Genomic DNA, 144,179 nt, shown 5'->3' with positions numbered 1-144,179 from the left:
CAGCAAGGAATACTGTACTGTACGTGTCACGAAGGACCTAATAAATTAAGTTTGACATTTTACTACCAGCCCAACCATAGATTACCAGACATACAGTGGACAGGTGGACACCAAGATTATAAGCAGTCTGTCCTGTTGTTCTGTTTTTGTAGCTGTTTTCTCTGCACATTGTGGTTTGCTGCCAAGAAACTTGATACATGGGGAACAGTGCTGTGAAAAATTATACTCTGATGTTCTATTTCTATATATGTGATAGACTTAAAGCGAGCCTCTGCTTCAAGAAAAAAATGGCATTAACTAGGCAGAACATATACATGTTACCTCTTTATCATCTTCTTGGATCTGCCAATTCCTGGGCTCCACTTCTGCAAATCCAAGATGACCGCACTGCTTCTCAGACTGCCTGATGCATACTGTGCATTTGGCGCATTCCTAAGGCCTCATGCACACGACCGTTGTTTTGGTCCGCATCTGAGCCGCAGTTTTTGCGGCTCGGATGCGGACCCATTTACTTCAATGGGGGCGCAAAAGATGCGGACAGCACACGGAGTGCTCCATTCCGTGGCCCCGCCCAAAAAAATATAACCTGTCCTATTCTTGTCCGTTTTGCGGACAAGAACAGGCAGTTAAATTAATGGCTGTCCATGCCGTTCCGCAAATCGCGGAACGCACACGGACGCCATCCGTGTTTTGCGGATCCGCAGTTTGTGGACCGCAAAACACACAACGGTCGTGTGCATGTAGCCTAAGGCTGGGTTTCCACACTCAGGTTTTATTCAGGTTTTTTGTTGACATTTTTTTAAACCAAAACCAGGTGTGGGTCATAAAGGGGGAGAATGTCCTGTATATAGGACAGGTGTTACTACTCTTAATTCCATGCACTTCTGATTTTAACTTAAAAAATGTTAGGGCAAACATCAAAAAAGCCCCCTCCCCAGTATCAAATAATGGTACTTGGCTGTGGGGTATACTGTCCCTCAGTTCTTCCTATAAGTTGCTGGAGGCTGTATCTGTAGTCCAGCCACTTGAGGAAGAGACCTGCCATGAGATAACAGCCTGCGTTATATACAGATGGAAATAGACAGTGGGTTCTAACTTCTGCAGCTGCACCATGCATCCAACAAAATGAATCAGAACACTCCACCATCCATTTACTTCCCTGTGTCCTATCACGGGCCTCTGCTGCAACTTATGATCCAGGCTGCGTTATGTACAGATAAGATGTAAATGGATGACTTCTGCTGATCTTCATTGTGGATGCTTTGGGTGTTCTGCAGCCTGCTGCAACATCAAGCCTCATATCAGCTCCCAAATTTATACAGACCCAGATTAGACCCCAAGTTCATTCAGACCGAAGATCTGACCCTAAATTCATACAGACCCTTAATCAGCCCTAGATGAGACCCCAAAATAAATACAGACCCCTAGATGAGACTCCAGAATTAACATAGGAATTAACACTACAATTAAGACAGACTCTGAGACCAGACCCCAGAAATAATACAGACCCCTAGATCAGCCCCTAAATTAATACAGACCCCAGATCTGGCCCCAAATGTATGCAGACCTCAGATCTGACCCCCAATTTATACAGACCCCAGATCAGGCCACAAATTCATTCATTCTGAATAAATGTAGCATTATTTGAGCCAGGAAGGAATACTAAGCATTATAAATCATTATAAGGCTACATGCACACGAACGTTGTTTGTTTCCGTGTCCGTTCCGTTTCTTTTGCGGATGCTGTCGGCATCAGTATGTCCGTTCTTTAGCCCCGCAAAAAAAATAGAACATGTCCTATTCTTGTCTGTTTTAGGCATTGTTATAATGGATCCACAATAAAAAAACGGATGGCATACGGATGCAATCCATTTTTTTGGGGCGGACCGCAAAACGCATAATGCTGTTAGTTCGTGTCACCGGAGCACTGTTCAGTGTGGGAAATACTGCAGTCACACGGAGCATATTTCCTGCACTGAAACTCACTAATGCGTAGTATATGCAAGTGCCAGAGCGTAGTGTGTAGGAAGGCTCCGCCACCCCCTAGACAGCTCTGCAAGTGGAGGCAACCAGTCCTGCTCATATTTGCCATGTTAGATCATTCCTGGAGAACCCCTTTAAGGCCCCCTGCACACGAACGTGTGCACCCTGTGGTCGTGCTGCAACCCGCAAAATGCAATGCATGAGCACAGTCTGCGGGGCAGCCGCAGCGGATCGCGGACCCATTCACTTGAATGGATCCGCGATCTGGCCGTTCATCTATACCGTTCACCTGATTTGGATGTAAATACCCTCAAATTAAAGCTGACAGTCTGCAGTTAAAGCACATCTTGTTCATTTCATTTCAAATCCATTGTGGTGGTGTATAGAGCCAAAAATGTTAGAATTGTGTCGATGTCCCAATATTTATGGACCTGACTGTAATTCATTAAATGCTCTGACATGATAGCACATTGGGAAGCACTGGCTCCTACCATTCTCCGAGATGGTGGGAACTAGTGCCTAAATAAGTACATCTGCGGAAGGAAATGTGACATCTCCATACACAACACATTATATATTAATATGTAAATAGTGTATCTTTTTATGTTTATTCAGCATTCACAATGCCATAGCAGTAAGAGGAGGACACTCAAGGATGGATACATGGTGGGTCTACTTGAGTCTAAAGGTGCACATCCCTCTTCAACTAAATCTGGGTCTAGTCAAGACATGCTTTTCACATGTATTTATAACAATCGCAGACCCTCCAAGTGTATAACCCTCAGGTCAGGGCCGGTGCAAGGATTTTTGCCGCCCTAGGCAAGATAAAAATTGCCGCCCCCCTTCCCTTATCAGATGATCTGCCCATATCATGACATCACATATGTTCCACCCCTTTCTCAGCATTTAAATTAAAAGAACTGCTTATGTTTCCCTTAGGGTTAATCCAGCTTCTTGTAGCTGTCTCCCTGACAGCCGCTAGAGGTCCTTCCGCGATTCTCACTGTGAAAATTACAGTGGGAAGACGTGGAACATAGTTTTGAATGCGTGCGCATTCGCAGCTGAGAGGAGGATCGGGGAGAAGAGTTCCCAGTGCCGGCGCTGGAGAAAGGTAAGTGGCTGAAGGGGTTTTAACCCCTTCAGCCCAGTGGGAGGGGGACACGAGGGTGCCCCACTCCTAACAACTATATAGTGCCAGGAAAATGAGTTTGTTTTCCTGGCACTATAGTGCTCCTTTACCACCAGTACTGCACAGGGTCTGTTCTCTGCAGGAACAGGCTATAGACACCAGTACCTCTACATTAAACTGTACTAGTTCTGGGACTATAGTGTCCTTTTAGGCTCCGTGTATCCGCAAAACACGTTGCGGACGTGTGAATGGAGCCTTAATGTGAGGTAAATTAGTTTCCAATGTAGTATTAATAACTAAACAATTACATAATAAACATATTGCATTGTCTACTTACCACCAGGACAATAAGATGATCTGGTCTCTGGCTGCAGTCTGGCTCTGGGGACTCCCTTGTCACTCTCCCCCCCCCCCTCCCTTGTCACTCTCATTCCCCCCCTCCCTTGTCACTCTCATTCCCCCCCACTCCCTTGTCACTCTCCCCCCCCCCTCCCTTGTCACTCTCATTCCCCCCCCTCCCTTGTCACTCTCTTCCCCCCTCCTCCCTTGTCACTCTCTTCCCCCCTCCTCCCTTGTCACTCTCATTCCCCCCCCACTCCCTTGTCACTCTCATAATTTCCTCCCCCCCCACTCCCTTGTCACTCTCATTCCATTCCCCCCCCCACCTCTAATGTAGCGTGGCCGAGCTCTGTTCGGTCCGCGGTACAGGAGCATTTGTTTCCTGTACCTGGCCGGATTGAAAGGAAGTGCACACTAAGTGAGCACTTCCTGTCAGTCCGGCCGGGTACAGAAAACAAATGCTCCTGTACCGCGGACCGAACAGAGCTCGGCCACGCTACATTAGAGGCGCTTCCCTCCTGTCAGTCCCTCTCTCTGGGCAGTGCGGCAGCCGCCCGGTGCAGGGGAGGGCCCGCCGCCGCCCACCGTACTTTAACCACCTCCGAACCGCCTAACGCAGATTCGCGTTCCGGAGGTGGCAGCGCTGCGCAGAGTCACGCATATACGCGTCATCTCGCGAGACGCGAGATTTCGCTCAAAGCCGGCCCGCGCATGCGCATCGCGGGCCGGCAAAAGTTAAAGGACAAGTTCGTCACCAGCCTGCCAGCAACGATCATTGGCTGGCAGGCTGGCGATTTTCAAAAAAACCAATCACAAGTCATATAACAGATCATATTAGTAAATATGATCTGTTATATGGCTTGTCTGCTCCTCTGCTGGTCCTTTTCGTCGGTTGGATCCAGCAGAGGAGCAGACTTTCACAGTGAGTAGCACCAACAGTACACTTTAGCCCCAGATCACCCCCTGCACCCCAATTAACCCTTTGATCACCCCTTTGATCGCCCCTGTCAATCACCTAGTGAAAGGAAAAAAGTGATCAGTGTAAACTGTCACTTTTTTTTTTCACTGGTATTGACTGATAGGTTTTAGGATAGTTTAGGCCCCTTGGTTAGGTAGTTTAGGGATCAGTTAGCGCCCAGCCCACCGCACCGCAGTCACTTATTCGCTGTTTAGCGTATCGCTAATCAGCATTTGTACTTTTATAGTATCTGTAAGTGATCAAAACTGATCACGGTCAGATCTATAATAGTATTAGTGTCACCTTAGCTCACCCTCCACCCAAAACGCAGTGTTTGCCCGATCAGGCCTGATCGGTCGCCCACACGTGCGTTCACCCACGCCCGCCCCACCGCAGTGACAAAAAAAATATATTTTTTGATCACTGCACATTCACTTTACAAGCACTGCGGCGATAAAAAAATCAGTTTTGATATTTTTTATCAACCGCAGCGGCCTCCGGTACTTCGCTAGCCTCCCCTTTGTAAGACAGGCTTGCTTTTTTTCTTGGGTAGTCTCAGGGAATACCCCTAAATTTAGTAGTCCAAAATTTCAAACAGGGGGTATTCTTCTGAAGAGGCCTACAGGATTCTGACCCAGTCGGATGAGGAATGGGAACCCTCATCTGACGAATCTAGCGGGTCAGAATATGAACCTGTAGAAAGCAGTGGCTCTCTGACCCAAAGTTCGGACGAGGAGGTGGAGGTCCCTGATAGCACCAGGCGTACCAGGCCCCGTGTCGCTAGACCACAGGTTGTGCAGCATCCGCTTCAAGAGCAGCAGAGTGGGGCTGGCGCTGCCGGATCACGTGGTGAGGCATACACCAGCAGCGCAGCCCTCCCTGGACCTAGTACCAGCACTGCCGTACAACATGGTGACATGGCGAGCACCAGAAGGGCAGTTGAAGCTGGTACGGTGGCATGTGCAGTAGTTACCCCGTCGCAGCCACCGCACAGACAGGCCCGTAGAGCCCCTAGAATCCCTGAGGTGCTGGCAAACCCTGATGGCAGTCACCAACTTCAGCCGCACCATTAGTTCCCCCTTTCACCGCCCAGTCTGGAGTTCGGGTTGAGACGGCTCAGATTGGTTCGGCCCTGGGATTTTTTGAGCTGTTCTTGACTGCGGAGCTCTTGGACTTAGTCGTGGCAGAGACAAACCGGTATGCCACACAATTTATATCCGCCAACCCGGGAAGCTATTATGCCCAGCCTTTCCGGTGGAAACCAGTCCAAGTTTCCGAAATTAAAACTTTTCTGGGCCTTCTCCTCAACATGGGTCTAACTAAAAAGCATGAATTGCGGTCATATTGGTCCACGAACCCAATTCATCACATGCCCATGTTCTCTGCTGCTATGTCCAGGGCACGTTTTAAGACCATCCTGCGTTTCCTGCACTTTAGCGACAACACCACCTCCCGTCCCAGAGGCCACCCAGCTCCACAAAACCGGCTCCACAAAATTCGGCCCCTCATAGACCATTTCAACCAGAAATTTGCAGATTTGTATACCCCCGAGCAAAACATCTGCGTAGACGAGTCCCTAATACATTTTACCGGGCGCCTTGGCTTCTAACAATACATCCCAAGCAAGCGTGCCTGGTATGGGGTCAAATTGTATAAGCTCTGTGAAAGGGCCACAGGCTATACCCACAAATTTCGGATCTATGAGGGAAAAGATCAGACCCTGGAGCCGGTCGGTTGCCCTGACTACCTGGGGAGCAGTGGGAAGACAGTCTGGGACTTGGTGTCACCCTTATTTGGCAAGGGGTACCATCTTTATGTGGACAATTTCTACACAAGTGTGGCCCTCTTTAGGCATTTGTTTCTAGAACGGATTTGCGCCTGTGGCACCGCGCGAACTAGTCGCGTGGGCTTCCCCCAACGGCTTGTAACCACCCGTCTTGCAAGGGGGGAGAGGGCTGCCTTGTGTAACCAAGAACTGCTCGCGGTGAAATGGAGAGACAAGCGTGACGTTTACATGCTCTCCTCCATTCACGCAGACACGACAATCGAAATTGAGCGAGCAACCCGTGTCATTGAAAAGCCCCTCTCAGTCCACGACTATAATTTGCTCATGGGAGGGGTGGACTTCAATGACCAGATGTTGTCTCCGTATTTAGTTTCCCGACGCACCAGACGCTGGTATAAGAAGGTGTCTGTATATTTAATTCAATTGGCGCTGTATAATAGTTTTGTTCTCTACAGTAAGGCTGGGAGAACAGGATCCTTCCTCAAATTCCAGGAAGAGATCATTGAGAACCTCCTTTATCCAGGAGGTTCCGTGGCCCCATCCACCAGTGTAGTTAGCCGTCTACACGAGCGACATTTCCCCAGTGTCGTTCCTGGTACCTCAACCCAACCGTCACCCCGAAAAAGATGTCGTGTCTGTAGCAGGAGTGGAATAAGGCGTGACACCCGCTATTTCTGTCCTGACTGTCCTGACCACCCTGCCCTATGCTTTGGAGAGTGTTTCCGGAAGTACCACACACAGGTACACTTAGCATAGGGATTGCATCTCACAGGACAGGCACACAGGGCTATTAGGGCCCTTTTACTCACAGCTGCTGCAAACCTCTCCTTTCACCTGGGATAAAGTGCATAACGTACTTCGCCACATCTTTGGGCGATTTGCGCTTTGCACATTGTCCCATGGGGAAGGAGAGGTTTGTTCTATAAAGGTAAAAAAAACTAAACAAAAAAAAAAAAACGGTAAGTATAAAAGTTAACGTTCAGTTAAAAAAGTTAAAAAAAAGTTTATATGTTCTGTTCAAAAGTTAATAAAATTATTGTGTTGCGGCCTGGTTTTTTCTTTTTGTTTTGTTTTTTTTACCTTCCAGGTGGACCAACCGATCGACTAGCTGCAGCACTGATGTGCATTCGGACAGAAGCATTGCGCTGCTGTCAGATTACACGCAAGTCGGTGTATGCGGCGCTGCAAGACGAGATTTCTCCTCTGCAGTAAAAGATACGTTTGCCGAGGCATATGAGCTGAGGAGGTGGCGGTGTTCATATACTTTGGCAAACACTTTGTATATATAAAAAAATAAATCCCGGCAATGATTTATTCATCCACATCGATTGATGTGAATGGAGAAATCTGGTTTGCCAGGGCATACGAGCTAAGTGGGTATGGATGTTGGGCGGAGCTCCTATGTCCTGGCAGACGCCTTTCCCCTCCTTTTTCTTTTTTTGGCAGAGATTTTTTCATCCACATTGATCGATGCGAATGAATAAATCTTTGCCGTTCATTTTTTTCTTTCAGCCCAGAGGCTGAACGGAAAAATAAAAAATCATTACCCATATGCTCAATATAAGGAGAATAGCAGAAACTCCTAATGCTGGGCATACATGTAATAATTGCGGAGACCCTCAAATGCCAGGGCAGTACAAACACCCCACAAATAACACCACTTTGGAAAGAAGACACCCCAAGGTATTCGCTGAGGGGCATATTGAGTCCATGAAAGATTGAAATTTTTGTCCCAAGTTAGCGGAAAGGGAGACTTTGTGAGAAAAAAATCAAAAAAATCAATTTCCGCTAACTTGTGCCCAAAAATTTTTTTTTCTATGAACTCGCCATGCCCCTCATTGAATACCTTGGGGTGTCTTCTTTCCAAAATGGGGTCACATGTGGGGTATTTATACTGCCCTGGCATTTTAGGGGCTCCAAAGCGTGAGAAGAAGTCTGGTATCCAAATGTCTAAAAATGCCCTCCTAAAAGGAATTTGGGCCCCTTTGCCCACCTAGGCTGCAAAAAAGTGTCACACATGTGGTATCTCCGTATTCAGGAGAAGTTGGGGAATGTGTTTTGGGGTGTCATTTTGCATATACCCATGCTGGGTGAGATAAATATCTTGGTCAAATGCCAACTTTGTATAAAAAAATGGGAAAAGTTGTCTTTTGCCAAGATATTTCTCTCACCCAGCATGGGTATATGTAAAATGACACGCCAAAACACATTCCCCAACTTCTCCTGAATACGGAGATACCACATGTGTGACACTTTTTTGCAGCCTAGGTGGGCAAAGGGGCCCACATTCCAAAGAGCACCTTTCGGATTTCACAGGTCATTTACCTACATACCACACATTTGGGCCCCTGGAAAATGGCAGGGCAGTATAACTACCCCACAAGTGACCCCATTTTGGAAAGAAGACACCCCAAGGTATTCGCTGATGGGCATAGCGAGTTCATAGAATTTTTTATTTTTTGTCATAAGTTAGTGGAAAATGATTTTATTTATTTTTTCTTACAAAGTCTCATATTCCACTAACTTGTGACAAAAATAAAAACTTCCATGAACTCACTATGCCCATCAGTGAATACCTTGGGGTGTCTTCTTTCCAAAATGGGGTCACTTGTGGGGTAGTTATATTGCAACTAGGGGCCCAAATGTGTGGTAAGGAGTTTGAAATCAAATTCTGTAAAAAATGGCCAGTGAAATCCGAAAGGTGCTCTTTGGAATGTGGGCCCCTTTGCCCACCTAGGCTGCAAAAAAGTGTCACACATGTGGTATCTCCGTATTCAGGAGAAGTTGGGGAATGTGTTTTGGGGTGTCATTTTGCATATACCCATGCTGGGTGAGATAAATATCTTGGTCAAATGCCAACTTTGTATAAAAAAAATGGGAAAAGTTGTCTTTTGCCAAGATATTTCTCTCACCCAGCATGGGTATATGTAAAATGACACGCCAAAACACATTCCCCAACTTCTCCTGAATACGGAGATACCACATGTGTGACACTTTTTTGCAGCCTAGGTGGGCAAAGGGGCCCACATTCCAAAGAGCACCTTTCGGATTTCACAGGTCATTTACCTACATACCACACATTTGGGCCCCTGGAAAATGGCAGGGCAGTATAACTACCCCACAAGTGACCCCATTTTGGAAAGAAGACACCCCAAGGTATTCGCTGATGGGCATAGCGAGTTCATAGAATTTTTTATTTTTTGTCATGTTAGTGGAAAATGATTTTATTTATTTTTTCTTACAAAGTCTCATATTCCACTAACTTGTGACAAAAATAAAAACTTCCATGAACTCACTATGCCCATCAGCGAATACCTTGGGGTGTCTTCTTTCCAAAATGGGGTCACTTGTGGGGTAGTTATATTGCAACTAGGGGCCCAAATGTGTGGTAAGGAGTTTGAAATCAAAGTCTGTAAAAAATGGCCAGTGAAATCCGAAAGGTGCTCTTTGGAATGTGGGCCCCTTTGCCCACCTAGGCTGCAAAAAAGTGTCACACATGTGGTATCTCCGTATTCAGGAGAAGTTGGGGAATGTGTTTTGGGGTGTCATTTTACATATACCCATGCTAGGTGAGAGATATATCTTGGCAAAAGACAACTTTTCCCATTTTTTTTATACAAAGTTGGCATTCGACCAAGATATTTCTCTCACCCAGCATGGGTATATGTAAAATGACACCCCAAAACACATTCCCCAACTTCTCCTGAATACGGAGATACCACATGTGTGACACTTTTTTGCAGCCTAGGTGGGCAAAGGGGCCCACATTCCAAAGAGCACCTTTCGGATTTCACCAGCCATTTTTTACAGATTTTGATTTCAAACTCCTTACCACACATTTGGGCCCCTAGAATGCCAGGGCAGTATAACTACCCCACAAGTGACCCCATTTTGGAAAGAAGACACCCCAAGGTATTCCTTGAGGGGCATGGCGAGTTCCTAGAATTTTTATTTTTTGTCACAAGTTAGTGGAAAATGATGATTTTTTTTTTATTTATTTTTTCTTACAAAGTCTCATGTTCCACTAACTTGTGACAAAAAATAAAAACTTCCATGAACTCACTATGCCCATCAGCGAATACCTTGGGGTGTCTTCTTTCCAAAATGGGGTCACTTGTGGGGTAGTTATACTGCCCTGGCATTCTAGGGGCCCAAATGTGTGGTAAGGAGTTTGAAATCAAATTATGTAAAAAATGGCTGGTGAAATCCGAAAGGTGCTCTTTGGAATGTGGGCCCCTTTTCCCACCTAGGCTGCAAAAAAGTGTCACACATGTGGTATCTCCGTATTCAGGAGAAGTTGGGGAATGTGTTTTGGCTTGTCATTTTACATATACCCATGCTGGGTGAGAGATATATCTTGGCAAAAGACAACTTTTCCCATTTTCTTATACAAAGTTGGCATTTGACCAAGATATTTATCTCACCCAGCATGGGTATATGTAAAAAGACACCCCAAAACACATTGCCCAACTTCTCCTGAATACGGAGATACCACATGTGTGACACTTTTTTGCAGCCTAGGTGGGCAAAGGGGCCCACATTCCAAAGAGCACCTTTCAGACTGGCCATTTTTTACATAATTTGATTTCAAACTCCTTACCACACATTTGGGTCCCTAGAATGCCAGGGCAGTATAACTACCCCACAAGTGACCCCATTTTGGAAAGAAGACACCCCAAGGTATTCGCTGATGGGCATAGTGAGTTCATGGAAGTTTTTATTTTTTGTCACAAGTTAGTGGAATATGAGACTTTGTAAGAAAAAAAATAAATAAATCATCATTTTCCACTAACTTGTGACAAAAAATAAAAAGTTCTATGAACTCACTATGCCCATCAGTGAATACCTTAGGGTGTCTACTTTCCGAAATGGGGTCATGAGAAGAAAAGAAGGTAAAATTCATTTGGGTGGTAAGTTGCATGACCGAGCAACAAACGGTGAAAGTAGTGTAGGTCAGAAGTGTAAAAAGTGGCCTGGTCTTTCAGGGTGTTTAAGCACTGGGGGCTGAGGTGGTTAAAAAAAAACGCTTTGCGGCAACGCTTTTTTTTTAAACCGCACGGCTAAATTGCGCCGTAGGCGGCTGCCTACCGGTTTCCTTGAGAATTGCCTCAATATTTTGACTACGACTTTTACAACTTTTCATTTCAGGTCTTTTTTTCTTTTGAAATATAGTAACTAGAGGACAAATGGCAGGAAGTTCCCCAAGGTTTCAGTGTTGTTAGTATGCAGCATTCGACATGCAAATCTCCTCCATGATGAGGTGACCTCCTCTACAGGATTCTTTACGGTAAGAGCAGTGAGACTATGGAACTCTCTGCCTGAGGAGGTGGTGATGGTGAGTACAATAAAGGAATTCAAGAGGGGCTTGTATGTATTTCTGGAGTGTAATAATATTACACGCTATAGCTACTAGAGAGGGGTCGTTGATCCAGGGAGTTATTCTCATTGCCTGATTGGAATCGGGAAGGAATTTTTTCCCCTAAAATGAGGAAAGTTGGCTTCTACCTCACAGGTTTATTTTTGCCTTCCTCTGGAACAACTTACAGGATAACAGGCTGAACTGGATAGACACTGGAAAACAGACAATAGCGGCTCACCTTCCTATGAAACGGTGCACTCCTCAGGAATCACCCAACTCCGTAAGGAAAATAGTAAAAAAATGGAGTGGCACTCGGATATCTGGGTATAATGGGCAACAATAGGGTTTATTTATACACAAAAATATCAGAAGATAAAATGTCAAAAGATAAAATGTCAAATGTCACATAAACATCATACAAAGCAATATGTCAAAACTAATTAAAGCATAAAAATGACCCTCCCAATCAATGTGGGCTAGACAGTCAGATGACCACTGTAGGGTGCCCTATTGAGATGGATAGCGTTGGTACCGTAGGTCACAATCTGCAAATGGCAAAGTCTATACTCGCGGTCAGACAGTGGCGTCCCACGTGACTCGGCGCCGTCTCACGTGATCAAGTGATAACCACGTGACCGGCATGCAGGAAGATGCGTCCTAATGGAAGAATGATGCGTTCCACCGTGCGCTTCAGTGGGAACTTCCGTAATAGGTAGTGAAGTAATAGACAATGCGTTCCACCATGCGCTTCAATGGGGAACTTCCGCGGTATGTTGCACTTGAATTTGGACGTCCGTTCGTGATGGAGAATAATTGGATCGCTGCTATATCTTACAGCTTGAGTCTCCAGTTAGTATAAATGCTTGCTAGGACACTTCTGCGCATCTTCCTGCACGCCGGTCACATGGTTATCACTTAATCACGTGAGACGGCGCCGAGTCACGTGGGACGCCACTGTCTGACCGCGAGACCACACGGGATGCTGTGTTAGGTCCGGACGCCTGAGTAAGAAGCTGAACACCGGCCAGGTAGCGGTAACGTACTACCATCTATTCAGCCTATATGGAATGTACCACTTCAAAATTTAGTATAGACTTTGCCATTTGCAGATTGTGACCTACGGTACCAACGCTATCCATCTCAATAGGGCACCCTACAGTGGTCATCTGACTGTGTCTACCCTACATTGATTGGGAGGGTCATTTTTATGCTTTAATTTGTTTTTACATATTGCTTTGTATGATGTTTATGTGACATTTTTGACATTTTATCTTTTGACATTTTATCTTTTGACATTTTATCTTCTGATATTTTAGTGTATAAATAAACCCTATTGTTTCCCATTATACCCCGATATCTGAGTGCCGCTCCATTTTTTGACTATGAACTGGATGGACGATGACTTTCTTTTAGCCTTACAAATTATGGGGCACATTTATTAAGACAGCCATTTTAGACGTCGGTCTTAATAAGCCCTATAGCTGGCAGTGGATCGGCAAAGTTATGTAGAGGAGCCGGTCTCTGCATAACTTCCTAGCTGTCTTACATTCAGACCATATTCTACGCCTAAACCAGACATATGGGCCTGCTGTCCCGTCTCCTTCCATACCCATATGTCTGGTATTTATAGTATATTTCTCTAGGTTCTTTATTTTTCTATCTGCTGGTGCTCTATGTTTTGTCTCATGCCTATATATTTGTTTGAATTGAATTCATATGCATTCAGCCTGGTTCTGAATAAGTGCCTTGTACTAATGTTTCTGACCTCCGTGGGTCAGTTCCCAACTATGCTTGGACTATTCCAAGGGATAGCGGCTTGGTGTCTCCCCTGCAGCAAAGACCAGATCCCTGCATAAGGATTAAAGAGTGACTACCAGGGGACCGGCAGGATACCACCCTTGGCTCTAGCTCAACACCACACCTGTTAGTTGGCGCAATGGTTCCACAACCATTGTCTGTATTCTGTCGGTAACAATAATTTATTTAGTAAATGTCTTTGTGCTGGGAGAGAACCCCCTCCCAAAACCAACATTAAATGGAAGCTTTATGAGTATTCACTGAAGTGAATACTAATGACGCTGACAATGTCAGGCCCCCAGCTCTTCTGGGCTCCTGACTGTCAGCACTGTCCTGATGGCAGCCCTGCTTGTGGGATCCGTCATATTGTCTGATATTGGCAGATTTGTCGTTGTGAGCTGCCACGCGCATGAACCGGTGTCCGTAGAACTCAATAGACATAAGCTTGTCCATATGGTAGCTCACAAAGACACGCCTCAGCCACCCTGACACCTGCCTGCTGCCCAGTGCATGTTGTTGTACATGAGATCCAAATAAACATCAACATGACATGAAAGGAAAGTCCTCTACATCTGACATATGTTAAATGATCCACTATCTTCCCCACAGAGGCAGCAGACAGTTACCATGATGTAACCCAGATCATAAATATAGGCACTGCAATATGTGTATATGTCTGATTGAACTGCAGCCCACTACTGGGGTCAGGGGCCAAATTTATGTCCCTCGCAATGTGTCAGGTTGACAACTACTGCTTCACATTGGAATCCATAATACAGTATATAATATGGGCATTAGATAAATTGTGTAAATATTTAATCTACACTGGCTCCAAATAACTGGAGTGACTAGCTGCCTCTACAAATCCCATTTAATGTGAGTACTGTATATTTCAATCATTAATCGCAGCCTTGTCAATGACAGGGTTAAATAACCAGGAAGGAAGAATTACCTCCCCACCGTTCACAGTGTTACATCTATGGCTCGAAGCAAAGCAGAAGACATCAAGGCAGCCATGAGAACCATTTTTGGTAGTTCTTTTTCCCTGATGCAGACTTTGGGCCTATTCCAATATTTCCCTCACACTATACACAGTCCCAAACCTACCCCCCTCCATCGAGTCTGTTCTGTGTGCACATCACATTCACTGCATCTCTATTAAGAAAGATGTTATTAAAATATATTGAGCCTCAAAGAAAGATGAAACATATATTACAAAGCCATATATGATCAGGTCTGAAAGGTTAACTATTTCAGCAAGCAGTGCGGCTTGGCAATGACTGATAACACGACTTGTTCACATGTATGAGACTCATTAAGCATTGTTTTGTCTGTGCTGTCCATCCCCATGAAAATTAAAATCCCTATCAAGCAGGTACAGATGCAGCAATCTTCACCTTGACACAACATATAAAATCAACATCTGCAACAAACCTTAAATGGATTTTCCTGGAAAAGATAATGATGACGCCATCATTATCACATCAGCGGAGGTCCAAGTCCCAGCATTACCACTGATCAGCTGTTTCCTGAAGCCGCTGCGCTCACTGGGGTTCTGGTGAGCAATGCAGGCCACCGCCAGCTTTCCTAGAACAGCGCCGTACATCGTTTAGTGGCAGTGCTTGGTATAGCACCTCAGCCCTATTCACTTGAATGGGGCTGAGCTGCAGCTAGGCCATGTGACCTAGTACAGTGACGTCACTGGCCTCGGAACGGCCTCTTCTAACAGCTGATCGGCGGGGGTATCAGATCTGATACTGATGACCTATCCTGAGGATAAGTCATTATTTTCCGATTTTATTTCCTGAACATAATTATGGGATCGGTCATCTTACCTGAGCTGTTGTTAATAGCACTTACAGAAGCCACCATCGATCACAGACACAATTGAAAGACGGGACCTCAATGATTTCTATGGGACTGTTTTCTAGGCATGTTCTGTGACCTATGCAGAGGTCAAGAGGGAGTAGATGTGATATCATCTATTATGAATTGTGGATCATGTATTATCTATAGAGAGCTGATATCTGTCATTATAATCCCGCCTATGATGATAATGAGATGACTGCTGAGTGATCTGCACAAGTCTTGAAATATTATTAGGCTTAGTAGCTAGTCTGAAAATTGTACGATTTCAGTATTTTTTTCTTTTTAGCTATAGTGTCACGGATGAGAGTGGGGGAAACCCTCATCCGTGCGATGTTATGGAAACAGGTAGCTGCTAGTCCAGGACCACAGGATCAGGGAGCAGGTCACCTCCTATCGCGTCCCTAATATTGACCCTGACTCCTAACTGTCTGAGCCAACCCAGATGGTAGGAGGGCTCATACTCTGTAACCTAGGGTCCCTACTATCCCTCAGGAAAAGCCCTGTGCAAGGAGCAGGGTAAGACGACCTGTTCCCCCAAGACACGGACGAACAGGAGTCTCACTGGCCAAGCTGCAAGGAAGGGGGAACATATACAGACATATGGATATGGCAGGTGAACTACACCAGTTCCAAACCTACCTGCCACAGCCTTGCTGACTGGAACCCATGCACCAGTACTGCTGTCCACACAAACACTAAGGACACAGCACACACACATTAAACACACAGGTAACCAGGACATCCATAGCTGCAATAAACATAAAAAGGATAACAACATCAACTTAACATCATGCATAACTTTTATGACCACAAGGGTGGCCCTCACTGGACAGATGGTATAAGACCAGGAGGATGACTCCAGCATAATGCATGGCTGGAGTACCCCTCAGACTTCTGGCTTCCAGCAGGAGCTAAATAGCCCAAGCAGCCACACCCACACACACACACACCAGGAAAGGAGTTAACCCTTTCATCACCAAACAAGGTAAGTGTCACTTAAAGGAGAAGTGTACACAGAACAAACTCCCTAACACCAAACATAGAAAGTGAACACTTAAAATCACACGTTGCCAGAGGCAACCACATGCCGTGACAGCGAGCCGCCTAGCCACCAGCTCCAGCTGCTACACTGCCAAACACACTATGTTGCCAATGGCAACCACAGGTGAGGCAACAAACCCAGAGCCCTCACCTGTGGTTGACAACGTAGAACAAACCGCTGACAACTGCATGCGACCAAAGAGTCAAGACCATAACCATGGTCGTGACATATAGATAGTGACATTAACAATGTGAAAAAAATACCAAAAATTCCAAAAGATATGTATAGCATAAAAACTTGATTGAAACAATAGCTCATTGATGACACGTTCCCTTTAAAACAACAAAAAAAACTTTGCTGTACCTGGTTATTTAATGCACAGAATCCTCTTCAAACAGTAAAATGGCTCAAGCACTATCAGGGGCGTTTCTAGGGTCGGAAGACATCCGGGGCACGAGCCCCCGTGAAGCCACTCCTCCACCCCATGAAGCCACGCCCTCATCGCCACTGGGGGGCCTTCACAGTAGTTATTAACCCTTTTCAGCAGTCCCCCCTTCAGTGAATGGGGGACTGCTGAAAGGGGTTAATAACTACAGTGAAGGGCAACCCCACAGATCATCCTAAACTATGGTCAGCCTAATTTAAAATTAAGCAAACCCCCCCAACTATAAACTAATCACAGATTGTGCTGCTGGGATGCCAAAATCAGTTGTAATCTGTGAAGGAACCCATTAACAAGTGTAGGAAGTTGGAACCCATCAACCCCCCTTGTACTTGTTCTGTTACTTGCAGGCTGTGTGGGCATGAGTTCAGAACTTCAGTCACTTCGGTCCGCAATACTGTTCTGCGGTGCGTGATCCCGCGAGACCCGTGACCTCTCGTGGGGTCACGCGCCGCAGAACAGAATTGCGGACCAAAGTGACTGAAGTTATGAACTCATGCCCACGCAGCCTGCAAGTAGCGGAACAAGTTCAAGGGGGGTTGGGGGATGATCTGTGGGATTGCCCAGATGGCTAGGAATAGCCTAATAAATAAATAAAAATCCCACCAGCATAAACATTTGGGGCATTGGACAAAACATCCAGGGCTCCAGCCCCGAATGTTTTGACCTAACAACGCCCCTGCCTTATACCATACAGTGGTCCAGCTACAAGTGTGCCAGAAACCTGCCAATTCCCAGCAATTCCTGTAAAGAAAATGACTATTTGCTATACCTGCATTCACACTCAAATGTTTCTGAATGATCGTATTGCCTAAGGAAGGCATTATTCTGAAACGTGTATGAAGTAAAAGTATGGTCTCTATAGTTCTCCGTATCTGAAGTGTGACTTCACATGGGACTGACAAAGTTTAGCCGTGTCTGCATGCAGGTTTATAGCTTCAATGGCCGGGATCTGGGGTGGCCTCAATGCTACTGTCAAGACGTGTTGCTGCTCTCCGGAAGGGATGGTAATGCATGGTGCACCCCAATGGGAAATAAGTCCAGAGAGTCAGGGTCTGCAGTAAACCAGTGTGCTTCTTTTCTGGAGGAACTCAAAGTGCAAAACAATACAGGCGAGGCACTGAGCTGGCTTCTCCAGTCTCCTCCCTGGCAGAAGAAGGTTTCATTCTGAGGATAAGCCTGAGCTAGCTGTTCCTCTCTCTCAGAAGACTCATACCCTGGCAAAAGGCTGGTGGCCCAGTAACTGTGGCTCAGTTGTCCAGCTGAAGCCCTGGTCAACGGGCTGGTAACCTAGGGTCTGTGGCTCAGCATCTTCTTCTGATCACTCTTACAGTCTGGCAGAGTCTCTCCTACTAAACACTGGTCCATATGTGCAGACAACTAAGGACTCTAACTGTTCTCCTTTTATACAGGGTCTAACTGAACTATAGAACCTTCTAGTGCAGGTGTCGGCAACCCGCGGCTCCGGAGCCGCATGCGGCTCTTTTGAACCTTTGCCGCGGCTCCGGCATGGGCGTAGGAAGCGGGGTATCAAATCCCCCCCAGGCCAGCGGCAGTGTGCGGCGGCGGCGGCGGGGCAGGCACTGTGCGGCGGTGGCTGGGCAGGCACTGAGATGAGCGCTTCCATTGTGGAAGCGAAGAGCTCATCTCCATAGTGATCTGTTTGTATCGCCGTCCTCAGGACAGTGATACAAACAGAAGGCTGTGCAGAGGAGCAGGGCAGGGAGGTGTGTCCCTTTCCTGTTCCTCTGATAGGCTGCCGCCACTACTAGGCCAGCAGCCTATCAGAGGCCGGCGTAGGCGGCGCGATGACGTCATCGCGCCGCCTGAGCTGTACAGCGCTGGAGTCGGGACACAGGCTGGAAGAGGCCTGCATCGCATCGCTCCAAAGAGGTAAGTATAAGTGTTAATTATTATTTTTTTTAACTGGCAGTCTGGCACATAATGGGGGGGCCCTGGTATTATACTGGCACATGATTGGGGGGGGGTCTGGTATTATTGGCACATGATTGGAGGGGGGGTCTGGTATTACTGGCACATGATTGGAGGGGGGTCTGGTATTACTGGCACATGATTGGAGGGTGGTCTGGTATTACTGGCACATGATTGGAGGGGGGTCTGGTATTACTGGCACATGATTGGAAGGGGGTCTGGTATTACTGGCACATGATTGGAGGGGGGTCTAGTATTACTGGCACATGATTGGAGGGGGGTCTAGTATTACTGGCACATGATTGAAGGGGGGTCTGGTATTACTGGCACATGATTGGAGGGGGGTCTGGTATTACTGGCACATAATTGGAGGGGGGTCTGGTATTACTGGCACATGATTGGAGGGGGGTCTGGTATTACTGGCACATGATTGGAGGGGGATCTGGTATTACTGGCACATGATTGGAGGGGGATCTGGTATTAATGGCACATGATTGGAGGGGGGTCTGGCATTACTGGCACATGATTGGGGGGGTCTGGTATTACTGGCACATTATTGGGGGGTCTGGTATTACTGGCACATGATTGGGGGGTCTGGTATTACTGGCACATGATTGGGGGGGTCTGGTAAAGGTAAATTAAATATTTTAATTAGCTATTAATTTGCAAAAATATATTTTACATTGTTAAGTTAAAAAGTCCTTTTTTTCTTCAGATTGACAGCTGACTGCACGATCCTGTATATAGCATTAAGGTAAGAAACAATATATGCAGTGTTATATTTGTTTTAAATGTCGCAATGGTTTTGCGGCTCCCAGTTTTTTTTTTCCTTCGGAAACGGGTCCAAGTGTCTCTTTATGTCTTAAAGGGTGCAGACCCCTGTTCTAGTGGAAGGGATGGAGTGGAGAAGCACAGCCTAAACAGAAACATTGTTACAATTTCAGTCTGTCATAGACTTGCATAGAGTTTCAATGCAAGTATATGGAAATGACTAAGCAAACTAACCAAAAACTAGTCCTCAGACATAAATAACATAGCTAAGGCTACTTTCACACTTGCGGCAGAGAGATCCGGCAAGCAGTTCCGTCGCCGGAACTGCCTGCCGGATCAGGCAAAATGTAAGCTAACTGATGGCATTAGTAAGACTGATCAGGATCCTGATCAGTCTTAAAAATGCCTGATCAGTTCGAAAAAATGCATTGTAATGCCGGATCCGTCTTTCCGGTGTCATCCGGCAAAAACGGATCCAGCATTTATTTTTTCACCTTTTTTTCAGTCTGCGCATGCGCATACCGGAAGGACGGATCCGGCATTCCGGTATTCTGAATGCCGGATCCGGCACTAATACATTCCTATGGGAAAAAATGCCTGATCCGGCATTCAGGCAAGTCTTCAGTTTTTTTAGCCGGAGATAAAACCGTAGCATGCTGCGGTTTTCTCTTTTGCCTGATCAGTCAAAACGACTGAACTGAAGACATCCTGATGCAAACTGAACGGATTACTCTCCATTCAGAATGCATGGGGACATACCTGATCAGTTCTTTTCCGGTATAGAGCCCCTGTGACGGAACTCTATGCCGGAAAAGAACAACGCAAGTGTGAAAGTAGCCTAAATCAGACAGTAGAAGGTCAGTGTGTCTGTTGTTTTCCCTCCAAAACTTTGCATAGGTAGAAAGGTACAAAGTCTTTCAGTGTTAGCTAGCTGTGCATTAACTCTTTCCACAGTGCTGTGCAGCTATAGTGTAATAGCAGCACAAGTGAACAGGATATGTTGCAAAAATGCAGTTCAACATTATGCAACAATGTAAGTGCACACAACACCATAAAGCACAGTGCAAGTTAACCCTTCAAAGTGCAATAATGTAGAGAGTTGATGGCTTTGCATAGTAGCAATTAAGGCAAATGTCCAGAAATGCTCATAATCCAAAGAACTCTTGCTCCAGGGCACTATATACAAACCTGTTTGGTAAAGTAGGATTTGTACATCCAGATCACCACCTAGGATCACTTTTCAGTGGAGACAGAAGACAGATATTACAGTCTAATCTACAACCTAGAATCTAAAAGGGAACTACATGTAGTTGCATTAGTAAGATATCTGCATCAGAGCCCTGCTGCACTGGTAGTGCATACATGGGCGGCTTATAGTAATTGGCACTACAGGAGGTGATTCTGGATATTGCTTCTGGATAAAGACTGGGACATCTTGTAAGAGATTATTTGTAACCATGCTGGTGTTTTTATGTAGAATTCTTATGTTTGTGTTATGCTTGGTGGAAACGCATCCGGACGGCCTTACTTGCTGTGATTTAAATGAAAGGGTGCTAAAATTTAAACAAGAACTGAAGCTGTTGCCTTTTAAAATAATCCTGACCTTTCAAGCTGTCAGTGGAAGCATTCCTTCCCGAAGAGCTATTCCCATGTGGTGTCCTGTGCTGCTGGGAAGATGTCATTTGTTACCATTTTTTAACTAGTTCTGAGGGGACAAAGAGATAAGGTTTGCTGTGCACTAGCTGGCACACAACAGACGGCAAATCGTCTGGCACCCACCAGACATACTCTGGGAGTCGAGTATTATAGCATTAGAGATATGCCCTAAAACCAAGCCTCTGTTTGCATTAAATGGGTTGTATGGACAATCCTCCATCAATTCGCTTATCCAGTGTTGCCATGCTCCTAGGCAGCACACTCGCTGTCTTGTAGTTATGTTCCACTGAAATTTTTCTTTTAGTTCTTATATCGAATCATTTGCACGCTCATGTCATCTCCTTTTTATCTTACCATGGAAGCAGCCAGTACTCTTATTGCTGTTGTGCTCCATTCTTGTCTTTACTAAAGGGGTTATCTCACGAGTAACGTAATAAAGGATACCATATACTACATGACAGTCTCTTTCGAACAAATTTAGAACCAGCTCTGTACCTCACAGGGATCCAGAGATCTCCCAATTTATTGCTGCAATTGATTTCAAGCTGGCAGCTTGGGGGTGTGACCTTTATCAGGGGGTGTGACCTTTTTGCTGCAGCTGATGAAAGTTGAAGGATGGAACTGAGCAAGCGCATCCACCTCAGTGAGATGGACAGTAAATATTCAAACAGGGCAAACAGCAGGTGGCACTATCAGGGGCGTAGCTAAAGTATCACGGGCCCTGGTGCAAGAGTTCAGCTTGGGCCCCCCTTCCTTCAGTGCTTTGTGGCCAGGGGCAGGGAAGCACATTGCCTTCGTGCTGCCTAAGGCAAACATTGAAATGGCACCCCCTGTACAAATTCTTGACATTACCCCTTTCCCTCCAGCCAGGTGTAACTTGAACAGCATGCACTTTCTATAATACTGGTGTCTTCTTATGTGGCACAAGGGTCTTTGGGCCCCCTCAGGCTCCTGGGCCCGGTAGCGACTGCTACCTCTGCACCCCCTATAGCTACGCCCATGGGCACTATTGAGATAGCTTTCTGTGAATAACTCAGGGGCTATACAACATTTTTAATTACATGCAATTACTAAAGTATTCCGATCCAGGTGCTGGTTTGAAAAATGTAGAATAATTTTCATGGGACAACCCCTTTAATGTCATTCACTACTAATAGGTCTTGTACTCTTCAGTCCATCATGAATGCAGCATTCAGGCCAAATACTGCACCAGGCATAAGCAACCTCTGTCACTCCAGCTGTTGTGAAACTACAACAACCAGCGTCTTCCAATCACTTCAGTTCCGAGAACAGCTGAGCAAGTGTGCATGCTAGGAGTAATAGTTTTACACCAGCTGGAGTGCTGGAGGTTGCTGACCCATGTCCTACACCATTGCCTCCACCTTGTGCCAGTCATTGCACTGGTTACCCATCTGCTATAAAATTTAAGTTAAACTTGTACCTCCCTTGTTCTTTCCGTTTCCGTCTCAAGAACAGGGAAGATTGTAGACAATCATGTTCTTTAGAACTTTCCCACAACTAATAATCAGGGTAACTAACGTATCTTAGCTGCGCTCTATAGGCAAGCTATAGTCCACCACAGTGTCAGATTGGGATTCCTTGGTAACACCCCCTTAAAATATGGATCATGTGCATGGTAAACTATTGATAGACTCAGAGATGACTGCATATAAATCTCTGCTGTTCTCCCATAGTTGCAGATCAACACTGAAACCAGGAAAACTGATAGGAAGGATCAACATGGCAAATAGGCCTAATTATGCTAATAAGAGTATATTATTAATCTTGGCTACAATAAAATTCCAACAAGCTCTTAACTAGAACATAATGGATAATCAGAATTTTTGAGTCATATAAGCTTAAAGGCTATGTACACCTTTGGGGCATTTTTTTATTATTGCATTGTATTTATTTTGAGCTAAATCATTTTTTCAACCGTTCTTTATTAAAACGATGGAATCCTTTTTTGTGTACATAGCTGAGATGCTGTAGTAGCTGCCTGTGGATTTTTTTTGGTCTTTTCAGTCATCTGGGGAGTTGAGGGGGCTCCTTATCTCTGCTCTCTGACATTATAAGCACTCATTATAGCTCAGTTATCTTACTGATAAGAATGTGGCTTAAATAAGTGTTTATGACCTCTTAGTAGTTTAGACATAAGGGTTATTAGATGACAACACAAAGTGAAAGTACAGTTAACCCTTTGTGACAGACTCAATATTTTTAATAAAGACCAATCCAAAATATGATTTTCGCCAAAAATGAGTAAAATGCAATCATAAAAAAGAATCGCCTCCAAAGGTGTACATAGCCTTTAAAGCAGACGTCACATCCAGACATTTATGGTTTACCCACATGAACCACTTCTATCTCGATATTGGGGCCCCATCTCATACTGCCGAGAACAGAGATGTGGCCATCCTTGTGCAGCTTTCTCCATTCACTTCTAGAGGACTTTTGAAAATATATACAGTACAGACCAAAAGTTTGGACACACCTTCTCATTCAAAGAGTTTTCTTTATTTTCATGACTATGAAGGCATCAAAACTATGAATTAACACATGTGGAATTATATACATAACAAACAAGTGTGAAACAACTGAAAATATGTCATATTCTAGGTTCTTCAAAGTAGCCACCTTTTGCTTTAATTACTGCTTTGCACACTCTTGGCATTCTCTTGATGAGCTTCAAGAGGTAGTCACCTGAAATGGTCTTCCAACAGTCTTGAAGGAGTTCCCAGAGATGCTTAGCACTTGTTGGCCCTTTTGCCTTCACTCTGCAGTCCAGCTCACCCCAAACCATCTCGATTGGGTCCAGGTCCGGAGACTGTGGAGGCCAGGTCATCTGGCGCAGCACCCCATCACTCTCCTTCATGGTCAAATAGCCCTTACTTTCAAAGTTTTCCCAATTTTTCGACTGACTGACTGACCTTCATTTCTTAAAGTAATGATGGCCACTCGTTTTTCTTTACTTAGCTGTTTTTTTCTTGCCATAATACAAATTCTAACAGTCTATTCAGTAGGACTATCAGCTGTGTATCCACCTGACTTCTCCTCAACGCAACTGATGGTCCCAACCCCATTTATAAGGCAAGAAATCCCACTTATTAAACCTGACAGGGCACACCTGTGAAGTGAAAACCATTTCAGGGGACTACCTCTTGAAGCTCATCAAGAGAATGCCAAGAGTGTGCAAAGCAGTAATCAAAGCGAAAGGTGGCTACTTTGAAGAACCTAGAATATGACATATTTTCAGTTGTTTCACACTTGTTTGTTATGTATATAATTCCACATGTGTTAATTCATAGTTTTGATGCCTTCAGTGTGAATCTACAATTTTCATAGTCATGAAAATAAAGAAAACTCTTTGAATGAGAAGGTGTGTCCAAACTTTTGGTCTGTACTGTATGTAAGTGCACTCAACTATTTTTAAAGGTACCACAGAAGTGAATGTTGAGAGCCACCTCTCCTTTCCCGGTGACATGAAACATGGCTCCATTCTCGATTTAGGAGTGGGTCCTTGAGGTGGAACCTGAAACTGTTGGACATATATAGCATGTAGTGTGGATATGCATAAAAGTCCTGATGGGTTAACCGAGATTGCAATATTGATGGTCTATACTTAGGATAGGCCATCAATATCAAATCATGGGGGTTTGACTCTTGCTACCCCACCCACCAGCTGCAGTACTATGTGTTCGGCATTCTAGTGTATGGATTGACATAAACAATGAAAATGCTGCACCACGGCCCTTTCAATCAGCAGATTGATGGAGATGCCAATATTGATGGCCTATAGGGCCATACTCAGCTATGTGTGTTACTCAGGCTTGGGGAAGTGCAAGCCATAACATTTAAGGACAGGACACCAAGTTTTGATTTTTAACAACTTTAATAGTCAAACGGAAATAAGTGCAAACATAGGTTATTGATTCACTGGATAAAAATACCACGGGAAAGCCAAACATGTCTAATAGCAATTTATAAAGTGACACAGTAAAAGAAGCCATTCTGTATGCTCAAGATGATGTTTATCTTAGGGCCTATTTCCATGGGCAGATGATAGAACTAATTATTGGGAGCGATCGTTCGTACAAATGCTCCTTCCCATTAACTGGTCTGTGCAAAAGCACTGCCGATCAGCCGTCGAACAAAGAAAAAGATTTTTTTCTCATTAGCACATAATTCTGAATCTATATGGGGAACGACTGTAGTAATGATCGTTCATCCCTATACAGCAGTGATGGTTGCTGTATGTTAATGCTGCCAAGGAGCCGGTAACCAATGTTCTATGAACGTTGAGTCCCAATTATTGCTCAGTATATCAGCCGGGGTAATTGGGCCCTTAGTGTTAGTAAATCTGCGTAAAATAAACCTCATTTCTATTGATCAATATAAAAGTGACATATTCACTGTCCCCATGATTATATGTCGGTGTACAAGTTGCTTAAAACTAGATACACAGCAACTGACAGGCTTTATATTAGTTCAGCACTGAAGATTGTTGCTTCTACTACTGTATATGTGTGCATCAAATAGATGTTAGTTGGATATATTCTCTCTGTTATGTATGCTTGTGTGCTTCAAATCCATTCACATTACAAAAATAAATCTTATTTACCTATATATGATATTAATTTTAGTAGAAAATATATTCAGCACTATGCCCCTGATTTGAAATTGTGGCATGCCCATCTGACGCCATATGTATGAGGATAGTCTCACGGGTGACGCTAGGGAGGCTCGTCCCCGTTACCACCTGCCATTGGCTGCACTCCCCCCCCCCCGGACACTGGATGCTTTCATCCATGTACGGGGAGAAACAGCAGCGGCGGTGCGGGGACCAGGAGCGGTGCGGGAAGTCAGGTAAGTATATTCATTGTGAGGAGCCCAGGCATATGGGGGCATTTAATAGTCTTGGATAACCCCTTTAAGGACTCATCCAGCACCCATGTACTACCATGCAGGCTCAGGGCTCTGACACGTGCATGGGCCCATAATTACAATCTAGATAAAAAGCTTCACTTTCCCTTACATGTCTTGAAAAGTGTTGAACAAAAATCTGGGATTTGCTGGTTTTGTAGGCTAGGGGTGCTAACCACAACTTCCACCAAGTATAAATGGGCCTCTTCAATCAAAATGCGACCATTTGGCCCATAGAAGTTCTATTTTCTAACACTATAAAATTGTAACATGGCCTGGTTCCTATGGTCATAAGACTACCCTTTCTACGTGACATGAGGTCTAACGTGTACTAGAAGTGGTGAACGTACAGTCCGTGCTGGAAAGTATAATGAATCCCTTTGGGGTTAGGTGCCTTGTGCATTATTTTCAGCGTTATACTGCAAGAAAAAAACAAGCTTTTTCAAACATTGTGTAATATGCAAAGCTCACCCATCTGAAACAAGAGGCAAGTTAAACATGTGGCCCAGAAGACTGAGAACTGCTTAACATTCAGGGAGGCAAATCATAAAAGAAAAAAATGAAAAAATAATATGAATATATATATATATACAGTATATATATATATATATATATATATATATATATATTCTGCTAAATATACTTATTAGCCAAGTTTCATTATTAGCTGTAGGGCCTTTTGGGTTTGACTAATCTATAGGATTGATAAAAAAAAAATACAATCTGGTATCAGCAAATGCTATAGCTTGATCAGACGTTAAAGATTTAAAGGGGTTGTCTCACTTCAGTAAGTGTCATTTATCATGTAGAGAAAGTTAATACAAGGCACTTACTAATGTATTGTGATTGTCCATATTGCTTCCTTTGCTGACTGGATTCATTTTTCCATCACATTATACATTGCTCGTTTCCATGGTTACAGACCACCCTGCAATCCATCAGTGGTGGTCGTGCTTGCACAATATAGGAAAAAGCACTAGCCTATGTGCACTACCATGGTCCCGGCCACCAGAGAGGCTGACTCTTCTTCCTATAGTGTGCAAGCACGACCACCACTTATGGACTGCAAAGTGGTCTGTAACCATGGAAACGAGCAGTACATAATGTGATGGAAAAATGATTCCAGCCAGCAAAGGAAGCGAAATGGAGAATCACAATACATTAGTAAGTGTCTCTACATAATAAATGCCACTTACTGAAGTGAGACAAGCCCTTTAAGGTCAGTTCACACCTCCGCTATGTATTTCCATTGTTAGCAGAGTAGCAGAACAACAAAAATAACGGAAGTGCTGTATTCAGAGCCAGACATAGCCCATTGACTATTCTGGGGTCCGTTCGGAATTTCACTTTTTTTTTTTTACGAAAAAAAAAGTCCTGCATTCTCGCAACCTTTTTTGACAGAATCTGCAACAGAGGCCCCCGAATGCCGAGGATAAGAACTTAAATGTACAAAATGGAAAACAGCAGGATCTAATATTTAGTATAAAACAGAGAAAACATCATGGCTGTTACCATGTCAGTTATAAGCCCCTGTTGCAGATTCTGCTAAAATAGCCAGGCAAAATAGCGCAGCATATTGCGGTATTTTATCCAGTAAAATGATGGACATCATAATGGAAACCGGACGGACTCCATCATAGTCAGTTGGGTACCATTGCTGTCCATCATGTGATGCATCTGGAGCTTCTGTCATTTTCTGGGTTCTGCTCCTGTAACAGAGCAAAACAACAGAAATGGTTAATGGAAGCCTAGTGCTGATGTGAATGAGCCCTTATCTGTCAACTTCTAATATGTATGAGAACGCAAGCTGCCATCTTGGGTCACTGCATCATGGGTCAATATTATTCTGGTTTTAAATGGCACATCTTTAACGTGTACTGCCAGATCTTGTGCAGGAACGCCCGCTGTCCATGCTGTGTCTTGCCAACATTTAAGGTACTTATTAAAAGGGTTGTTTATCTGGGACTTTTATGGCATATCGCTAGTCAGTTAGGTACGTGTCCCATTTCTGAGACCCACACCTCTTTAAAGGGGTTTTTCCGAGATGTTTTAACTGATGACCTATCCTATCCGATAGCTGTTTGAGAAGGCACCGGTGCTCGCCGTAGTGCCGCGGCCTTCTCGCAGCTTTGCCTACGCCATGTGACGTCACGTTCATCGGTCACATGGCCTAGGAGCAGCACAGCCCCAGTGAAGTGAATGGGGCTGAGCTGTGATACCAAGCACAGACACTATACAATCTATGGTGAGCTGAGAGAAGGCTGCAGTACTACTGTGAGTATAAAAGTATCCGAAAACCCCTTCAAAACCGGCCCCCATAAGTAAAGGAGAGCGCACCGTGAATGCGCAGCGCGCTTTCCATTCATTTCTATGGGAGTTCTGAAAATAGCAAAGCGAATGCTATTTTTAGCAGTCCCATAGAAATGAATGAAGAGTGTGCAGCGCAACGCAGCCACCTCTCCTCTCTATGGAAACACCAGAGGTAGCTGAGCCGGCGCTTAGCTACTCTCGGAAGTGCAATAGAAATGAATAGAGGGTGGTTGCGCATGTGAGGCTGCTCTCCGCTCACTATGGGGGTCCTATTCTGGAGATAGGTTCATGTCCTAGAGGTGGGTTCCGCACCTATTCTAGCAATATGCAACAAATGTCTCAGATGAGTCAAACATAAGCAGTATACACGTTTTTTATATGTACTAATAATAACTGGATATCTCATTTCCTTCCTTGCGTTGTTATTATTGGCAGTATTTGATAGCACATTGTAGGATGCATGACGTTCTGTTCTTTTTGCACAAGTGTCTGCTACTTTGCCTGATTTAATAATTTACTTCACATCACTTATAAATGTAACATAAATATCCACTGATATCTGGGGGAAAAAAATCTCAAGTGAAGGCCCATTGACACTGCTGTGTGAAAAGTGGTCTCAAGGAAGAAAGATGCTATGAGACAGTGTTCTTCAAATTAGGATATCTGTAAGATGCTCCAAAAGAAATAGAGGACCTCTTAGTGCTCCTGGCTTAACTGTTTAAAGAGTAACTAAACTTTTATTCAACTTTTTTTAAATGCCCCAAATGCCCTTAAAATACCGGTAATTTTCCTAATATACAGTACTCTACTTTCAACTGTAGTCACTATATTCACACATCTCCTTGCCTTGTAGTAATGGGGACGCAGTGAATAGTATATGGGCAGGAACACACATTGTTGCTCCTGCCTGTGCCCCCTGAGCTTGGCTAAAGGCTGACACATGGGCAACCATGTAAAAATGTGCTATGCCAGTATTAGCTGAACAGAGCGGCTCCTGCCTGGGCCTGCTTCACTAAGCTAAAAGCTTGCATGTAGGACTTTTAGCTGAATAAAGTGGTCAATTGAGCACTACATTGGTGCATGTCATCTCTTCCATCTGAAAATTTACAGAATCAGAAAACTAGTGAAGAGAAATGAGGAGCCAGGGAGCTGAAACAGAATGGCGGAGTGCAGGTGAATATGGCTTTTTCCACAGGCACAGTAGGCTGGGGTTGGAATAAAAAAAAAAAAGTCTAGTTAGTGGATACTATTGCCCTCTCTGAATGTCCTCACTTTGGGGGGAAATCTTCATTTGGAGAGATCAAGAATCCTACACTGTATTGTAATCAGTGCTGTCTTCTCAGCAATTGTTGTGGAGCTCGAGATCTATCTTCAGCTCTAGGAGAGACAGAAAAGTATCTGCTTATCTTTTAATTCAGGTTCTGACACAAGCCAAGAATCCCAAAGATAATCGCTAACGAGCGTTCATAGGAACGCTCGTTAGCGATTATCTGGGGGTGTAAATGTACCGCCGATGAACAAGCGATCATTCCTCCTCATACTGTGGAGGAGATTGCTACATTTCAATACAGCTTTCTCCTCTGCTGATGAGCAGGCGATTGTCGGGAAGGAACGCTTTGCTGCTGCTCTGTTGTACAGTGTAAAGGGACCTTTCGAGATTTTACAACATATTGTAAAGTTTCTTTTGAGTAATATCTGGCTCTTTCGGTCCAATGGAAAATGTGGAAACATTTCTCATAGGCTGTGCCGTAAATGTGGAATTTCTACCTGACATGCCTTCAATAAAATGGTGATTCACTCCAGCTACCCCAGTCCAGAAGCCATATGTTCTAATCGAAGATCATAGTGATTTTGAAATGTGCAAACTGATCTTGGGTCTGTTGCGATGTTTTATTCATATTCACCATGATAATGGCTTGTGTTGACTAAGGCTACTTTCACACTAGCGTTCGGAGCGGGTCCGTCTGATGTCTGCACAGACGGATCCTCTCCTATAATGCAGACGTTTGGATCCGTTCAGAACGGATCCGTCTGCATTATAGTTTAAAAAAAATTCTAAGTGTGAAAGTAGCCTGAACGGATCCGTCCAGACTTTACATTGAAAGTCAATGGGGGACGGATCCGTTTGAAGATTGAGCCATATTGTGTCATCTTCAAACGGATCCGTCCCCATTGACTTACATTGTAAGTCTGGACGGATCCGCTTGCCTCCGCACGGCCAGGCGGACACCCGAATGCTGCAAGCAGCGTTCAGGGGTCCGCCTGCTGAGCGGAGCAGAGGCTGAACGCTGCCAGACTGATGCATTCTGAGCGGATCCGCCTCCACTTAGAATGCATTGGGGCTGTACGGATGCGTTCGGGGCCGCTTGTGAGAGCCTTCAAACTGAGCTCACAAGCGGAGCCCCGAACGCTAGTGTGAAAGTAGCCTTAATCTGTCAAATTTAATGAGGAACTAATAAGCAAATGAGGAGGACAATTATGAGGTATGGTACAATGAATGTAGTGCCTGCATGTAGTGTCCTGGTGTACAGCAATCAAACAGTGCATCAGTTCTACATGGAAATCCTCCTTTAACTCCTCCAATAACAGCTGAATAGGCGGCAGACCAGTGCCAAACTTTCCTTCTTAGTTCCTTAAAATCCACCTAGGTCCACACACTAGACCCATTTCATTTCATGAGAAAACTTGAACTTGACGGCCCATCTCTTTATAGGGTATTATTTGTATAAATTGGTAGTTTGCTCCCCTATAGCTCTGAATCATTTGATTACTAAAATGACTTGGATAAACATGTGACTGATCCAGCTATAGAATGACTAGCACATTAAATACAGAACTGAAGACAATGCATTAAGACTGTCTGATCGTATAAAGGGCCCCCAAATACTCTTGTCAGTGGATTTTGCAATGCACATATCAACAAATATATATTTAGTTCTTAGCATTCATTATCCTTGCATATATTGATTTTTTAAAACGAACGACGTAAATAATCAGGCTCCTCTTCGTCATCATCAAGGTAAACGACCGCCACTTTTTTATCATCAGAGACCATGTGACCCTGATGGACCATTCTTTGCAGCTGCACACTTTTGTCAATTTCTGACATATCACCAATGAAGTGCTGGGATGTGATATTATAAGGAAGCTGAGAGATACCAGCAATTTCTTCCTCGCCATATCCACTCTCTGCCACCTCTGAACCATCCTTTGATTCACTGTATGACTGGCTCAGTTCTTGCTTTCCTTCTGTCTTACTAGATGTAATCACCATACTACTTTCTTGGGCTCCTACTTCTCCTGTATGTTTTGTGGCAATTTTAGTTATATCCATTTGAAATGTGAATGACTTCTCTGTTGGACCCAATTTAATGTGTCTAGTTGACCTCTCACTCTCAGTGGAATCCCCAGATGGAGATGAAACAACATACTCTGATGATTCATAGGATTCTCTAGTTGGTCCTTCTAAAGAAATACGTTCTATGGTTTGACTATTAGGAGATCCTAGCTGGATATGTCTAATATATCTGTTTTTATCTTCCATGTGGGAACCATCTTCACCTCTGCTTTGAAAATTAGGTGAAATGGCGCCTTCAAAAACAATTTGCTCTCTGCTTGGACTTAATTTAATGTGGTGAACAGATGTATTGATGCTGGACTGATCTTTCGACTGAACAAAACTCTCAGTTTCTTCAGGTGACTGTGGTCCAGAAACATAACCCTGGTACTTAACTTGTTTTGCTACTTGGACTTTTTGAGTGGCAAAGTTAAATTCAATAGGATTATCATTATCATTGGTGTCTAAAGTGATATTAAGATCATTAGGTCTTGGAATTGATCCTTCCAATATAATTTCCTTACTTGTGTCACTAGAGTTGATCTTAAAAGTCGAAACAGTTTTACTTGCGCCAGCAATATTATCATTACATTTCTCTTGATCTCCACTCTGGTTTTCCTTATAAACCAATTTCTGATGAACTTGGCTTAAATTGTCATCTTTAATGGATAATCCTTCTGTGATATTATGGCCAATACCCGCTGTTTTAAAAATAGGTCCATGAAATATAATCTGTTCTGCTGGGAAATTTTCTGTTGGACTTATTTTGATATGTCTAATAGATTTGTTTTGATCTGAGGTGTCTTCTGTATTTTGCACTATGTCCAATTTAAGTGTATCTGAAACAGGGCCCTCAAAGATTATCTGCTTCTTAGAGAGCATTTCCCTGGGCCCAATTTTGAAGTGATGCTCAGACCTGTTTATTTCTGTTGGAGACAGTTCACTAGCTGAGCCATGTTCAGATCCTGTTTCCTCATGTGTGACTTGCTCATGAGTGCTAAGTTCGATGTGTTTTATGAACTTGCTTCTATCAGTGGAGATTTGCCCTGTAGATAGTTCTATAGTAGGACTGATATGGATACTTGTGGTAGTTGGCCCTTTAATACTAATCTCTTCAGTGTATTGTTCCTCACGATTATTTGCTCCTATGGTGACAGAGTGATCCGATTCCTGGTAGTTATCAGACTCTTTTGCAAATGTAAAGTTTTCATTTTGTGTTTGCAGGAAAGATTTTAAGTCATCAGTTGATTTTAAGTGTATGGTTGCCTCCTCACTTTGAACATCCTTAACCAGCTCTAACATATCTATATCATCAGTGTCTACTGTTTGTGATACATTAATTTCTGCTACAATTGTAACCATACCACTTTCTCCAGTTTGTCCAACTTTTTTTATATCCACTGCCAAACTGCTGCTTTGTGTTTGTTCCTCTCCAGCTAGTGCTGACAGTTCATCAACAAGGTCTTGTGGAAGTTTTCCTTGTAGGCAGTCCAATGCCCCTTTCAGTTTTTCCTGTGGATCTTTAATATCTTTTGACAAAAGATCAATGATTGATGACTTCATTTCTTGTGGCACTTCAATCTTTCTCTCAATTGTAACACTTTCAGTGTATGACTGATCTTTTCTGTCTTCATTACTCAAACTTTTTCCACTTTCATCAGAAGTATCTTTATCAGCTGTGCTTTGCTCAGCAGCCATGGCATTTTTAAGAAGCTCACTCAAACTCTTACGACCTTGGGATCCTTGTAGGAACTCATCTTGCCAGGAATACTTAAGATGAGATTCTTCTTCAGTGTGAATCTGTCCTCGTAAAAGCTCCTCTTCCTCCTCCTCCTCTTCTTCTAGGTATGGATTATCTTCAGGATCATAAACAAAGTAATCTATTTCCTCATCAGCATGCTCACCCTCTGTTACTTCTTCAACTTTAGATGGACCTTCCCTGAGCTGAGTGTCATCCTGTAGCTTTTCTAGTGGTATTGAGGAATGTTGTTCAGAAGTGGCTGATTCTTCAATATTGTAGGTATCTGCTTCTTCCACATGAAATGGGGTTGGTAATTCTCCCTTCTCATATTCAAATGTTCCAAATGATTCCTCAACTATCTCAACATTAATTGACTTCCCTGTCCCTGTCTTTAATCCAGAGTGTATTACATTTCCTATCCATTCTTCTGCTTGTGCTCCGGTAACATCTTTCAAGATTGTTTTCTTTGTTGTTCTCCCTTCTATTTCCTCAGGCAAGCTATCAGTTGATCCTGGTACAGTTTTTGATGGTGACTGGGTAGTTGTGTTCCATATATCTCTTAGATCAGGTTCATCAAACAAATCAAGTTCTTCTTCTGTTTTAGACTCCACAAAGATGTGTGTTTTTACAAAGCCATCACCACATTGCTCCTCCTTTTCCATGTAGGTTACGTTAGAATCATCTAGAGCAGTGGGTTGACCAAACTGTCTTAGAATATCTGCAACCATAGCTTTCTTTCCACTGTGTTCTGATGAACTGGCTGACAATTCAGATTCCACTGTGCACTTTGCATCACCTTCATACTTTTCATTCACTTTGATTGTCTCTTCGTTTTTTAGAAAAGTAGCGTCTTCATTTATATTAGTTTTAGTTCCTGAAAGCCTTGTGTGTTCTGCATGACCCCCATTCTCTATTTCTAATCTAACTTCTCTTTTCTTGTCTTCATACTGTATTGGAATATCCAGGACAACTTGTTCTCTCTGAATACTTTCTCCAAATATAGTTGTTTTGAATTCAGAGTCCTGTTGTTTCTTCTCGACCGAATAAGGGATATCTATATTTCCTAGAAAAGTGCTTTTGTCATTCAGATATGTATGGCTAATATTTCCTTGTGCTTTATCCTCCATGTAACTTTTTTGTGCACTGTTTTCAGTTTTTCTTGTTTCCAGTTTTATTGGTATCTCTAATACAATTTGTTGATCTGTTTCTGCTGTTTTCCTCACATGAGTGGTCTCATGGATGTCAACCTTAGACTCTGCTGCAACATTGTCTTCTACTTTTTCTAGCTCCTCCTTTCTTTTTTTAGCTTGTTCCCTTTTCTTCCTTTCTTTTTTCACAGGAAGCTCTTGTGGTTTAGGCTCCTGAATCATCTCTTCCTTCACTGATTCTGTTACACTTGCTGCTTCTTCACTGATCACTTTATCTTTTTTTGTATACTGGAAATTAGTTTCCAAGGTTTGTTGTATTTCTTTGAAAGGCTTTGATGTTACTTCACTTTCTTCCGTTACTTTTGTTTCTAAAGTCTTTTGGGAGATGGATTCCTGTTTTCTGTCTCCTATCCTATTATGTACATCTACTTTTTTGGCGTCTTTGGAATGAGTTCTTGGGCGAGCCACTGGTTTAAGATCTACAACTTTCTCATCTTTCCATGTTTCACTAATGAATGTAGACTGGGTTGGTGAAAATGTTGTTCTAACTGTAGGTTGCACTGGGCGATATGAAGATTGTAGGAATTCGCTCTTGTTTGATATGTCATATCTGGAGGGAAAACCTGTATCCCGTCTTCTACTTTTGTCTTGAGTTGTATTTTCATATACATGTGATACATAATCTCTACTTGCATTAGCCATGTTTGAATATTTTGACCTAATTTGTTGTTGTGGTACAGTACGAGTTAGGAATCTGTCTACATTTGTGGTGTCTATTTTTCTTCTTATTTCTTCTTTACGTCTTGTAATTGGGTATTCAGTTCCTCTGTGAGAGTATTTTGTTGATTCCTCAAAGGCTGATGTTACGTATCCTAGATAAAATATGCCATATGTTATATGGAAAATTATACATCATTTAATAAATATATTTTAGCTTGCTGTGTATCGTGCTTTCAAAATATGGTTTTAGATTTAGAATTATACCTGTAGTTATACTTTTGTTCTTTTGGGACCTTCAGTAATCAGACACTGAAACACGATATTATTATATACTGTTATAAGTTTATGGTAATCTATAGTATACCAATAGGATTACTGTCATAAAGATGTCTATAATCTGCTACTGGGACTGGGGGGATACTGGGGAATCTGGATGTTCTTAGTATAAAATACTGCATTTTAAGAAATAATTTCTAAAAATAACATTATATTAAAGGGGCATTCCAGGATTTTGTTATTGATTCTCAGAACAGGCCATTAATATCTCATAGGCTGGGGTCCAACACCAAGCACCCAGCTGTTTTAGTGTAGCTCTGGCGATGGAAATACATAGATCTGTCCATTGTGTAGTGGATGGAGCTGGTTACTGAAGCGCTGCTCACATTGAAATCAAGGGTTGGCCATCAATAACAAAACACTGGAATACTCTTTTAATGCATTTCTATATGTGTGGGTCAAAGTGAACCTAATATTTAAAGGTGTTCCTTCAAGCCCCTAAATGTATTAAAATAATAATCGATCACATATTCACTACTTAACCCCCACTGATTACAGAGCCTCTACTCCAGTCCTCAACTGCAGCCTGTATGTGCAGTGGTGATGTGGTCATAAATGGCATGTGACTGCTGCATCCAATCACTGGCCTCAGAGGTCTCATGACATATACAGCAGAGGCCAGTTATAGACTGCAGCAATCAAGTTGCGTATATGACTAAGTCACCACTACAGCCACATTAACATATAAGCAAGGACTGAAGCGGCAACACTGGAAATGGCGAGAGATTAAGTGGTGAGCAATTAGTCTTACATTATTTTAACACATTTAGGGAATTTGTGTAACTTTTAGAATAAGTCAGAAAACCTCTTAAACTTTCATGCCAATATAATTTAGAGTATTTTCCAGACAAGTTTTGTGACAGTGCTTAGGCTCCATTCAGACATCCGTATGAATGGTCCGGATCCGATCCGTTCCGTTCCGAAAAGATGCGGACAGAACACAAAACAGCATGCAAAACACTTACAGATGTGTGAATGGACCCTTACTCTGTGAAAGCAGCCTTAGGATTAATGTTACCTGCAGGTCTGTCCCTCACTGAATGTTCTGTCCAGATCACTGTACCCTTTTTGCTTTCTGCCTCCAGCAGTGCCCTGTGAGGGAAAAGACACAGAATAAGTCATTAAATTGGTGTAATATAAAATATAAAACTGTGCACTATGTAAAACAAATGGAAATACTTCACATGCAGCAAATTTCAACCATTGAGAAGTGGCTTTAATGCTATAGCAAAACCTATATACAGTGAATTATACTCATCATTGCATAGCAACAGATTTGCTAGGGAGATTTGAAAATCTGCCACGTCCCCTGAAACTTGCATGGATTTTTCCTGCATTATGTGTACAGGGGTTAAACAATATTTGCATGTATTCGGGGTCTTAGTTACAAGAGGCACACAGGTAACAACTGCAGGTGTCCATGATGCCTTAGGGGGCCCAAGGCCCAGTATTATAAATGACACATGGTAATAGGTGGGGGGCCCATTTGCAGATTTTGCAATGGGGCCATGAGCTTCAAGATATACCTCTGCTTGAATTGTACTGTTATGGGATTGGAGTTGTCTGAGATATTTAAAAATCTCAGACAAGCCCTAAAATGGCCTATAAAAGACAAAAAAAGAAACTTTCTCCTGCTGTTTTTTTTGCAAACAGTGGCGGTGATGGTGGTCTGCTAAGGCCAATGATTGGCTGTATTGGTCACTAGTTGTATCCTGGCACCTCACCGCTGCAGTTTGTAAACAAACAGTGGCAGGAGGACTAGACCAGCACCGCAGAAAACGGCACCGGAGAAAGGGGTGAGCATGATGGTTTTTAATTTTCTGAGATTTTTAATTGTCTCGAAGAACCCCTTTAATCTGCTACATGTGAACACAGATCTAGGAGGTCATTTATTAATGTTTTTACTCCACTTTCTGGCGTATTTATGTCACAGATTTTTTGCTAAGGTGTTTTGCATCAAAATCAGCGATTTTTCCCAGTTTACACCACTTTTGCCTAGTGCCAAAAAAGGGGGAGTGGCGTGGGCGGGGAAGAAGGGGGGCCGCAGGCCCGTTTCATTCATCATCTTCCACACCAGTTTTTGGAGTAGAGAATTACCTTAAACTAAATTAAAGCATGCAGCACGGCCGGTTGTTGCAAGCGGCAAAGTTATTTAGAGGCCTACCCTCAACATAACTTTGGCGCATCCACCGGCAGTGCAAAGGCATTAAATAAATGTCCCTCTTAGTCTAGCTTTTACACATTTACTGTACGCTTGATGAAGGTAATTTATTAATATGAATAGTGAGTTTTTATAAGACTACTGATTACATTTTGTAATGTCTGACCTGCCCTGTAAAGAACTAATTCCTTAATTTCCCCGAAATTGCCTTCCTCCCATCGCCACCACCTCAATAAAAGCTGTTTTGGTGGTTGGCACAATAGACATTGCCTTATGTTATGATATAACCTACTATGCGGCAATTTAACCCCTTGTTAAAGCTCGAAAACTCCCTAAAGTATCCATCCTGAGTCATTACCCTCCTGCCCACCAGGCCTCAAACTCCTCCAGTTTAGCAAATTCTGAACAAACTTCTTTATCTTATATAAGAAAGTATCTCATGTACCCGAACACTCCCATGAGCTGTTCGATCCTTTACCCATGTTTTATGAATCTCTTGAAAGTAGGAAATTGGTAGTTCGCTCCACTTAGCCTATTACCCGCTATTGTTTTCAACAGTACTTACACGTAATCCATGGGCAATGACTCTCACTCAGTGAAGGCTCACTTAATGCCCATCCTCTCAGATGTTGCAATTGGTCAGATAAATAAGGTTTGGCAGTCCCACTTCCCCCCCTTCTGTGGTTGTTGTAACATCTCCAGCTGTATTCACAGCATGGATTTCTTCCACACCAGGTCTCGGAAGACCCCATTGATCATATGGAGCAGACAAAGTGGCAACCAGACCAGTGCATTATCCAACAGATATACTGTAAGATCTGTGGCATTACAATCATTTTGACTAAGTTAGCCTTGCCAATCATACTGAGAAGGAGCTTACACCATGCAGCTGTTTTATGTTGTAGACGTGAAAACAAAGGTACTACATTAAGGGCTTCATAATCTCTGTTATTAGCTGTGCACTAATTTGTATGCCCAGGTATTTGAAACATGATATAATCTAGAGCCCTCCCATCACTGCACTGTGGGCCCACAAGTATACTCTTATTTAAAACGGACAAAAGTCCAAAGTGATCAATTATCCCCATTCCCTTTTCTAAAGAATATGTCCAATTGCCCAGAAACAACAGCATGTCATCAGCGTATAACGCCACTTTTTCCTGTTGATGCCCTACAATATCCAGAGATGCTCTTATCACCGCCTCTAAGGGCTAAATCACAATAGCTAATGAGTGGTGACAAATGGCACCCCTGCTGTATCCCTCTACATAGGGAGAAGGAGTCACAGAGAATCCTGTTTGCTCTAACCCTTGCCTTAGCAGCCGAGTATAACAAACTGTTCTGTAAAACCTAGGTGTCGCAGAGAAGCCCAAAGATATGTCCATTCAATTTTATTAAAAGCTTGAGCTGCATCAAAAGACGCTACTGCTTGAAGACCCTTCTTATTAGTAGGGACCTAAAGATTCAGGAAGATTCTCCCAATATTAAACGCAGTTGGCATATTCAGCATAAAACTGGTCTGGTCTTAGTGTATTACAGATGTGATCACCTTATTATGCCTATTCGCCAATATTTTGGTAATAATCTTCACATCCACTGTTAAAAGTGTAATTGATCGATATGACTCAGGTAGTTGGGGGTCTTTATCAGGTTTTGGAATCACAACTATAATAGCCTTGTTCATGGAAGCAAGCAGACGACCCTCCACTAGTGGTGCTTGCTAGACTGATAGTAATTGGGGAAGTAAAACCTCCTTATATTGTTTATAGACCTCAGCAGGCAACCCATCAACACCGTGGCTTTATGGTTGGATATATCATTTAGGACTTTCTCCATTTCTTCTACAGTCAATGGGAAAACCAGCATGTAAGCATCTTCTTCAGATAGTCCAGGCAAGGACAAAGGCTCTAAGAATGCAGATAGCTCCAGATCAGAGGAGCTAACATTTGATGTATATTCTGCCACAGATGTACAGTACGGGTCCATAAATATTGGGACATCGACACAATTCTAAAATTTTTGGCTCTATACACCACCACAATGGATTTGAAATTAAATGAACAAGATGTCCTTTAACTGCAGACTGTCAGCTTTAATTTGAGGGTATTTACATCCAAATCAGATTAACTGTGTAGGAATTACAACAGTTTGCATATGTGCCTCCCACTTGGTAAGTGACCAAAAGTAATGGGACAATTGGCTTCTCAGCTGTTCCATGGCCAGGTGTGTGTTATTCCCTCATTATCCCAATTATAATGAGCAGATAAAAGGTCCAGAGTTCATTTCAAGTGTGCTATTTGCATTTGGAATCCGTTGCTGACAACTCTCAAGATGAGATCCAAAGAGCTGTCACTATCAGTGAAGCAAGCCATCATTAGGCTGAAAAAACAAAACAAATCCATCAGAGAGATAGCAAAAACATTAGGCGTGGCCAAAACAACTGTTTGGAACATTCTTAAAAAGAAGGAACGCATCGGTGAGCTCAGCAACACCAAAAGACCCGGAAGACCATGGAAAACAACTGTGGTGGATTACCAAAGAATTCTTTCCCTGGTGAAGAAAACACCCTTTACAACAGTTTGCCAGATCAAGAACACTCTCCAGGAGGTAGGTGTATGTGTGTCAAAGTCAACAATCAAGAGAAGACTTCACCAGAGTGAATAGAGGGTTCACCACAAGATGTAAACCATTGGTGAGCCTCAAAATCAGGAAGGCCAGATTAGGGTTTGCCAAATGACATCTAAAAAAGCCTTTACAGTTCTGGAACAACATCCTATGGACAGATGAGACCAAGATCAACTTGTACCAGAGTGATGGGAAGAGAAGAGTATGGAGAAGAAAAGGAACTGCTCATGATCCTAAGCATACCACCTCATCAGTGAAGCATGGTGGTGGTAGTGTCATGGCGTGGGCATGTATGGCTGCCAATTTAACTTGTTCTCCTGTATTTATTGATGATGTGACTGCTGACAAAAGCAGCAGGATGAATTCTGAAGTGTTTCGGACAATATTATCTGCTCATATTCAGCCAAATGCTTCAGAACTCATTGGACGGCGCTTCACAGTGCAGATGGACATTGACCCAAAGCATACTGCAAAAGTAACCAAAGAGTTTTTTAAGGGAAAGAAGTGGAATGTTATGCAATGGCCAAGTCAATCACCTGACCTGAATCTGATTGAGCATGCATTTAACTTGCTGAAGACAAAACTGAAGGGAAAATGCCCAAAGAACAAGCAGGAACTGAAGACAGTTGCAGTACAGGCCTGGCAGAGCATCACCAGGGATGAAACCCAGCGTCTGGTGATGTCTATGCATTCCAGACTTCAGGCTGTAATAGACTGCAAAGGATTTCCAACCAAGTATTAAAAAGTGAAAGTTTGATTTCTGATTATTATTCTGTCCCATTACTTTTGGCCCCTTAACAAGTGGGAGGCACATATATAAACTGTTGTAATTCCTACAACGTTCACCTGATTTGGATGTAAATACCCTCAAATTAAAGCTGACAGTCTGCAGTTAAAGCACATTTTGTTTGTTTCGTTTCAAATCCATTGTGGTGGTGTATAGAGCCAAAAATGTTAGAATTGTGTCGATGTCCCAATACTTATGGACCTGACTGTACGTTAGAGAAGTATCTGACTGGTTGTTAGTGGTAATCTCTGTACAAGCAATGGTAGACAGCTGAACTCACTAATATCCCTAGGTCGTGGTACCAGTTGCATGTGACAATCCAAAGAGTAGAATACAATGGAGATGCTTTGGTAATTTATTGAGTTTACCTTGAGCAAAACACATAGAGGAAATTAGAGGATACTAGAGGACATTAGAGGTCAAAATGAAATGCTCTCACCAGCTCTGAGTCTGCTGAAGGAAAGGAAGACAGAGGAACAGAGCACAGTATGTGATGTCACAGAAAGGGAGGACTAGGACAGAGAGCAAAGGCAATGGAATTTACATAATACATTTCAGAAAACCTATAACAAGAGTGACCACAGGATGGCAGCATTACATAACATGGTACTGATATGATAACACAAACAGCCATTTATCTAAATGAAGAAATAATTGCTGGGACAGCACAATGTATATTGATTGAAACAGAATTTCTGAAGTAATTCAGCTTTTCCAGATGTGTTAGATAAAGCAGATATAATTTAGGACGTTAAAACTAAAACAAAAAAAGTTTATTAATAGTCTGCATTAAAAATACACACTTGGGGGTATGACCTAGAAAATGTAATATGTGATAGGGTGACTCAGAGGTCAAAACTTGGTTCACGATGGCTACGTAGGTTGAACGCTGTAGATACGTTCAGAGCCTATTTTTTACATGTAGGTCAGGTGGACACACTCAAAAGTTAAGACCACCAAGGCAGAGGATGAGAGGCAGGCATCCAAAACGTATTCACTAATGAGTAATATGTGGTATGTATAGTGCCACTGTATCATAGATGCCCGCACAGGTCATACCTCTGAAATCCTATCCAATGCCGGGCTCAATGGGAGCAAAAGGTTAACGGCTGGATATTTAGTATTCACTCAGAGGATGGCCGTGCACTTTGCCATCCACTGAGGACAATGAAAAAGAGGTGTCACAGTAATAGCCTGTAAAAAGACTGCTGATATGGTTCATAGACAGCCAAACATCAGCATGAACTGGCAAACACGTGGTAAGTATAGGGCTCAACGCGTTTCTATGCACAGGACATGCGCACTTCATCAGGAGCCATTAGACTAGTAAGCACCAAACGCTGAAGCCTGCCTAAGCCGCACTGCTCTAGTTTAAGAGTCGGCATTCTAGAGTAGCTCTGATGTGAGCCTCGGCAGTAGGAACAGTGCATGGAGGACTTCTAGGTGTAGTGTCCCACTAGGTAAATGTGGGCACTACACAAGGGTCAATTGGGCCACGTGGTACTCTTACTCCTGAGGGACAGTGGCAGTGTATTTAACAGTCCATTTTAATGTATTTCCATATGTTTTTATGTGTATTTTCCCTGTGATATGTGCAGCAGGCCTAATATGGTGTAGTTTAGCATCCTAAACACTAGAGGGAGCTAGGGAACACCCTGTATAAATATTTAGACCCAGACAGGGAGGAGTTAGTCTGTAGTCAGGAGTCTGTGGAGACAGAAGTGAGAGGGCACCAGCCAGAGACATGCTGAGGGCCTCCTCCTGACATGCAGCTAGATAGTCCAGGCTTCTAGTTGCCACCAGGAGGCTATTGGGAAGAAGTCCAGCCTGCCTGTAGAACATGAGCCATAGTTAGCTCAGAAGAGTCACCCCAAGAGAAGAGTTTGCCTCCTGGGAGAAACCTGCAAATCCCACAAGCCAAGCAGAGCCAGTGTTTCCAGCTAAAACAAGTAAGCTGAAGGGCAGAAGAATTATTCATTTAAAGTGAGGATAAATACGGGAGGAAGATTGTTTACCAGCATTAGGGCATCCGGGCCTTGGGATAGAACCAGACAGGAGTTCTAAGGAACAGTGTACACTATTTCTGAGGAGAAGGTACAGCCTGGTCTGAGTGTGTTGTTGTTACCCTCTGAGTATCTTGCAAGGAACAGTATACCTGCCATACACTGCGTGCAGAATTATTAGGCAAATGAGTATTTTGACCACATCATCCTCTTTATGCATGTTGTCTTACTCCAAGCTGTATAGGCTCGAAAGCCTACTACCAATTAAGCATATTAGGTGATGTGCATCTCTGTAATGAGAAGGGGTGTGGTCTAATGACATCAACACCCTATATTAGGTGTGCATAATTATTAGGCAACTTCCTTTCCTTTGGCAAAATGGGTCAAAAGAAGGACTTGACAGGCTCAGAAAAGTCAAAAATAGTGAGATATCTTGCAGAGGGATATACTGAATATACATACATGGAGAGCGGCGCCCAGGGATCCCCCTGCACTTACTATTATCCCCGGGCGCCGCTCCGTTCTTCTGTTATAGGCTCCGGTAAAGTCACAGTTAGGCTCCACCCATTTGAGCCTGCCGGCGTCTCTTTCTCCTATGTTGTAGCGCTGGCCAATCGCAGCGCTCAGCTCATAGCATGGCTAAGAGCTGAGCGCTGCGATTGGCCAGCGCTACAGCATAGGAGAAGGAGACCGAGGCAGGCTCAAATGGGTGGAGCCTAACTGTGACTTTACCGGAGCCTATAACAGGAGAACGGAGCGGCGCCCGGGGATAATAGTAAGTGCAGGGGGATCCCTGGGCGCCGCTCTCCATGTATGTATATTCAGTTTACTTACTTGATTCAGATGAAAGGTCCTCTTTAAGGGCAAGTCAGGAGCGTCCCGCTGTATGACCAAAAGGGCTGGCCCACCATGGATGCTCCCAATAGAGTACACTGCCGAGGGCTCGAGTCGAGGGGGAACGGGTGGGAACGGCGTTCCTGCACTTTTTTCACAGCAGGAACGCCGTTCCCGTTCACAGGGCCGGCTCTTCCATAAGGCAGACCAAGCGGTCTTTTTTTAATCACTTACTTGCCAGCAGCGCAGCACTGCCGGGCGCCCTCCCCTCCCCAGCCAGTGTTCACTCTAAGCCACAGATAGGCGCAGGAGACTGCTGATTGGCCAGTATCAGCTAGCTGCCCTGCCATTGGTCCATCCTTTCACACCCCCTTCTCTCTGGAGCTGAACACAGCAGGAGGTTGTGAAGCCTGCGTTCTCACAGTGGGTCATGTGACCATGAAGGAGCATGTGACCAGTGACGTCACAGACCTCCTTCTAACAAATCCATTCTAGCATCTACCCAGCATGTATGGCAGGACTCTGCTGAGCAAAGACCATGTGCCCAGGTGAGGTGACCACAGAAGTGCCCTGGCATCTGTCTGCTGCTGGAAGCTCAATGTGGAGCTTTATGAATGTAAAAACTAATGCCCAAGAGGCTAAACAAAGCCCTGCTTGTCTGCTTCTGACCCTAATTTTAACACATAACGTTCATTTGATTCCAATTTACTCTAACACCTAAAGGGATTTTTTTAAAGCCTGCTGTTTCTCTAGAAGATGACCTTCTGTTGATAGTAGTGTTAATAGAGTCTCAAAGGTCTGTAAAAATAGGGTAACTGCTTTTATAGACCCTTGAGACTCTATTAACACTACTATAAACATAAGGTCACCTAGAGAAAGAGCAAGTTTTTAAAATATTTTTTTTTTCCTATAGGTGTTAAAACATAACTTATTTGATTGCTTGAACACCTAAAGGAAAACAAATTAAAAACCTGCTGTTTCTCAAGATGACCTTATGTTGATAGCAGTGGTAATAGAGTTTGAAAGGTCTATAGAAGCAGTTACCCTATGTTTACAGACCTTTGAGGCTCTATTAACACTACTGTCAACATAAGGTCATTTAGAGACACAGCAGGTTTTTAAAATGATTTTTCCTTTAGGTGTTACAGCAATCAAATGAAAGTTATGTTTTAACACCTAAAGGAAAAACATAATTAAAAAAACATGCTGTTTCTCTAAATGACCTGATGTTGATAGTAGTGTTAATAGAGTCTCAAAGGTTTGTAAAAATAGTGTACCTGCTTCTATAGACCTTTGAGACTCTATTACCACTACTTTTAGCATAAGATCATCTGGAGAAACATCAGGTTTTTTAAATTATTATTTTTTCTTTAGGTGTTAGAGCAATCAAATGGAGGGGGAGAAATGTGACATGGGTGAGGATGGGGTTACATGATGGGCCGGAGACAATGTCTGTAGTCTGTCTGTGCCATGGACGGGGAGAAATATGACATGGAGGGCTGATAGCTGACATGGGGGTCTAATCTGAGGCATTTGGGCTGTGCCAGTGAGCTGAGGTCTAATTAACATTGGGGGTCTGATGGCTGGTCTGACCTGAGGTGGAATGAAAAATATTGTTTCCTATTATCCTCCTCTAAAACCTAGGTGCGTCTTATGGGCCGGTGCATCTTATAGGGCGAAAAATATGGTACTTGCTTGCTCCTTTGCGTACGCCACTTGCTTGCTCCTTTGCGTACGCCGCGCGCCGTGACGTCACGCGGAGGCATTTGGGTGAGTTCCCACCCTTTTTTTCCCAGGACTTGACCCCTGACACTGCCAATCCCCTTGTGAGTCCCATCATGTACGTGATGAGGATCCACTTCCCCCTCCCCACCTAGCTATGCCTGTATGAAATGTAAATGTTAATATTAGAATCCATTTACATTATGTTGCCTCCCATAGAATGTATAAAGCATTGTGTAATGGAGAACAGGGCCTAACTGCTAAGTTACTGGGCAGATGGCTTGGAAGATCTGGCTATTGTCAGTAGTTTGTGCAGCCACACAGCAGGACATCATATGTGACAACAGGGGCTCAGAAGTAAGCTAAAGCATAAGCTCCCGAGATTGCAGACCCAAAATAAAAGCAGACTCATAGTTGACACCATCCTGCTGGGATTCGGAAACTGACTCACTGCGTCTCTCTGACTAGAGATAATGTTTTTTCAGTATGTGAGGTGTGAATAAAAAATGATGGCCAAAATACCAACCACACCAAGCGGGAAAGGGAGCGGTTGCAATGTAACATGAACTTGAAGACAGGTGGTTGTAGAAGTGGGCAGATTCCATTTCCATTAGTCCCATGCACCTCTACCACTGACACGGCATATAAATCAGAAAGTGGATAACAGCAACAAGATAGCAATAAACAAGAAGAGTAACAAAGTATGGCAGGATCTAAGGGCCTCTCACCTCTCCATTAACTTCAATGCTTATATTTAGTACTAGTCATCATGGTCCAGGATTAGGATTGTGAAAATAGCGCTGAGGATTCAGAAAACTTCTCCAATAACAGACTACACTTTTTATTCCATTTCTGGCTATGCTCACAAAAGCCAATTTTTGGAGTAGATGTTTTGGTAAGTCGCTTTCTCCACCCTCAATATTAGGCTTCATGCACACAACTGTATCTGTATTTTGGTCCACAAAGCAGGGACCTGCAAAATACAAATGTCCGTGTACACTCTGCATTTTTTTTACTTGCAAGGACTATTCTTGTCTGCAATACGGACAAGAATAGGACATGAAAGAAAGGAAAAAGGCAGTCTAACACCTGGAATTACTGTGAAAAGAGCTCAAGTTTATTAAACGACAACTGTAAAATACATATAGGTCGACATACAATGGATGCATTCAATGCTATTTAACTTTGTACTAAGTAGTACGTGGCGTGCTGTATAACAAATGAGATTTCATAGCATTGCATACATAACCTCAGATATCAATAATTAAAAGACAATGCTATATATAACTCCTAAAGATAAGTATAGTGATTTTATAGCATCAATACTACGTATTAATTGTTGTAATGTCAGTAGATGGAGACAATCTATGGGCTTATAGTCCTTATACAAGATAAAAAGTATAAGAAATAAATAAAAACACTCTCTGATGGGTTTGTTTTGTTTTTTCAGCCTAATGATGGCTTGCTTCACTTATAGTGAAGGCTTTTTGGATCTCATCTTGAGAGTTGACAGCAACAGATTCCAAATGCAAATAGCACACTTGAAATGAACTCTGGACCTTTTATCTGCTCATTGTAATTGGGATAATAAGGGAAAAACACACACCTGGCCATGGAACAGCTGAGAAGCCAATTGTCCCATTACTTTTGGTCCCTTAACAAGTGGGAGGCACATATGCAAACTGTTGTAATCCCTACACCGGTCACCTGATTTGGATGTAAATACCCTCAAATTAAAGCTGACAGTCTGCAGTTAAAGCACATCTTGTTTGTTTCATTTCAAATCCATTGTGGTGGTGTATAGAGCCAAAAATGTTAGAATTGTGTCGATGTCGATATTTATGGACCTGACTGTATGATGCTGTAAGTTTGTGCAAATAAACCTGGGGTTTTGGCTGGGAATTGTGTCTGTAATACAGATCCTAAAATACGCTTACTTAACTACCTCAGGACCGCCGTACACAGGATTGCGTCCTGGCGGCGGCCCTGTTATTTCTCCTGGACGCGCCGATGCGTCCTCTCGCGAGACGCGAGATTTCGAGCATAGCCGGCCCGCGCATGCGTAGTGCGGGCCGGGAATCGTCGCAGGAGAAGTTCGTCACCAGCCTGCCAGCCAATGATCGTCACTGGCAGGCTGGTGACTTTTGAAAAATCAAATCAGAAACCATATAACACACTATATTTATAAATATAGTGTGTTAAATGGCTTCTGAGCTCTCTGTTGGGTCCTTTTCGTCGGTTGGTCCCAGCAGAGAGCACACATCACTGTGAGTAAACCAAACACTTCACACTTAGCCCCAGATCACCCCCCCATCACCCCAATTAACCCCTTGATCACCCCTGTCAATCACTAGTGAAAGGGAAAAAAGTGATCAGTGTAAACTGTCACTTTTTTTTTCCACCAGTATTGACTATTAGGTTTAGGATAGTTTAGGCCCCTTTGGTAGGTAGTTAGCGTTGGTTAGCGCCCAGCCCACCGCACCGCAGTCACCGATTCGCTGATTAGCGTATCACTAATCAGCATTGGTACTTTTATAGTATCTGTAAGTGATCAGAACTGATCACAGTCAGATCTATAATAGTATTAGTGTCACCTTAGCTCGCCCTCCACACAAAACGCAGTGTTTGCCTGATCGGTCGCCCACACGTGCGTTCACCCACGCCCGCCCCGCCGCAGTGACAAAAAATATATATTTTTTTTATCACTGCACAATCACTTCACAAGCGCTGCGGCGATAAAAAAAAATCAGTTTTGATATTTTTTATCCATCGCAGCGGCCTCCGGTACTTCGCTAAACTCCCATTTGTAAGACAGGCTTGCTTTTTTTCTTGGGTAGTCTCAGGGAATACCCCTAAATTTAGTTGACCAAATGGCAAATAAGGGGTATTCTTCTGAAGAGGCCTACAGGATTCTGACCCAGTCGGATGAGGAATGGGAACCCTCATCTGATGAATCTAGCGGGTCAGAATACGAACCTGTAGAAAGCAGTGGCAGTCTGACCCAAAGTTCGGACGATGAGGTTGAGGTCCCTGATACCACCAGGCATACCCGGCCCCGTGTTGCTAGACCACAGGTTGCGCAGGATCCGCTTCAAGGGCAGCAGAGTGGGGCTGGCGCTGTCGGATTACGTGGTGAGGCAAACACCAGCAGCGCAGCCCATCCTGGACCTAGTACCAGCACTGCCGTAGAACATGGTGAAGTGGTGAGCACCAGAAGGGCAGTTGAAGCTGGTACGGTGGCATGTGCATTAGTTCCCCCATCGCAGCCACCGCACAGACAGGCCCGTAGAGCCCTTAGAGTCCCTGAGGTGCTGGCAAACCCTGATTGGCAGCCCCCAACTTCAGCCGCACCAGTAGTTCCCCCTTTCACCGCCCAGTCTGGAGTTCGGGTTGAGACAGCTCAGATCGGATCGGCTCTGGGGTTTTTTGAGCTGTTCTTGACTGCGGAGCTCTTAGACTTAGTCGTGGCAGAAACAAACCGGTATGCCACTCAATTTATAGCCGCCAACCCGAGAAGCTTTTATGCCCAGTCTTTCCAGTGGAAACCCGTCCAAGTTTCCGAATTTAAAACTTTTCTGGGCCTTCTCCTCAACATGGGCCTGACAAAAAAGCATGAATTGCAGTCATATTGGTCCATGAACCCAATTCATCACATGCCCATGTTCTCTGTTGCCATGTCCAGGACACGATTTGAGACCATCCTGCGTTTCCTGCACTTTAGTGACAACAGCACCTCTCGTCCCAGAGGCCACCCAGCTTTTGACCGGCTCCACAAAATTCGGCCCCTCATAGACCACTTTAACACCAAATTTGCAGATTTGTATACCCCTGAGCAAAACATCTGCATAGACGAGTCCCTTATACATTTTACCGGGCGTCTTGGCTTCAAACAATACATCCCAAGCAAGCGCGCCCGGTATGGGGTCAAATTGTATAAGCTCTGCGAAAGGGCCACAGGCTATACGCACAAATTTCGAGTCTATGAGGGTAAAGATCAGACCCTGGAGCCGGTCGATTGTCCTGACTACCTGGGGAGCAGTGGGAAGACAGTCTGGGACTTGGTGTCACCCTTATTCGGAAAGGGGTACCATCTTTATGTGGACAATTTATACACAAGTGTGCCCCTCTTCAGGCATTTGTTTTTAGAACAGATTGGCTGCTGTGGCACCCCGCGACCTAGTCGCCGGGGCTTCCCGCAACGGCTCGTTACCACCCGTCTTGCAAGGGGGGACAGGGCTTTCTTGTGTAACGAAGTACTGCTCGCGGTGAAATGGAGAGACAAGCGTGACGTTTACATGCTCTCCTCCATTCACACAGACACGACATTCCAAATAGAACGAGCAACCAGTGTCATTGAAAAGCCCCTCTGTGTCCACAACTATAATTTGCTCATGGGAGGGGTGTACTTCAATGACCAGATGTTGGCTCCTTATTTACTTTCCCGCAGGACCAGACGCTGGTATAAGAAGGTGTCTGTATATTTAATTCAATTGGCACTGTACAATAGTTTTGTTCTCTACAGTAAGGCTGGGAGACCAGGATCCTTCCTCGAATTTCAGGAAGAGATCATCGAGAACCTCCTGTATCCAGGAGGTTCCGTGGCCTCATCCACCAGTGTAGTGAGCCGTCTACACGAGCGACATTTCCCCAATGTCGTTGCTGGTACCTCAACCCAAGCGCCACCCCGAAAAAAATATTGTGTCTGTAGCAGGAGTAAAATAAGGCGTGACATCCGCTATTTCTGTCCTGACTGCTCTGACCACCCTGCCCTATGCTTAGGGGAGTGTTTCCGGAAGTACCACACACAGGTACACTATTAGCATAGCATTGCGTGACACAGGACAGGCACACAGGGCTATTAGGGCCCTTTCACTCACAGCTGCTGCAAACCTCTCCTTTCACCTGGGACAAAGTGCATAATGTACTTCGCCACATCTCTGGGCGATTTGCGCTTTGCAGATTGTCCCATGGGGAAGGAGAGGTTTGTCCTATAAAGGTAAAAAAAAAAAAAAAAAAATCACTGGTAAGCAAAAAAGTTAATGTTCTGTTCCAAAAGTTCAATAAAGTTTATAAAAGTTAATGTTCTGTTCAAATGTTATATAAAGTTAATGTTAATACATTTATTGCGTTGCGGCCTGTTTTTTTTTTTGATTTTTTTTACCTTCTAGGTGGACCAACCGATGAACCAGCTGCAGCACTGATGTGCATTCTGACAGAAGCATTATGCGGCGCTGCAAGACGAGATTTCTCCTCTGCAGTAAAAAAGATACGTTTGCCGAGGCTGTGGGGCAGTGTTCATATGCTTTGGCAAACACTTTGTATATAAAAAAATAAAAATATGAAAATCCCGGCAATGATTTATTCATCCACATCGATTGATGTGAATGGAGAAATCGGGTTTGCCAGGGCATACGGGCTGAGTGGGTTTGGATGTTGGGCGGAGCTCCTATGTCCTGGCAGACGCCTTTCCCCTCCTTTTTTTTTTTGGCAGAGATTTTTTCATCCACATTGATCGATGCGAATGAAGAAATCTGTGCCGTTCATTTTTTCTTTCAGCCCAGAGGCTGAACGGAAAAAGAAAAATCTCATTACCCGTATGCTCAATATAAGGAAAATAGCAGAAACTCCTAATGCTGGCCATACATGTAATGATTGCGGAGACCCTCAAATGCCAGGGCAGTACAAACACCCCACAAATGACCCCATTTTGGAAAGAAGACACCCCAAGGTATTCGCTGAGGGGTATATTGAATCCATGAAAGATTGAACTTTTTGTCCCAAGTTAGCGAAAAGGGAGACTTTGTGAGAAAAAACAAAAAAAAATCTATTTCCGCTAACTTGTGGCAAAAAAAAAATCTTCTATGAACTCGCCATGCCCCTCATGGAATACCTTGGGGTGTCTTCTTTCCTAAATGGGGTCACATGTGGGGTATTTATACTGCCCTGGCATTTTAGGGGCCTTAAAGTGTGAGAAGAAGTCTGGAATCCAAATGTCTAAAAATGCCCTCCTAAAAGGAATTTGGGCCCCTTTGGGCACCTAGGCTGCAAAAAAGTGTCACACATGTGGTATCGCCGTGCTCAGGAGAAGTTGGGCAATGTGTTTTGGGGTGTCTTTTTACATATACCCATGCTGGGTGAGAAAAATATATCTCTCTAAAATGACAACTTTGTATAAAAAAATGGGAAAAGTTGACTTTTAGAGAGATATTTCTCTCACCCAGCATGGGTATATGTAAAAAATACACCCCAAAACACATTGCCCTACTTTTTCTGAGTACTGCGATACCACATGTGTGACACTTTTTTGCAGCCTAGGTCCCCAAAGGGGCCCAAATTCTAAAGAGCACCTTTAGGATTTCACTAGGCATTTGGATTCCAGACTTCTTCTCACGCTTTAGGTCCCCTAAAATGCCAGGGCAGTATAAATATCCCACAAGTGACCCCATTTTGGAAAGAAGACACAAGGTATTTCGTGATGGGCATAGTGAGTTCATGGAAGTTTTTATTTTTTGTCACAAGTTAGTGGAATATGAGACTTTGTAAGAAGAAAATAATAAAAATCATCATTTTCCGCTAACTTGTGACAAAAAATAAAAACTTCTATGAACTCACTATGCCCATCAGCGTGAAAGTAGTGTAGTGCATAATTGTAAAAAGTGGTCTGGTCATTAAGAGGGTTTAAGCTAGGGGAGCTGAGGTGGTTAAAGGGGTTCTCCAGGAATTAAAAAAATGAAAATACTCAAATATTATTTTATAATAAATATATTCAAAAATACCTTTCATTAGTTATAATGGCTCGTTTTATCTAGAGAGCAATCATTAGGAGAAAAAAAATGGCTGCCATCCTATCAGTACACACAAAACCTGTCCTAATCACACAGCAGGAAAAGTTACTTCACCATAATGAGCCATAGAGCTGCCTCATCCTCATCATGATCCTGAATACAGGAGAATCTCTGTGGGAATGGAGATGATGAGGAGACATGAGAGGAAGGTGAGGTGTGGCTAATGAGCAGCAGCACTTGTTTACAGTTTCCAGTACCACACCAACACATTACCACAGCCTGTCCTGTCCGTCCACTCTGTACTTCATGTCTCCTCATGAACTAAATTCCCCAGAGATTCAGCTGAAGTTCTTATCATTAGTGTTGGGCGCGAATATTCGAATCACGAATATTAATCGCGAATATCGGCACTTCGAGAAATCACGAATATTTAGAATATAGTGATATATATTTTCGTAATTTTTAATATTCTAGATTTTTTTAAATCAGTAACCTCCCTTCTTGCTTGTGGGCCAATGAGAAGGCTACAATGTCTTTGTCTGAGCTTAGCAAAATCCCTAGCAAACAAAAGGAAAGTTGCCTAGCACTTACTATATAAGAACCTCCCCCGCAGCCATTTTCTAAAGTTTTTTTAAAGTTCTGAGAGACCCTTATTTCTGATATTTGCGGACTCTATACTGACAGGGAATGTCCCACAGGATTGGCACATGGCAAATGTCGTGCCAATATTCAAAAAGGGTCCACAAACAGAGCCTGGAAACTATAGGCCGGTAAGTTTAACATCTGTTGTGGGTAAACTGTTTGAAGGTTTTCTGAGAGATGCTATCCTAGAGCATCTCAACGGAAATAAGCAAATAACGCCATATCAGCATGGCTTCGTGAGGGATCGGTCATGCCAAACTAATTTAATCAGTTTCTATGAGGAGGTAAGTTCTAGACTTGACAGCGGCGAATCAATGGATGTCGTATATCTGGACTTCTCCAAAGCATTTGACACTGTACCACATAAAAGATTAGTGTATAAAATGAGAATGCTTGGACTGGGAGAAAACGTCTGTATGTGGGTAAGAAACTGGCTCAATGATAGAAAACAGAGGGTGGTTATTAACCGCCTCCAGACCGCCTAACGCCGGATCACGTTCCGGAGGCGGCAGCCCTGCGCTGAGTCACGCATATATGCATCATCTCGCGAGACGCGAGATTTCCTGTGAACGCGCGCACACAGGCGCGCGCGTTCACAGGATCGGAAGGTAAGAGAGTGGATCTCCAGCCTGCCAGCGGCGATCGTTCGCTGGCAGGCTGGAGATGCGATTTTTTTAACCCCTAACAGGTATATTAGACGCTGTTTTGATAACAGCGTCTAATATACCTGCTACCTGGTCCTCTGGTGGTCCCTTTTGTTTGGATCGACCACCAGAGGACACAGGTAGCTCAGTAATAAGTAGCACCAAGCACCACACTACACTACACCCCCCCCCCCGTCACTTATTAACCCCTTATGAACCACTGATCACCCCTGATCACCCCCCTGTCATTGATCACTCCCATGTAAGGCTCCATTCAGACGTCCGCATGATTTTTACGGATCCACTGATACATGGATCGGATCCGTAAAAATCATGCGGACGTCTGAATGGAGCCTTACAGGGGGGTGATCAATGACGGGGGTGATCACCCCATATAGACTCCCTGATCACCCCCCTGTCATTGATCACCCCCCTGTCATTGATCACTCCCCTGTAAGGCTCCATTCAGACGTCCGCATGATTTTTACGGATCCACTGATACATGGATCGGATCCGTAAAAATCATGCGGACGTCTGAATGGAGCCTTACAGGGGGGTGATCAATGACGGGGGTGATCACCCCATATAGACTCCCTGATCACCCCCCTGTCATTGATCACCCCCCTGTCATTGATCACTCCCCTGTAAGGCTCCATTCAGACGTCCGCATGATTTTTACGGATCCACTGATACATGGATCGGATCCGTAAAAATCATGCGGACGTCTGAATGGAGCCTTACAGGGGGGTGATCAATGACCGGGGTGATCACCCCATATAGACTCCCTGATCACCCCCCTGTCATTGATCACTCCCCTGTAAGGCTCCATTCAGACGTCCGCATGATTTTTACGGATCCACTGATACATGGATCGGATCCGCAAAACACATACGGACATCTGAATGGAGCCTTATAGGTGGGTGATCAATGACAGGGGGGTGATCACCCCATATAGACTCCCTGATCACCCCCTGTCATTGATCACTCCCCTGTAAGGCTCCATTCAGACGTCCGCATGATTTTTACGGATCCACTGATACATGGATCGGATCCGTAAAAATCATGCGGACGTCTGAATGGAGCCTTACAGGGGGGTGATCAATGACGGGGGTGATCACCCCATATAGACTCCCTAATCACCCCCCTGTCATTGATCACCCCCCTGTCATTGATCACCCCCCTGTAAGGCTCCATTCAGACATTTTTTTGGCCCAAGTTAGCGGAAATATATTTTTTTTTTCTTACAAAGTCTCATATTCCACTAACTTGTGTCAAAAAATAAAATCTCACATGAACTCACCATACCCCTCACGGAATCCAAATGCGTAAAATTTTTAGACATTTATATTCCAGACTTCTTCTCACGCTTTAGGGCCCCTAGAATGCCAGGGCAGTATAAATACCCCACATGTGACCCCATTTCGGAAAGAAGACACCCCCAGGTATTCCGTGAGGGGTATATTGAGTCCATGAAAGATTGAAATTTTTGTCCCAAGTTAGCGGAAAGGGAGACTTTGTGAGAAAAAAAAATAAAAAATCAATTTCCGCTAACTTGTGCCAAAAAAAAAAAAATTTGATGAACTCGCCATGCCCCTCATTGAATACCTTGGGGTGTCTTCTTTCCAAAATGGGGTCACATGTGGGGTATTTATACTGCCCTGGCATTTTAGGGGCCCTAAAGCGTGAGAAGAAGTCTGGGATCCAAATGTCTAAAAATGCCCTCATAAAAGGAATGTGGGCCCCTTTGCGCATCTAGGCTGCAAAAAAGTGTCACACATCTGGTATCGCCGTACTCAGGAGAAGTTGGGTAATGTGTTTTGGGGTGTCATTTTACATATACCCATGCTGGGTGAGATAAATATCTTGGTCAAATGCCAACTTTGTATAAAAAATGGGAAAAGTTGTCTTTGCCGAGATATTTCTCTCACCCAGCATGAGTATATGTAAAAGGACACCCCAAAACACATTGCCCAACTTCTCCTGAATACGGCGATACCACATGTGTGACACTTTTTTGCAGCCTAGGTGGGCAAAGTGGCCCACATTCCAAAGAGCACCTTTAGGATTTCACAGGTCATTTACCTACTTACCACACATTAGGGCCCCTGGAAAATGCCAGGGCAGTATAACTACCCCACAAGTGACCCCATTTTGGAAAGAAGACACCCCAAGGTATTCCGTGAGGGGCATGGAGAGTTCCTAGAATTTTATATTTTTTGTCACAAGTTAGCGGAAAATGATGATTTTTTTCATTTTTTTTTTCTTACAAAGTCTCATATTCCACTAACTTGTGACAAAAAATAAAAACTTCTATGAACTCACTATGCCCATCAGCGAATACCTTGGGGTGTCTTCTTTCCAAAATGGGGTCACATGTGGGGTATTTATACTGCCCTGGCATTTTAGGGGCCCTAAAGCGTGAGAAGAAGTCTGGGATCCAAATGTCTAAAAATGCCCTCATAAAAGGAATGTGGGCCCCTTTGCGCATCTAGGCTGCAAAAAAGTGTCACACATCTGGTATCGCCGTACTCAGGAGAAGTTGGGTAATGTGTTTTGGGGTATCATTTTACATATACCCATGCTGGGTGAGATAAATATCTTGGTCAAATGCCAACTTTGTATAAAAAATGGGAAAAGTTGTCTTTTGCCGAGATTTCTCTCACCCAGCATGAGTATATGTAAAAAGACAACCCAAAACACATTGCCCAACTTCTCCTGAATACAGCGATACCACATGTGTGACACTTTTTTGCAGCCTAGGTGGGCAAAGTGGCCCACATTCCAAAGAGCACCTTTAGGATTTCACAGGTCATTTACCTACTTACCACACATTAGGGCCCCTGGAAAATGCCAGGGCAGTATAACTACCCCACAAGTGACCCCATTTTGGAAAGAAGACACCCCAAGGTATTCCGTGAGGGGCATGGAGAGTTCCTAGAATTTTATATTTTTTGTCACAAGTTAGCGGAAAATGATGATTTTTTTCTTTTTTTTTTTCTTACAAAGTCTCATATTCCACTAACTTGTGACAAAAAATAAAAACTTCTATGAACTCACTGTGCCTATCAGCGAATACCTTGGGGTGTCTTCTTTCCAAAATGTGGTCACTTGTGGGGTAGTTATATTGCCCTGGCATTCTAGGGGCCCAAATGTGTGGTAAGTAGTTTGAAATCAAAATGTGTAAAAAATGGCCGGTGAAATCCGAAAGGTGCTCTTTGGAATGTGGGCCCCTTTGCCCACCTAGGCTGCAAAAAAGTGTCACACATGTGGTATTGCCGTACTCAGGAGAGGTTGGGCAATGTGTTTTGGGGTGTCATTTTACATATACCCATGCTGGGTGAGATAAATATCTTGGTCAAATGCCAACTTTGTATACAAAAATGGGAAAAGTTGTCTTTTGCCAAGATATTTCTCTCACCCAGCATGGGTATATGTAAAATGACACCCCAAAACACATTGCCCAACTTCTCCTGAGTACGGCAATACCACATGTGTGACACTTTTTTGCAGCCTAGGTGGGCAAAGGGGCCCACATTCCAAAGAGCACCTTTCGGATTTCACTGGCCATTTTTTACAGATTTTGATTTCAAACTACTTACCACACATTTGGGCCCCTAGAATGCCACGGCAGTATAACTACGCCACAAGTGACCCCATTTTGGAAAGAAGACACCCCACCTCTGATGGGCATAGTGAGTTCATAGAAGTAGGGTCATTTGTGGGGTGTTTGTACTGTCTGGCCATTGTAGAACCTCAGGAAACATGACAGGTGCTCAGAAAGTCAGAGCTGCTTCAAAAAGCGGAAATTCACATTTTTGTACCATAGTTTGTAAACGCTATAACTTTTACCCAAACCATTTTTTTTTACCCAAACATTTTTTTTTTATCAAAGACATGTAGAACAATAAATTTTGCGAAAAATTTATATATGGATGTCGTTTTTTTTGCAAAATTTTACAAGTGAAAGTGAAAAATGTCATTTTTTTGCAAAAAAATCGTTACATTTCGATTAATAACAAAAAAAGTAAAAATGTCAGCAGCAATGAAATACCACCAAATGAAAGCTCTATTAGTGAGAAGAAAAGGAGGCAAAATTCATTTGGGTGGTAAGTTGCATGACTGAGCAATAAACCGTGAAAGTAGTATAGGTCAGAAGTGTAAAAAGTGGCCTGGTCATTAAGGGTGTTTAAGCTATAGGGGCTGAGGTGGTTACTGGTACACACTCAGATTGGGTCACTGTCACTAGTGGAGTACCTCAGGGGTCAGTATTGGGCCCTATTCTCTTCAATATATTTATTAATGATCTTGTAGAAGGCTTGCATAGTAAAATATCAATTTTCGCAGATGACACTAAACTGTGTAAAGTAATTAACACTGAAGAGGACAGTATACTACTACAGAGGGATCTGGATAGATTGGAGGCTTGGGCAGATAAGTGGCAGATGAGGTTTAACACTGACAAATGTAAAGTTATGCACATGGGAAGGAATAATGCAAGTCACCCGTATATACTAAATGATAAAACACTCGGTAAGGGCTCTTTCACACTTGCGTTATTATGTTACGGCATAGAGTTCCGTCGTCGGGGCTCTATGCCGGAAGAATCCTGATCAGGATTATCCCCATGCATTCTGAATGGAGAGAAATCCGTTCAGGATGCATCAGGATGCATCAGGATGTCTTCAGTTCCGGAACGGAAGTTTTTTTGGCCGGAGAAAATACCGCAGCATGCTGCGCTTTTTGCTCCGGTCAAAAATCCTGAACACTTGCCGCAAGGCCGGATCCGGAATTAATGCCATTGAAAGGCATTAATCCGGATCCGGCCTTAAGCTAAACGTCGTTTCGGCGCATTACCGGATCCGACGTTTAGCTTTTTCTGAACGGTTACCATGGCTGCCAGGACGCTAAAGTCCTGGTTGCCATGGTAAAGTGTAGTGGGGAGCGGGGGAGCAGTATACTTACGTCCGTGCAGCTCCCGGGGCGCTTCAGAGTGACGTCAGGGCGCCCCAAGCGCATGGATGACATGTCGCATGGATCACGTCATCCATGCGCATGGGGCGCTCTGACGTCATTCTGGAGCGCCCCGGGACCCGCACAGACGGTAAGTATACTGCTCCCCCGCTCCCCATTACTACTATGGCAACCAGGACTTTAATAGCGTCCTGGGTGCCATAGTAACACTGAACGCATTTTGAAGACGGATCCATCTTCAAATGCTTTTCACTTGCGGTGTTACGGATCCGGCGGGCACCTCCGGCAAATGGAGTGCACGACGGATCCGGACAACGCAAGTGTGAAAGAGGCCTTACACTGACATGGAAAAGGACCTAGGAATTTTAATAAACAGCAAACTAAGCTGCAAAAACCAGTGTCAGGCAGCTGCTGCCAAGGCCAATAGGATAATGGGTTGCATCAGAAGGGGCATAGATGCCCGTGATGAGAACATATTCCTACTACTTTACAAATCATTAGTCAGGCCACACATGGAGTACTGTGTACAGTTCTTGTAAACAAGGCAGACATAGCAGAGCTGGAGAGGGTCCAGAGGAGGGCAACTAAAGTAATAACTGGAATGGGCAAATACAATACCCTGAAAGATTATCAAAATTAGGGTTATTCACTTTAGAAAAAAGACGACTGAGGGGAGATCTAATTAATATGTATAAATATATCAGGGGTCAGTACAGAGATCTCTCCCATCATATATTTATCCCCAGGACTGTGACGAGGGGACATCCTCTGCGTCTGGAGGAAACAAGGTTTGTACACAAACATAGAAAAGGATTCTTTACGGTAAGAGCAGTGAGACTATGGAACTCTCTGCCTGAGGAGGTGGTGATGGTGAGTACAATAAAGGAATTCAAGAGGGGCCTGGATGTATTTCTGGAGCGTAATAATATTACAGGCTATTGTTACTAGAGAGGGGTCGTTGATCCAGGGAGTTAGTCTGATTGCCTGATTGGAGTCGGGAAGGAATTTTTTATTCCCCTAAAGTGGGAAAAATTGGCTTCTACCTCACAGGTTGTTTTTTTTTTGCCTTCCTCTGGATCAACTTGCAGGATAACAGGCCGAACTGGATGGACAAATGTCTTTTTTCGGCCTTATGTACTATGTTACTATGTTACAGCAGTGTCATTGCTGTGCTCTGTGCTTTCCACACTACATTAAATAGATAGTTAGATAGCTTATATATATAATACAGATAGTTAGTGGGAGAGTCAGTGTAGGTTATATCCTAATATAGTGTAGCTGTTGCAGTGCTATGTGTTAGGTAGTGTGATAGGTTCTGCTGTCCATATATACATGCAGACCTGCTAAAATGTGAAGTTTCACGTATTGCGCCAAAATATTCGCATCAGTAGTGCCAATTAACGCAATCGCAAATATATTGGAGCCCTCTAACTGCATATAAAGCCAATTTTAATGTTCTGCTGTGCCAACCATTTTCTCCAATCTCAGAAAACTTCTAGCAGCTTGGAAAATGTAGCAAAAGTAACCCACGCCTATATTTTGCGCACATTATGCAAATATTACATTGCCGATTTTTCGCAATCAAGAAAATAATCTCGAATTCGCAAATATATGTCCAATATTTCCCTAAATATTTGTGAAAAATTTGAATATAGCCCCTGCCCAGTGGCGTACTGCCAATATAGGCAGACCACGACGTCGCTATGGGGCCCGTGGCACAGGGGGGCCCGGAGCGTAAGGAAGGCCCCGCCCCCTATGTCTGCTCAAGACTCAGTTTATTGGCTGGGGTATGAGGCGGCCCGTAGCCTTCCCTCTTGTGTTCTCCCAGCGGGCCCCCCCCCTCCCCGGGGATGATGCGATTGCGATCCCTCCCCCTGTCTGACCTCCATATGGTCCGGGCTGCGGGCTCCCAGGCACTGCGTCTACTCTCTGCTGCATTTCACACTGGCCAATCAACATTTAGCAGATCCTGCTGCTGATTGGCCAGTGTATTGCTGGCAGGCAGCAGGAGCAGCGCAGGCTCAAGCACTGAAGCACACACAGAGGCGCGCACTCAGCGTGGCAGTATTTATCCTCTCTCTGTCCTCAGTGTGTGCTCCCCGCCATCTGCCTCGGGCCCTCGGCCCTCAAGTCATCACTCAGCCAGTGTCAGTGAGTGAGCGCAGCCCCCACGCCCACATCCCAGACTGAAGGACCGGGACAGAATAAACACTTTCTCAGGTAGTGTACCACAGTAGAGCTTCACTTTTAATAAAAAGTTCAGGTTGGATGGATATGGATATTTTTGATGGGGGGGGGGGGGGGGGGTTTCAGCTGAGCAAACAGTGGGGTTTGGGGGGGGAGGAACTGTAGGCTCACAGAGGACTCAGAATGACAGTGTGCTATCCTCCTACTCTCCCCCAAAGGGAGAGTCCTCTAGTCCTCTATTCCTCTATTAGCCTACAGGGCCCCCCCAGCACATCAGTCACCTTGGGGGGTGGGGGGAGCTATGTGCAACCTTAGCATCAGCAGCAAGGAGTTAAAGGGGTTATCCAACCAACCCCTATAATTCCCCCTACTGTATGCGGTGCCTGGGCATTTTGGGTGGCAAAATAGGGGTTAGATAGCCCTTCTAACCCTTAGGGTACCAGCGTTTTTTTTTGTTTTTTTTTCATTTTTTCATTTTCTTTTTTTTCCCTATCTTCCTTCAGCTATAACTTTTTTATTTTTCCATTGACATAGATGTAGGAGGGCTTATTTTTTGCGGGAGAAGTTGTACTTTAATATTGCATACAATGTAGTGGGAAGCGGGCAAAACTATTTTAAATGGGGTGGAGTTTGAAAAAAAAAAAAACGCAATTTCTCCACCGTTTTATGGGTTTTGTTTCTATGGCATTTCCTTTGTGGCAAAACTGACCTGTGCTCTTCATTTTCTGGGTCAGTACGATTGCAATGATACCACATATGTATAGTTTTTTTATGTCTAAATAGTTTTTTAGTTACTGAAACAAAATTGGTTAATAATAAAAAAAATTAATAAAAAGATTTATTCCTAATGGTTTCAGTAGGTCATGTATACATTTCTTTAATGGCAAATGGGGGTGTGGCATGGGAGGAGCCAGGACAGAAGGTGGGATGGGCCAGGGGTGGGTAGTGGGCGGGGTTAGGGAGTCCAATTCAGATTCTTGCTATGGGGCCCAGTGATTTCTATGTACGCCCCTGCCCCTGCCGCTCATCACTACTTATCATCTGTATTCAGGATCATAATCCCTGACAAGTAGAGAGGAGGAGGATGAGGCAGCTCTTTACCTCAGTGTTGTAAAGTAACTTGTCCTCATGTGTGATTAGGACAGGTTTTGTGTGAACTAAAGGAACAGCGGCCATTTTGTTTCCCCTGATGATTGCTCCCCAGACAAAACGAGCCATTATAAATAATGAAAGGTATGTGAGAATATACTTATAATAAAATAATATTTAAGTATTTTCATTTTCTTAATTCCCGGAGAACCCCTTTAACAGCTGTCTGTGTCTGTCCTTTCTATATATTGTGATATTTGGTTCCTTTTCCATGTACAGAGATGAGTCTGGTGAAGGTGAGATTTTCTCTGGAGGGATTATGGGTGACTGTTAACTGTCTACTGGTGATGCGGAAATGTCTTCTTGTCAGCTGATCACAAGAGATAGACCACAAATAACCTAAAAATAAAATGTCCATATATTTTATTCTATTAATGGAATAAAGTGGCCATTGCATGACATCCCCAGATATCATGGAGCTTCCTGTACATATAAAGGCAAGTTTATGCATTGCCAACACGCCATCATGTATACAGTTGTGTTCAAAATTATTCAACCCCCACTGAAATTGAGTGTTTTGGCCAGTTTGACATTGATTTTGATCATTTCAGTCATCTTGTTTACAATTAAATCAAAGAGGCCCTTGTAAGTCAGACAAATATAACATAACATTTATAATGAAATAACCACAAATGTCTTTTCTGTGCTCACATCATTATCAGTTTTATTCAACCCCCAAGTGACATTCAATCTTAGTACTTAGTACATCATCCTTCTCCAGTTATAACAGCTTTTAAACGTGAAACATAGCTTGACACAAGTGTCTTGCAGCGATCTACGGGTATCTTCGCCCATTCTTCATGGGCAAAAGCCTCCAGTTCAGTCCCATTCTTAGGCTTGCGCGCTGCAACTGTTTTCTTTAAGTCCCACCAGAGGTTCTCAATCGGATTTAAGTCTGGTGACTGCGATGGCCACTTCAAAATGTTCCAGCCTTTAATCTGCAACCATGCTCTGGTGGACTTGGAGGTATGCTTGGGATCATTGTCCTGTTGAAAGGTCCAACGTCTCCCAAGCCTCAGGTTTGTGACGGACTGCATCACATTTTCATCCAATATCTCCTGGTACTGAAGAGAATTCATGGTACCTTGCACGCGCTGAAGCTTCCCTGTACCTGTAGAAGCAAAACAGCCCCAAAGCATGATTGACCCCCCGCCATGCTTCACAGTAGGCAAGGTGTTCTTTTCTTCATAGGCCTTGTTCTTCCTCCTCCAAACATAGCGTTGATCCATGGGCCCAAACTGTTCTAATTTTGTTTCATCAGTCCACAGAACACTTTTGTGGTTTGTCCACATGACTTTTGGCATACTGCAGTCGACTCTTCTTATTCTTTGGAGACAGCAAGGGGGTGCGCCTGGGAGTTCTGGCATGGAGGCCTTCATTACGCAGTGTGCGCCTTATTGTCTGAGCTGAAACTTCAGTGCCCACATCTGACAAATCTTTTTTCAGTTCCTCAGCAGTCACACGGGGACTTTTCTCCACTTTGCGCTTCAGGTAGCGCACAGCAGTCGAAGTCAGCATCTTCTTTCTGCCACGACCAGGTAGCGTTTCAACAGTGCCCTTTGCCTTGAATTTGCGAATGATGCTTCCTATGGTGTCTCTTGGTATGTTTAACATCTTTGCAATCTTCTTATAGCCATTGCCCTTCCTGTGAAGAGAAATCACCTCTTCTCTTGTCTTCCTGGACCATTCTCTTGGCTTCACCATGTTTGTAAACACACCAGTAAATGTCTAGAAGGAGCCGAGTATCACAGTCCTTTTACATCTGCCTAATTGGTGCTTATTATGCTTGATTGCTGCTCCTTGACATCCACAGGTGTTTTCAATACCTGATCGAAAACACTTGAATGAACCTCTGTTCTTAAGAGTGGTAGTCTTTAAGGGGTTGAATAATTGTGTCAATGAAGAAATCACAAAAAAAACATTTAATACTGTATTACAAAAACAATTGATGTCATTTTAGTTGCATTTGGTTCTTTAAAAATTCCTTGTAAGATTTCATTCTGAACACAATTACAAATGTACACTAAATTCCCTAAAACCCTTTACAGCATTGGGGGTTGAATAATTTTGAACACAACTGTATAAGAAATATTTTCCTATACTTAAAAGGGTCTGTAAGGTGCAGAGGCCATTTTATGTGTAAGAAATTCTCTTCGCCTACATACATTCCTTATTTATTCTTCTATTGTACCGTAGTTACATCCTACAGATGTGAATAAACAAGCCATGATATTGCCATTCACATCAGACCCTATATTTTAAAGAGAACATGTCACCATAAAAATGCAATACAGTCTGCAGGAAGCACTTATAGGGCAGGAGGAGCTGAGCAGGCTGATAGACAGTTTTATGGGAGAAGATTCAGCAAAACTTGTAATTGATTCATTTAAACTTCTGCTCATTCTGAGTGTAGATGTCATGTGGGTGGTCCTACTCATTGATTGACAGCTAAGGGTGGGTTCACATCAGCGTTATGTATGCCGTTATGGATTTCCATTATAACATGGTTGTAATGGAAAATAACAGAATTCATATGATGGAATGCAAAACGGAAACCTTTAAAAGACATTCTGTTTTGCTTTCCGTCATAATAGAAGTCTTTGGGCAATCATAACGGATCCGTCTGGTTCCCGTTATGCAAGACGGAAAACAAAGTCCTGTCGACGACAACGCCTTGGGGTCCAGCATATCCATGTAGGAGCACCGTGACACGTGCACAACACCATTAAGGGACATTTAGGCCACCCTACACCACTCTGGCATTCCTACATCTGGGTACCACCATATCACTAAAAGGGGCACTGTGCCCTTGTTGCTTCACTGCAACTGGCGTCACGACAATAACACTACAAAACGGACTCCTATATTTTATTTATAGCTATATATATTATTAAAATAAGGGAAGGCTGATTAGGCCTGATCACATAAGGATATATAACAAGGAAAGTGTAATCCTAATAAACGTAAAGGAATTTCGATAACAAACGAGTAGCTAAATGATCAATATGAAAAGAACACTGGGGATCACCAGAAAGTGTGGAGGGAGGATGAACAGAGGTAGTGGTAAAGGGAGGGACTATTATCCCTAACGTTTTCCTAACTAATACCTCTGCCTTGGGACGACTCCTGAAGGTGAAATCTCCCCGTCCTCGTGCATCCCCTGGCAGACAGACTGGGTTTCCTCCGTACCCCAATGCGTTTCTCCCACCTGAGTTCATAAGGGGGTTGCTTAGGGAAATACAAACGATTATACTGGGCCCCTCAAACAAATAAAAAGATACCCAAAAGAATGATATATTACGTTACTTGGCGGAGGCTTGTAGCATGGATGTGCAGAGAAGGCATCACATGTGACTCCTATGATAAGGAGATGATTCATTCACCTGGGATAATCCCGCGGGGACAATATCTGAAAACCTGTAGAAACTGCTCTAGCCACCAAGAGTTTTTTGTGGAAGCCAGGAAGCTACAAAACAGATTGACTGAAAGGGGATACCCGCAGAGAATTTTGAGGACTGCCTCAATCAATCACTGACACGGGATAGAACAGCTTTTCTTACTTCCAAACAAACTTCAGATGAAGTACAGGCATCAGGAGTCATCCCCGGGCAGAGGTATTAGTTAGGAAAACGTTAGTCCCTCCCTATCACCACTACCTCTGTTCATCCTCCCTCCACAGTTTCTGGTGATCCCCAGTGTTCCTTTCATATTGATCATTTAGCTATTCGATTGTTTTCGAAATTCCTTTACGTTTATTAGGATTACACTTTCCTTGTTATATATCCTTAGGTGATCAGGACTAATCAGCCTTCCCTTATTTTAATGATATAAATAAAATTTAGTTTTAAAGGTCTACTTTTTCATAGGTAGTTTTTGTTAGGCACTCGGGATAGGTCATCAATATGAGATCAGGAGTGGTCCAACTCCCAGGACCCCCACTGATCAGCCATAGTGGTCACAGGCGCAGCTTAGCCCCATTCAAGTGAATAGGAATGAGTTGCAATACCAAACACAGCCACCATGCAATGTAAGACGCTGTGGTTGGTGAGCTGCGAGGAGGTTGCGGCACTCACGGGAACACTGTGGCCTTCTAAAACAGCTGATTACCAGGGTTGTCGGAAGTCTAACTCCTGCCGATCTCATATTGATGAGCTATCCTGAGTATAGGTTATTGATATGTAAATCCCAGAGAACCCCTAAATTTATTGTTGGGAAAATATGGTAAATATGAGGCCAGTTTTTCTCATATCTACACAGTTCAGACTATGACAATACTGTAGCAATCTCACCATACCCAATCCCAGGCTGTATAAGTTATCTGACCTAAAAGTATAGGTTGAGAATCAATCTCTAACATACAATATGTTGTACAAAACTTTCCTCTTAATTCAAAGACGTCTTTATTTAATTGAAATTTGTTTCATGCAAAAAAAAAAAAAGAAAACGTGATTTATTCCTCGAGCAATAGCAGACCAGTGATAGTTCACATTACCTATAAGCAGCCACTTCCAGGCTGAGTCCTGTCTTCACTTGCGCCAGATCGTGATAATCCTTGAGACGCTCAGTGATGATTATAGTAATAGTCTGTTTTTCATTCTCCAACTCTTCTATTATGATCTGTAGAAGCAAATTGTGAAGAAGTTATTAATTTTTAAAATGTTCTATATAGCACATGATGAAACAAAATCATGCAAACAGCATAAAAGGAGCACTATATATACAGTGTACAGTACACTAATAACATAGAAAAGGGTACTGGTCAAGTGCCCATAGAGCCTTCTAAAAGAAGAATTAAAGGGCATCTGTCAGCAGGTTTGTAGCTATGACACTGGCTGACCTGTTACATGTGCACTTGGCAGCTGAAGGCATCTGTGTTGGTGTCGATGCTGAGAAAAATAATGTTTTAATATATGCAAATGAGCCTCTAGGAGCAATGGGGGCGTCGCCGTTACACCTAAATGTTCTGCTCTCTGCTTTAATTGACAGGGACAGGCAGGCATGATCACGTTTACACTGCCTGGCCCTGTCAATCAAAGTGCAGAGAGGGCAGCAGTTGCAGAGAGAGCAGAGCCTCTAGGAGTAATGGCAACTCCCCCGTTGCTCTTTGAGGCTCATTTGCATATTAAAACATAATTTTTTTTCACACATATGAACATGGCACCAACTCAGATGCCCAGTGCACATGCAACAGGTCAGTTAGTTTCAATCTGCTGTTCACAGCGTTCCAGGTCCAGGGGCGAGCGTGCATCGCCACAGCTTCGGGTTACTGCTGGACCGGAAACAGAAGATGCAGGATCTTGGCTCCTGTAACACCATGCCTGGCGCCCGGGCCATTGTTTCTCAGTCTTGGAGAACCCCCTGATAAAAGGATCTTTGTGTTCTTATGAACAATCCAACCATCAACATACGAGAGTGAAGTGGCTGCTCAGGAACAACCATCATCAGTGCTAAACCATCTCTAACATGCCATACATACCACTTACAGTCTAGATCTTAGACTGGCTTCTTTTAAAGGGGGTTTCCTATTTTAGACATTTGTGTCATATCTACAGGTTATACCATAACTAGATGCATGTCCCACCTATCCCATATCTCACCGCAACTATCTCTTTTGACCCCCACCCTGTGGCCATTGTGAAAGGAGAGCAGGGAGTTTAAAGAAGGTGCTGAGTATTTACTGTTAGCCTCCCAGATCAGACCTATGTGCACATCGGCTTAGCTGTTTTCAGATTGAGAACGCATCTCGCCCACTGCTGCCCTTTGCTAATGTTATTTCCCACTCAGCTTTGATGAAATCACCTTAGACACTGTTGCCTGTTGAGTGTCAACAAGCTATTTACTGAAACCACTTAGAACAACCAGATCTACTTACAAACCGGATTCCAAAAAAGTTGGGACACTAAACAAATTGTGAATAAAAACTGAATGCAATGATGTGGAGATGGCAAATGTCAATATTTTATTTGTAATAGAACGTAGATGACAGATCAAACGTTTAATCCGAGTAAATGTATCATTTTAAAGGAAAAATACGTTGATTCAAAATTTCACGGTGTCAACAAATCCCAAAAAAGTTGGGACAAGTAGCAATAAGAGGCTGGAAAAAGTAAATTTGAGCATAACGAAGAGCTGGAAGACCAATTAACACTAATTAGGTCAATTGGCAACATGATTGGGTATAAAAAGAGCTTCTTAGAGTGGCAGTGTCTCTCAGAAGTCAAGATGGGTAGAGGATCACCAATTCCCACAATGTTGCGCAGAAAGATAGTGGAGCAATATCAGAAAGGTGTTACCCAGTGAAAAATTTCAAAGACTTTGCATCTATCATCATCAACTGTGCATAACATCATCCGAAGATTCAGAGAATCTGGAACAATCTCTGTGCGTAAGGGTCAAGGCCGTAAAACCATACTGGATGCCCGTGATCTCCGGGCCCTTAAACGACACTGCACCACAAACAGGAATGCTACTGTAAAGGAAATCACAGAATGGGCTCAGGAATACTTCCAGAAACCATTGTCAGTGAACACAATCCACCGTGCCATCCGCCGTTGCCAGCTGAAACTCTACAGTGCAAAGAAGAAGCCATTTCTAAGCAAGATCCACAAGCTCAGGCGTTTTCACTGGGCCAGGGATCATTTAAAATGGAGTGTGGCAAAATGGAAAACTGTTCTGTGGTCAGACGAGTCACGATTCGAAGTTCTTTTTGGAAATCTGGGACGCCATATCATCCGGACCAAAGAGGACAAGGACAACCCAAGTTGTTATCAACGCTCAGTTCAGAAGCCTGCATCTCTGATGGTATGGGGTTGCATGAGTGCGTGTGGCATGGACAGCTTGCTTGTCTGGAAAGGCACCATCAATGCAGAAAAATATATTCAGGTTTTAGAACAACATATGCTCCCATCCAGACGTCATCTCTTTCAGGGAAGACCCTGCATTTTTCAACAAGATAATGCCAGACCACATTCTGCATCAATCACAACATCATGGCTGCGTAGGAGAAGGATCCAGGTACTGAAATGGCCAGTCTGCAGTCCAGATCTTTCACCTATAGAGAACATTTGGCGCATAATAAAGAGGAAGGTGCAACAAAGAAGGCCCAAGACGATTGAACAGTTAGAGGCCTGTATTAGACAAGAATGGGAGAGCATTCCTATTTCTAAACTTGAGAAACTGGTCTCCTCGGTCCCCAGACGTCTGTTGAGTATTGTAAGAAGAAGGGGAGATGCCACACAGTGGTGAAAATGGCCTTGTCCCAACTTTTTTGGGATTTGTTGACACCATGAAATTCTGATTCAACATATTTTTCCCTTAAAATGGTACATTTTCTCAGTTTAAACTTTTGTTCCGTGATTTATGTTCTATTCTGAATAAAATATTAGAAGTTGGCACCTCCACATCATTGCATTCAGTTTTTATTCACGATTTGTATAGTGTCCCAACTTTTTTGGAATCCGGTTTGTATATAGCACCTATCAGCCCTCCTGACATGTCCACTTGTATTCTCCATAATGACAATTTTTTAGAACTCAACATTATGTCATTATTAAGATAATACAGGTGAAACTCCAAAAATGTGAATATCGTTCAAAGTTCATTTATTCCAGTAATGCAACCTAAAAGGTGAAACTAACATATGAGATAGACTCATTACATGCAAAGCGAGATAATTCAAGCCATTATTTGTTATAATTTGGATGATTATGGCTTACAGCTTATGAAACCCCAAAGTCACAATCTCAGGTACCCTTTGCGCAGGGGGTATGGATTAATTAGCTGACTAGAGTGTGACACTTTGAGCCTAGAATATTGAATCTTTTCACAAAATTCTAATTTCAAGCTGCATTAATGCAATTCCTTTTAAGTTGCATTACTGAAATAAATGGACTTTTGCACGATATTCAAATTTTTCGAGTTTCACCTGTACATAAATAGGGTAGTTCAGCAATGACGTAGAATGGTGAGGGGGTCAAACGCAGAACAAAATTGTGATAATAATCTGGTAACTAAAGACCACCACTGCAGACTGCTCAATATCTGTTAAAACAATACCATTTAATGCTTAGTATTACCAGTGCCAAAAATATATGGCAAAACTGTTATGACAATGAATGCATCGATTCAATACAGAACAATAATAGGTTGAAACACAACAAAATAAAAACTAGAATGTGAAATAAAAAAGAAAAAGTCCACTGTGGGACACTTGCGAAATGTAACTGTAATGGCCTTACCATATCATTCCCTCTAAAAAATTCCAAAATTGCAATAATTCTTGTACTGTAGGCAGCTACAGTCCAGTCCAGTAACACATAGAATAAGAGATAATACAGCTCCACTACTTGCTCCAGTTTCTCTATATTCCGTACTGTAATATCAGACTTAGACATTAGTCTTGTATAGTCGTTATGTTCATGCATTAGCCGTATCAGGTTTCCCAAATGTGTGGATTGCCAAACCGTCACACCTAAACTCACGTCAGTGAGACATATTCTTTCCAAAGAACACAATAATTAATATACTTTCCCTATTTAGCGTTCATCAAAGATGAATGCTGGATAATGTCAGCTGTCTCACATCTCTACAGATACCAGTCTGTCTCACAGGTTAAAGAGGACCTGTCACCGCTCCTGACCTGCTTGTTTTAATAGCGTCATGCCTTCCCCATGTAATAACAATTCTGGAGCCTCTATTCTTATGGCTCTATGTTGTGTCATTCCTTTATTATCTCTACTAGAGGTTATGAATAAATTGCTAGCAGTCTGCAGTAAGGGTACAGAGGAGGGGTAATTTGCTGCTAAGCCAAATTTCCTCATGTTTCATGGTAACAAATCAATTTTTCCTGAAATGGGGTAAAAAAAGAAAAAAATCATACTTACCTGATCCGTTTGAGCAAAAAGAGCCCGCTGCCACCATCTTCATTGAAGATTCTGCACAAAATCTCGTGCACGGTGATGTATGACGTCACCACGCCGGCCAAAGTAATGATGTCATCACGTGTGTGCGACATTTCATGCTGGATCTTCAATCACGATGGTGGCGGTGGGCTCTTCACGATGAAAAGGATGAGGTAAGTATGATTTATTTTAATTTTTATTATAGACCTTAATATTAATGTCAGATGCCTCAATCAGCGATGAACAAGGCATCTGAGGGGTACAATTCCATTTCCCTGTCATTGCACCCACCACTGACAAAGAAATGCGCTTCGTGACAAAGTAATTCATCATGAAGCGAAGCAAATCAGCCAAATCGAATTTTCAAGAACTTCGCTCAACACTATTGATGGCCTTTCCTGAGGATAGGCCATCAATATCAAAAATCTCAGACAACACTTTTAAGGCTGCAGTGGATGCTAGGTGATACTCCTCCCTGTTTTTGGTTATAACTGCACTATAAGGAAGGCCATTCTGCTCTCCCTCACTATATTAATCACATAACGCCACAACATTTGTAGTTGTCAGAAAAAAAAAGAAGATTGAACCTTCACAGGGGCTTTCGCCATTAAATAAAGGCACATAAAGCCTGGTTACTGAAAAAACTGTTCCTCTCAAGAAAGACTGGTTAGTGTGAAGAACTCAAACAACATGTTATAGAGATGCATGAACCTGGAAAAGGCTAAAAAAGAATTGTTAAAGATCTGGGTGACTATAAGTCCTCAGTTATCTACAAATGATCTACAAATGGTGGCCTATGGTTGGCTTGCAGGCATCTCCAGGCATTGTCTGAGCACCAAGACTAGACCAGAGAAAACAGAGATCAGTGGGGACCTAAAAGTGTTGTAACTGGAGTGGTGATAGTGAGTATCCCTTCTTTTATTTTTTTATCCACTCATTTTGATGAATACCCACAACCTACCTCCTGGACAATCCCTTTAATGACTGTGCTTACTGTGCAAACTCCTCCCAGAATCTGAGATCTACAGACTCCTGGAACAGTATGAGGATGATAAGATTTTACAATAACCAACCATTGGCAAACTGTCACCACAGACACCCACAAAAATACAAATATAATTCATCCATCTTCATTCTTCTAAAAAATCTGAAATGATAATTTTGTAAACTTGTTAAAGGGCTTCTGTCACCCCCAAAACACATTTTTCATTTTTGGGCTTGTTAAAATCCTTATTGAACGACTATTCCCTATATAGGGCTCTTACCTTGGTCTGTGGCTTCGTTTTCATTAAAAATCGATCTTTTAAAATATGCAAATGACTTCACTACCAGCAAGTAGGGCGTCTACTTGCTGGTAGCCGCCGCATCCTCCTTTTAAAAAACCGCCCCCTCCTCCAGTTGATTGACAGGGCCAGGGAGCGCTCGCCTCCTCAGCACTCTCTCAGTGCGCCTGCGCCGATGACGTCTTCTCTTTCGGTGACGTCATCGGCGCAGGCGCACTGAGAGCGTCCTCCTCTCAGTGCGCCTGCGCCGAATGAAGACAGGCGCGGGATTTGAAATGCTGACAGGGCCAGCCGGAGGAGGAGAGCGCTCGCTGGCCCTGTCAATCAACTGGAGGAGGGGGCGGTTTTTTAAAAGGAGGATGCGGCGGCTACCAGCAAGTAGACGCCCTACTTGCTGGTAGTGAAGTCATTTGCATATTTTAAAAGATCGATTTTTAATGAAACGAAGCCACAGAACAAGGTAAGAGCCCTATATAGGGAATAGTCGTTCAATAAGGATTTTAACAAGCCCAAAAATGAAAAATGTGTTTTGGGGGTGACAGAAGCCCTTTAAGCAGCACTAAAAGGCGCTGTACTGTTTAGTGAACTATAACAATCAGCATGCAAGGATCTACTTGTAAAACCTCATTCACATGTCCGTGTCTGTGCTTAAATCCGTGAAAAGGTGGTCAGTGATGCATCCGTGAAACTGTCCGTGAAGGAACCGTGTTGGGTTCGTGTGTCAGTTTTTTGCTGTCCGTGTGTCATCCGTGTTTCACTGACACTGCACAGCTGAAAGATAATTTTCAAAGCATTTCTTCCTAATGATCCGTGAAACATGGATGGCATCTGTGTTGAATCGGTGGTTTTCATGGACCCATAGACTATAATGGGCATGATGGATCCGTGAGCATGCCTCCGTGGTAAAAACACAGACCCACAGCCCGTGCTAAAACCCTGATGTCTGAATACACACATTAAAATGAATGGGGACGTGTGCTGTCCGTGGAGAACACATACAGCACATGTCCGACGTGTGAATGAGGCTTAATAGTGGGACTATTTATCCATCATACTGCAGTCATAGTCTATGGGGTTCTGGGCAGCCATGACTCATGACTTGCAGTAAATAATCTTGTGTTCTGCATTTTCAGTCATGAGATTGCTCCCTGACCGCTGGTAACAACAACCAATCTTGACTTTTCGGCGTTCCTCTGGCTGACCTTGCTGCTGCTTCTTGTACTGCATCAGATTTTCGCTTACATACTGTATACATACTGTATATGGTGGCTCAGATGCATTTTTGATGCTTTGATGGAATACGTATAATTTGTCAGACTTAAATTTTTGACCGCAGAAAACCAATGCACTGTAGCGCAGTCTATAATAACTGCAACTAATTGCACTTTGCACAATGTCAAATATATAAACAAGAACCGAATTTCACTTGGACAAAATGTCCTGTCATAAAATGCTTATCACGGAAGCAGTGACATGACGAGCTGGAGCAGACTGATAAGTAAGGGCGAGTTCACATCTGTGTTGAAGGCTCCAGATTCCTTAAAAAGACTGGACGGTAAAAGACTGCATCCGTTAAAAAAAAACAGGATTTCGAACGGGAACTACACAGACTCCATTGTAGTCAATGAAATCTTTTCCAGCTCTGTTCGGGTCAGTTACAGTATGTGCACTTCTGTTATTTCTGCTGTTCTGTCCTCTAACGGTGCAGAACCACAGATGAAAGCAGCAGTGATGTAGAATACTGTATAACCATATTGCCTGCCTGCAGGGGCTTAGCTAAAGGCTCATGGGCCTTGGTGCAAGAGTTCAGCTTGGGCCCCCCGTCCCTCAGTGCTTGTTGGCAAGGGGCAGGGGAGCACATATCCTTCCTGATGCCTGAGGCAAACATTGAAAGGGCACCCCCTCATGCCAAATTCTTAACCTAACCCCTTCCCTCCAGCCAGAGGTGTAAATTGACCAGTATGCACTTTCTATAATGCCAGTGTCTTATGCGGCACAAGGGTCTTTGGGCCCCCTCAGGCTCCTGGGCCCGGTAGCGACTGCTACCTCTGCACCCGCTATAGCTACTCCCCTGCCTGCCTGTAACACATAAGTGATACATTGTATGATACCACTGGTGTTTACAGGGAAGACAGACCTCAGCCTAAGGGTCCATTCACACATCCGTCTGTGTTTTGCGGATCCACGGATCCGCAAAACACGGACATCGGCGATGTGCGTTCCGCATTTTGGGACCGCACATCGCCGGCATTCTCATAGAAAATGCCTTTTCTTGTCCGCAATGGCGGAAAAGAATAGGACATGTTCTATTTTTTTTGGGATCGGTATTGTGGACCCGGAAGTGCGGATCCGCAATTCCGGATCCGGGCAGCACATCGTGCTGCCCTATAGAAATGAATGGGTCTGCAATTCCGTTCGGCAAAATGCGGAACGAAATTGCGGACGTGTGAATGGACCCTTAAAGGGGGTTATCTGAAGACTAAAAGACCCCCCTTCCAATTCCCAGGACCCTTGTATACATTATACTTACCTGCTCCCCAGCACCTGCATAGCTCTGGATCCCTGCAAAGCCACCGCAGCTTCTCCCTTTCACGCAGATTAAAACATCTGGCGACAGGGGAAGCAGCCAATAGAAGGCCGCGATGATGACCAGCCTCCTTATCAGCTAGGGAGGCTCTTCCCCGTTGCAGCTTGCTATTGGTTGCTCCCTCCCTCACCGGATGTTTTGATCCTCGTGATGGGAAGAAGCAGTGGCGGCCGTGCAGGGATCCATAGCGACGCATGTTCTGAGGAGCTTTGGATAACCCCTTTAAAGAGGTTGTCCTGGATTATTTTAAACTGCTACCACACGGTGGTACCTGTGAAGAAACATATACTTACCAGCTTCCTGCTGCTCCATTCCAGCTCTGTGGCTCAGGGCTGTCTTCACTGGCTCTCCGGTCCCTGTCTATCAGCTTCATCACATGCACAGATGCAACCAATGACTGGCCTCAGCGGTCAAAAGACAGCTTGGGAACCAGTAGATTTATCTATATTCTTCTTTACAGGTAGCTACTACTGGGTGGGTGGGGAATAAAAAAAATAAAAAATCTTGATGAACTATTTTAATTTTCCAAATTTTTCCTAATAAAATTCTTGTCAGGTTTTATTAATGCTTATAAGATAGCATGTCCTTTTGGACACTTCCTATAAGTTTAAAATTGAGGTGAACAACACAATCTGTAAAGTTATACAATTTTTTGTCACCTTACATCACAAAAAGTGTAATAGCAAGCGATCAAAAAGTCACACGCACCCCAAAATAGTGTCAATAAAACCGTCATCTCATCCTGCAAAAATCATACCCTACCCAAGGTAATCGCCCAAAAACTGAAAATTCTGGCTTTCAGACTATGGAAACACTAAAACATGTTTTTTTTTGTTTCAAAAAAGAAATCATTGTGTAAAACTTACATAAATAAAAAAAAAGTATACATATTAGGTATCGCCGCATCCGTGACAACCTGGTCTATAAAAATATCACATGTACCCTAAAAATCTTATGTACCCTAAACTAGTACCAACAAAACTGCCACCCTATCCCGTAGTTTCTAAAATGGGGTAACTTTTTTGGAGTTTCTACTCTAGGGGTGCATCAGGGGGGCTGAAATTTTATCTCCATTTGCCAATAACTCTTGTGGAACACCTAAAGGGTTAACGACGTTTGTAAAATCAGTTTTGAATACCTTGAGGGTGTAGTTTCTTAGATGGGGTCACTTTTATGGAGTTTCTACTCTAGGGGTGCATCAGGGGGGCTTCAAATGGGACATGGTGTCAAAAAAAACAGTCCAGCAAAACCTGCCTTCCAAAAACCGTATGAGATTCCTTTCCTTCTGCGCCCTGCTGTGTGCCCGTACAGCGGTTTACGACCACATATGGGGTGTTTCTGTAAACTACAGAATAAGGGACATAAATATTGAGTTTGGTTTGGCTGTTAACCCTTGCTTTGTAACTGGAAAAAAATGATTAAAATGGAAAATCTGCCAAAAAAGTGAAATTTTGAAATTGTATCTCTATTTTCCATTAATTCTTGTGGAACACCTAAAGGGTTAACAAAGTTTGTAAAATCAATTTTGAATACCTTGAGGGGTGTAGTTTATAGAATGGGGTCATTTATGGGTGGTTTCTATTATGTAAGCCTCGCAAAGTGACTTCGGACCTGAACTGGTCCCTAAAAATTGGGTTTTTGCAAATTTCTGAAAAATTTCAAGATTTGCTTCTAAACTAAAAAAAATATCTAAAAAATATAATTCCCAAAATTATCCAAACATGAAGTAGACATATGGGGAATGTAAAGTAATAATTATTTTTGGAGGTATTACTATGTATGAGAAATTGAAACTTGGAAATTTGCAATTTTTCAAAAATTTTGGGTAAATTTGGTATTTTGTTATAAATAAAAATGAATTTTTTTACTTCATTTTACCAGTGTACAAGTACAATATGTGACGAAAAAACTGTCTCGGAATGGCCTGGATAAGTCAAAGCGTTTTAAAGTTATCAGCACTTAAAGTGACACTGGTCAGATTTGCAAAAAATGGCCAAGTCCTTAAGGTGAAATAGGGCTGATTCCTTGAGGGGTTAAATCCCGTAATCCCCTTTCAGCATAAAATAATTGCCTATTGCATAATATATTTTAACAGCAACCAGTTTGGTTGTGATATGGTTAAATATTTTTGTATAGCCCTTCATATTTATCAAGTAAAAACTATCTATTACTGGCGCAGACACATGACCGGCTGGAGCTCCATGATAAGAGACTCAGTAGATGTTGTCTGGTAGAATGCTGCTCTTTTACAGTCATTTGATTTTATTAAATGAAACAAACTTGGAAAGAAGTACGGTATAATACAGTACGTCGGGGGAATTTATCGTCAGGGGAATTCTTGAAGTCATGAGAGCAACGGAGCAGGGCGCAGCCATAGTGTAGTGTAGCTTGACTTAGGGGGAAGTTGAAGTCAGGAAAGGGTTAAAGCTGATTGTGAATGGTTAGGGCAGGGGGGGGGGGGGGGAAAGGGGTGGATCTGGGATTCACGGGCTGTATATAACCTGGGGAGGGGCCCCTCCACCAGCGTCCAGTGTGAATAGGTGAAGTTTGAGGTCAGGTTAGTTGAGAGCATGGCGTCCTTAGATACTTTGATGGAGGCAGTTCGTGCAGCCGCAGAACTTCACGGTTCTGCATGGCTGCAGAATAGTTTGCAGGCGGCGCTGGCGGTGCCGGTTGAGTCGCCAGTTAATATGGTGGAGAGGCCCAGGGCAAGGAGATCCGTTCCTCCTGAACAGCTGTGCCCTGAGGCGACCGCCCGGGTGCGGCGGCGCTTAAGGAGCCCCGCCAGGGACCCTCCGCTTGTGGCTGCTGGGGCTGTACGAGTCACGGCCAGCAGGCGCAGCGGGAGGAATCCTGCGCAGCGCCGGGCACTGACGCGAGGGAGTCGGGTTAACCCTCGGCTCTCGTCCTCTGAGTGGCAGGGGGGGGGGGGAGCAGTACTGCGGCGGTCCCCTCGATGGATGTCCGGGGCCAGGGGCGAGCTGAAGGTTGGGACATACCTGTTCGGGTGCCTAGGAGTCGTTCCGGGAGAGCAGTGGACCATGTGGCCCCTTCGGAAGTCAAGGGGGGCCCTTCTCCTCACGTGGCATCGGTGGTGGCGCTGCGGCCTCCAGCATCAGGCCGGTAGCCTTCTTCTCCCGGCAGAAGCAGGTGCAGGACTCGCAGAACAGTGGCACCAGTGGCGGAGACTGGTATTGCAGGCCAGTGCTCTTTGATGGACAGCTGCAGGACTCGCAGAACAGTGACACCAGTGGTGGAGACTGGTATTGCAGGGCAGAGCTTGGTTTGGCCCCGCCCACTGCGCAGCTTGCGAATGCGTCGGAGGAGGTTCGGTCGGATGCGGCTCGCGGCCATCAGGCCGCGGAGCAGGAGGGACCGGACAGGAAGGACGACGTCTGGAGTGCGAGGGGGTGGCAGCCGCTTGGCGGCGTGCCCAGCGTCGGAGAAGCGGCGGAGTCACAGCCCGGCCATGTGGACAATGGCGCGGGTTTTCCGGATGACCAGGCTTTGGAGGATGGTGAAGTTAGCCAGGAGTATTCGGAGGGCGACGACAGGCTTGAGGACTGTGCTGGTCCGTCAACTTCCACGACGCCGAGTGGCTTACAGCAAGGAAGAGCTTCAGCGAGGTTGGCGGCTGCGGGGAGGCTACCCCAGGGACAGCCAGGTGAGCGTCCGACAAGGCAGTTGCAGGGGTCGGGTGGGGTCGGGGTGGGGTGTGAGGTGCCGGGTCGGACAGGGACTGAGGGGTTAGCGCAAGAGTTATTGTCCGGTTTGCTGTTTCTGGTGTCGCAGTTGGGATCGGGTGCGGGGGTGAATCCAGTGGCGGTACTGGCTCCGGTGTCGGCGGCGGGTGTGGGGGAGCACGCTAGTCCAGTTAGTTTTGCGAGCACGCCGGCTGTCACGGCGGGTGCCTCGTTTGTAGAGGCGGCAGTAAGTGGGGGTAGTAAAAGTAAGGTTGGCGAGGACGTTCGGTTGGCGGATGCTGCAAAAGGGGAGGTGTATGTCTGTTTTGAAGGGCCGTTGGGGGCACATTTGAAGACGGAAGTCAGGGAGAATATCTGGAAGGATGAATATGTGGAGATTTTCTCCCTGCTTCCCCTAGAAAAGTTCCATCTCGACAGGGTGAAGCCGGACGAGAGTAAAAAGGAGGAGGAGGAGAAGCGGCGTTATCAGCTGATTCCGCGTACATTTTTGAACTGGCTTCAGGCATTTGCTATTTTAGCGAGTGTGGTGAGTGAAAAGGCGCCGGACAATTGTTCCGCCCTCTTCTGCTACATGGACGCGATCGGGGAGGCGTACAGGACGTATGGAGGGGTGGCATGGCTCAGGTACGATGAGCAGTTTCGCCAGCGGAAAGCGGTCCGGCCAAGTATTAGGTGGGACCATAAAGATATCAGCCCCTTGATGCGGCTGATGGCGGCTCCGAGGACGAGTAACCAGCCCTTTCGGGGAGCGGCCGGGGGTTCCCCAGCGGCAGAGTCATTTAGTGGGGGAAAAAAAGGGATGCTGCTGGCAATTCAATGCGGGTTATTGCAAGTACCTCGCCGATTGCCGGTTTAAACACGAATGCTCAGGCTGCGGTGGGGCTCACAGTTTGTCGCGGTGCTTCAAGAGGGGGAAGGCAAAAGGATTTGAGGCTGCGCACAAGAGGGGTGACTCCGGTGAGGGTGGAAGAGATGGGGTCGTTTCTAAGGATCAATCCAAATAGGGAGGTGGCCGAGTTGTTGTGGGCGAGGTTTAGGGACGGTTTTAAGATCCCGTGCATTTCGGTTAGGGCTGTGGTCGTGGTGCGGAACTTGGCGTCCGTGCTGCAACGGCCTGATGTGGTAGCAGACAAGATTGGGAAGGAGGTTGCAGCAGGGAGGATTGCTGGCCCGTTTGCTGAATGTCCCTTGCAGGATTTGTGGGTGTCGCCCTTAGGGCTGGTTCCGAAGAAAGAGCCCGGTAAATTTCGGCTTATTCACAACCTGTCTTTTCCTGCGGGGGGGTTCGGTTAACGACGGCATCAGCGGCGAGTTATGTTCCGTGTCGTATGCGTCTTTTGATACGGCTGTGCGTTGGGTCCGTCGTTTCGGGCAGGGGGCCTTGTTGGCAAATACGGATATTGAGGCAGCGTTTCGTTTGCTGCCCATTCATCCGGATAGTTTTCATTTGCTTGGTTTTCAGTGGGATGGGCAATATTTTGTGGATTGTTGTTTACCGATGGGGTGTTCTATTTCGTGTTCATTGTTTGAGACGTTTAGTTCATTTTTGGAATGGGTGGTAAAGCAGGAGGCGGGTTGGAATTCGGTTTTGCATTATTTAGACGACTTTTTGTTTATAGGGCCGGCTGGTTCGGGGATTTGTTCGGTCTTGCTGCGTACAATGGAAAGGGTGGCGGTTAGGTTCGGCGTGCTGTTGGCGCCGGAAAAAACGGAACGTCGGCTACGTGTGTGAAGTTTTTAGGCATCCTAATTGATAGCGTGGCAATGGAATGTAGGTTACCCGAGGACAAGGTGGTGGATTTGAACAAGGAGATTGCACTTTCTTGGCCGTACTCAGGAAGACAGTCAGTGCTAGGTAAATAAAATTTTGATTGCAGGATCCTGACGATGGGTCGAGTGTTTTGTAGGCATTTGGCATTGGCCACGGCAGGAGTGAAGGCACCTTTTCACTTTCTGCGGTTATCGTCTGAGGTGCGGGCGGATTTGGAGGTGTGGAGGCAATTTTTGTCGGAGTTTAATGGTCGTTTGGTCTGGATGGAAGCACCCATTTCCAGTGTTGATTTGGAGCTTTTCACGGATGCTTCGGGGTCAGGGGGTTATGGTGCATTTTGTCAAGGGCAGTGGAGCGCGGGTCCCTGGCCAGAGGAGTGGAGAGCAGCCGGGTTTTTGGGCAATTTGGCATTGTTAGAGTTGTTCCCGATTGTCCTGGCGACTGAATTGTGGGGGGAGTTGTTGAGGAATAAACGGGTGCGTTTCTGTTGTGACAATCTGGGGGTGGTGCAAGCAGTGAACAGTCAGTCAGCTAACTCCCCCCCGGTGCTGCGGCTGTTGCGCAACTTAGTTCTTAGGGGTTTACGTTTAAATGCTTGTTTTGTGGCTGTGCATGTACCAGGTGTCGATAACTCGATCGCTGATTCACTTTCTCGTTTCCAGTGGGATCGTTTTCGCAGACTGTGCCGACTGTGGACGTGAAGGGTCTGGTTTGTCCTCAATGGCACTGGAGCGTGGCCTTGGGGTCTCGTCAGATCTGATTAGGCGGTCCGTGAGTAGTAGTACGTGGGCAGCTTATTCTTCTGTGTGGTCTCAGTGGGAGCGGTTGTTGGATCAGGTGGGGGGTTGCGAGTTTATCGAGGAGTTTCATTCATTGTTGGTGTACTTTGTGGGGCTGTTTTTCATTTTCGGTAGCTTCCAAAAGGGTAGCAGCGGTGGGGTTTTGGTTACGGTTGCGGGGAGTGCCCGATGTATCCAAGAGTTTTTTAGTGCGCCAGGCTTTGAAAGGGTATCGACGCAGTGTGGTAAGGAAGGACACTCGTCGTCCAGTTTCTTTTGCTGTGTTGCGGGAATTGTGGGAGCAAGCTGGTGTGGTGTGTTCGTCTGGTTATGAGGTATGTTTGTTCAGAGCGGCATTTTCGTTGGCCTTTTTTGGTGCCTTTCGGGTATCTGAGTTGGTGTCTAGTAATCGGGTTAATGGGGGCGGTCTGTTACGGGAGCATATACGCTTTGGGGAGGATGGTTTGCGGTGTGTCTTGCGGAGGTCTAAGACGGATCAGACTGGCAAGGGGGTGTGTATTTTGTTGCGCCCTTTGGGGGGGAAGTCGGTTTTATGTCCGGTGAAGTGCGTGGCCGAATTTTTGGGTAGGTGGCTGGATGTGAAGGGTTCATTGTTGGTGCATTTGGATGGTACGGCTTTGTCGCGTTTTCAGTTTGTGGCAGTCTTCCGTCGATGTTTGGCGGCAGCGGGTTATCCGGCACAAGAATTTGCGTCCCATTCTTTTCGGAGGACGCTATTGAGCGGATTGGTCGCTGGGAATCGGCGAGTTATCGCTCGTACATTCGCCTTCATATGTTGGAGGGTTTGGGTTTTTAGGATTGTCTGCGTTCAGTTGCTGTTATCAGTATAGTTATGTTCGGCCGAGCCTAATTTTGTTTTTTTACAGGGTCTGCACCGTGTCTAGCGTGGATCCTCGGACTTTTGAACGTGCACTGGGGTGCTCTGCGGGCCGATGTGAGAAAGAACGGAAGGCAATTAGGTTTCCATCCAGAGGTTTTACAAGTGCGGTGGATTGGTTTGAGGGGGCTCATGTGGGGTAGGGTGCTTCCGGAATTCCATGCTTCCATTGTGTATGACAGGCCTCCGGATATTTTGGTGTTGCATGTGGGCGGGAACGACTTGGGGGTTCGTAGTTCCAGGGAGGTGATCCGGGACATTAAGTTGGATCTGCTACGGCTGATTTCTCAGGTTTGTTGGTGGTGTGGTCTGAAGTGGTAGCTCAGAGGGTTTGGCGCTTCGCAAGATCGGTGGATCGGGTTAATAAGGCGAGGGTGAAGCTTAATAAAGAAGTTGGGCGTTTTGTTCGGTGCCAAGGTGGATTTGTGGTTCGCCATAGGGAGCTGGAGGCTGCATCGCCTCAGTTCTTGAGGGCCAACGGGGTCCATCTCAATGATATTGGAATGGATTTGTGGGCTTTGGGGCTTCAAGATGGCTTGGAGACGGCCCTCAGGGTGTGGCAGGACGAACATAGGTGAGGTGTCACCTCTGTTCGTTCGTGGCATGTTAATGGAGGGTCCTGGAAGGCACTGCAAGGTTTAAGAGGTGCATGACAAGTTGGAGCGTGCATCTCAGGAAGTTCGGCAAGCTGGTGGTTTGGGCTCCTGTTGGGCAAAAGGGCCTGAAGGGGTATCTGGTATTATGGATTGGTGCCCTTGGGTCGGTGACCGCGGCCAAGGGTAAGGTGGGACGAGGAATCGAGGTGTGGAGAGTGACGAAACTGCTTGCCTGGTTGCCTTCTAGGATCCTATCACCTGTATTTTGTTATGTTCTGTGTTGATGATTGTGTTACATGGTATATACACTGCGTGCAGAATTATTAGGCAAATGAGTATTTTGACCACATCATCCTCTTTATGCATGTTGTCTTACTCCAAGCTGTATAGGCTCGAAAGCCTACTACCAATTAAGCATATTAGGTGATGTGCATCTCTGTAATGAGAAGGGGTGTGGTCTAATGACATCAACACCCTATATTAGGTGTGCATAATTATTAGTCAACTTCCTTTCCTTTGGCAAAATGGGTCAAAAGAAGGCCTTTACAGGCTCAGAAAAGTCAAAAATAGTGAGATATCTTGCAGAGGGATGCAGCACTCTTAAAATTGCAAAGCTTCTGAAGCGTGATCATCGAACAATTAAGCGTTTCATTCAAAATAGTCAACAGGGTCGCAAGAAGTGTGTGGAAAAACCAAGGCGCAAAATAACTGCCCATGAACTGAGCAAAGTCAAGCGTGCAGCTGCCAAGATGCCACTTGCCACCAGTTTGGCCATATTTCAGAGCTGCAACATCACTGGAGTGCCCAAAAGCACAAGGTGTGCAATACTCAGAGACATGGCCAAGGTAAGAAAGGCTGAAAGACGACCACCACTGAACAAGACACACAAGCTGAAACGTCAAGACTGGGCCAAGAAATATCTCAAGACTGATTTTTCTAAGGTTTTATGGACTGATGAAATGAGAGTGAGTCTTGATGGGCCAGATGGATGGGCCCGTGGCTGGATTGGTAAAGGGCAGAGAGCTCCAGTCCGACTCAGACGCCAGCAAGGTGGAGATGGAGTACTGGTTTGGGCTGGTATCATCAAAGATGAGCTTGTGGGGCCTTTTCGGGTTGAGGATGGAGTCAAGCTCAACTCCCAGTCCTACTGCCAGTTTCTGGAAGACACCTTCTTCAAGCAGTGGTACAGGAAGAAGTCTGCATCCTTCAAGAAAAACATGATTTTCATGCAGGACAATGCTCCATCACACGCGTCCAAGTACTCCACAGCGTGGCTGGCAAGAAAGGGTATAAAAGAAGAAAATCTAATGACATGGCCTCCTTGTTCACCTGATCTGAACCCCATTGAGAACCTGTGGTCCATCATCAAATGTGAGATTTACAAGGAGGGAAAACAGTACACCTCTCTGAACAGTATCTGGGAGGCTGTGGTTGCTGCTGCACGCAATGTTGATGGTGAACAGATCAAAACACTGACAGAATCCATGGATGGCAGGCCTTTGAGTGTCCTTGCAAAAAAAGGTGGCTATATTGGTCACTGGTTTGTTTTTGTTTTGTTTTTGAATGTCAGAAATGTATATTTGTGAATGTTGAGATGTTATATTGGTTTCACTGGTAAAAATAAATAATTGAAATGGGTATATATTTGTTTTTTGTTAAGTTGCCTAATAATTATGCACAGTAATAGTCACCTGCACACACAGATATCCCCCTAAAATAGCTAAAACTAAAAACAAACTAAAAACTACTTCCAAAAATATTCAGCTTTGATATTAATAAGTTTTTTGGGTTCATTGAGAACATGGTTGTTGTTCAATAATAAAATTAATCCTCAAAAATACAACTTGCTTAATAATTCTGCACTCCCTGTATATATTGGTTAATATGTTGTCTAAATAAATAGGTCCGCGAAGGCTAATTTTCCATCAAGAAGTTGTCCTGTGTTTATTCAGGCGGTGAGTGGTTTAGAGTCGTTGTTAGTGTATGACTGAAGGGATCTTCCATCCTAGTAAGTCAGCTTTTCTTCCTATAACTTGCTGTAAATGTATCAAAAGTTGCACATTGTTTAATTAATTTGATCATCGTTAAACCTAACACTATTTTTCTAGCGATGATACCCCAGTTTGTGTATGCCACCCTCATACTGGAGTAAGTTTGCGCTTTTGTGCAACTTTTTTACAGGTTTCAGTTGACAAATCTGATCGCACCCACCTTTCCATTCACATTTCAAAAGTGGCAAGAGAAGTGTAAAATCACAAGAAGTCGAAAGTTTTCAAAGAAAAATGTCAAGGGCCAAAATTCGCAACTTTTCCTCCAAAATTCTGGTACTAATGAGATGATCAATTAGCCCTGTTGTGTTATACCTAATGAATCCTGGAGGGTTCCTTGTTTCACACATGAACTCTCTCTTTTGTGTTCTTTAAATATCTGTGCCATGTACCACCTATGTAACCTGGTGTATTCCTTTAAAGGGGCTGTCTAGAGGAATGTATTTTTTGAGATAAGGGGAAGAATTGGATACAAGAAACTAAAAGAAGCTTTACTCACCTTACTGAACCCCTGCTGCTCCCACTTTCCGGGTCCCTGCTAGTCTCCACTTCATGGTACAAGCTCGACACACAGATAATGGCACTAAATGGCTGCTCAGCCAATCAGAGTCTGAGTCTGGTCATCACTGTGGCAAGTGATTGGCTGAGTGGGCATATCCTGCCACTTCCTCTGTGTGGAGCGGTAATAGGAAGTAGAGACCAACAGGGACCCAGTGACAGAATAGGAGCGTTGGGGGATCAGTGAGGTGAGCAATGTCTCCAGTGGTGTACTTTCAATGGAGGCAGACCACATGACTACTACGGGGCCTGTGGGGAGGAAGTGATCAGTGCTGAACTTCCTCTCTTCCAGACATAAAAGCACTGCAAAGCTCACTGCCAATAGATTATTACAGTAACTGTATAACTTACTATGCACTGAGCTCCCCCTAGTGGTGGTGTCAAGCAGACAGCTTTCTAATATATAGGGAAGAAGTAATATACAGCTGCATGGTGGAGAGTGATTAGTGTACAAACCGGATTCCAAAAAAGTTGGGACACTATACAAATCGTGAATAAAAACTGAATGCAATGATGTGGAGGTGCCAACTTCTAATATTTTATTCAGAATAGAACATAAATCACGGAACAAAAGTTTAAACTGAGAAAATGTACCATTTTAAGGGGAAAATATGTTGAATCAGAATTTCATGGTGTCAACAAATCCCCAAAAAGTTGGGACAAGGCCATTTTCACCACTGTGTGGCATCTCCCCTTCTTCCTACAACACTCAACAGACGTCTGGGGACCGAGGAGACCAGTTTCTCAAGTTTAGAAATAGGAATGCTCTCCCATTCTTGTCTAATACAGGCCTCTAACTGTTCAATCGTCTTGGGCCTTCTTTGTTGCACCTTCCTCTTTATGATGCGCCAAATGTTCTCTATAGGTGAAAGATCTGGACTGCAGACTGGCCATTTCAGTACCCGGATCCTTCTCCTACGCAGCCATGATCAGTGGCGGATTACAATAGGGACGTTCGGGTCGGCAGCCCCGGGCCCAGCGCCGCTGGGGGGCCCAACGCTGACCCGAACGCCCACATACTGCGGCGGGGCACTGGAGCGCATAGCTCCCTATCCCCTCGCCGATCACCGTCATAGGCTTCAGGCCTTGTAGACCTGAGGCCTATGCGGTAGTGAAATCCCGGCGCAGGTGTGCGTGATGACGTCATCATCGCGCGCCTGTGCCGGGATGCAGCACTGTGACGCGCCTGACTCATCCCGCCTTCCTCTGCGAGCAAGCGCCTGGCCCTGGACATAGGTGAGTATTTATCTTTTCATTTTTTGTTCATTTTTTATTTTTTTATTTCATGTGCCTACTTTTGGGGGGGGGGGGGCAAATGGGGGCAGTGGTGGGGGCAAATTATTATGAGAGGGACTACACTATGTGGGGGCAAATTATTATGAGAGGGACTACACTATGTGGAAGCAAATTCCTGTGTGGGGGCAAATTATTATGAGCGGGACTACACTATGTGGGGGCAAATTATTATGAGAGGGACTACACTATGTGGGGGCAAATTGCTGTGTGGGGGCAAATTATTATGAGAGGGACTACACTATGTGGGGGCAAATTGCTATGTGGGGGCAGTGTGGGGGCAAATTATTATGAGAGGGACTACACTATGTGGGGGCAAATTGCTATGTGGGGGCAAATTATTATGAGAGGGACTACACTATGTGGGGGCAAATTGCTATGTAGGGGCAAATTATTATGAGAGGGACTACACTATGTGGGGGCAAATTGCTATGTAGGGGCAAATTATTATGAGAGGGACTACACTATGTGGGGGCAAATTGCTGTGTGGGGGCAAATTATTATGAGAGGGACTACTATGTGGGGGCAAATTACTAGATGAGGCAGTGTGGGGGCAAATTGCTGTGTGGGGGCAAATTGCTATGTGGGGGCAGTGTGGGGGCAAATTGCTATGTGGGGGCAGTGTGGGGGCAAATTGCTTTGTGGGGGCAGTGTGGGGGAAAATTGCTATGTGGGGCAGTGTGGGGGAAAATTATTATGGGAGGGACTACTATGTGGGGGCAAATTTCTATATGGGGGCAGTGTGGGGGAAACTATTGTGTGGGGGTAATTGCTATGTGGGGACAGTGTGGGGTTATTTCTATGTGAGGACAGTGCGGGGAAATTGCTATGTGGGGACAAATTACTATATGGGGCAGTGTGGGGGCAAATTACTATGTGGGGGAAACTATTGTGTGGGGGAAATTGCCATGTGGGGACAGTGTGGGGTAATTTCTGTGTGGGGAAATTACTACGGTATGTGGGGACAGTGTGGGGAAATTGCTATGTGGGAAAATTGCTATGTGGGGGCAAATTACTATGTGGGGGCAGTGTGGGGAAAACTATTGTGTGGGGGAACAGTGTGGGGAAATTGCTATGTGGGGGCAGTGTGGTGGAAATTGCAGTGTGGGGAAAATTACTGTATGGGGGCAAACTACTATGGGGGATTACTATGTGGGGGCAGTGTGGTGGAAATTACTATGTGGGGGTGTTGCTATTGGGGAGGCACTGTAGGGGCAATTCTATTATTTTTGGGGACACTATACAGGGATTATTGCCTGGAGCACAATAGAGGGTGGTATTATTACTGGGGCACTCTAGGGGACATTATAGCTGCTGTGGACACTATAGGAACATTTGGGGTAATTTATCAAACTGGTGTAACGCAGAACTGGCTTAGTTGCCCATAGCAGCCAATCAGATTCCATCTTTCATATTTGACAGCTCTTTTGGAAATCCAGTTCTACTTTACACCAGTTTGATAAATTACCCCAATTATGTCTATTAGGGTCACTATTTTTTCAGCAGTATAGTTCCTGGGGCATTGGGGAGCACAACGGGCACAGTATTGGGGGTGGCAGGATGACACTGTGGGGACACCAGGATGAGGAGGTTGATGGAAAAATTGAGAAATCTAACGTGTCTGTGTTACAAACTGTAGAGACGAGATGCGGCTGAAAGAATTTGCCATGGCGGTCTGGGTCAAATGGAGGAGAAGAGGAAAGAGAAGGTCTACATGACAGGAGATGTCACTGGATGTAAGAGGTATGTGGTGCTGTATTCTCCTCCATGTCTTTTTTATTACAATTATATGTATTTTAAATTTGGCGACCAAATTTTTCAGTTTAGGACCCAATTTGGGGTATTCTTTTTTAGTCTGAAGATGTCATATGGCCTAAGAAGAGACTGTGGCGCCCATGAAGCACCGCAGCCTCTTCATACAAAAAAAAAAAACTAAACTAAAATGGAGGGGGGGGGGGTAAAATGGAGGGGGGGGGGGGGCCCAAGTTGGATAGACAGCCCCGGGCCTATCATGCACTTAATCCGCCCCTGGCCATGATGTTGTGATTGATGCAGAATGTGGTCTGGCATTATCTTGTTGGTCTGGATGGGAACATATGTTGTTCTAGAACCTGAATATATTTTTCTGCATTGATGGTGCCTTTCCAGACATGCAAGCTGCCCATGCCACACGCACTCATGCAACCCCATACCATCAGAGATGCAGGCTTCTGAACTGAACGTTGATAACAACTTGGTCCGAATGACATGGTGTCCCAGATTTCCAAAAATAACTTCGTATCGTGACTCGTCTGACCACAGAACAGTCTTCCATTTTGCCACACTCCATTTTAAATGATCCCTGGCCCAGTGAAAACGCCTGAGCTTGTGGATCTTGCTTAGAAATGGCTTCTTCTTTGCACTGTAGAGTTTCAGCTGGCAACGGCGGATGGCACGGTGGATTGTGTTCACTGACAATGGTTTCTGGAAGTATTCCTGAGCCCAGTCTGTGATTTCCTTTACAGTAGCATTCCTGTTTGTGGTGCAGTGTCGTTTAAGGGCCCGGAGATCACGGGCATCCAGTATGGTTTTATGGCCTTGACCCTTACGCACAGAGATTGTTCCAGATTCTCTGAATCTTCGGATGATGTTATGCACAGTTGATGATGATAGATGCAAAGTCTTTGCAATTTTTCGCTGGGTAACACCTTTCTGATATTGCTCCACTATCTTTCTGCGCAACATTGTGGGAATTGGTGATCCTCTACCCATCTTGGCTTCTGAGAGACACTGCCACTCTGAGAAGCTCTTTTTATACCCAATCATGTTGCCAATTGACCTAATTAGTGTTAATTGGTCTTCCAGCTCTTTGTTATGCTCAGATTTACTTTTTCCAGACTCTTATTGCTACTTGTCCCAACTTTTTTGGCATTTGTTGACACCGTGAAAATTGGAATCAACGTATTTTTCCTTTAAAATGATACATTTACTCGGAGTAAACGTTTGATCTGTCATCTACGTTCTATTACAAATAAAATATCGACATTTGCCATCTCCACATCATTGCATTCAGTTTTTATTCACAATTTGTTTAGTGTCCCAACTTTTTTGGAATCCGGTTTGTATTTATGGTAGTTGTCTGGTGTGAATACATTGAGAAATATGGTGTTCAGAATGAAAGCCAAATTTGTGAAGCACCTGTTCCACATTTTTTATATAGAAGTTGGATAAAGTGGGTGGGACCTAAGGGCAACTATTTTTTATTACAATTGTTTTATTAAAATTTCTTCAGTTCAATAAAATCAATAACGTAAATTTAGCAGAAATCTGGGTCCTCGCACTTCGCATTCTGTATTGCCTGGGGCTGTCTGACACACACATACTGGCAAACTGGATGCACCTGTAAATGAGTTGTGGCTGGCATTGTAGCTTAGCACCATTTAAGTGCCACACATGTTTGTGGGTTGTATGTGGTACTGCAGCTTAGCTCCAATGAAGTGAATGGGGGTGGCCAGCTTTACCACCCACACTGTTGACATGTGTTTTAGTAACTACCTGTATTCCCTATGTAATAGCAACTCTGGAGCATCTTTTTATATAACGCTATGTTGTACCACTCCTCTATTATTCCTATTAGAAGTACATTAATAAATTGCCAACTGTTACCAGTTGGGAGTACGTCCCTGCATTGTCTCACACTAGTAGCACAGACTAGACAGTGTCAGACTGTTCAAGGACACACCCCAACAACTGTTAACACCGAGTTGGCAATTGATATGCAAACTTCTAGTAGGAATAATAAATTCATACAATACATAGATTTATATGCCGAATAGTTATTTAATGTGGAATTACATTTTTTACTAAGAATGGTGCCAGGCCCTATTTAATACTTCATGCACACAACTGTATTTCGAGGTCCACAAAATGATGATCCGCAAAATACATGCGACGTATGGGTTGCATTCCTGTTTTTATGCGAACCTATTGACTTCAATAAGATCTTGATCCGCATTTTGCAGCCAAGAATAGGACATGATCTATCTGTTGTGGAATGGACGTATGGATGCAGAAAGCACGCAGATCAACCATGTGTTGTCCGCATCTGTATGCCCGTTCCACAAAAAGATAGGACATGAACTTAACTTGGTCCGGATGCAGCATGGACGTCACGCGAACGTCATCTGTTTTTTGTGGAAACGCGTTTTGCGGACCGCAAAGTATATACAGTCGTGTGCGTGAAGTCTTAGTGTTTGTAGGGGCTGTTAATTTTCATAGACCAGCCAGGCAAATTCGGGCTGTCCCTTATGTAAGTCCCGCCCATAAATGCGTGGTTCTGGATGGATTGGGGGCGTTCCTGGGAGTGGGGCTTACAAGCACAGCACTGTATGTATGATAGCATGCAATAAGTATAAATAAAATGTATCCCAGTCTGTGCTGTTGAGCCCACCACAGCCAATCAGCTTCCAATATTTTGAAAGTGAATATCAGTTACATGAAGAAAACATTTGAATAGTTTCCATGGTAACGCTGTGGTTTCTTCTATGCATTAATACTTCTACATGGCCTCGTATTGCATATGTCCATCAAAGAATAGTTGAAACCTGTGCACAGTCTGTTTTGTACATTTCCATGCTTCTATTTAAAAAAAAAAATATATGGAAAAATAAATCTAAAATTGTATGTCACAGGAAATTACAACATCAATTACTTATCCAGATGATGTAATCCCCGGTGGAAATTATGTCAGGTTACTACTTTAGAAGCTTGTGAGCGCTTGCAATCTCTTAACAGTTAGAAGCCAAAAAGGCTCCAAGGCCGGCCTGAAGTTCTCAAAGACTTAAAGTCAGAAGAGCTGGAAATATATCAGGCCATGTACTAAAGATTAAATGAAGATGAGTTAAAAGGACATCCCCCCCTTACTGAGCAAAATAAATCTCCTAAGAGTAGAAGCAATTTGCTACAGCAATTGCTCGGGCTAGCTCCACACTGTGTTTAGATATTAAAGGGGTTGTCCAGCCTTTACGAAGTCATGGTCTATCCTCAGGACAACCCCTTTAATTGGGATGTCCTAAGATATAAATGGACCGCAGCGATTGGAGAACCACTGATCATAAAAATTGGGTTTCCTGAGCCCCCTGAATCAATAGAGCAGAGATCCAGCAATCTGTATAGGACTGCCAGAAATAGGGGAGTACCTCCCCGGCAATCTCCAGCAGTCCCATAGGGAATGAATAGCACGGCAGCTATTCTTCTGATCGTTGTGGGTCCCAATTGTTGATTCCCCCTTAAACGGGTACTTATTCCCTATCCTGTCAATAGTGGATACATTTATATTTTGGGACAACCCCTTTAAGGTCAAAGGGACTGTTTGAAGCTTTCAGCTGAATGTATTTGAGGTGTATATTATGCCTGTCTAGTTGCACATGTTGGCCATTGACTCCTGTACAGCTGTATAGAAAAGTGTGACTGACTACTCTTCTTCAATACAGTTGTGGCAAAGCTATACTGACATATATTGGCCAAACCTGTGCCCAAAGGATATGCTTTTGGTAAGTGTTTGACTAAAGCTAATGTATGGCCTGTTTAGACATACTATATACTGAACCTAACCTTAGTTCTATCTCTGTCAGCCTAAGGACTGCTAACATGGCCGCCATGACAGCTTCAACAGGGATTGTTACCGAGCTTATCCAAACTCATGAATGGCATTTGCTAAAGTAAATATAATACAAATCTAAATTCTTGATGTTTCCTCTTTTGTCAAGTCCATGTAAACAATTATTTCTTAAATCTGTGCTGAACCCCAGTACAAGGGGTATCTGCAAATGCTTTGTAATGTGATGTTATTTAATGTTATGTACACCCAGCATGGCCTGGTAGGGCTGGCAGGGACAGGGTTCATCACCCTTTTCCACCTCTCGTAGGAGGATTTGGAGAGGGCTGGTCCTGCTTCCTGTCTAGAGGGAGAGTTCTTCTAGTCAAGTGAGGAGGGAGGAAGCAAGTCCATGTGGTCCTACTCCTTAGGCCTCAAGATCCAGAGACTAACCAATCTCTGTGAAAGTTACTGCTTCTACTACAGCAAGAAAGAGATAAAGAAAGAAGAACTTGGAATCTGCATGGCCAAGCACAGGAGTCAGTAAGGTAACCTGTGACTACAGATAACTAGACTTTGCTGCTTTTGAGGGATTGCAGTTAATACACCTGTCACACTTAACCACCTCCTGGTCAGATGTGCCTCTAAAGACTTGTATCCCGCAGGGGACACTACTGCCCTCATTGCCAGATTATAGTTATCAGACAGAGATTATAGTGAAAGAGACTTTAGCAAAAAAGCATACCAAGAGTGCCCTTAATTTGCCACTCTACCAGCCTCCATACCTTGATATCTCGGGAAAGAATTTGCACTGTGTCCAAATTCTTATTGGATGCACTACAACCCCTATTTTGCACTCAGTAAAAAGAGATGTTTATTCTTCTACCTCTGGCCCGGTTTTCTGACTCCTACTTCACCACATGCTAGCCATTACACCCACATGGACAGTTAACTTCACATGGACCCCCAACTACCATCATGCAGGGAACTCCAGCATCAGGGTATGCCCCAAGGGAAGAACAGATGTACCCTCCATTAGTCGCACTAGTCCACAAAGCAACAGCCTGAGGGAGACCACAGAGATACATCATATCATTAGAGCCACTACTATTTATTGGTGGACTGAGCTCGTTGCTGTAGTGCTGCTTCCTTTGACTTCAAATGCAACCCCAATACAACTAATGAGGCCAATCAATGGCCTTGGTGGTGATGTATTAGTAATGGCCCATGACCAATGAGCCTCAGCGGTCAAGTTCCTTCTTGAAGCCACTGATTGGTTGGCAGCAGTGACATGCATATAGATGGTATATCACTATTCTGATCCGGCAGGGCTCACAAGCTTTGAAGACCAGAGGTGCAGCACTGGAAGTGAAAGGCCCTGACAAGGTGGGTAGTGTTTTTTCATTCTCAACCCATGCTTAACCTTTTAGATTTCAGACAACCCCTTAGAGTTCTGTGCATACTGTATATGTGAATGTTAACCAGAGCATAAGGTCAGGTTTCTGATGAAATCAGCAGCAGCAGTAGCTTTGCCTCCAAACAGTACAGGTCTGATGCTATATGACATCACCATTTAATGTCCAGCATCCTATGTGTTGAGGGTGCCCTGGAGTCTTTTTAGGATTAGTACTTTGAGATGATGGAAGTAGAGGGGGGTCCTGGGTATATTCTAATGGGTAACCGAACAGTGTCATTAGAGATGAACGAAGTTTGAAAAATTCGATTTGGCCCATTCCCCGAACCTCGACAAGACATTCAATTCGTTACACGAATCACTATAAATCAGGTATACCCAGGCCTCTCAGTGTGAAGAGTTGGAAGTCAACCATTTCCTGACTGCCGACAGTATATCTACATTGGCGGCTGGGCATTTATAAATGGTGCCCGCTGGCACATGCATTGGGCGCCATGGCTGCCGGATATCTGCAGTTTTAAAGAGCAGACACTCGGCATTAATGTCATTACTTACTTTTAACCCTTTAGATGCTGCTACCCCATACCAGCAACACCCCCTGTTTGGTCACCATATTATATGGCAGCTAGTTTTCAGGCTCCTGTCCCTTATGGCAATAAAGTAGCGGCCATGTTTGATCCATCCACCATTTTAACCCAAATACATTTTGAAAGCAAAATACCATTAGGTTCATAGTATGGGGGGATCCACATGGTTTAAAATTTTGTTGCACTGCACAGTGACGTAGAATTTGTTTCAAATTTGTCATAGCTGTCAGAGTGACGCAGAATACAATTTTCACTAACAGAACATGTTAGCTAGGAATGATTTGTGTAGGGTCCAGAGGGTGTAGCGATTTGTCTGGTAATACCATAAATGACTGCAATAACGACGCAGACAATTTTTTTTGCTAAAAGAATTAATTAACTGCAATGAATTTGGATTCAGTTGATGGAGCGATTTTTTTGTGGCTTATTCCAATAACAAACGAGACGCCTCAGTGCTAAATAATTATTTGACCACAGGTGGTCCGTGTCCAACATCTTCGAAGGACAAGTGGCGGTCAACAATAACAGGTTTGTGATGCTCTTAGATGTCCGGGGCTGCATGTGCGCTACACTGAAGGGATAGCCGTGTGTCTACCCTTCAATGAAAAGGGTGAATAACCCTCTCAACGTTGTTTGTCATAGGGATTGGGGATTGCAATACGGAGGCAGAATAATTTTTCGCTAACAGATTGTATTAGCGATATAGAGTTGGGGTCCACTGCACACTTGTGCAAGGCGAAATATTTAACTAACTATATCATTAAAATAATGGACTAACTCTGAATGTCAGAGCAGTAGAACGCGATGCACATGATGAGATGTTACACATGCCTTATATACTGAGGCACACTGGGGGAGATTTATCAAAACTGGTGTAAAGGAAAACTGGCTTAGTTGCCCATAGCAACCAATCAGATTCCACCTTTCTTTTTCCAGAGGAGCTCTGCAAAATGAAAATTGGAATCTGATTGGTTGCTATGGGCAACTAAGCTGTTTTTCTTTTACACTAATTTAGATAAATCTCCCCCACTAACTGTATGAGTAACATAACGGATTAACTCTTAATTTGGGTGCAGTAGAATGTCATGCACATGGCAATACACTCAATGTGCAGTTTCCCTATCTCCCTACAGTCTCAACACCGTCTCCCTCTTCAAATTTTCCTCTTTAAGGCCTCATGCACACGACCGTATTTTTTTGCGGTCCGCAAAAACGGGTTCCGTTTTTCTGTGATCCGTGACCGTTTTTTCGTCCGTGGGTCTTCCTTGATTTTTGGAGGATCCACGGACATTAAAAAAAAGTCGTTTTGGTGTCCGCCTGGCCGTGCGGAGCCAAACGGATCCGTCCTGAATTACAATGCAAGTCAATGGGGACGGATCCGTTTGACGTTGACACAATATGGTGCAATTTCAAACGGATCCGTCCCCCATTGACTTTCAATGTAAAGTCAGGAGTTACCGTAATATACCATAGGATCAGAGTTTTCTCCAATCCGATGGTATATTTTAACTTGAAGCGTCCCCATCACCATGGGAACGCCTCTATGTTAGAATATACAGTCGGATTTGAGTTACATCGTGAAACTCAAATCCGACAGTATATTCTAACACAGAGGCGTTCCCATGGTGATGGGGACGCTTCAGGTTAGAATATACTAAAATAACTGTGCACATGACTGCCCCCTGCTGCCTGGCAGGTGCTGCCAGGCAGCAGGGGGCAGCCCCCCCCCCTGTAGTTAACACATTGGTGGCCAGTGCGGCCGGCCCCACCTCCCCTGTAGTTAACTCATTGGTGGCCAGTGGGCCCCCCTCCCTCCCCTGTAGTTAACTCGTTGGTGGCCAGTGGGCCCCCCCCCCTCCCTCCCCTGTAGTTAACTCGTTGGTGGCCAGTGGGCCCCCCCTCCCTCCCCTGTAGTTAACTCGTTGGTGGCCAGTGGGCCCTCTCCCCTCATTGGTGGCAGCGGAGAGTACCGATCGGAGTCCCAGTTTAATCGCTGGGGCTCCGATCGGTAACCATGGCAACCAGGACACTACTGCTGTCCCGGTTGCCATGGTTACTTAGCAATTTGTAGAACCATTATACTTACCTGCGAGCTGCGATCTCTGCGTCCGGCCGGGAGCTCCTCCTACTGGTAAGTGACAGGTCTGTGCGGCGCATTGCTTAATGAACTGTCACTTACCAGTAGGAGGAGCTCCCGGCCGGATGCAGAGATCGCAGCTCGCAGGTAAGTATAATGGTTCTACAAATTGCTAAGTAACCATGGCAACCGGGACAGCAGTAGCGTCCTGGTTGCCATGGTTACCGATCGGAGCCCCAGCGATTAAACTGGGATTCCGATCGGTACACTCCGCTGCCACCAATGATCGGGGGGGAGATTTTAATTAGGAGGGAGGGGAGAGGGCCCACTGGCCACCAACGAGTTAACTACAGGGGAGGGAGGGGGGCCGGCCGCACTGGCCACCAACGAGTTAACTACAGGGGAGGGAGGGGGGGGCCGGCCGCACTGGCCACCAATGTGTTAACTACAGGGGGGGGCCCACTGGCCACCAATGAGTTAACTACAAGGGAGGGAGGGGGGGCGGCCGCACTGGCCACCAATGTGTTACCTACAGGGCGGGGGCCCACTGGCCACCAATGTGTTAACTACAAGCAGCAGGGGGCAGTCATGTACACAGTTCTTTTAGTATATTCTAACCTGAAGCGTCCCCATCACCATGGGGACGCCTCTGTGTTAGAATATACTGTCAGTTCTGAGTTTTCACGAAGTGAAAACTCAGCTATGAAAAAGCTTTTATGCAGACGGATCTTCGGATCCGTCTGTATAAAAAGTAACCTACGGCCACGGACACGGATGCCAATCTTGTGTGCATCCGTGTTCTTTCACGGACCCATTGACTTGACGGATCCGTTTGACGTTGACAGGTCATATTTTTTTCACGGCCAGGAAACACGGATCACGGCTGCGGCTGCAAAATGGTGCATTTTCCGATTTTTCCACGGACCCATTGAAAGTCAATGGGTCTGCGAAAAAAAAACGGAAAACGGCACAACGGCCACGGGTACACACAACAGTCGTGTGCAGGAGGCCTAAACCAGTTTTCAGCAACACTGTCCCTATCGCATGAGCGCTTCCCATGTCTCTCCCTATGCTCAGCTCACAGGACAATGATGGAGACCGCACAGGATGAGGGCAGTGGCATCACAGGGGATAGCTATCTGCTGATTGGATAGCTGCACAGCATTACTTACACTTTATGACATGTGCAGCAGCCACTGATTCATTACCACAAAGTATGAGGAAATTTGGCTTTTTTCCTAAACGTTGCATCAAATTCCACTTCAAATGCTTCGAACACTAATTGTTATCTGTACCAGTTTATGTAAGACAATTCTCTGTGCCGCAGACATAAGTGTATAATGAAGCGCCAGCATGCCAGCCTGGACTCAGAACTGGAGGAGATAGTAGTGCAAATTCCAGGCGCCAAATACTTTATACTATCATATAAATATGGTTCAGGCAGAGGTTTGGTGATTATAACTGTTTTAACCAGTGATCCGGTTCTTTCTAGTCCCCTTTATGGCAGAGAGGACAGAGAGACACTTTACAGTTGTGAGAGGAAACATTACTAGCACACCCTTCCAAACTTGGAGACGGTTTGGCCAGCTGTACCTGAAATTTACATCCCTAAGCCCAAGAACTGCAGAAGCTTATAAAGAACCACATTGCATGCCAAAGGCTCTGAAGAAAGACTTTAGAGCAGTGCTTCTCAATTATTTTCTGTCATGCCCCCCCTAGGAAGAAGAAAACATTTCGCGCCCCCCCGCGCAACTGTAAATAGTATCATTTGTCTATAAAATTGTTATAAGTACACCTCTGCATAACACTGTATCCTTATTACTGTATAAGAGAATAAAAAAAGAAAGAAATGTGGATCGGACACACACTTATGGGGGGATATGTGGATGATGGACACTTATGGGGGGATCTGTGGATGACGGACACTTATGGGGGATCTGTGGATGATGGACACTTATGGTGGGATCTGTGGATGACGGACACTTATGGGGGGGATCTGTGGCTGGCACTGTTACAGGGGGATCTGTGGCTGGCACTGTTATATATGTGCCATCCACAGACCCCCCACCCCATAACAGTGCCATCCACAGTGCCCCCCCAGCCCATAACAGTGCCATCCACAGACCCCCACCCCTTAACTGTGCCATCCACAGATTCCGTGTGCCCGCCGCCGCCATTTAAAGTTATTAAACATGCCCCCCTCACTCCTAATAGTACCGTATATCCGAATTTCTTCTGTATAATGCCGGCAGGCGGGCCGGGCGGCCGGCGCGTCCCTCAGTGACGTCACTTGTCTGCGCCGCCTGCTTCATTCATAAAGCAGGCGGCACAGGCACGTGACATCACTGAGGGACGCGCCGGCCGCCCGGCCTGCCGGCATTATACAGAAGAAATTCGCACACCCCAAAGGCCGGCTCTGAACGAGCCCCCCTTTACGAAGCCTTGCGCCCCCCCTGGGGGGCGCGCCCCACTATTTGAGAAGCACTGCTTTAGAGAGACACAGAGAAGGAGTACTACAACCTGCTGTCCAAACGCCTCTATTGGGGAAGGATTGCACTGCAGTGTTATATCCCATGGAACTGTGCCTTCTCATTGTCGGAGGCACTACTACTCCTATCATGCATTTTAGTAAAGAGAGAGTTATTTATTGATACCAGCTGGTTATTGTCTCCACAATTCGCTGGCCATTGCACCTGCCCTCCTGCCTTGCACCCATACCAACACCTAACATCAAGGGCACCCCAACTACCAACAAGGAAGAGCCAAAATACCAGGGTGTGCCCAGTGAAGAAACGGTGTGCCCTTTAGTCACTGCATTGCCCCAGGGATTGCCAGAGGGAGAGATTGCCACTGTGAATTGTGAGTACTGCTGCCGCCAACATAGCCACTGCCATGCCATCCCATCGACTTGTCTCTGGATCGAGGCAATTGTGCTGACTCACAGCTTCCAAGAGCAGTGAGTCAGCTGGTAAAAAAATCAGATCTGAAAATGCGGCCAACATCCAGGAGGTAGAAGAGAACAAAAAGTGATCTATAGAACAAAGGTTGGCAGGGAACGTCTACAGCAGGGGTGGGCAATTATTTTTTCGATGGGGCCACATGAGAAACTGAAAATATTTTGGAGGGCCGGGCCAAAAGGCTAAACTCAATACTGCATAAAATCAATTGTATTTCTTTATAAAAAGCAGTAAATATCATTGTTGGACAACTGGTACGAGTACTTGTTATAGTTAAACAATGAAAAAGTGAGGTTGCCTTACAAGAAAAAAATTTAAATTTATTAAACAAAATTTCCCAAAACAATGAACATTTTTCACTATTTGTGACTCATATTAGTGAAAGCCATTGTCCCCCTGTGAATCCAGCCATTGTCCCCTGTGAATCCAGCCATTGTCCCCTGTGAATCCAGCCATTGTCCCCATGTGAATCCAGCCATTGTCCCCTGTGAATCCAGCCATTGTCCCCATGTGAATCCAGCCATTGTCCCCTGTGAATCCAGCCATTGTCCCCCTGTGAATCCAGCCATTGTCCCCCTGTGAATCCAGCCATTGTCCCCCTGTGAATCCAGCCATTGTCCCCCTGTGAATCCAGCAATTGTCCCACTGTGAATCCAGCCATTGTCCCCATGTGAATCCAGCCATTGTCCCCTGTGAATCCAGCCATTGTCCCCCTGTGAATCCAGCCATTGTCCCCTGTGAATCCAGCCATTGTCCCCTGTGAATCCAGCCATTGTCCCCTTGTGTACAGAACACCCCCCCGGCCCCCCCATCATATACAGAACACCCCCCCCCCCTTACAATAGTACACACCCCTCCCCCCCCCCCCTGCCTTTAGAAACGTAATGCTCAGAGATGATCAGCCATGTGTTAGTCACACTGACTACACACAGCACAGGGGGAGGCGGCCGCAGCTTCATGCTTGTCGGCTCTGTGACTGTCAGTGTCAGACAGTCACAGCCGATACTATGAGAGCCGCGGGCGCTGCGCTGTTACAGAGAAGGGAATAATTGCGGCCGGCCGGGTCCCGGGTACGGCTCGCACGAGGCACCCCCCCCCCTGCTGTGTCTTACCTAGACAGTACTGCCGCTGACGCTGCCTCCCTGCCACCGCGCCATGCCACACGCAGCACGCTGAGTCGGAAGTCCTCTTCATTCGCGGAGGAGGGGTATCGTTGCTTGGCACGCCTCTGGCTCCGCCCGGGGGCCGGATTAAAAGGTCCGCCGGGCCGTATACGGCCCGCGGGCCGTAGTTTGCCCAGGTCTGGTCTACAGTAATGTCTGTATCACATCTGAGATGGCAGGTAACAGAGGTGCGAAGCAGAGGGGAGGGAAGAGGAGTACCCTTCCACTAGGGAGATAGAGGAGTAGTGACCCCTAGCTCACCTGGCACAGGCACCTGGCTGCCCTGACGTCCCTAGATGGGCAGCTAATCTGTATGCCGATCACGTGCCTAGTCCCAGGCTTACCATGAAATAAGCCCTAGGTAGTGAATAGGGCGGTGGGAGCACTAGTCCTCACCACTGACACCTAGGGTAACAACAGGGAAAGGACAAACAACACAAACACAATCAACAATCCCGAAGGGAGACAACAACAGGAGTGAACCGGAGATCCGACAGCACCAGTTCCAACAGCTCCACAGCAACTCCAACTCCACCAGAGGTCAGAACAGAAGATCTGGAAAGAAGGTCTATATCTGGCAACAAGGGAAACAGAAAGGGAGAATTCATAGTAGCTGAGAGCGGCTGACAGAGAACAACTGAAAGGAAAAGCTACAGATTCCTAACTGGGACAAAAAGGATCGCAAACCTAAGCAGGAAAACCTGGACCGGAACCTATTCTCACCATTAGATCATGGAGTGATCCCTTGAGAAACTGAGCGCGTAGCCACCTGCTGCAACCTTCTGACCCCAGGCACAACAGGGTCAGCGATAGGTCGTGACACCCTCGTGACAGTCTGAAGTAGAAAGAGGATAATAGGAGGAAGATGGAGAAAATCTAATTCCTTATGTTTTTACGAAGAGTTTTGTTCTTCCAACCTCTCCAATAATCCCATCTGTTGCAGATTACATATGGATGAGGGAATGGAACTCGGATATGTCTGCATGAGGCTAGATAGATAGATGTACAAGCAAATAGTGGAAGTTCTTTACAGGTTCGTTTCATCCTTTAGGGCCCAGCCCTATTCTCTCTAAGGGCACCATAACAGCTGCATATTACATTAGATATGCGGTAAACAGCAAATTTCCCTCTCTCGCTACAATCTTGTCCTATGTATTAGCTATATATGATCAGGAGGACCATTAAGAGATGCTGAAAGGGCTTGGGGAATTTAAGCCACATGAATACTCTTAAAGGGGTTTTCCAAGGCTTTATAACTGATGACCTGTCCAATGGATAGGTCATCAGTATCTGATCGGTAGGGGTCCCGGGTGTCAGGTTGTTCGAGAATGCTCCTGACTGTGTCGTGGTCATCTTGCTTTCCTTAGGCCAGTGCCATCATGTTCATTGTTCATGTGGCCTAGGAGCAGCTCAATGTGGTGCCAAGCCCATGCGTCAGGGAATTGGAGCTCTCCTACACACCGTACACACTCCATCAGAGCATAAACGCAAACACAGGAGGACTATTTTCAGTAGTGGAACTTGAGTGGTATATAGCTGTAATAATACCCTATTCAGGATTCCCCAGGTGGACACTGTGGGGGGACATTTATTAAGATTTCCGAATTTTACTTAATCCTACTACGCAGCCGGTGGATGCACCAAAGTTATGTAGAGGCGCGGGTGTAAATCAGATAATAAATGACAGCCTATATGTTTATTGTCTCCTGGGAGGCATCTGAGGGAACCAATGTGTCTCACCCTCTCCACCTAATTTCTGCCTAGCTTTACAAGAAGGGGTTTTATTACATTCTCAATAAACCACCTTATCTTCTTCAGTGAGATCCAAGGTTTAATACATTTTTAAACATGAGTTTAATAAAGGTTTAAGAAATAAAAAATACAATTTTAAAATAGTGCAAAAAACTGCCTTTTCCCCTACAAAATGCTTTATCATGGTTTAAAAAATAAAACAATAAGAAACTATGCATAATTGGTCTGCACGACCCAAACTTTAAAAGGATCCAGTTATCTAACCTGCATGTTGTAAAAAAAAATAAAAAAATAAAAAAAATAAACAAAATAAACCCCCAAAAAATATAAAGATTGATGTTTTTTTAGTCCCCATCTCTCAAAAAACTGAATAAGGCAAGGGCTACACAGCGACAGGGATCGTACAACACCTGTCGCGGCCAGAATGGCTGAGCAGCAGTGATACTATAGTCGCCGTGTAGCCCTTGCCTAAAAAGTGACCAATGTACCATTTACGCCAAAATGGTACAAATAAAAACTGCAGCTCATGTTGCTAAAAACAATACCTCATACAGCTCCATTGGCTGAAAAAAAAAATTGCCTTTCAGAAAATAGAAGCACAAAAACAAATTATTTTTAAGTGCTTTAAAGGGGATTTCCAGGAGAAGAATATTGATGACCTATCTTTCAGAATAGGGCATCACTACCTGATCGGTTGGGTCCAGCTCCCAGCACCCCCAATGATTAGGGCAGTGACATCACGTTCATTGGTCACGTGGTCTATGTGCAGCTCAGTCTCATTCTAGTGAATGGGCCTGGGTTGCAGTACGAAGCACAATCACTATACATTGTACAGCGCTGTGCTTGGTATACTGAGGGAAGGCCAGTGCGCTCACTATAGCACTAAGGACTCTTTAAACAGCTGATGAGTGGAGGTGCTGGGAGCTGGATTCCCACCAATCACATATTGATGACCGGACCTGAGGATAGACCATCAATCTTCTACTCCCAGAATGAATTATCATGCTCCTACTAACATAAAAACATTAAGAGCTACTTAACACACATACCACTTTACAGTTCATATTACATATAGGGACTCTTCTTAGCACCTGCCACTCACAATGTAAATATCTGCCATCAGTGCCCTGGGCATCACACAGTAGGTTTAGCGTAATGACATTTTCTGATGGAGGTTAATGTAAGCAAATGCCTTTAAGTCAGTGGTGCTGCTAATTGTATATACTTACCACACAAGCTGTCATCGGTCACTAGCTTTTAAATGGGGAATGGAAGTTAAAAATAGCTGAGGAATTGTCTGATTACTGTAAAAGCCCTGCATGGGTCACGTCTCCTGTCATTTGACACCTGTTTAGTCTTGCTGACAAAAATACTTAGAGAATCTGTCATTAAAAAGCAAGTAACATACAAAGTAGCTTTTGAAAGTCTGATAGTGTAGGTCCCATCTGTTGGAAGCCACCTTGTCGTTGGTAGATTGGCCAGACACAGTTTTGATCAAAAATGTGTGCAAAGAGCTTGTAATTTTCATATAGTTAGTATAGCAGTAATTTCATTCAGATTTATCCATGTCTCTCTGCACATGGAGTAGCGTGCAGCTGCATATAGTTTGCTTTTACATTGCAGCCTGTACTTTATTTCAATTTGTGTGGAGGTGCTGGTCTAACTTTGTTTTTTGCATTGTACATTTGGGGGAGTGGCACCCTCTATTTTGACCATGCACTCTCGTCCATCTGTCCAGGGCTTTTAATCAAAGTATAATATAGCTGGAATCTACATTGCCCTGAAATCTTTAGGCATAGGCCCAGGAGACGCATGTCTGATAGTGTAGGTCCCATCTGTTGGAAGCCACCTTGCTGTTGGTAGATGGACCCAACAAACTTTTGATCAAAAATTTGCACAAAAATAACTTGTAATTTTCATATAGTAAGTATAAGCAGTAATACAATTCAGATGTATCAATGTCTCTGCACAGTGTACTGCTGAATATAGTTTGTTTGCTTTTGCATTGCAGCCATGGTAGCGTGCACCTGTACTTTATTTCATATTGTGTGGAGGTGCTGGTCTAACTTTGCTTTTTGCATTGTACTTTTTGCATTTGGGGGAGTGGCTCCCTCTATTTTGACTGTGCACTCTCGCCCATCTGTCCAGGGCTTTTAATCAGAGTATAATATAGCTGGATTCTACATTGCCCAAGATTTTGTAGCCTTGGCCCAGGAGATGCACGTCTGATAGTGTACATGTCACAGGTTAAAGGGAAAGGAAAACACCAAAAACACACCACAACGAATAGACAACAATCAAGGCCTCAAAAGCCAAGGAAGAGGTATGGTGACCTCCTAGTAATCCCCAGGCCTTTCCCTAACTCCTGCCAGTATGAGCAGATCCTGATGGTGGAAATACTCATACACCGGATACCTAAAGCCCTGCTAAAACTGACGAGCCCTAGGATAGGTAGCAGAGGATGAGACAGCTGGTTCCTTCCAGAATGAAGGCCTAGAAACAACACACACCAGATAATAAGAAACAGCAAAGGCAACAAGTACTAAGCTTAGGAGATGTATGGAGAAGCAGGAGATCCAAGACAAACCATAAAGCAGAAACTATCAACCGCATGGTCAGCTGTGTGAGGCGGATCTAAATGGAGCCTCATCACTGATAACGAGCATCACCTGAGGAGTGGTGAGATCCTGCCAAACAACAACATACATAGAGGAAAACAGAGAGACCTGTCAGATAGCCTCACGTGCAGCAAGTCTATCCGATCTTCTCACATCTCTCACAGGAGGGACCGTGACAGTACGTCCCATCCGTTGGAAGCCATCTTGCTGTTGGTAGATGGACCCAACACACCTTTGATCAAAAATTTGCACAAAAAGAGCTTGCAATTTTCATATATAGTTAGTACAGCAGTAATGCAATTCAGATGTATCCATTTATCCAGTGTTACAAATGTGTATTTGCACATGGAGCAGTGTGCTGCTGCATGTAGTGTTTGCTTTTGCATTGCAGACATGTATATAGGGATATTGATTTTTAAATTTTTAAATGCAGATTACATATGATCATATGTCATATGATCTGTGGGGCTGGTTTTCATATAGCTAGAATTGTAGTACAAAAAGAGAAGAAAACTATATATTCTGCAGTAAAGTATAAAAGTCCAAATAATTGGCAGTTTATGCTGGCATCCTTATGACAGATTGGACTGGGCAGGAGATATGTAGATATGGTGGCAGCTCTGTACACACACCCATCGGCATGGGTTCGTACTAATGGTATTTTGGCACCTTTGTTTGAGATTCATAGCGGCACGCGCCAGGGGTGTCCTCTTTCCCCTCTCCTTTATGTCTTGACGATGAAACACCTAGCCACGGCGCTCAGGAATAATGTGTGAGACAGTACCAGGTCTCACGCAGGGTAGAGGCAAGGAAGGGGTGGATAGTTCGGTCCACACCCCTATTCCACCACAGGTGAGACCAGCTGGAAGTAATCCGGCTGGCACAAAGCACCTCCCAGGGTGTCAGCAAGGGGGCAGTGTGGTACCTGTGGACAGAGGCCTGGAGGCTCTGTGTGGTCCAAGCCAGGAGGGCTGAGAGACCACTATTCCCCATGTGTGCTGAGACACTGGACTGGAGGCAGTGGGCGTACTGTGCTCTGTACAGACAGGAGGCTGTGGGACATTGGCTCAGAAAGCCGCACGTGTTCACAGGGTGTGAACTGGGACTTAGGTGAGTCAGGAATCTGTTTGTTTAGTTAGAGCCCAGCCGGGCGAGTGTTTATTATTTTGTATTATTGTTCATGTTTATGCAATAAAGCACCGTGTTTGGATCTTAAAGGGTTTCTACCACCTCAGGCTACTTTCACACTAGCGTTCGGGTGTCCGCTCGTGCGCTCCGTTTGAAGGGGCTCACGAGCGGCCCCGAACGCATCCGTCTGGCCCCAATGCATTCTCAGTGGAGGCGGATCCACTGAGAATGCATCCGCCTGCCAGCGTTCAGCCTCCGCTCCGCTCAGTGAGCGGACACCTGAACGCTGCTTGCAGCGTTCGGGTGTCCGCCTGGCCGTGCGGAGGCGAGCGGATCCGTCCACACTTACAATGTAAGTCAATGGGGACGGATCCGCTTGAAGATGACACCATATGGCTCAATCTTCAAGCGGATCCGTTCCCCATTGACTTACAATGTAAAGTCTGAACGGATCCGCTCAGGCTACTTTCATACTTAGAAAATTTTCTAAGTTTTAATGCAGACGGATCCGCTCTGAACGGATGCGAACGTCTGCATTATCGGAGCGGATCCGTCTGATGAAACATCAGACGGATCCGCTCCGAACGCTAGTGTGAAAGTAGCCTCATTTTGACCTAATTAGCTCTCAGACACTAGCGATCTGCTAGTGTCTGATCTACCTAACAATGCTATTCTCAGACCTGTGTGTGGATCCGTTTCACTAAAAAATGAACTTTTATTAATATGCTAATGAACCTCTAGGTGCTATGGGGGCGTCTTTTCAGCACCTAGAGGCTCGGTCTACTCACATTGTATGCCGCCCCGCTCGTCCGTTAAGCCCGCCCATCTCCTCTTGAATGCCATCCTCCATCTGAGCCAGCGGACGAATTCTCGCGCCTGCGCCGTGCGCGTCTGTATTCGGCGCAGGCGCAGTGAATGTCTGACCACTCCCTGCACAGACATCTCCACTGCGCCTGCGCCGATGACCGAGATGTCTGTGCAGGCAGACAGATATAGACTAACTCACTGAAAGGAATCGACGGTTTAAAAAGCAAAAACAACAAAACTTTATTTATATTGCTGGTAAAATCTATTAGTCCCTTGATAGAAATGAATATAAAAGGTTCTGGAGAGCGTGTATCAAATGGGAGGGGGGGGGGGGGGGAACGGAAAATTCTCCAACCCCCACAGTTTGTACTATATCCAGTGAGCCAGAGCTGATCCATAGTAACAAAACCTCACCACTAATGCGGTAACAGTGATCAAGCTGGGACTCTAATTGTGTCCAGTCCCAGTGCTGTCACCCGAGTATTAGGTAGCTAGCGTCCCTAAAGCATCGGATGAGACCCATGTACTGTATTAGATTCCATGATCTCACGGGACCCTTGCTACCGCTATGCTCTAAGTCTGGTCACCAAATACTTGAAAACACACATATAATGTAACATCATAATTTATTGATAGAAATTCTTGATAGAAAGCTTGTGATCCTGACATTGCGAGTCACGTGACTGATCACGTGATTGCGAATAATCTCGCGAGATTTGGTGGCCATCTTTGTGAACATATGTAGCGCTGCTAGTCAAAATTAGGACTCCTCTTCCTTCTTGCAGATGTATGTCATCAAGATTAGGAACAGGATGAATTGACCAGTTAGATGGGGTATAAATAGTATGTGGTTTAGACAGTAGGGTACGCCCCCAAGCGGAAGCGAGGTGAAACGCTCGTCGGGGTTGGTGTTCCCTCCAGGCTCCTGGTCTGTATTTGTCTTCTCTGCTACATTGCACAATTGTTTATAACTTTTGCATTGCCTTATTCTGTATGTTTCACCCACTATGGTCTCCTCAGGGTTATTCCCTGTTGGGACTTTTTTGAATGCATTTATGGATTGGGATTGATTTTATTGAGATGTGCAATACCATCTGTAGAATTTGGTTGATTATTTGCAACCCGCATTAAGTTACTGACATTTTCTGTCAAGCTCTACATATGGATATTGCACATCCGCTGAAGATTTAAGTATATGGTCCTGTGTGTCTGAGGGATAGCTTTTCTGTCATAGCACTTCATGTATTGCTGCTTTTTTATTAATTATGATATGTGTTACGTGTTGTATGAATCTCTATCAATAAATTATGATGTTAGGTTATATATGTGTTTTCAAGTATTTGGTGAGCTTTTGCATAGTGTCACACATATTCAACTATTTGTGGTCTGTTAATATTGGATGTTCTATGCTCTAAGTCTGGCTAATAATCATACCCTCTGCTTGACGCGTTTCTTCTAGCCCTGTGACGGGCCGTTCATCAGGAGCTCATAGGGCATAAATGATAGAGGTAGTGTGACTAGCCTAACAGACAGAGAGAGCTGATGATTGATGCTGCACTGAGAGTTGTGCAGCAGCACCGGCGCTGGTATGGTCCAATTCACGGAAATGGATGTTGTCAAAATGTGTACATTCTCCCATGGAATATCGTTGGTGGCACATGCTACAGAAAAGAATTACAAAATTCTCTCTAGATGGTACTATTGTCCAACTACATTACGCCATATGATTTGTGTTGGCGATGCGAGAAAGAAAGGGGTTCCCTATTACATATTTGGTGGAGCTGCCCTGCAATTTGCCTATTTTGGGATCGAGTATTTTAGGTGTATGCTAAATACTCGGGCAAGACGATTCCAAATACTCCTCAAGTAACCCTATTCTTTCTTATACCGGGCTCCTTGGCACAAGTTAAGAAAGGGGTTCTAACTTCTAAGGCATTTTCGGTCTGCAGCAAGAATGGTAATTCCCAGTCATTAGAAGACCAGATTTCCACCCACCCTCTATGAGTGGGCTAGAGAACTTTGGTATATTTTAGGTATGGAAGAACTGATAGCAGATCAACAGGAGAGGTCAGAGATATTTATGAGCCGATGCTACCCCCTGCTCACTTTTCTGGATTCTCCTGAATGTCAGAACATTCTGTGATCCTTTTTAGCATGTACAGATTAGGAGAGTGATCATGACCCTTCTTCACACATGACTTCCCTATCTCCCTCCCCCACCTCACCCCTCCTTTTTTTATTTTTATTATGGGTTTATATGTAGGACACATTAACGTCCCGAATAACGGGAAATTAGAAGATAGATTTTATAGCAGTTTTACATTTCATCGCAGTTAGCACTGTTTATTATCTACAAAATGACTTTGACTCAATATAGAATTACACATTGTTGCGTGCTGTCCTGATTCACAAAATTATTTGTTGCAATATCTGTATGGGTCCTGCACGACCCCATGGAATGCTTGTTCAATTCGATGGCTCTCATATGCTATATTTCAAAAATACTTATTAAAAACAGAGTAACCATAAAAGTCCCAATTAATGACTGACATGATTATAAGACGTCTTAAAAGTCTGATTGTTAGTAAAAATGAATGGATTTCTTAAAATTCGATGTGGGTCCAATTTGCCTGAATTGACCATCCAATTTGATTTGAGACAAGTTTATTCAGAAAGTGCTGTAATTGCCTTGAAAAGTCTCTATTTCTCTGTCGCTTTAATTGTTTGGCATCCAGCAACTAAGACCCTCATAAAAGTGAGTTTGGGACATTTTTAAAAGGTTTCTGTATGCTAAAATGCTGATATTCTAGAACACAGCAGAAAGGGACACTACCAGAAGCTGGAAAAAAGTTCCAAATGGGATGGAATTGGAAAAAAAAATGCAATCCACAATGGTAAGAGTTCCCTATGTGGAAAAACTGACCAGCGCCCTTCATTCTCTGGGTCAATTTGATTATTGCGATACCACATTTTTATAGTTTTTAATGCCTAAAACTTTGGAAAAAAAAGATTTTTCTTTCTTTGCATCTCCATATTCTGACCGCCAAAACTTTTTCATATTTACATCTACGGATTTGTGTGAGGGCTCATTTTTTGGTGGGGCGATCTGTAGTATTGATACCATTTTGGGGTTCATATGACTTTTTAATAAATTTTTATTCAGTTTTTTGAGACGGTGAAGCAATGAAAAAATGGCAAATTGGACATATAGACTTTTACAGCATTCCCCGGACAGGATAAATACTTATACAGGCATTTTTTATTGTTTATTTATATTTTTTTAATATGGGAAAGAGGGGTGATTTTAATTTTTTATATATATATATTTTTTATATTTTGAAAAAACTTTTTAACAGTTTTTTACATCCCCCTAGGAGACTTAAACATGCAATCATCTGATCACTTCTCCTACAGACTGCAATGAATTTCCATTGCAGTCTATGGGAGATTCGCATGTTCCTATGGAGCCCTGCCACCTCTATGCGCAAGGAAGCCATTTAAACCCCAAGTGAAAAGACCTCTCAGAGGCCGAGGTCACAATGGATTATGGCAGCTGAGGGGTTAAAGTCCATGTTCGCTGTTATCACCAATCATGGACTTAGCTTCCGGGTGTCTGCAGTTTAAAATAGCAGAACACCTGAGCGCGTACAATCTTTAAAGACCCAACATTCGCCCTACATGTATGGTGGATGTCGGGAAGCGGTTAAATATGGAGACTCATCATTTTATACAGAAGCCTATAGTGCAGGGATGGCCAACCTGTGGCTCTCCAGCTTTGTAAAACTACAACTCCCACCATGCCCTGCTGTAGGCTGATGGTTGTAGGCAGTCTGGGCATGCTGGGAGTTGTAGTTTTGCAACAGCTGGAGAGCCTCAGGTTGGCCATCCCTGCTATAGTGATTGTAGACTAATTTGCCCCTATAGTGATTGTGACTAATCTGGCCCTATTTCACCTTAAGGACTTGGCCATTTTTTGCAAATCTGACCAGTGTCACTTTAAGTGCTGATAACTTTAAAACGCTTTGACTTACCCAGGCCGTTCTGAGATTGTTTTTTCGTCACATATTTTTTCGGCACAAAAATTGCAAATTTCCAAGTTTGAATTTCTCTACTTCTATAATACATAGTAATACCTCTAAAAATGGTTATTACTTTACATTCCCCATATGTCTACTTCATGTTTGGATCATTTTGGGAATGATATTTTATTTTTTGGGGATGTTACAAGGCTTAGAAGTTTAGAAGCAAATCTTGAAATTTTTCAGAAATTTTCAAAAACCCAATTTTTAGGGACCAGTTCAGGTCTGAAGTCACTTTGCGAGGCTTACATAATAGAAACCACCCAAAAATTACCCCATTCTAGAAACTACACCCCTCAAGGTATTCAAAACTGATTTTAAAAATGTTGTTAACCCTTTAGGTGTTCCACAAGAATTAATAGAAAATAGAGATACAATTTCAAAATTTCACTTTTTTGGCAGATTTTCCATTTTAATAATTTTCTTCCAGTTACAAATCAAGGGTTAACAGCCAAACCAAACTCAATATTTATGGCCCTGATTCTGTAGTTTACAGAAACACCCCATATGTGGTCATAAACTACTGTGCAGGCACACGGCAGGGCACAGAAGGAAAGCAATGCCATACGGTTTTTGGAAGGCAGATTTTGCTGGACTGTTTTTTGACACCATGTGCCATTTGAAGCCCCCCTGACAGGGGCGTAGCTATAGGGGGTGCAGAGGTAGCAGTCGCTACCGGGCCCAGGAGCCTGAGGGGACCCAAAGACCCTTGTGCCATATAAGAGGACACTGGAATTATAGAAAGTACATGCTGGTCAAGTTACACCTCTGGCTGAAGGGAAGGGGTTAGGTCAGGAATTTGGATTGAGGGGGGGGGGGGGGGGCGTTTCAATTTTTGCCTCAGGTAGCATGAAGGCTATATGTTTCCCTGTCCCTTGCCACAAAGTACTGAGGGAAGGGGGGCCCAAGCTGAACTCTTGCACCAGGGCCAATGAGCCTTTAGCTACGCCCCTGCCCCCTGATGCACCCCTAGAGTAGAGACTCCAAAAAAGTGGCCCCATTTTAGAAACCACGGGATAGGGTGGCAGTATTGTTGGTACTAGTTTAGGGTACATATGATTTTTGGTTGCTCTATATTACACTTTTTGTGAGGCAAGATAACAAGAAATAGCTGTTTTGGCACAGTTTTTATTTTTTGTTATTTACAACATTCATCTGACAGGTTAGATCATGTGATATTTTTATAGACCAGGTTGTCACGGATGCGGCGATACCTAATATGTATAATTTTTTTTATTTATATAAGTTTTACACAATGATTTCATTTTTGAAGCAAAAAAAATCATGTTTTAGTGTTTCCATAGTTTGAAAGACATAATTTTTTCAGTTTTTGGGCGATTACCGTGGGTAGGGTATGCCCTAAGTCCTTAAGGGGTTAAAAGACTAATTTTTTCAAATATACAATGGTAGTGCATTTGTCATTAATGCTTCTTCTAGCATTTCTATTGGGTTCAGGGTAAAACTTTGACAAGTCTACAACTTGTTTAGTTCAGATGTAAAGAATGAGCAACTGCTTTAGGTCGTTTTACATGCATTAAGGTAATCCTGGAAAATCCCTTCAAGAATTTTTCGGTACAGTACAGAATTTATGTTCCAGGTACTGGTACCCTTCCACACTTCCAACTGTCTCCACCATGATTATTGATGTGAAGTATTAACAAGGTCTGATTTGAGCACAAATCAGAATCGGAACCTGCGCTGATTCCGATACGTTTCAGATTATTGGGTGGGTATGCAAAGGAGGGGGTATTCACAGTATTAGGTGGGTATGTAAGGGAAGAGGTATTCACAGTAATCTTTGGAGCGGTTACCTTATTTGGCAGGTAGTCTATCCGTAGAATGTTTGTCTTTCTGGATCCGATGGGTAGGTTTCCAAAGCGCCTTCAGGTTCAACCTCTAGCGTAGGTGGTGCTCCGGCCGGCAGCAGATCACTCACGCGAGGGAACCCCAGTTGAAGTCCGGGAACTTGGCGTGTGACGTCACCGCACTGAATATGGAAGCCTTCAGGGGACAAATTCAATCCCTGATGTGAAGTATTGTGTGCCACACTTGTTTTTTAGACCATGTGTTGTCCAAAGAGTTAATTTTTTGACTTGTCGATTTATGCAGCAATATCTCAATTAGCTTTCAGTTTATCCATGTACGCAGTTTTGTAAACGACAGCAGAGATGGTTTTTAAGTCTGGGGCTACATAATAATTTCGGTGACAACTGTTGCATGACCAATAATCGCTGTGTAATCTTTTTTTCGCTGGTTGTGCGTCAGGTGTCGCAGGAAAGATTGACATGCAGCCCCAGCCTTAAAAAGTTAATGTCTCCTCTCCACCGAATCCCATTTCTTGCACTCTTTGTGGACTTTCTCTTATCATGGAGTCACGAGGCTCATTTTGGAGATACCTGCTGTTCTTTAGATGTTCTTCTGGGAAGTTCAGTGACTTCACTATTGGAGTTAGTTTGCTAGACGCCCCACTCCTGGGAAAATACATTACCCTTTTTCAAGTCTTCATTATTTGGGGATAATAAATGTAACTGCTGTAGGTCAGATTCAAATATGATTGTTCAGGTGGAAAAAAACACAGCAGCCAGATATAAATCTCATTCATACATTACATCTGCAAACTAATCCTATACTGTAGATGGTGTAAACTTAGGCTGTCTAGTCCTTGACCAGGCTAGATGATAAATTTGGTGCAGGGATAGACAGTGAGGTCTAACGGCAGGTTTACATGGGCCAATGGAATAGTCGATTTTCGGGAAAAAGGCGTTCCTTCCTGACAGTTGGCTACTTGTTCAGTGTAGATGACCGCGGCATTCACATGCAGCCATCTCCTTCACAGTATGAGGAGCGGTCGCTCTAGCAATCCCTCATCCCCATGCATACTCATTGTTTCTTGGCGGCAGATCTCTGTTTAGGCAGCACAATCTGCTGCCTAGGAACGATGATTGGAGTGCCTGCACGAACGACAGGATCACAGGAAGAAACAAGCTTTTTGCTTGTTCATTTAGATGGCCAGATTATCGGGAACGAGCTTTCGCAGGAACACTCGTTCTTGATAATCTCACCGATTTATTGGTATGTTTAAATTCACCTTTACTCTATATCAACTATTAGTTGGCTAATCTTGAGACAGAACTGTATGCAGAAATTTTGGCGTAATTTTGGTGCAAAAGTTGCATCTTAGGCCACACCACTTCCTGCTAAGCCCGTTCCTTTTTGAGTGAGGCGTTAAAAATGTAGAAACCTTAGGTCACTTTTTGGACAGATAATAGGTGCGGACACATTAATAAATCTGGGCCAATGGGTTTTAAAGGGAACGTGTCACCTATATAACCTATACTTTTGTGTTACTAATCCGTGTAACAATTATATTTTTTTCAAATAGTTTTTTTTATTATTTCCGATTGTAGATTTTTTTTTTTATTCTGTGTTATGTACATGTTGCTGTTAACTGCATTCAGAGATATGCTTTACAGCAGCCACAAGTATCTTAGGAACCTGTAGTCTGGAGATGAATTTTTGACATCTGTAGGAGATTGAGTATGCTCTGTGACCCATGCAGAGGTCATTGTGCAGGGAGGGTGAGGAGGTGAGCTGTGACCATCATCTACAGTATTGTGGATCCTTTGATATCTGTCTCCAGATTTACAATAGAGGGATTACCTCTCATGGTTTAACATTAAAAACTTGATTTAAACAATAGGTTATTTCCTGGTGACACATTCCCTTTAAGAAATTGCTTGCTATATGAGACTACTTAAATGTAGTAAAAATTATAATTGTTTTAGCATATGGTATGATTTACTATAGTAATTTAGAAAATTACAAGCAACTGCATCTTTGATAAAAAATGAAGCTGTATCATCATCAGCACTACAATGAAGATAGCATGCAGCTAAACAATGAAGAGGATGTAGTGCTCAGTCTCACACAAGCACTGCAGCCCCTTTAAGCAGCTGATCAGAGGGGTGCTGGGAGTAAGATTCTCGCTGATCAGCTATTGATCACCTACCCTGAGATGAAGCCATCAATATTGAAATCCCAGAAACCCATTTTAGGCTTCATGCTTACAACTGTATCCACTTTGCAGTCTGCAAATCGGGGATCTGCAAAATATGGAGATGACCGCGTGCATTCCCTAATTTTCTGACACCCATGAGAAGAAATGGCTATTCTTGCCTGCAAATCAGACAAGATTAGGACATTTTCTATAATTGGACATCCGTGTACTGGCTGCATTTTTGTGGACCCATAGAAAAGCATGGGTCCATGTGCGCTCTGCAAAAAATGAGGATCGGGTGCACACCAAAAGTACAGTTGTTTGCATGAGTACTAACTCCCCAGCAACTTCCCTACGTGTAACCTAGTTTTGTTAAAATCAGTATTGAGCAGCCCCAGCACAAGCTGAGCACTGGAGCCTGCTCAACACAGTACACCAGGAGTCCAGATATTCCTGGTCCCCTGGCTTTTCCCTAAGGTCCGCCATCTGCCTATTGGTTCTACAGTATGGTATACAATAACACTGCAACAATAGGACAAGCATAGTCACTCTCACCAATATAAAAATATTCTTTATTGATTTTGTAAGAAACGTACCTTTCTGGGCTCCAGCAGTGCAATCCTCAGCTCTAGCATCCACACCCCAGGAGAGACGCGCTATTAAGCCACGCCACTCAGTGATGCAGCCACGTCCTTAGTTTCAGAGTGCAATGCTCTGCCTTCTCCCTGCAGCACATGTCAGCTGGGGGAAGGGGGGGAAGAATGACAGCCCATCTGCTCAATTGCATACTCTGCTGTTTGACTGACCTCTGGAAGAGTCAGCTCACCGGACCAATCAGGTTCTGGTCCGGGGACCCGGCTCTGTTTTTAAACCCGCTATTGCAATTGACCATTGCCAGTTTTAGTCTTGTGGCTGATTAGTGTTTACTGTATTACACCTTTGTTCCTGAATGCTTCCTGTGTTTCTGACCTCTGATGCTTCTGACGCTTCTTTGCCTCATATTTTGGTACCTTGTAGCTCGTCTGCTTTTGACCCATTTTTCTGTCGTCTTCCCTTATTGTGTTGTCTGTCTGCGTGTTTTGTTTGTCTGTCTCTGCACTTAGTAGTATAGGGTCCGTCAACCAGTTGTGGTCCTGCCACTTAGGCCTTGTACTACAAGTAGGTAGGGGCAGTGGGGTGGTTCATTTTCCTTGTTATGCTATAGGCCTTACAGATTTTCACTTAAATTTGGACTTGAATTGGGAAGGCGGCATATTAGATTGCGTCTGTTGAGTTTTATAATATCCTATGGCTTAGACCATGTTTGGTAGAAATGCGTAAGCCTATTTTATGGAGGGGTATATCTATATTTATGTTTCTACGATAAAGCTGTGAAGTTTGTGTGGAAGTTTCTTTGTTTTCTTTGTGTATGTACCTCTCAAGAATTTTCTCCAGGCACCACTCAGGACAGGGCCGGTGTCAGCACCCAGCATACCCAGGCATGTTCCGGGGCCCATTGCGCCTGGGGGGGCCCACTGAGCTTCTATGAGCACTTCCATCAATGACACTGCTGTCATTTCACTTACGCAGTACCCCTCTGATAGTCACATGAGGCTTCAGACATGCCCCCTCTACATAAGACGTGCTGCCTGAGGAGAGAGACCGCAGGGCTGGAGCAGAAGTGTGAACACAGTCTGTGAGTCTGTCTCTTCTCTGTGGGACAGGAGGGTGGGCAGGCTGAACTCTTCGAGTTGCTGCTGGATGCTGTATACCAGCAGCTTCATGCTATTTGGTTGTTTTACTGCCTCATTAAGCAGTTTGCCTGCATGACCCCCGACCCCCCCCCCCCCTCATATCCTTTCCTATCTCATCCTCATGGAGTCCCTGCTGTCTCCTTTCCTTCCTCATGTATCCAGAGCTCCTGTTCCACTCTCCTATCTCCTATTGCTACCCTGCACAGACCTCCTGCTCCTACTTCTTGTATGAATCCCCCTCAGAGCCCCTTCCACCTACTTGCTGTGTCCACCCCTCCTGTCCATCCAGGGCCCCGGGCCCCTGTCTCACTCCTCTGCCTCTCATTATCGTGACATCTGAACCGCATTCACCATAAGGACCTTCTAACGTCACAGGGTCATGTGACTTTGCCCCCCATCCCGTACTATGCCCCCATGGCATGGTGGGAGAGAAACTTTCTCCTCATCGACACCAACCCATTTGTGGAGAATATCGGGTGGTATGGCCGTTACATCGATGACCTGATCTTCATATGGTCTGGCGATGTGGCGGCCATACCCCTTTTCTCCAATTATCTTAACACTTGTGTGAATAGTATCCAATTCACTGTTCAATTTGACACCTCCCACATAGTGTTTTTAGATCTCCACCTGAGGGGGGACTCCGCTACAGCCTCCGTTCACTCAAGTACATATAGGAAACCAACCTCAGGCAATACATTATTACACGCGAGATCGTGTCATCCCACTCATACAGTTCGAAACATACCCAAAGGGGAACTCATCAGAGCTAGGAGAAACTGTAGCCAGCAAAACATGTATGAAAAGGAGGCTGAAGATATTATCAGCAGATTGTCTAGCAGAGCTTACCCCAAAAAGTTGATGATAAAACACAGTAAAGAAGTTCTTGGCATGAGCAGGGACAAATTGCTAAATATGGATGTCAAAAAAACTCAAATGAACTGTGATACAAATTACACAAAAAAGAATGTCTTTGTTACACAGTTCAGCAGTGAATACACACAGATTTGCAACATCATTAAAAAACATTTTCCAGTATTGGCATGTGATAAAAACTGGAGTGAGGTGGCCTTAACTGGTATAAAATGTGCAGCATGTAGAGCCCCTACAATTGCAAATACGGTTAGCCCAAGTATGTTTCAGAAAAATAAAAGGAACATCGCCTCTTCAAAACACTTGGTTATCTACCAAGGGCAATTATAAATGTGGGCATTCTGTGTGTATTTGCTGTAGATACCTGAAAATATCCAAATCATTTGAATCCTGTGTCACTGGCCAAAGCTTTGCGATAAAATCATTCTTAAATTGCAACACAACGTATTCCATCTATTTGATCACATGCACTAAATGTTTAGTCCAATACGTGGGATGCACCACAAATGCTATAAAAACCCGGATAAGAAAGCATGTATCTGATGTACCGCACCATGAAAGCCGCAATGTTTCTGCGGCCAGCCTTCATTTTGCGGTAGTTTATAGTGGCGATACATCGGATATGCTTGTGCAAGGCATTAAAAGGGTCAATAGAGCAGCAAGAGGTGGCGACAGAAGAAGGAAACTTCTAAATAGAGAATCCTTTTGGATTTTCAGATTAGAAAACCGCCAACCTCTAGGATTAAATAAAAGGTTAGATTTGATTCTTCAGTACTGAACACTAGATTCCCTGTATTCTTCATATTAATTATGAGATTATTTTAAGTTTAAAAGTGTTTTTTTGTTATATATCTTTGTAGGAGGAAGTGGCCGCATGACCCTTTGATTGGTCCAGGTGCGGTTTTCTCCTCCTATAAATGTGAGGACTCAGTGTTTGTTCAATGGTCATGAGTAAGGGCTGTAACTGTTTTGTTGCCTGAAACGCGTAGACCAACATTATCTGTACCTGGATGTTTTTAAATTTTGATATGAAATAAAGTGCTATTGGAACTTCACAAAGAAAGGCTGGACAACCCCCCTTTTTTCATTCACACAAACCCTGCTCCCAGTCCGGTTGAGGAAGCGGTCCGTGCCTCCATGATTGAAGTCTCCAGACAGGTGAGAGCTGCTCTGACTACCTTTGAATAGACTATGCCCCCACCCCGTACTGTGCCTCTTTATACCCTGCATTGTTCCCTCTTACCACACCCTGTACAGTGCCCCTAGTAATTCCCTGTACTGTGCCCCCTTATACCCTTTTATTCCGTCACTGTATGGCGGTGTTATCCGGTCACAGTACAGAGGTTATCCGGTCACTGTATGGCGGTGTTATCCGGTCCCTATACAGAGGTGTTATCCGGTCAATGTATGGCAGTGGTATCCAATAACTGCATGGCCATAACTGTATCCCCTTCCCTGCCCATGCCACCTTTTTTAGACCTGGCATGAGTGGGGAAAAGTTGCAGATTGCGGTGCTAAAGACCTTTGCGCCACAATCTGTGTCAGAAATACGCCTAACATAGACGTATTTCTATTCAATAAATGACCCCCTCATTGTATTATTTTTCGGGGGTAGGGCTAATATCTTTATATTATGTCGATTCTAGTGTATTATACTGTGCCCTGTATTTCCCAGTAGAAAATGATCCTTGGGAAACACAGTCCTCATCCCTGACCACCAGGACCAGGTAGCGCTCTGTCAGTACATGGCGGCCTCCCCTCTCCGCCACGCTGCTCCGCTGTGTACTGGTGCTTATTCTGACACTAGGGCTGGGTTCACATCACATTTTTGCCATCTGTTTAATGTATACCAAAAATGTATATATTAATAACAGATGCCTCAGACTGATGCCGTACAGTGGCGTCCGTTCACCATACAGTTCCATTGTAAAAAAACATATACGTTAACATATGCATTCTTTACTGTACTCTTCAGGATACAAAAACGTAGAGTGCTGCACATTTGTATACATCAAACCGATAGGAAAAACGTGATGTGAACCCACTGGGGGGAAGGGCGGGGGACATACTAAAATTTGCTGTGGGGCCCAGTCAGTTCTAGCTACATCACTGCACAGCTCCTTCTCTCCTCCGGGCCCGGCCCAGCAGTGACATCATGACGTGTGTCTCACTGCTACAGCGGGCTGGAGGAGAGAAGGAGCACAGGGAGATGACAGGACCGCCGGCTCGCCATGCGCTCCAACAATGATAGGTATATGAGGGGGCCACTGGGAGGTCATTACACTGTGAGGGCCCCTTACACAGTATAATGACTCCCAGTGCCCTTCATTTAGTATAATGATCCCCAATGACCCTCCATTCAGTATAATGACCCCCAGAGCCCCCATTCAATATAATGACCCCCAGTGACCACCATACAGTATAATGAACCCCAGTGCCCCCTCCATATTATTCTGAATGGGGGGGCCACTGTGCGGTCATTATACTGTGTGTGGGGGCATTAGGGGGGTCATTATACTGTGTGAAGGGCCACTAGTGGTCATTATACTGTATAGGGGCCAGTGGGGGTCATTATACCATGTGGGAGCCACAGGGGGACATATAAATGTAAAAAAAAATGCCTCAAGGGGGCCCCCTGGGAGCATGAACCTGGAGCCTGCCCTGACTCAGGATCTATCTATCGAGATTTGATATAGATAGATAGTAGATAGATAGATAGATAGATAATATATAGATAGATAGATGATTGATAGATGAAAGATAATTAGATAGATAGATAGATAGATAGATAGATAGATAGATAGATAGATAGATAGATAGATAGATAGATAGATAGATAGATAGAGACCTTAATGTTTTTAATTTGATAGGAAAAAGTTTACTGGGTTTGTACTACAAGGTTATGGTGGTAAATAACATAATCTAAAAAGGTCGTGTCAGTAATGCAGATCTGCTAATAATACCTTGTTGTCATCACATAACCAGAGCTACTTGTAGGGTACACGGTGTCTGCATTCTGTCAGCCTGGATGAAAGGTTAAAGTGTACCTCCAGTTATACAGAAACAAATTACTAAAGGTACTTTCACACTAGTGTTATTCTTTTCCGGTATTGAAATCCGGTAAAGGGTCTCAATACCGTGAAAAAAAAAGCTTCCGTTTTGTCCCAATGCATTGTAAAAGGAAAGCAATCCATTCAGTATGCATATGGATTAGGGTTGAGCAAACCCGAACTGTAAAGTTCGGGTTCGTACCGAACTTTAGGATTTTTGGACCCCGGACCCGAACCCGAACATTTCAGTAAAAGTTTCGGGTTCGGTGTTCGGCGCTTTCTTGGCGCTTTTTGAAAGGCTGCAGAGCAGCCAATCAACAAGCGGTTAACTGTCTGACCTTAGAAGCCATCACAGCCATGCCTACTAATGGCATGGCTGTGATTGGCCAGAGCAGCATGTGACCCAGGCTCTATATAAGCTTGGGTCACGTAGCGCTGCACGTCACTCTGCTGTTACAAGTGTAGGGAGAGGATGCTGCTGGACTTGTGATTTCAGGGAGAGAATAGGAGAGAATCTAACTACAGAGAAATAGTTGTGTGGGTGCAGGGCACAATCGTTTTACCCTGTCCTGTTTTATTTTATATCATTTCACTACTTTGTCATTTACATTTTCGGGTGAAATTCACCAATTTTTGGGTGCATAGTACCACTGCTATACCTAGTATGCCGGTTAAAAAAAATTAAAAATTGTCATTAACATTTTCGGGTGAAATTCACCAATTTTTGGGTGTATAGTACCACTGCTATACCGAGTAGGCCGGTTAAAAAAAAGATACTGTATTTATTGTCAGTTACATTTTCGGGTGAAATTCACCAATTTTTGGGTGCATAGTACCACTGCTATCCCTAGTAGGCCGGTTAACAAAAAATAATAATTTGTCAGTTACATTTTCTGGTGAAATTCACCAATTTTTTGGTGTGAAGTACCACTGCTATACCTAGCAGACCGGTAAAAGAAAATATAAAAAAAATTGGCAGTTACATTTTCTGGTGAAATTCTGCAATTTTTTGGTGTGATGTACCACTGCTTAACCTATTAGACCGGTAAAAAAGAAATATATATATATTTGTCAGTTACATTTTAGGGTCAAATTCACAAATTTTTGGGTGTAATATACCCCTCCTCTACCTAGTTGACAGCTTAATAAATTTCAATAATTTTTATTTTACATTTTCGGGTGACAATAAACAATTGTTTTCTGTCATAGACCCCTGCTCTACCAAGTAGACAGGTTAATTAATTTCTGTAATTTTTCTGTTACATTCTTGGGTTGACATTATACAATTTTAGACGTGAAACCCCTGCTCTGCATAGGTGACACGGAATAACATTTCTGAAATGCTTCTTTAATTGATGCGCGCCACCTCCTTTGATTTAATGCTTAAACTTAAACAAGTTGTACCACATTTGCGCTTCAATACTTTGTCCCACATTTCCGCTATACTCTTTTGGCTAACATTTGCGCCTCAATAGCTTTTCCCACATTTCTGCTCGATCCCAAAAAGAGGGTCAGCCCCTGCAACTTCTGGGTCTCCAAATTGGGCACATGGCCTGAGCTTGCCCTTTACGCCTTGGAGGTGCTGGCCTGCCCTGCAGCCAGTGTATTGTCTGAACGTGTGTTTAGTACGACTGGAAGGTTATATTTCCCAATGTTTTAGGGTGTACCCTAATTTAAAAAAATACAAATACATTTAAAACCAAAAAGAAGTGTAGGCTACCTCCTCCTCCTCCACCGCCACTTCCACCTACACCGCCACATCCACCGCCTCCTCAACCTCCTACTCCATATGGACCTGGTCCACCTAGAGCAAGATTATTATTTTAGATTTTTACGTATTATATGTTATTTTAAGTCATTTCCCTATCCACATTAGTTTGCAGAGCACTTGCCATGCTCTTAACCACATTTTGACGACATTTGCAGCCCTCTAGCCCTTTCCATGACATTTTTACAATGGGGTCAAGTTCGGGTCCCGAACTCAAACTTTTTTCCGAAGTTCGGCCGAACCCGAACATCCAGGTGTCCGCTCAACTCTAATAAGGATGTCTTCTGTTCCGTCCCTTGTACGGTATTTGACCGGACAAAATACCGCAGCTTGCTGCAGTATTTTTTCCAGCCAAAATTCTGGAACACTACAGCACTTCCTTTGAAATGTATTAATGCCGGATCCAGTACCAAGTGTTCCGGAAATTGCCGCATTGCCGGATCCGTTTTTTCGGTCTGCACATGCGCAGTTTTTTCTAGCTTTGAAAAAATTACATACCGGATCCGTTATTCCATATGATACCGGAAAGACGGATCCGGTATTTCAATGAATAAGTCTAATGGATCCGTATCCGTAAAAAAAAAGATACCCATTTGAATATGGATTTTCGGATCCGGCAGGCAGTTACGTCAACGGAACTGCCTGCCGGTTTCTAACAACACTAGAGTGAAAGTACACTAAGGAAAACAATTATTTTTCTAAATGTGATACTTTTTCTGTGTAACTCAAGATACACTGTAAGGCCTCATTCACACGAACGTAAGGGCTACGTGCCCGTGCTGCGGGCCGCATACGGCGGTTCCGCAATACACGGGTCACCAGCTGTGTTCACTTGAATGGGTCCACAAATCCAGAGATGCGGTGTGGAACGGAAGCATGGAACGGAACCCCACGGAAGCACCACGGAGTGCTTCTGTGGTGTTCCGTTCCATGCTGCCGTTCCGCAAAAAGATAGAACTTGTTTTATCTTTTTGCGGAACGGACGGATCGCGGACCCCATTAAAGTGAATGGGTCTGCGATCTGCATGCGGCTTCCCCACAGTTGGTGCCCGTGCATTGCGGACCGCAGCACGGGCACGGAGCCCTTACATTCGTGGGCAAGAGGCCTAACGGAGGCGTGGCGCCGTGAGGCTGTCCAACAACAGCTGGAGAAGCTGAAGATTGCTGCTGGTGAGTTGGACCCTAGTGCCCCAAGGTAAAAGTCGGCAGGAGGGAGACCCGCTGGCCTGTCTGAAACTGACTTGTGGTATTTGGGAAGTCCCTTAAGCACGGACGTATGGTCATCGCCCGATCCCTATAAGTAAGGAGCAGGACCATCTCCATGTCTGAAAAAAAAAAAAAAAGAACTGATCCTGGGAGCCACGGCGTGGACTGTTCCTGAAGGGTGAGGACCTGTTGGCATTATTTAACATGTTTTTATTTCACAGGTTGCCCTTGTCTTTAGTCCTCACCTAGATGGTCATGTTAGTAAGTAATCCCCCCAGTGGTCATTGTCTCCAAGTTGCGCTCAACAGCGCCACCTACCTCTATTTTCTTTTTCCCCTTTTTCAGGTTATTTGGGAGCTTTGATAATGGTTCTCATGACCTGTGCTGCTATACTACTACCCATATGGATTACAAATGACTCTCTTACCCATGTGGATTACAATTACCTTCATTACCTCATTTGGATTACAACTAATGACATTGTTCCAATGGATTACAATTGCTTTTCCTTGGATTACAAAAAACTTGTATTGCACTTAAAGTGACAGTTCCGTGCAATTTACCTTCAAACCTTCAAGAAGAGACTTTAAAGTGACTCTTTATTGCCTTATCGCATTATAAAAAATGTGCCTTATCTATTTTGCACTAACGTTTTACCTTTCAGCAACGATTAAGTAAATTGTGCCTATTGTGTGTATTTCTTTGCAGATGCCACAGTATGTTTTATTATGCACTTATTATACAACTTTTCCATCTCACCATCTTAGCCATGTGGTCAGCACCTTACTTGTGCACCAGGCTTAGGAAAACATATTTTCCTACCTGTTTTAATCTTCAAGGTGACAAAGCGTAAAGCATAATTAGACCTTGTTGCCAGAAGGGAATACAGGATAACGCCACCCTTCTATCTGCGGGCGTTTTCATTACATAGTGGTGGGGCTACAGAGTAAAGACACCACTGCGCTTACACAGACACAGAGTTAGGGTCCATTCACACGTCCGTTGTTTCTTTCCTGATCTGTTCCGTTTTTTGCGGAACAGATCTGGACCCATTCATTTTCAATGGGTCCTGAAAAAAAATGACACATTGAGCTGTCCGATTTTTTTCAGGACCCATTGAAAATGAATGGGTCCAGATCTGGTCCAGATCTGTTCTGCAAAAAACGGAACAGATCAGGAAAGAAACAACGGACGTGTGAATGGACCCTTAGTCTGTAATGATCGCTTAATGCACACTATTTTGGCTCTCTGGTTATACCTGAGAGGGAAACTGTTGCCGGACACCATACTCATTCGGGCAGAGACCCTGTAGTAGCTTTTACTAATTTTATGACTATACAGCACTTTATTTAAGCATATACAGTTGCAAGAAAAAGTCCCTTTGGAATGATCCCTTTGGAATGATATGGATTTCTGCACAAATTGGTCATAAAATGTGACCTGATCTTCATCTAATCTTGGTTATAACCTTGTCGCACTCTGTTGTAGCTTGGAGTAGGGTTCCCGTCCCAATTAAGCATAAATAGACAAACTCCAGCGTAATTTGAAAGCTTGTTTTACTTTTTATTGAATAGATATTGCGGCTTCAATGTAACGTTTCGGCCTATTGGCCTTCTTCAGACTACCGCAACATACTCTTACAGAGCGCCAGTCTACTCTTCTTCTCTCCATCACCAGCGGCATTAGTCTGAAGAAGGCCAATAGGCCGAAACGTTACATTGAAGCCGCAATATCTATTCAATAAAAAGTAAAACAAGCTTTCAAATTACGCTGGAGTTTGTCTATTTATGCTGATCTTCATCTAAGTCACAACAATAGACAATCACAGTCTGCTTAAACTAATAACACACAAAGAATTAAATGTTACCATGTTTTTATTGAACACACCATGTAAACATTCACAGAGCAGGTGGGAAAAGTATGTGAACCCTTGGATTTAATAACTGGTTGAACCTCCTTTGGCAGCAATAACTTCAACCAAACGTTTCCGGTAGTTGCAGATCAGACGTGCACAACGGTCAGGAGTAATTCTTGACCATTCCTCTTTACAGAACTGTTTCAGTTCAGCAATATTCTTGGGATGTCTGGTGTGAATCGCTTTCTTAAGGTCCTCCCACAGCATCTCAATCGGGTTGAGGTCAGGACTCTGACTGGGCCACTCCAGAAGGTGTATTTTCTTCTGTTTAAGCCATTCTGTTGTTGGTTTACTTCTATGCTTTGGGTCGTTGTCCTGTTGCAACACCCATCTTCTGTTGAGCTTCAGCTGGTGGACAGATGGCCTTAAGTTCTCCTGCAAAATGTCTTGATAAACTTTGGAATTCATTTTTCCTTCAATGATAGCAATCCGTCCAGGCCCTGATGCAGCAAAGCAGCACCAAACCATGATGCCCCCACCACCATACTTCACAGTTGGGATGAGGTTTTGATGTTGGTGTGCTGTGCCTCTTTTTCTCCACACATAGTGTTGTGTGTTTCTTCCAAACAAATCAACTTTGGTTTCATCTGTCCACAGAATATTTTGCCAGTACTGCTGTGGAACATCCAGGTGCTCTTGTGCAAACTTTAAACGTGCAGCAATGTTTTTTTTGGACAGCAGTGGCTTCCTCTGTGGTATCCTCCCATGAAATCCATTCTTGTTTAGTGTTTTACGTATCGTAGATTCGCTAACAGGGATGTTAGCATATGCCAGAGACTTTTGTAAGTCTTTAGCTGACACTCTAGGATTCTTCTTCACCTCATTGAGCAGTCTGCACTGTGCTCTTGCAGTCATCTTTACAGGACGGCCACTCCTAGGGAGAGTAGCAGCAGTGCTGAATTTTCTCCATTTATAGACAATTTGTCTTACCGTGGACTGATGAACAGCAAGGCTTTTGGAGATACTTTTATAACCCTTTCCAGCTTTATGCAAGTCAACAATTCTTAATTGTCTTCTGAGAGCTCTTTTGTGCGAGGCATAATTCACATCAGGCAATGCTTCTTGTGAAAAGCAAACCCAGAACTGCTGTGTGTTTTTTTATAGGGCAGGGCAGCTGTAACCAACACCTCCAATCTCATCTCATTGATTGGACTCAAATTAGCTCTTGGAGATGTCATTAGTCTAGGAGTTCACATACTTTTTCCACCTGCACTGTGAATGTTTATATGGTGTGTTCAATAAAAACATGGTAACATTTAATTCTTTGTGTGTTATTATTTTACGCAGACTGTAATTGTCTATTGTTGTGACTTAGATGAAGATCAGATCACATTTTATGACCAATTTGTGCAGAAATCCATATAATTCCAAAGGGTTCACATACTTTTTCTTGCAACTGTATATCTGTTGGTATTTATTCTGCTAATACCCCGAGCACAAGCCGAGGATGGCTTGCCTCTTAAGTAAGGGGGAATGTAATGTCCAGGAGTGCCATTACCACTTCTTTTTGGCACCTTGCTACTGTCTCCTATGTGCTAATGTATATTATCTAATGTATTACATGTAATCTAATGTATTACATGTTCATGCAATTACCTGGTCTACCAGCAGATGGTGGCAGCATTGGGAAGGTTAGTTTCCCTGGAGAGGAACCTTCTGGTTATTCCAGCCCTCTCTAGAGAGGGAGGAGTTTAGATAGTGAGTAGGTCAGCCTACCCTACCCCCTTGTGGAGAGAGGTTGTGTGAGGAGTCTTGTCTGACTTAACCCCTGGTAATGGAAGGCAGCAGGCCTGGTCCTGTCTGGACAGGGTCTGTTAGTCCTACGCCAGACTTATCACTGGAGATTGTGCACATCCAAGCTGAAGCTGGAGCTTAAGGTACTTCAAAGCCAGGACAAGAAGTTCCTAGGATTAAAGTAAGAGACAGACTACAGCTAACCTAAGTTCCAGCAGAAGAGGAAAGTTCCTATTTACTCCAGCTAGCATAGCAGAGCTGAGATTGTTGCAGGGAAGTATTTGCCTGCCAAAGTTAAACCAATACCTGCTGATGACCAAGATACCATTTGGAAACTGTTTGGATTACCAATTTATGTCAAGTAAAAGCAACTGTTCAACATTACTGCAAAGTCTGGACTCCATTCATTCTACTCATCCGCCATCCAAGTTCACCTACCCCTTTTGCACTGCTTCGGACCACACCACGTCTGGGATCCAAGAATATCCAGGTAGGAACACCGTGACACGTGTAAACAACATCTACAGATATTGTAGGCCACCCTGGACCACTCTGGCAATCCTACCCTGGGTACCAACATTACCATCTACAAAAAGGAGGCTTGTGCTTCCGCTGCTTAACCACAGCTGGCTTCACGTTTACTTGCTCTATAAGAGGGACATATTTCGTAGAAACCTCATAAGGGGCAAGGGATACCCCAGATGCTGTCAACCGCCCACTGCAAAGCAAGTGGCATCACGACAGGCCAGGGATCCCTTCCACTTTAAGGGACCCCTGGTAGGACCCGGTCCGTGGGCATCACACATGAAAAACTGAGGTGTTTTTTTTTTACTGTTGTATGCATGTAGCCTAACAGTAGGTCCTGCTGCAGCTCCATGAAGCATGTAGGCATGCAGAATTCTATAGACATGCTGCGTGCTGTGTATGGTGCAGCACTATTACGGGCTACAGAAACGTGAATAATGCTGCCATGCTATTCTGTATAAGCAGCATGTACTGGTATAGAAGAGCTGTTTGCAGCTTTTAAAGGGCAGATTAGCTATGTACAGTCAGATCACAGTCAGTTTTGCCAGACAACACCAGCGGCAGTGCAGTAAGCAGCCGCATACAGTGGGCACTGCAGCCCCTGTATTCTGTTTATCCTCGAAGATCCTGCAGATCACACATCGATGACCCCTTTAAAAACTACAAAGAAGATAGATCTGGAGCAAGTGTGGCTATTTCTGTACGCCCATTACATCTACTGTTACACAGGCGCAGCCTGACTGTCTCTATGGCAGGTGCACGAGCAGCAAGCAGATTTTTAATAATGTCACTACACATCTTAGAGGGATTAAAGTTTATGGAGACCTTTTAATAGGGCACATAACTATATACCATGCCTGGAAATACAATACAGTTTGGATTATTGCGATAGCTTGTGTGAAATCTTCGGGTGTTTAGCTATAAAAACACAAATGGAAAAATGAGAAGACGTAAGGATTAAAGAGTTTATTCTTAAAGGGGTTCTGGAGTTTTTTTTAAACTGATGATCTATCCTCTGGATAGATCATCAGCATCTGATCGGTGGGTGTCCGACACCCGGGACCCCTGCCGATCAGCTGTTTGAGAAGGCAGTGGCACTGGCAGTAGTGCCGCAGCCTTCTCGCTGTTTACCGCAGGCCCAGTGACATCACCACTAGTATCAATGGCCTGGGCGGGGCTAAACTCTGTTCAATTAAATGGCGCTTAGCCCCGCTCAGGCCATTGATACTAGTGGTGATGTCACTGGGCCTGCGGTAAACAGCGAGAAGGCTGCGGCACTACTGCCAGCGCCACTGCCTTCTCAAACAGCTGATCGGCGGGGGTCCCGGGTGTCGGACCCCCACCGATCAGATGCTGATGATCTATGCAGAGGATAGATCATCAGTTTAAAAAACTGCAGAACCCCTTTAATTCCTTAAATTGTACTATTCCGCCAAGTCTTCAGACATTACAGCTTTACCTTATTTTGAGAGAACCGGTGACAACTGACATGGCTGCAAAGGGTTGCCACCCTCCTGAACATGTTCTATTTTTTTACGGTGCGGACGGATCACGGACCCATTCAAGTTGAATGGGTCTCGATCCGTCCCGGCTGTCGCACGGATGTTGCCCGTGCATTGGGGACCGCAATTTGCCGTGTGCATGAGGCTTTATTCCTGCTAGAATTTTCTAAACTAATTGAGGGTGTTACCAGCTGGGGGACGGGGTGTCCCTACACAGTGTGATGTGACGCAGTTTAATCAGTGCTGCCAGTGTCAAACTGTGTAGGGACACAACCTTTGACAATAGGAATGGTAACACCCGTTGTCAATGTATTCATACATTGCTAGGGGGAATAACAGAATAGCACAATTCAGAGTTCTAAAAAAATTATCCTGAATTGTTATTTCAGGTGGAATACAAGTGTTTTTAAAAAAAAAAAAAAAGAAAGAAAAAAAACATCAGCAAAGGTGGCACATGATCATTAAAAAGGACCTGAAACCTTTCCTGACAGGTCTGTTTTAGGCTACTTTCACACATGTGTCAAAGAAACACGGCAAGCTGTTCCGGCAGAGAACAGGCAGGCAGAGTTCTCTGGATCTGATATAGCTGGATAGTGCCATATGTCTGCCAGACCCCATTGACTATAATGGGATGCAGTGGGGATCCGGCCACTCCCCAGCATATCGCTGCACGTATATTGCTATACGCAATGGTTTATGTCTGGGCAAATCCCGAAATATATGCCGGGGAGTGGGGGGATCCATGCTGCACCCCATTATAGTCATTGGGGTCTGGCAGGAATAAGGCCCTATCCGGCTATGCTGGATCCAGAGAACTTGTTTGACGCATGTGTGAAATTAGCCTTAGTAAATATTTGTATTCCCCATGACATAACAATTCATCTTTTATTAGACCACTATGTTCTGTTGTCCCTCTGTTATTTCTCCTATAAATTTACGAATAAATTGACAACAGGGTGTAGGGTAGTGTCCCTTCACAGCCTGACATTGTCCAATCAGAGGTTACAGTGTCACACTAAGTCGGGAAGCTTCACTTTGTATAGGGGAATGGTGACACCCAGTTGTCAAGGTATTCATAAATTTCTAGGAGGAATAACAGAGGAACAGTATCACCTAGAGTTATAAGAAAAGTTGCTCCAGAATTGTTATTACATGTAGAATGCAAGTAGTTAATAAAACAGACATGTCAGGAAAGGTGACAGGTCCTCTTTAAACTATTACATACTAGAGAAGACAACATATTTACAGGTGATTTTAAGTGGTCATGCTTCCCTGTGATGCTGCCACTGTATAAATAGCAGTTAGTTAATATTATAACTCATAGACATTGTTTGTTATGCTGTGGGTCTACCTACCTGGTACTCCTCCACCTCCAGCCTGTACTTCTCTTTCATCCTCAACAGCTCCTTTGACAGTATTTTCTGGATTCCCAGGAGCTCCTCGTATTCTCTGCGCAATTCCTCTAACTGTAGTTTCTGTACTCTGACCTCCTCCTCCACCCCAAGACGGTCTTCTACATCCAACCTCAGTGTGTTCTCTAATTCCTCAATCTTCTTCTGGTAGACCATGTAAGTCTCCTTCCAGGACTCTGAAAGCTCCAAGGACAAGGTCTGTACATCCGTTAGGCTCAGCCTGGGTCGCACAACCTCCTGCATAGTAATCTGCAAAGGAGACTGAAGAGCCTGATCTCTCAAGGCAAATATTTCCTCTTTTTGAGAAGTTTGAAGGATATGACATTCTTGCTGGAGACGAAAATACAGTCCTTCCAATGCTGCCTGGTTACTTTTTGCTTGCTGCAGGTCTTGCTTGTAAAGTTGTATCTGCTGGTCAATTTTGAGTCTCGTGGACCTCACTTGCTCCCATAATTCTTGCAGGTCCTGAAGTTCTTGGCAAAGGTTGTCCTTCTGTAGTTCTGCTTCACATTTCTGTACGCTCAGGTCCTCCACTTGTCTCCTCAGCTGGCAAAATTCATTGTAGTAAACCTGCGTCCACTCCTCACCTCTTCCCTGGCGAAGTCTGTGGATTTCTTCCACCAGTACCTGGTTCTCTGCTTCAAGCTGCCTCACTCTAGAGAGGTACTGGTCCAAACGTTTATTTAATTCATTTAGTTGGCTTTTCTCATCCCCAAACCCTCTCCTTACATACAACATGTTTAATGCCAATCTTGATCCCTACACAGTGTCCTATGGTCCGGGTCTCCTTTTCCTCACACTGCCCACAGAGATCTGAAACTCTGACTGCAGTGACACAGCCTTCAGAGCTACAGGGAGTGACAATTTAAGAAGGAGGCGTTCACAGATGGGCTGAAAACTTCTGTGAAGTACTTTAAAAAGGACGAGAGCTTTGCATTGCATAAAGCATGATAGTGCCATCTGCTGGGACAATGCTGGGAATGAAAGTGCCAACTTCATATGTAGGATAGTGTACTCTTTACTGAAAATGATGATAGTAGAATAGCTCCCTTTCCGAAAAGAATAGAAAGCCAAGCCTCTGATGCCACCAGGTGTAAGATAGCTATCCTAAAAGTCAAAGCTTGACCATTTAAACTGGCCTTGAGGCTTACCTTGGATGACAGCTAAGCCAGTACCTTATCTGCAGACAATAGTTTTGGCGTAATTGCCCCTCATCAGTACAGAGCAGATAGAAATTGGCTTAACAGGGTGAGAAGCCTTCTGTTTAACACTTTTTTCTGCCTGTCTGGCATGTTTATAGACCTAACAGTGTACCACGAGTAACTTCAAGTACACATCTGTGGTCTTATATTTACTCACCTTTGGTTTGTTTAATCAGACCCCCTCCAACCTATCTTAGGGTGGTACTGTAGACTTGATCAAAGGTGACCTGGTAGGTCACATGTACTCCAGGTCCTCTGTCGTTTGTCTGTGTTGTATGTTTGTAAGGCGTCCATATTCCCGTTCTTGGGATCTTAATTGATGACATTAAATGTTAAGTTTTAAACACGTTGCTGCCCCCTTTAGTTTCATATGATCATTGACTTATACCTTACATCTGGTGGCATCAGAGGTTCTGCTTTCTTTTCTTTTTGGAAAAAGAGCTAATTTGCATACCTAATTTCCGGAAAGAGCATTGCATGACCTAGAAGACTCCTTATGCGTACTAGGTGCTCTCCATAAGCAGAGACAGTGCTCTGTGAATCTTGAAGATAGCAGAAGACACTAAAGAGTTCCTGGACCAAAACAGCAGCTGGCCACAATCTCCAGAATAATAATCGTAATAATTAAAAGGGGTTATGCTATGATTGATGCAAAAACGAAAATCAGGCATCATATAGTACATGACCATTCATTGCTCCAATTGTTCTGCTAGACTTATTTTAAGCTGGCAGCTCGGGGGAGTGTCCTTTCTCAGGGGCAAGGGGGGTTTCCTTTCTGCTGTAGCTCTTTCCCTGTAACTGCCACAGCTTCTAGTGGTAGATATGGCAGGTGACAGTTAAAGGGTTTCTATCACTTCATATCACATATTTAGGTGTCAGACACTAGCGATTCGCTAGTGTCTGCTCTAACAAACCATCCTAATATGATAGGTTTTGGGGCAGCCGTTTTGCTAAAATAACAACTTATATCTATATGCTAATGAGCCTCTAGGTGCTATGGGGGCGTCATTAGCACCTAGAGGCTCCGTCTACCTTCCTAAACTGCCGCCGCCCAGCGCGTCCCTCCAGCCCGCCCAATCTCCTCCTGAATGCGATCCTCTCCGTGCGCGTCTCTGTTCTGCGCATGCGCAGTGAATGTCTGACCGCTTCCCTGCTCAGACATCTCCACTGCGCCTGTTCCTCGGAGCACTATGATGTCATCGGCGCAGGCGCAGTGGAGATGTCTGAGCAGGGAAGCGGTCAGACATTCACTGCGCATGCGCAGAACAGAGACGCGCACGGAGAGGATCGCATTCAGGAGGAGATGGGCGGGCTGGAGGGACGCGCTGGGCGGCGGCAGTTTAGGAAGGTAGACGGAGCCTAAAGGTGCTAATGACGCCCCCATAGCACCTAGAGGCTCATTAGCATATAGATATAAGTTGTTATTTTAGCAAAACGGCTGCCCCAAAACCTATCATATTAGGATGGTTTGTTAGAGCAGACACTAGCGAATCGCTAGTGTCTGACACCTAAATATGTGATATGAAGTGATAGAAACCCTTTAAAGATTTAAACTGAGCACGTGTTTCCACCTCAGTGAGATGGTCAAGAAATAAAGATAAGAACAAACAGCAGGTGGCGCTATACAGATATATTTTTATTGAGGAACTCTGGCTATATAAAATTTTTAATTACATGCAATTACAAAAGTATTCAGATCCAGACGCTGGTTTAAAAAATATAGACTTTTTTTTGTGCAACAACCCCTTTAACACAGTGTACATTAATACACACCTGAGCTACTGCAGAACCTCTTATTGAAGAGGAAGCAGATGCTTTATGTCAATTTATGTTATCGAACAACAAAAAAATATGGTGCCAGCTGCTATGCCCTCAAACAGTACTAACCGCAGAACACACAAAAATATCCACAGTGTGCAATCAGGGTTTCACATCATCCCAAAGGGGTTTGATAGTCTTTGATCTCAAGATTAAGGGTTGCATTTTTTTTAACACTGACCCATATTGGCTTAAAACAGTAAAATATGGGATATTCATCTCATGGTTCCTCCCCTGCTCCCTTTTTGACACTTACAGAGTCCACCATGGTTTCCATGCTGCAGTCTCAGAAGATCGGAAATGCCTGCTCAGTCATTCACTGGTTGAGGTGGGTCACTGCTGTGCAGTCATGTACCTACCATAGAGGCCTGGTGGGATGGTGGGATGGGGTGGGGTGGAAAAGCTGAATTGCTTCTCCTCTTCCTGACATAGATTCACAGCATTTTTTTTCATACAGCCACCACTAGGGGGAGTTCAGTGCAAAGAAATGATTTACAGCTTCCATTGAAATCAATGTTAACCCCTTCCCAACTGCAGCCGTACATGTACGGCTGAAGTCGGTTCTTTAAAGATGGCACCAGCTCGCAAGCGCAATGGGTGCCATAGCCACCAGGTTTTTGCTGTTTTAAAGGACATTGCTAGATTTGTACTTATGAAACTGACCTCGTGCACTTGGCAGCTGAAGTCATCTGTGTTGGTCCCATGTTCATATGTGCCCGCATTGCCAAGAAAAATTATGTTTTAATATATGCAAATGGGCCTCTAGGAGCAACGGGGGCGTTGCCGTTACACCTAGAGGTTTAGCTTTCTCTGTAAAAATAAAGAAACAAAAATTAAAAATGTTTTTTAAAAATATAATAATTCTATTTCTCTGTAATAAAAATTAATATTAAAAAAATAAACATCATAGGTATTGTCGTGTCCCAAAATACCCGAGCTATTAAAATATAAATATATGTAACCTGTACAGTGAACACCATTATGGAAAAAAATCAAAATGGCCAATTAGCCTTTTTTTTTGTCACTTCACCTCCCCAAACAAATGTAATAAAAAAATAACACATACACACTCCAAAATGGTATCAATAAAAACTACAAAAAGTATTTCAGCATTGAAACACAAGAAAATCTATATAAATAATCATACTGACCCGGAGAATGAAGGTAACAGGTCAGTTTTACCCCAGGTAAAAACAAAACCAGTAAAACTGCAGAATTGCGTTTTTTTTTTTTTCCCTAGTGGTGGTTGCAGGCAGTCTGTTTTATAATATGCTGTCTGAAGGGAAGCAGGGGAATTATTAGGTCCAGTTGTCTGATGTAATAACATTGATAAATATGGTGTTCACAACTAGCGTCACATTTATGAAGCACCTCTTTCACTTTTTCTGATGTTGTCGGTGAGGTGAGGTCAAATTTTTTTCTTACATTTTTTTTAACAAAAATGTCTTCCACTTTTTGATGAATTTATGTTTTTTTATATTAAAGGGGTTGTCCAGGTTCAGAGCTCATCCCGGATATATCCCCTTCTGCACCCAGGCAGCCCCTCTGAGATGAGCATCGGAGCATTTCATGCTCCGATACTCTCCCTTGACCCGTGCTGAATCACGCAGGGCAAGAGCTTTTTCATTAGATCCGGGGACGTACTGGGTCTCAGCACTAATGGGTGGGCTTTAGCGCTGACCTAGCCTGTAAAACGGCTAGGGCAGTGCTAAAGCCTGTCCATTAATGCTGATGACATCACCGGGAACACTGCTAGGCGGAAAGCTCTGCCTAGCAGTGTAAAAATATAAACAGCCCTTGCTGTGCTTGATACAGTAATATATATGCATACTGGCAAATTGGTTTGGGCGAGATGTACACACTAACGTTTGCTATGAGGCCCTATGAGATCTGTGTATGATGCAACGGCCCGGTTGAGCGTCTGAGGTATCCCTCGCCCCTTAGGAGGTTTCTACGAAATATGTCCCTCTTATAGAGCAAGTAAACGTGACGCCAGCTGCGGTTAAGCAGCGGAAGCTCAAGGCTCCCTTTGTAGATGGTAATGTTGGTACCCAGAGGTAGGATTGCCAGAGTGGTGCAGGGTGGCCTACAATCTCTGTAGATGTTATAGACATGTGTCATGGTGTTCCTACATGGATATCCGTGGATCCCAGATGTGATGTGGTCTGAAGCAGTGCAAAAGGGTAGTTAACTTGACTTGCTTGTATGGAAGTTCAACAGTTGCTTTACTTTGCATAAACAATAAACCAAACAATTCACAGAACTGGTCTTGGTTCCCAAAAGGTTTAAGCAGGACTTTGGCAGGCAAATACTTCTGCAAAACAAACTTCTCTCTGCTGAATCTGTAGTGTACTCTCTCAGCTCTGCTATATCAGCAATATTAAATAGAAGTGCTTTCCTTTCTGCTTGTTGCTGTTGTTCTAAGTCTGTCTCTCACTGTAATTCCAGGAACTTCTTGTCCTAGCTGGATTTTAGGGAGAGCTCAGTCCCTCGGGGATGAGCGTCTGCTGTCTCTCCCTACAGCATGGCATACAGGAACCAACTGGTTCTCGCTAGACCGTACTGTCTCCTTGGAGGAGAGTGTCTAAGAGAGCTGGAAAGCCAGGTTCCACCCTCTGTAAAGTAGCACTTCCAAATCTGCTGCCACCCACTGGGGAACCAGGTTATTACATGAACAATACAAATGCATAAGAAGAAATGCACACTACATGGGGGACCTGGAATAAAGGCATAAGGGTACTTTCCCACTTGCGTTAGAGGATTCCGGCAGGCAGTTCCATTGGGAAACCGGATCCGTTTTTCCAGAACACTTGGTACCGGATCCGGCATTAATACATTTCACTGGAAATTAATGCCGGATGCGGCATTCCGGCAAGTGTTCTGGAATTTTGGCCGGAGAAAATACCACAGCATGCTGCAGTATTTTCTCCGGCCAAATACTGTAAAAGCGACTGAACTGAAGACATCCTGATGCATACTGAACGGAATGCTTTCCATTCTGAATGCATTAGGATAAAACTGAAGCGTTTTTTTTCCGATATTGAGCCCCTGTGAAGGAACTCAATACCGGAAAACTTTAACGCTAGTGTGAAAGTACCCTAAGATGAAATGGTTATTGCATATACAGACGTAAGCAGGTTACAGTAATGTCAACAAACTTCCTGTTTCCGTTTGCGATCCGCAAAAAACGGATCACGTACGGAAACCATACGGATATGTTTTGTGGCATAACAGAACGGATGCGGCCACAAAACAGAAAAGAAAAAACCTCAGATACAGAACAACGGATCAGTTAAAAACGGACCGCAAAACTACAACGGTCGTGTGCATGAGCCCTTATTTCATTTTTTATGTCAGTCTGAGCCGGTTTTAAAAAGTTTTAGGGACTTGACAGTCCTTAAGTCACTGGATTCTTCATTAACTCCTATTATACTATTTTTTCAATGCTGTGTGCTTGAATACATGCACCTAGCTTCGTCCCCATCCTACAGAGCCGCAATGTTATCTCTCTCTCTGACACTACAATAATATCATACAGCATAAATAATACAAACATACACTACTGAAATAATACCAGCAGACACTGCCCAAACAATACTTTATAATGTTTACTCTGAAATTCGGAAATTTGGATTTTTATCGACTATCATGCTGTGGTAACTGGCTGGTTGCAACAATACTGCATTCCTTATTATGAATTATAATGTAGCAGCACGGCATTGCAATCTTATGTCGTATGGTCACAAATGGCGGTATAGCTCTAGTATAAATCTGACGCACTGGTGGGATTTATCAATCAATTTACTCCACTGCTTTGGTGCATGCCACAGCTATATATACGCAAACATCTGCTACTTTTCTTTGGTCGCGGTTTAGGAAGAGTGGACATGGTTTCCATATTTCTGAATCTAAATATTTAAGGATATGGTTCAAAGCTCTAAGGTTAAAAAAGGTTTATATGCACCTAAAGCCCAAAAAACTGAAAAATAAAAGCAAAAGCCTGTCAATTTCTATAAAACCCTGTGAAAGTGACCTCCTTATTGAGCTTATTGGGTGCAGGAGAACCCGATTCATATAACCATTTAAATTCTAATCTCAACAACACTGCCCCCTCTAATATTACCACCAACTGGATCAAGTTCAAGTCTTTGCAGCAACCCCCATGGTATTTCAAGAAAAGCACCGCCACTTACTAATGTATTGTGATTGTCCATATTGCCTCCTTTGCTGGCTGGATTCATTTTTCCATCACATCATACACTGCTTTTTTCCATGGTTACGTCCAGTCTGCAATCCATCAGTAGTGGTCGTGTTCGTGCACTACATTACAGATTTTGTGCAGATTCCACATAAAGTGATTCCACTTAAAATCCACAGGAAAAAAACAGCGCTGAATCCACAGAAAAATGTGACGCTGAATATACTTGTATGTCATGTGGATTTAGGCAAATGTCTGCAGCAACTCTGCAGGGAACTTCACGTTGGCAAATCTGCGCTACATCTTGTGGGTTTTGAAGCAGATTGTTTTGCAGATTTACCACTGATGATTTTCTGGTGGATTCTGGAAGTTAAAAAAAAAAAAACTACATTTCATTACAGATTCAGTGGGGGAAATCAGCAACAAAGTTGTGACATAAATGTAACCCTTTCCGGACATCTGCTGTACATATACTGCGGAAGTCTTTAAAGATGGTGCCCGCTCACGAGCGCAGCAGGCGCCTTACGCGTCGGGTTTCTGCTGTTTTAAACAGCAGAGGTCCAGGGCTAATGTTTGCGATCGGCAGTAATTTAACCCCTCAGATGATCAAATGTGACCATGTCATCTGAAAGGCTTCCTGGCCCGGGCTACCTTCCCAAGGGTGAGAGTTAGGGCTCATGTACACGGCCGTGTGCTTGCCAGGCCCGTGCATTGCGGACCGCAAATCGCGGTCCGCAATGCACAGGCACTGACAGTGGGACCACCGCATGCGGATCGCGGACCCATTCACTTAAATGGGGTCCGCGATCTACACCGCAAAAAAGTAGTGCATGCACAACTTTTTTGCGGTGCGGAGGCACGGACAGAAAACCCACCAAAGCACTCCATAGTGCTTCTGATCCGTGCCTCCGTTCCGCACCGCATCTCCCAGATTGCGGACCCATTCAAGTGAATGGGTCCACATCTGTGATGCGGGGTGCACACAGCCGGTGCCCGTGTATCGCGGACCTGCTGTATGCGGGCCGCAATATGGCCACGGCTGGGCAACGGCCGTGGGCATGAGCCCTAGTAATAGGCCTGAGCCTGCACAAGGCTTCCAGGCCAATTACTAGTATATTCCAAAGCAGGTGGCAGTACTGTATTGGAAAATACTAAATGCTGTATTCTATAAGCAGGGTTCAGCAACCTCTGAAACTCAAACTGCTGTGAAACTACAACTCCCAGCATGCTCCATTCTCTTCTACGAGAGTCCATTTACACCTCCGTGGAATGGGTCCGCATCCGTTCCGCAATATACGGAACGGGTGCGGACCCATTCATTCCCAATGGAGCAGGAATGGATGCGCAGAGCACACTATGTGGTCTCCGCATCCGCATTTCCTGAGCGCGGCCCCGATCTCCCAGTCCGCAGCTCCGGAAAAAAATAGAGCACATAGCTAATTTTAAAAAATCCCATACAGTATCACTACATTTCAAAGATTTCCATAAGGCCTCATGCACACGACGGTTTTTTTGATCCGTGTCCGTTTTTTTTTTCGTGGGTCTTCCTTGATTTTTGGAGGATCCACGGACATGAAGGAAAAAGTCGTTTTGGTGTCCGCCTGGCCGTGCGGAGCCAAACGGATCCGTCCTGACTTACAATGCAAGTCAATGGGGACGGATCCGTTTGACGTTGACACAATATGGTGCAATTGCAAACGGATCCGTCCCCCATTGACTTTCAATGTAAAGTCAGGAGTCCCTATTAATATACCATTGGATCGGAGTTTTCTCCAATCCGATGGTATATTTTAACTTGAAGCGTCCCCATCACCATGGGAACGCCTCTATGTTAGAATATACCATCGGATTTGAGTTAGATCGTCAAAACTCAGATCCGACAGTATATTCTAACACAGAGGCGTTCCCATAGTGATGGGGACGATTCAAGTTAGAATATACTAAGAACTGTGTACATGACTGCCCCCTGCTGCCTGGCAGCACCCGATCTCTTACAGGGGGCTGTGATCAGCACAATTAACCCCTCAGGTGCCGCACCTGAGGGGTTAATTGTGCGTATCATAGCCCCCTGTAAGAGATCAGGTGCTGCCAGGCAGCAAGGGGCAGACGCCCTCCCTCCCCAGTTTTAAATTAATTGGTGGCCAGTGCGGCCCCCCCTCCCTCCCCAGTATTAAATTCATTGGTGGCCAGTGTGGCCCCCCCCTCCCTCCCTCCCCTGTATTAAATTCATTGGTGGCCAGTGCGGCCTCCCCTCTCCCCCCCCCCCTAATTAAAATCACCACACCCCCATCATTGGTGGCAGCGGAGAGTCTGTGCTATAAGCAATGCGCCGCACAGACCTGTCACTTACCAGTAGGAGGAGCGCACTAGCCACCAATGAATTAAATACAGGGGAGGGAGGGGGGGCCACACTGGCCACCAATGAATTTAATACAGGGGAGGGAGGGGGGTCTGCCCCCTGCTGCCTGACAGCACCCGATCTCTTACAGGGGGCTATGATACGCACAATTAACCCCTCAGGTGCGCACCTGAGGGGTTAATTGTGCCGATCACAGCCCCCTGTAAGAGATCGGGTGCTGTCAGGCAGCAGGGGGCAGTTATGTACACAGTTCTTAGTACTGTATATTCTAACTTGAAGCGTCCCCATCACCATGGGAACGCCTCTGTGTTAGAATATACTGTCGGATCTGAGTTTTCACGATGTGAAAACTCATATCTGAAAAAGCTCTATGCAGACGGATCTGCGGATCCGTCTGTGCGAAAGTAGCCTACAGACACGGATCACGGACGCGGATGACAATCTTCTGTGCATCCGTGTTTTTTCACTGACCCATTGACTTGAATAGATCCGTGAACCGTTGTCCGTCAAAAAAATAGGACAGGTCATATTTTTTTGACGAACAGGAAACACGGATCACGGACGCGGATTGACAAGGGTGCATTTTCCGAATTTTTAACGGACCCATTGAAAGTCAATGGGTCCGCAGAAAATCACGCAAAACGGAACAACGGACACGGATGCACACAACGGTCGTGTGCATGAGGCCTAACGGTGATCCATCCTTGTTAAAGTTTGTGGCCTTTGAGAGGGTCAAGAAACCATATCGCTAAAATGTCACGAACTGAATCAAGGAGGATCTTTGAATTCAACACCATTAACCCATTCAGTTTACGGTTCAATCATTATTTTATTAAATCGTATAATTGAATAATGTATAAATACATCCAATGAGTATACAAAACAGTAAAGTACAAGGTCAAAAACTGAACATACCAATAAGTCTGAGGTAGTATTACATTCAATAATTAGTCTTATGGAACAAAATTTCAAGTATTAGTGCCGTTGGGGCTTCCATAACTGAATCTAAGAGCATACACGGCATTTATTCTCTAACTTCCAGACTAATAACCACATAAGACCGGGAAGACATCACAAGACATGACAGACCAAAACCAAGACATATACACAAGGGAAGGGGAGGGGGAGAGGTGTATAGGACAGGATAGGAGATTCTACTTAGTTTAGTATTTAGGAGCTATCACCGGGTACAATACCTGTTGTCAACCAATCATGGAAAGATGTGGAGGTACGAAATTGATTCCATGGGTCCCAAGTCCCCCTAAAGGCTGTAGCAGATCCTAAATCCCTAGCGCTTAATTCTTCCATATGAACTAGTGAGTCCAGGGCGTTAGACCAGGTCACTCTCAAAAGACTCTCTGTAGACCTCCATTGACGGGGAATTATCTGTCTCATAGCTAGGATAAATAATCGGAGGGCTCCCTTCTTAATCTGTGAGATCCGCCCTGAGAACATGGATAGAAGAGCTAACGCAGGTGAGGGTGTAATAGTAGCTTTGTATAAGAAATTATATAAGTCAAAGATCTCCTGCCACAGTGGGGCTACACCCGGGCAGTCCCACCAAATATGAGTCATGGATCCCCTTGCATTAAGACATCTCCAACATGCATCAGATACCTGAGGATAAAATTGGTGTAATCGTACTGGGGTCCTATACCATCTGCTAAGGATTTTATAGTTGAGTTCCTGTAAATTACAAGACACCGTTAATTTGTGAGTGAAGAGGAGAGATCTGGACCATTGGTCTACAGAGAAGGTGGCTCCCAGTTCCGATTCCCAATCAGACATGAATTTGAGTTTAGTTCCCTGGGTATCTGTGGAAGAGTCCTCTTTCTCCCCAGAGTTCAACATGGCATATAAATGAGAAATAGCATGATCAGGAGCTGACCTCGCTGTGCACATCTTTTCAAATTCAGTTAAGGGGGGACATGACCGCGATCCAGGTATCAGGGCTTTAATGAAGCTTCGCAACTGAAAGTAGAGGAGCCAACGCCCAGGGCTTGCAGGAATAATGTGGGAGAGATCCTCCAAAGGGAGTAAACCATTCTGTTTATATATGTCTATTAATTTGATTGGTTGTCTATTATGGTCTCCTAAAGCTGGGAGTTGACTCAAGCCTGTGGGGAGATCTGTATGACCCGTGAGTGTCGTGAGAGGACCAGGAGAATGTATAAGGCCAAGTTTACCCGCAAATTTAGCCCAGGACCTAGCCAAGGAATATAGAAGCATCGGGGATTGCGAATTAGATAATGACTTCAAGGAGGTAGGGGACAACCAAAAGATTCCAGTGGCTAAATGTGGAGCCATTTCATGCTCAATTTCTACCCATAGTTTAGTAGAGCGGTTGTGACATAGATCAAGCACACAATTCATGATTGTCGCTTTATAGTATGAGCTAAAATTTGGTAGTCCCGTACCCCCCCGGGCTTTAGAACGAGATATTAAGCTATAACTTAGTCTAGCTCTGGGTGCTTTCCATACAAAAACCGATACCATTCTCCTGATCTTAGCGAAATAGGTTAAAGGGATTTTGCATGGGATCGTCTGAAACAAGTATAGAAGACGCGGTAAAATGTCCATTTTCACCACATTAATCCTCCCAAACCAAGAAATCTGGAGTGAAGTCCATTTATGGAAACTGGATTCAATAGCTCTAAGCAAAGGTAGATAGTTAAGTTTAAAAACATGTGTCAAGTTGGCTGGGATATGTACTCCTAGATATTTAATATGTTGGGAGGTCCACTTAAAGGAGAAAGAGTCCCTTAAGGAATCTGCTTCCCGTTGGGGCATGTTTATGTTCAAAATCTCTGATTTCTGCACATTGACTTTGAAGTTACTAAGGCGCCCAAAAAGATCAAATTCGCGAAGAATCGAGGGCAGGCTAATCCTGGGAGAGGTTAAGTAGATAAGCAGGTCATCTGCGAACAGGGACAGTTTGTGCTCTTTATTGCCCAGCTTGAGACCCGCGATGGAGGGATTTGCCCGAAGAGCATTAGCCAGGGATTCCATCACAAGGGTGTATAAAAAGGGGGACAAGGGGCACCCTTGACGTGTTCCATTCCGGATCTCAAAAGGGGCAGAAAGAAGTCCATTAACACGGACACAGGCTGAAGGGGAGGAATAAAGAGCTAATATCCTATAGATCATTTTGTCTCCTAGGCCAACATGGCGTAGGGTCTCCTCTAAGAACCGCCAGCTCACCCTATCAAACGCCTTCTCAGCGTCTACAGCGAGAAGGCATAGTGGAATTTTGGTTTGTTGTGCTCTCGCTATTAATCCTAGCGTTTTAAGTGTATTATCTCGGGCTTCTCGTCTAGGTACAAATCCTACTTGCTCTTTGTGTATGCAACCTGGAATGTGGGGATGGAGCCTCAGAGCCAAAAGCTTGGCATACATTTTGAGATCCACATTGAGCAAGGAGATAGGCCTGTAATTAGAGCATGACGCTGGGTCCCTGCCTGGTTTGGGGATGACTGTGATATGTGCCTGGAGTGCCTGTCGTGTAAATGGACAATCTGGTGCGATGGAATTAAAGGTTTCAACCAATAGGGGTGTAAGGTCTTCTCGGAGAATATTATAGAACCGTGAGGTCAATCCATCAGGGCCTGGGGATTTCCCATTCTTCAGGTTCTTGATCACTGACTCTAGCTCAGGGAGGGTGAAATCATCTTCCAACGTGGCTGTATCCTCGTCAGATATAGGTGTAGGGCCAAATTGGGTTATGTATTCACGAGTTTCATCACTAAGGGGTTCTCGTGAGAGAGCGGATGCTGGTAAATTATATAAGGATGCATAATAGGATTGAAATTCCGCTGTGATATCTACTGGGTTGTGTACAGAGCTTCCAGTACCTGTATTAATTGATGGCACGTGAGTCAGAGCAGTTCGGGGATGTAAGGCCCTAGCTAGCCAGCTTCCACATTTATTACCATACTCAAAGAACCCGTGTCTAATTTTATCTCTAAAACATAATGATTTTTGGTCTAGGATCTGCAATATTTGGTGTTGAACTAGAGAAATGTCTGATTTTAGGTTGTCAGTAGGGGAATTTTTGTTTAGGTTTTCTTTTATGGCCAGGTCAGATATAAGAGATTTCAATTTGTGGGACCGTTCCTTCTTCAGTCTGGATCCATGTGAAATAAACACCCCTCTAAGCACGCATTTGAGGGCCTCCCATTTAATAGGGGGGGGCGGTCAAATCCGTTAGATGATCATTAGTAAAGTT

At 44.2% G+C, this 144,179-nt stretch overlaps 1 protein-coding gene across 1 annotated transcript; it reads right to left on the bottom strand.

Annotated features, from left to right (window-relative positions):
• Window positions 1–31,262: 31,262 nt before the first annotated feature.
• On the bottom strand, window positions 31,263–131,202 carry SYNM (synemin). The gene is made up of 4 exons (XM_040414216.1): window positions 130,321–131,202; window positions 66,581–66,705; window positions 36,597–36,670; window positions 31,263–35,394 (listed from the first exon to the last, which is right to left on the bottom strand). Exons 1-4 carry the CDS (start codon window positions 131,113–131,115, stop codon window positions 31,268–31,270), a joined length of 5,121 nt encoding a protein of 1,706 aa, XP_040270150.1. The 5' UTR covers window positions 131,116–131,202; the 3' UTR covers window positions 31,263–31,267.
• Between the last annotated feature and the right edge of the window lie 12,977 nt (window positions 131,203–144,179).

The sequence above is a fragment of the Bufo bufo genome, chromosome 1 (genome assembly GCF_905171765.1).
Source record: "Bufo bufo chromosome 1, aBufBuf1.1, whole genome shotgun sequence".
NCBI classification, from domain to species: domain Eukaryota; kingdom Metazoa; phylum Chordata; class Amphibia; order Anura; family Bufonidae; genus Bufo; species Bufo bufo.
The sequence above is the reverse complement of the archived record's forward strand: the minus strand, read 5'-3'. Positions and strand labels throughout refer to the sequence as shown.

Coding starts and splice junctions, on each gene's coding strand:
- SYNM (XM_040414216.1), bottom strand. CDS start 131,115: ATGTTGTATGTAAGGAGAGGGTTTGGGGATGAGAAAAGCCAACTAAAT. Junction 36,671..66,580: donor CTGGAAGTGGCTGCTTATAG/GTAATGTGAACT, acceptor TTTCCCTCACAG/GGCACTGCTGGAGGCAGAAA. Junction 35,395..36,596: donor AGTGAGGGACAGACCTGCAG/GTAACATTAATC, acceptor TATTTTATCTAG/GATACGTAACATCAGCCTTT.